General features: G+C 33.7%; 16 protein-coding genes, 2 long non-coding RNA genes and 1 pseudogene across 29 annotated transcripts; 5 read left to right on the forward strand and 14 right to left on the reverse strand.

The window, feature by feature from the left end:
• Nucleotides 1–956: 956 nt before the first annotated feature.
• LOC109172589 (tropinone reductase homolog) lies at nt 957–3,609 on the reverse strand. Of its 3 annotated transcripts, none has more exons than XM_019321772.1 (6): nt 3,450–3,609; nt 2,434–2,641; nt 1,751–1,967; nt 1,537–1,644; nt 1,195–1,430; nt 957–1,135 (listed from the first exon to the last, which is right to left on the reverse strand). In XM_019321772.1, exons 1-5 carry the CDS (start codon nt 3,536–3,538, stop codon nt 1,249–1,251), a joined length of 804 nt encoding a protein of 267 aa, XP_019177317.1. In that variant the 5' UTR covers nt 3,539–3,609; the 3' UTR covers nt 957–1,135; nt 1,195–1,248. The 3 variants fall into 3 exon arrangements, with proteins under 3 accessions (XP_019177317.1, XP_019177318.1, XP_019177316.1); XM_019321773.1 differs by having other exon boundaries at nt 1,195–1,419; nt 1,532–1,644; XM_019321771.1 differs by having other exon boundaries at nt 1,195–1,425; nt 1,532–1,644.
• Nucleotides 3,610–7,485: 3,876 nt separating this feature from the next.
• On the reverse strand, nt 7,486–7,848 carry LOC109172476. Its single transcript, XM_019321635.1, has one exon. It carries the CDS (start codon nt 7,846–7,848, stop codon nt 7,486–7,488), a length of 363 nt encoding a protein of 120 aa, XP_019177180.1.
• An 826-nt stretch (nt 7,849–8,674) lies between these two features.
• LOC109172592 lies at nt 8,675–10,339 on the reverse strand. The gene is made up of 3 exons (XM_019321775.1): nt 9,680–10,339; nt 9,490–9,559; nt 8,675–8,748 (listed from the first exon to the last, which is right to left on the reverse strand). The coding sequence occupies exons 1-2, from the start codon at nt 10,304–10,306 to the stop codon at nt 9,536–9,538; spliced, it is 651 nt and encodes a 216-aa protein (XP_019177320.1). The 5' UTR covers nt 10,307–10,339; the 3' UTR covers nt 8,675–8,748; nt 9,490–9,535.
• A 676-nt stretch (nt 10,340–11,015) lies between these two features.
• LOC109172477 lies at nt 11,016–12,473 on the reverse strand (annotated as a pseudogene).
• Nucleotides 12,474–13,829: 1,356 nt separating this feature from the next.
• On the reverse strand, nt 13,830–15,477 carry LOC109172591 (tropinone reductase homolog). The gene is made up of 5 exons (XM_019321774.1): nt 15,339–15,477; nt 15,011–15,218; nt 14,564–14,780; nt 14,212–14,324; nt 13,830–14,106 (listed from the first exon to the last, which is right to left on the reverse strand). The coding sequence occupies exons 1-5, from the start codon at nt 15,425–15,427 to the stop codon at nt 13,933–13,935; spliced, it is 801 nt and encodes a 266-aa protein (XP_019177319.1). The 5' UTR covers nt 15,428–15,477; the 3' UTR covers nt 13,830–13,932.
• Nucleotides 15,478–18,545: 3,068 nt separating this feature from the next.
• On the forward strand, nt 18,546–22,701 carry LOC109172584. The gene is made up of 3 exons (XM_019321767.1): nt 18,546–19,044; nt 20,569–21,320; nt 21,533–22,701. Exons 1-3 carry the CDS (start codon nt 18,739–18,741, stop codon nt 22,050–22,052), a joined length of 1,578 nt encoding a protein of 525 aa, XP_019177312.1. The 5' UTR covers nt 18,546–18,738; the 3' UTR covers nt 22,053–22,701.
• Nucleotides 22,702–30,144: 7,443 nt separating this feature from the next.
• LOC109172594 lies at nt 30,145–55,432 on the reverse strand. The gene is made up of 3 exons (XR_002052765.1): nt 55,364–55,432; nt 36,686–36,693; nt 30,145–30,155 (listed from the first exon to the last, which is right to left on the reverse strand). It is a non-coding gene; the product is annotated as an uncharacterized LOC109172594 (long non-coding RNA).
• On the reverse strand, nt 39,031–41,133 carry LOC109172585 (geraniol 8-hydroxylase-like). The gene is made up of 2 exons (XM_019321768.1): nt 40,138–41,133; nt 39,031–39,808 (listed from the first exon to the last, which is right to left on the reverse strand). Exons 1-2 carry the CDS (start codon nt 41,008–41,010, stop codon nt 39,203–39,205), a joined length of 1,479 nt encoding a protein of 492 aa, XP_019177313.1. The 5' UTR covers nt 41,011–41,133; the 3' UTR covers nt 39,031–39,202.
• LOC109172583 (BTB/POZ domain-containing protein DOT3) lies at nt 41,700–45,490 on the reverse strand. Its single transcript, XM_019321766.1, has 6 exons — nt 45,230–45,490; nt 45,037–45,106; nt 43,527–44,428; nt 43,028–43,295; nt 42,730–42,858; nt 41,700–42,221 (listed from the first exon to the last, which is right to left on the reverse strand). The coding sequence occupies exons 1-6, from the start codon at nt 45,370–45,372 to the stop codon at nt 41,847–41,849; spliced, it is 1,887 nt and encodes a 628-aa protein (XP_019177311.1). The 5' UTR covers nt 45,373–45,490; the 3' UTR covers nt 41,700–41,846.
• On the forward strand, nt 55,171–58,912 carry LOC109172593 (ras-related protein RABH1e). Its single transcript, XM_019321777.1, has 6 exons — nt 55,171–55,492; nt 56,777–56,847; nt 57,254–57,342; nt 57,562–57,673; nt 58,275–58,365; nt 58,571–58,912. The coding sequence occupies exons 1-6, from the start codon at nt 55,376–55,378 to the stop codon at nt 58,712–58,714; spliced, it is 624 nt and encodes a 207-aa protein (XP_019177322.1). The 5' UTR covers nt 55,171–55,375; the 3' UTR covers nt 58,715–58,912.
• A 548-nt stretch (nt 58,913–59,460) lies between these two features.
• LOC109172456 lies at nt 59,461–61,751 on the reverse strand. Of its 2 annotated transcripts, none has more exons than XM_019321615.1 (5): nt 61,601–61,751; nt 60,777–61,046; nt 60,557–60,641; nt 60,247–60,355; nt 59,461–59,742 (listed from the first exon to the last, which is right to left on the reverse strand). In XM_019321615.1, the coding sequence occupies exons 1-5, from the start codon at nt 61,622–61,624 to the stop codon at nt 59,664–59,666; spliced, it is 567 nt and encodes a 188-aa protein (XP_019177160.1). In that variant the 5' UTR covers nt 61,625–61,751; the 3' UTR covers nt 59,461–59,663. The 2 variants fall into 2 exon arrangements, with proteins under 2 accessions (XP_019177160.1, XP_019177159.1); XM_019321614.1 differs by having other exon boundaries at nt 60,557–60,653.
• Nucleotides 61,752–63,927: 2,176 nt separating this feature from the next.
• Nucleotides 63,928–68,773, reverse strand: LOC109172596 (cyclin-dependent kinase C-1-like). Its single transcript, XM_019321780.1, has 13 exons — nt 68,650–68,773; nt 68,465–68,597; nt 67,294–67,375; nt 67,121–67,211; nt 66,982–67,011; nt 66,772–66,881; nt 66,604–66,676; nt 66,396–66,516; nt 66,174–66,291; nt 65,769–65,908; nt 65,615–65,672; nt 64,996–65,066; nt 63,928–64,764 (listed from the first exon to the last, which is right to left on the reverse strand). Exons 2-13 carry the CDS (start codon nt 68,572–68,574, stop codon nt 64,248–64,250), a joined length of 1,521 nt encoding a protein of 506 aa, XP_019177325.1. The 5' UTR covers nt 68,575–68,597; nt 68,650–68,773; the 3' UTR covers nt 63,928–64,247.
• A 4,245-nt stretch (nt 68,774–73,018) lies between these two features.
• On the reverse strand, nt 73,019–89,407 carry LOC109172603. Of its 2 annotated transcripts, none has more exons than XR_002052766.1 (3): nt 89,233–89,407; nt 84,741–84,743; nt 73,019–73,050 (listed from the first exon to the last, which is right to left on the reverse strand). It is a non-coding gene; the product is annotated as an uncharacterized LOC109172603 (long non-coding RNA). The 2 variants fall into 2 exon arrangements; XR_002052767.1 differs by having other exon boundaries at nt 73,029–73,046.
• On the forward strand, nt 73,469–82,685 carry LOC109172595 (calmodulin-binding transcription activator 3-like). Of its 2 annotated transcripts, none has more exons than XM_019321778.1 (13): nt 73,469–73,782; nt 74,479–74,598; nt 75,452–75,567; nt 75,690–75,778; nt 76,619–76,661; nt 76,999–77,122; nt 77,247–77,363; nt 78,076–78,371; nt 78,618–79,157; nt 79,644–80,302; nt 80,567–81,149; nt 81,308–81,631; nt 82,250–82,685. In XM_019321778.1, exons 1-13 carry the CDS (start codon nt 73,740–73,742, stop codon nt 82,361–82,363), a joined length of 3,168 nt encoding a protein of 1,055 aa, XP_019177323.1. In that variant the 5' UTR covers nt 73,469–73,739; the 3' UTR covers nt 82,364–82,685. The 2 variants fall into 2 exon arrangements, with proteins under 2 accessions (XP_019177323.1, XP_019177324.1); XM_019321779.1 differs by having other exon boundaries at nt 77,250–77,363.
• LOC109172597 (ubiquitin carboxyl-terminal hydrolase 4-like) lies at nt 84,304–97,695 on the reverse strand. The gene is made up of 7 exons (XM_019321781.1): nt 97,665–97,695; nt 89,089–89,234; nt 87,481–87,597; nt 86,642–86,740; nt 86,096–86,284; nt 85,782–85,963; nt 84,304–85,158 (listed from the first exon to the last, which is right to left on the reverse strand). The coding sequence occupies exons 2-7, from the start codon at nt 89,203–89,205 to the stop codon at nt 84,750–84,752; spliced, it is 1,113 nt and encodes a 370-aa protein (XP_019177326.1). The 5' UTR covers nt 89,206–89,234; nt 97,665–97,695; the 3' UTR covers nt 84,304–84,749.
• LOC109172598 (tubulin-folding cofactor C) lies at nt 93,526–96,349 on the forward strand. Of its 3 annotated transcripts, XM_019321782.1 has the most exons (3): nt 93,526–94,719; nt 95,536–95,551; nt 95,582–96,349. In XM_019321782.1, coding segments are annotated over exons 1-2 (1,080 nt in total). In that variant the 5' UTR covers nt 93,526–93,640; the 3' UTR covers nt 95,537–95,551; nt 95,582–96,349. The 3 variants fall into 3 exon arrangements, with proteins under 3 accessions (XP_019177327.1, XP_019177328.1, XP_019177329.1); XM_019321783.1 differs by lacking the exons at nt 95,536–95,551; nt 95,582–96,349 and adding an exon at nt 95,227–95,488; XM_019321784.1 differs by lacking the exons at nt 95,536–95,551; nt 95,582–96,349 and adding an exon at nt 95,017–95,156.
• Nucleotides 97,029–99,656, forward strand: LOC109172602 (WUSCHEL-related homeobox 8-like). Its single transcript, XM_019321791.1, has 3 exons — nt 97,029–97,478; nt 98,282–98,815; nt 99,294–99,656. Exons 1-3 carry the CDS (start codon nt 97,286–97,288, stop codon nt 99,377–99,379), a joined length of 813 nt encoding a protein of 270 aa, XP_019177336.1. The 5' UTR covers nt 97,029–97,285; the 3' UTR covers nt 99,380–99,656.
• A 1,675-nt stretch (nt 99,657–101,331) lies between these two features.
• On the reverse strand, nt 101,332–105,457 carry LOC109172600 (3-methyl-2-oxobutanoate hydroxymethyltransferase 1, mitochondrial-like). 5 transcript variants are annotated; one of them, XM_019321786.1, is made up of 7 exons: nt 105,277–105,457; nt 103,907–104,492; nt 103,311–103,517; nt 103,067–103,213; nt 101,980–102,033; nt 101,587–101,848; nt 101,332–101,476 (listed from the first exon to the last, which is right to left on the reverse strand). In XM_019321786.1, the coding sequence occupies exons 2-6, from the start codon at nt 104,324–104,326 to the stop codon at nt 101,609–101,611; spliced, it is 1,068 nt and encodes a 355-aa protein (XP_019177331.1). In that variant the 5' UTR covers nt 104,327–104,492; nt 105,277–105,457; the 3' UTR covers nt 101,332–101,476; nt 101,587–101,608. The 5 variants fall into 5 exon arrangements, with proteins under 5 accessions (XP_019177331.1, XP_019177332.1, XP_019177330.1 ...); XM_019321787.1 differs by having other exon boundaries at nt 101,332–101,472; nt 101,584–101,848; XM_019321785.1 differs by having other exon boundaries at nt 101,337–101,848.
• A 2,662-nt stretch (nt 105,458–108,119) lies between these two features.
• LOC109172736 (SRSF protein kinase 3-like) lies at nt 108,120–112,453 on the reverse strand. The gene is made up of 4 exons (XM_019321977.1): nt 112,000–112,453; nt 110,331–111,116; nt 109,362–109,409; nt 108,120–109,262 (listed from the first exon to the last, which is right to left on the reverse strand). Exons 1-4 carry the CDS (start codon nt 112,183–112,185, stop codon nt 108,942–108,944), a joined length of 1,341 nt encoding a protein of 446 aa, XP_019177522.1. The 5' UTR covers nt 112,186–112,453; the 3' UTR covers nt 108,120–108,941.
• Between the last annotated feature and the right edge of the window lie 10,430 nt (nt 112,454–122,883).

Raw genomic sequence — 122,883 nt, forward strand, 5'->3', positions numbered from 1 at the left:
TAACAACATCCTTGGTCCCCCGCATTCTGTTAGTATAAACTTTAGTAACGAAATATTTCGTTAAATATTTATTGTTCTTTAACTTATTCATTTATATAAGGAAGGTCTTAGGTTCGGACCTCATTCTAACCAGAATTGACATAATTGTTGAAGTACGAATATTGTTAGAGTGTATTAACAAATTAAAATATAAAATTTAACATTAACGTAACTTTGATCAAATAATTAGTCCAACTAATTACATATCATTCAAAGTTGAGCATCAAAAATTACAAATAAGGAATCTTGAAGAATATTTTCTTCCATTTAAATTTAAAAAAAAATTAGAAAAAATTAACTACACAAAAATAGTCTCACGTCAAGAGTGACAAAAATTGTGTGGTTTCTGCAGTGCAGTGGAAAGCGTTTCCCAGTATTAAAATAATGGTTATACATGCATTTTTTTTAGTATTATTAATTTTGTTATAATATATTATTGAGATTCAAACCTATAACTTCTCATTTGAAAGAGTTGTAGTCATACCGGCCACTTGATCACAGTTATACATGTATTCAAATTTGAAATTTAAAAAGTCCATAAATATTATTGTAGTATTGTATTCAACAAACAAAATAGATATTTAATACAAATGTAACATTTTTATATTTTGTACAAATATTTTATCATCATTTGTTTATTCATTGTGTAGTTTTATTATTTTTTTTTTAATTATCGTATCCGCAATAATATAATTATAATTATATTAGTACAAGAAAACATTAAAAAAAATGCCTATAAAATTTATATAGGTAAATCTTGAAAAACTCATCACAATCCAAAATAATGATAGAATTGTGATTAAAATTTATGTCGTCATTTTACTTATCGCGCGCAAAACATTTGCTGACAGAATAAACATCGTCGTTGCAAAGCAATGTCTTGTCCCCCTAATGAAAATTTTCTTGCTCTATCACTATTTGAAGCTCTAAAAAAAAGTATATTATTGATACGCTCAAATTAAATACAACATTTATTTAATAGACTCTCCATATCATAAAATATGGGATTTTTTTAATACTTCTCTTCACAATGTCTAGTGCGACAGGCACACAATGTTATTCCTAAATATATAAGACACCCACATCAAACAAACTTCTTTTTTGGGTATACCCAGGATTTCCACCATCAGACAGACACAGTGACAATAAACAAACTTTTTTAAAAAAAAGCCATTATTTCAATAACACATTCATGACTGAAGTGGATAACTAAAAGGCATAGGCAGTTTTGCCCCCATCCACAGTGATAATTTGTCCAGTGAGCCAAGAAGCAGCTGGTAAACACAGGTAGGCAACAAGTGATGAGATTTCATTAGGCTTTCCTTCCCTGCTTATTGGAGTTCTTTCTAATGCTCTCTCTGCAACTACTGTAAAAGCTGGCTGCACCAATTCAATTATTCAAAACAAACAACAACAATTTAATATACTTAATAGAGAAATTAAATTAAATTACAAATTTAGATACCAGGTCGAAAATAATTTAATTTCTTATAGCCTGTTCTTGATAAAGTGGAGTCTCAACGAACCATGGAGCCACACCATTAACACGAATACCGTCTTCAGCCCACTCACACGCCAAACTCTTTGTCAATTGATTAATTGCTCCTGTATTATATTCATACCATCCAAAATATAAACTATAATCTATAATAGGCCAGGCCAAGATATCAATCTTTATCATATATTTTGCATGGATAATATTTTGAATTACCTTTGGATCCAGAGTAGAGAGAAAGAGTAGGCACTCCAAATTGCCCAGCAACAGAAGAGATAAACACTATGCTTCCATTTCCAGTTGCCTTTAGAAGAGGGTGTGAAAGTTGAGAGAGGTGATAGGGTCCCTCAAAATTGGTACTCATAATCACTGAGTAATCCTCAGCAGTGGAATCAGTAGCTTTCCTTGGAAAAGCTGTTGCAGCATTGTTCACCTAAAATCAAACCAAAATATTATATTGTTACAATCAAGCGCTTACCATTATTTCCAATTCTTCTGCACCCATGACCTAGCTCTGATACCACTTATTAGGATCAAGCAATAATCACTACGCCAAAAGCTATAGCTAGTAGCGAAGACGCAACTTTCACTACTAGAAATTATGGAATTTTCGACCACCTGAAAGTGATCTTAAATCAAGTCGAAAGCCTTGTTCCGACCATTTTTGGTATCCAGAAAAACCTTTGTTGCTATTTCCGACCACTTTTTGCTTTCAACTTGATTTAAGATTACTTTTAGGTGGTCAGAAATTCTATAATTTCCAGCAGTATTTATTTCCCGCTACATTTTCAAGAGACTAGACGGGTGCTGAATTTAGCCCTTCACCGGCCTCTGCCCAACAAATATTTCCTTTCAAATTCATTTAATTTAATTAATTAACTAATTTTAGTCAAACTTACAAGAATGTGGAGCTTCCCATTAAAATAATCTGCAACTTTCTCCATTAGCTGCTGGCGTTGAAGGGTAGATGAACAATCACATACTGACCCTGTTACCTTGTAACCCTTGCTCTTCCATTCTTGGATACATTTATCCAGGTCTTCTTGTTTACGAGAGCATGTATAAACAGTTGCACCAAAACCTGCCAATTCCTCCACTATAGCATACCTAATACACAAATACTCCCTCTGTCCCATTTTATGTGTCTTACTTTCCTTTTTAGTTTGTCCCAAAATGTTGTCCACTTTCTAAAATTGAACATCACCATCATTCTACTTTTTTCAAATTACCCTTCTAGCTTTTGCTTTCTTTATTGTTTTTATTTCCAAAAGTGAAAAAGTGAGGGGCATAATTGGAAAGTGCATAACATTTACTTTTGATTCATTAAAAAGCGTGCAAAAAGTAAATGAGACATCCAATTCGGGACGGAGGGAGTATTTTTTAAATATATAATAAACAAAAGATACATCTAATTTGTAATACACCAAAGATGAAAACTCAAAAACTTCATTCTTTCTATATTACATAATCGTTGAAAAAATCGCTAGGCGGTCGGAGGGCGCGTAGCGTCTAAGTAGCAATTAATCGGTATCTAGACACCCGTATATATATATTTTTTAAGTGTTTTAATTTTTTTTTAAAAACTAATAATTATAAATTATTTAATACTGTAATAGTTAATATTAAAATATTAAATATTAACATAAAAAATATCTAGAGTTTGAACAATTTAGGTTTATTTAGCTCAAAATGATATGATTTTGAGTGAAATAACCCTTAAAAAAAAAAGAATAATAGCTAATCGGCCGACTAGCGGCTAGTCGGTGTCTAGGAAGCCTAGACGGTCAACACCTAAGCAGTCTAGGCGGTGCTTAGGCGTCCTATCCGGCCGACCAGCAACTAGCGTCTAAGCGCCGATTAATTGGTGCCTAGGCGAAAATTTTGTAACACTAAATTTAGATCTATACATATATACCCTATGCCTTTGGTGCCGCCGGTTACTAAGGCATTCATGCCCTTAAGTGACCACCTCCCATCTCCACTCTTATTTTCAATTTCTGCCATTTGATCTCTATATATGAGCTCACGTACAAAACCTTTAGCTAATGTTGATTAGCATTATAACACATTGACAGTTATATAGTAAAATTAGATGTGCATATGATAGCCAACCTTTACTTACTATCAGGCCAACTTTGGAAGATTTCGTGACCAACTTTACTACTCTAGCTAGAAAGGTCATCTCTGGGAACTTTAGGCATATATGTTTTATTATTTTGATATATAAATTAAAATAGGAAAAATTGTGATTTTACTTCTTAAGTGGCTAAGTTGTAGAGTAATTATGGGATTTGTCTCTACTTATTGGTCGTGTTTACTTCTCGCACCTAACTTATATAACTGATGTTACAAATTTCGTCATTTTTTTCTAACAAAACATTAGGGACGAAATTTGCAACGTAAGTTATAGTTTATGAATAAGAAGTGAGCACGACCAACAAGTAAGAACAAATCCTACAATTATCCTATAAGTTAGAGATGAATTGAAAAGTATCATGGACCATGGTTCATTATAAAGTATCATTGACTATAGTTCATTATTGTAATTATATATGTAGGTTCATTATAACAATACTATAAGTTTATTAAAATTACATTAATTTGTCTACTATCATTTACACAGATTTTTTTTTTTTTGTATAAATAAAACCAATGTTACAAAATACATTATTAAAAATGTCATATTGATATCTTTTGAATAATATATACACATATTAATATATTTTGAATATTAGTTGTTGATTGATAGACTTGCAATATTGATAAAATGAACTTGTAGAATTGCAAAAAAAAAGCCTACAATATTTTGAAAATGAATCTTTAGTATATTGAAAATGAACCTAATGTAATGACTTAATATAATCGCATATTAATTTAAAATATTAAAATAAAAATACAAATATGGGGTCATTTGAAATATCTTAATGAAATTTATATATATTAATTTTATTGGTACAAAAAAAAAAAAAAAAAAAACAATAGAATAAACTTAAGTTGAAAAAAAAAAGATTAAATTGCTTGAATTGGTTCATCTTGCAAGGTGTATCATGATCCATCGTGTAACAATCCCAACTATATTGGTGGGCTTTTGTACAAAATATAAATAAAAATGCATGTTTTGAAAAAAAAAAATAATAAAAAATCTTTAGGCTTGTATAATATAATTAGAATTATATATAAGAGAAAAGCATTTTGATTAGTTATACCTTTACAAATCTGGTAATATATTATTTTAAGTTTTTCTAAAAATGTAATAAGAAAATTTTTCCCTAACATTTCTTATCTTGTATTAATATTTTAACAAACATCTCAAATTGTAAGATATCTTATTGGACTAGATTTAGAGTTTGAATAAGTTATTAGTATTCTAATTTTAATATTACAAGTTGAATTCTTGTTAGTGGTATTTTAAGCATTTTATGATATCATATTATTAACAACTGATTTGATGTCTTCAAAAAAACAAAAACAAAAACATGTGATTTGACAATTACATCATGTGTCATGTATTTAGTCACATAAGCAAGCTTCATGCGTGGCAGTTTAACTAATACTGTTACTAATTTTACTTAATTGTTCTATTTTTAATAATACATAAGTTAAATTGACTAATTTTATAATTATTGATACTAAAGTAAACATTGTTTTTAATAATATCAAGAGTAATGAGCTTGTATTCATGGAAAGTACATTATTTGAATACTGAAAGTACATTATTTTGTATACTATCAAATTATGTACATTCAGTATATAAATAATGTACTTTTAGAATATTAAAAATATACATTGTATTCATAGAAAGTACATTATTTGAGTACCGGCCGAAAGTATATTATTTGAATATTGAAATAATGTATTTTTAGTATATTAAAAATGTACCTTTGTATTCATGGAAAATACATTATTTGAGTACTAAAAGTATACATATTTTTTGAAAAGATATTATTTGAGTACTGAAAATATATTATTTTGTATACTATCAAATAATATATACATTCAGTATTCAAATAATGTACTTTTAATATACACAACACTGTGTAGACCATGGTTAACATAAAAATTTGCCTTGCTTTAACTCATGTATGTGCTTTTTGCCGGCTCATCATGTAGATGAATTGCAATCATAATTGCGTGGACCACAGTCCAAAAACATATAAAGTACATTATTCTAACTCATAAAATACATTATCTTACTCCAAAATTTTCATTATTCTAACACATAAAATACATTACACATTATTCTAACTCATAAAATACATTATTCTAACATCACATAAAGTATATTATTCTAACTCATAATATATATTATCTTACCACAAAAATTTCATTATTCTAACACATATAAAGTATATTATTTTAACTCATAAAATATATTATCCCAGTTCATTATTCTAAGATGGTCCCGTTTTATAAGCGGAATTAGTCTTGACAAGACAAATTATGCCTAACATTGAATTAGTGTTCAACTTATACATTACCACTTATGTGATCTGCAACCACAAATTTTTATTTTTTTTTTTAAATCCTCGATAATTTTGACTACTGACAACTTTTTTTAGTGGTCAAAAAATTTGGTCACTTTGATAACAGCGTGAATCTAACTTTCCAACCACCGATAGTCTGCCGGGCGGAAGAGAACAAGGAACCAATCAAAATTCGTCCATCTAGAAATATCTAACAAATCAAAAGAAATTTAAACAAATTACTGGCAATTTTTTTTTTTTTAAATCACTCGAATTTTGAAGTGCAACGGATTTATAAAATGCAACAATAGTACAAGTAAAATACTAAAATGTATTTAAAGTACAAATAATAACTTAATATAGTGTAACAATACAAAGTACACACAAACAACAATATTAAGTGTATCTAACGTTATCATTAATTGTATCACTGTGGAAAGTAAATTACTTGTACTATATAGTATAAATTGTTGCACATTTAAGTAAAATATTACATGCACACTTGCACTTGTTACTCGCAATTTTAGCACATGTTACTTGCACTTCAAAGTCCAAGTTATTTACAAAAATGTCATCACATTTTTTAATTATATCTGATATGTTAATCTTTATAAATTGATGGTTCGGAGTAGTTCCTAATTCTCTCCTGGGAAGCAATTCTCACAGGAGTGCGCATATATATATGTGTGTGTGTGTGTGCGCGCGCGCCTTACGTCTGAAAAAACTAAATTAGGCGGATTAGATTATATATATATTTTTAAATGTAGTGGTATTTTTGTAATTATCACTAACTTTACTATGTAAATTTGAACACTAAAATCTATACTTCTCAACATTTTTCGGGTTTGCACATTTAATATTGACAATTGTAGTATTACACATTTAGTATTAAAAGTTTGCACTTGCAAAAATACGAAAGTGCATTGCAATTATGGTTTCGATTTTAGAGTTTATGACTGAGTTTTTGGTTTTATTTGGTTTAAGAGTTCACTTTTTACTGCATAGGGTCTAGCATTTACGGTTCAGATTTAAAATTTATTTTTTAATTGATTTTTAAAATTTATCCGGGTTTGCATATTTAGTTGTTAAGTGTTCAAGTTTGCAAAGTGGAGTTGGTGATAATTAATAAAATGCAACCGCATTTTTTTTAAATCTAATCAGATTCATCGAATTTTTACGGATGTAAGACTAAAATTGGTTCTTAATTTTTTTTTAGGGGTGTATTCTCATGGGATCATAAGTCATATATGGAAGGGTTTAGGTGGGAACTTCTAAAGTAAAAAGTGCAAACTAATATGATCAATCAATTTGGTTAGATCAATAATTGAGGATTCATGAAATCTACCCAAAATATGTATAGGGGATGGTTCAAGAGAGAATGTACTCCTATATAACTATTTAAAAAAAAAATCTCAATATAACTACGAATTTACATTGATTATTAGTATTTTTTTTTTTGGATCAGTAAGGAGGGGGACACCCAAAAAATCACATGTATCTGACGAAAGCTGCACCCATTTGATCATGCCGAATGAGTTCCTGAGCCTCATCTGGTGCTTCTGTTAAGGCTCGAAAACCCACCTGGTGAGTGAAGGCCTCCCTTGCTAAAAAATCTACAACCTTGTTACCCTCTCGAAGGACATGCACGAAACTTAACTCCTGCATTATTTCAGCTTCTCTCAAACATCTCCAGATGATATTACAGCCTGACTCTTGTTCACTAGCTTCTCCACGCAGAGCATCTATAAGCGTTTTGGAATCACTTTCAACTAGAAGCTTTGTCACCCCACACTCTCTAGCTATTCGGAGGCCATACAGGACCCCCAAGCTTCTGCCTCCATGACTTGGCATCTTCCGATGTAAGCGGTGAAACCCCCACACCAATTACCATGTTCATCCCTGATCAATCCCCCGCAACTCGCCGTGACGTCCCCCTTCCGACGGTCGTCGATGTTCAACTTGCGCCAACCAGCACTCGGCTTTTGCCAGCCAATCGACGTGGTCTCGGTTCGAGCTACAGTTTTCTCCGGGTGAATGCGGTTAGCAAACGCTGCTTTGACCTCCACATCATATCTCGTGAGCCAATCCAACTTATTTTTCAAAGTGGGAATCTGCCTGTTAAAAATCCATCATTCCTCCATTGCCAGATCCACCAAAGCCGAGTGGCAAATTGAGCCTGCCAATCGTCATTAAAATCTCAATATAACTACGAATTTACATTGATTATTAGTATTTAACATTTATTTTTTGCGCACCGTGTATTTAATATTATTAAATAATGATTGCACATGTATTAACATTTGAAATTTAAAAAGTGCATAAATATTATTGTATTACGTATTGTATTCAACTGAAAAAGTATAGATATTTAATATAAATGCTCGTAACATTTTTATAGTTTGTATAAATATTTTATCATCATTTATTTATTAATTGTCTAGTTTTATTTTTCGTTTTTTTATTAATGTACCCACAATAATATAATTATAATTATATTAGTAAAAGTAAACACAAAGATGCCTTCAGAAAGTTATGTACGTAAATCATGAAAAATCAACCGATATCCAAAATAACAATAAATTTGTGATAAAATGTCTGTTATTTTGCTTGTCACAAACCATTTGTTGACAGAATAAACACCGTCATTACAATACAATGCCTATGATTCCATAATGAAATTTGGGTTACGGTGCAAATGTAAATGCAGATGGATGTATGTATAGTAGCCTCACACTTATTCCCGGCCTCTATACAGGGACGGAGCCAGAAATTCGGTTGAGGGGGGCGAAACAGTACAGACGGATTCAGAAATTTTTTTCAGAAAAGGCGAAACATTAAAACAAAAGAGATAATTTAAAAATAAATAAATAAACTACCTAAGAAATATAATTGTAAATATTGTTGGATATGGACGAAAAATAAAACACATCGAAACTTTATAAAAATATTCATAACAAAATATGAAACATGATTAATAAAATAATTTGAATAGAAAACACATTATAAATTACACATCTTATTATAGAGTGTGTGTGTAATATTAAAAAAGCTATTAAAAAGAATTGTAAAACTATGTTGATAATTAATAGAACACATCGAAACTTTATAAAAATATTCATAACAAAATATGAAACATAATTAATAAAATAATTTGAATAGAAAACACATTATAAATTACACATCTTATTATAGAGTGTGTGTGTAATATTAAAAAAGCTATTAAAAAGAATTGTAAAATTATGTTGATGCTAAGATTGGAACCCTTAACCTCATTATTACTAAAGATATGCTCTACCACCCACTCTAACTCCCTTCTTGTTAATATTTTATAGTTTTTTTTATACAAATACTAAAACATGTACTATATATACATATATAAATACAAATACTATATATGGGGTGGGGGTGGGGGTGGGGTGAGGGGGGCAGCCGCCCCCCTGCCCCCCCTCTCCCTCCGTCCCTGCCTCTATATGCCGGCGGCCTGGCGAAGTCGTCTTCTACAACTTCCATTATATGTGTATTTTGTGACTCATCATATTCAGGTCTCCGGGCGGATTATGATCTATGAAAAGTAATGCAAAAACAAGGACATAAGATCATAAAAATAAAAATAGCAAAAATTTATTATTGTAAAGAAAATAATGAGCATTAAATATGAAATAATAAATTAATTAGCTTTAACCTCAATCCTACGCTTTAAAATTTTCTTTCCTGGTTCTCGAATTTGCATAGCAGCTTCAATAAGAGAAGGGTAACATCGCTCCAACTCAATTGACTGCAAGTGAAACGCAAGAAACCAAGGGATTTCTTCCAAACAACAGCATAACCTTAGAACTAGGCGCTCGAGACATTTGAAACAACTTAAATAAGTCCTCAACTGTTCGAGTTTTCTATCTTCGATGAGCAAGAATCTCAACTTATTGAATCCTCCTTTATCTACTTCCCATATGTTTCCATGGATAGCATTTTTCAGCTTTAGCACTTCAAGTTGGGGCAACATGCTAATTACAATTAAATCCCAACTACGAAGATTAGTCCCACTTAACCTTAACTTCTTCAATTGTAAAGGAAACATACATTGTTCTGATGGAAGGGTTATAGTGCAGCCAACAAAAACTGAAATTGTTAGCTTCTCAAGCTTTTCCAAATAGTCAATACTATCCAACATAAGGGGATTATTATTGCTGCAAGATCCAGCTCCATAAAAAATTTTCAGTTTTCTTAGGTCTGGAAAATTGCAATATGCTTCCTTTTCGTAAAGAGTTGAACTCGCCCAAGATAATGTTTGTAAATTCTTTCTATCGTCCATACGGAATGGAAGATCTAGGGCATATATATTACCAAGTTCAAGATGCCTCAACTGCGGTAAGTCCCAGATTTCACATGGCAGATGGATAGTATTTGCTCCAAGTTGTGATTCATTACTAGAAACAACAAGTGTTTGCAAATTCAGATTAGTTGACACTATACAGTCCAGACCCTCAAACCATTGTGTTACAGATAAGTATCTTAGAAAAACTAAATCTGATAAATGCATTGGCGCTCTTTGAAGGAATGAAGATGGAACAAAAGCCAACACTCTTAACAGCTTAAAAGATATAAACATTTCTGGTTCTCCATGAAAGAATAAGATGGAGCGAGAATTGTTTTCTCTAAAGAGCACATAATAGTCAAAATTATGTGAGTATAAACTTAGCCAACGACACGAATTTGCAAACACTTTAAATGGTACTCCTGTTGGCTGTTTCCTAATATTTAGTGCACAGAAAATACCCTCTTTCTGAGCTTCTCTTATGCAAAGCACTATGCATCCTACATGTCTTGATTTTTCCATTAGAACTTTGATTGTCTATTAAGAGAAAACTATTTAAAATAAGTTGTTCCAAATAAAAATAGGCCACATCTTCTAACACATCATGCGACAACCAACGCTTTACAAATCCCTCTGCAATCCATAACCTTATAAGCACTTTGACTTGGATTTTACTTCGCCTTGGGAAGACGGCAATATACAGAAATCAAACTTTCAAATGGTGTGGCAATTGATTGTAATGGTGAGTAAGTTCCCTACGATCTAGAGGTCCAAGTAACTCTAGTTCCTTTTCAACTTTCTTCCATTCCTTTAGAATGATATTGCATTTAGATAGACGTTCTGCAACTACAACAATTGATTGTGGTAGTCCATCACATTTCTCCAACACATCAACCCTAATTTTTTCAAATTTTGATGCCACACATCCCTTAAGAGAAAGGATATTGCAAAATAAATCCCAACATTCATTTGGACCTAGCAAAGTCATCTTATGAACATAATCATTTGGGCTAGGTTTGAAATACCCAGACTTTAAGTACTTAGATGTTAGCAATATGCAACTCCCATTTGTATCATCATGTGGAAAACATTCTTGGATATATTCACATTCTTAATTTCCAAAAATTATCCAAAACAATTAGATACCTCTGGCCTAACAAGCATTTGCGTACCTGTTGTGCTAGGCTTTTAAGACTGCAGCTTCCCTTTTCATCTTCATCCTGCTCTTCTTGAGTAATTGACCCAAGAAGGTCCCAAAGCAATCGGCTCTCGTCGAATTCTTGACGCATTGTAACCCAACCTCGTGCCTTGAAATGTGATGCAACTTGTGGATCTTCATAGAGATTTACAGCTAAAGTTGTCTTACCGATGCCCGCCATTTCAACGATTGAGATGACTTTAAGTTTATCATTTCGACTCAAAAGCCGGTCCTTTATCACTCCATAGTCATGCTGACGTCCCACCATCTTGTACTCCTCAAAAACTCTCTTGGTCTTAGACGAGGAGGAGGAGGAAGAAGCATGTTTTAACCGAGGAGGAGGTTGAAATTCACTGGCCACAAAAGATCGGTAGATGTTTCTGTTGACCAAACTTAACAACACTTGTGCATTATCTTCTGCTTGTTTCAAGATGTGGGAGATTTGGTTGGAAGCTTTTTCTCTGGACTCGGTGTTAAAGACATGAAGAAAGTTGCTTAGTTGTGTTTCAAAGTCATCTTCGAGTTGGAGTACTGCAAAGTCTCTGATTTTGGTTTCCAAATCTTTGATTGCAGCAGCAGCAACACCATCGCCAATTCTCCAGTTTTTTAAGAACAGGCCGGGAATCAAGAGTCGTAGAAAGAGAAAGAGAGGTTTTTCGGAGGTGAGGAGGAACCCTTTCCATCTCAAAATTTAGAGTTGCAATGAGAGAAGTCAAAGCAGCAGAAGCCATCTCGATCTCTCCGTTGTTTCTTGGATTCGATCTGTATGTATGTGAGTGCAACTTTAATTTGGCATTTTCAAAGTCAACTTTGCCATTTCATTCTTCCCAAATCATGGTAACTCAATAGAGATTACTCTCACACTGCTTGTGTGGTTAGTAAGACTCAATTCCTGATCATTCTTTTTAAACTTTACCTATGTGAGTATGTAACTAACTGAGCTGTCAATGCTGACAACTTTGCCATTTTATTCCCATGTGTGATGTGGCTATGATTAATACCCCATTTTTAATAATAAAATATATTATCAATTAACTGATGAGTTGTCTACGGCTAGTAGTTCTTATAATTGTTGAATAGCAATTTGAATTTTTTTTCTTTTCATATGACATTTACTAAGAGTATCACCATAAGCAGTTACATTTACAGGAAGAATGGTTATTTTTTTCTCAAAAAATTTATCCCACCAAAAAAAATTAAGAAATGAAATAACCGGTACACAGTGGGCGCGTTGAGGGTGGTCACCAACTGACGACCATCCTCTTTTATTTATTTTATATTTAATTTTGTTTTTTATATATATTCTGACAAAAAACTCTGACGGGGATACAGTGATGGGGTTGCTTTATTTAACTGCATTGTACTTGAATTGCATGTTTGGTACAATGGAATTATAATTCATTTACAATATAATTTTTGAGCTTGTAAAATTTTATAGTTTGCCAGGAGAGAATTGCAATTCCTCCTTTCATAGAATAAAAATTATATTCCTACCCCTCCCCTTAGGAATAGAAATTCCATGTCAATGGAAAAAAAACAAACCAAAAAAAAAAAAAACAAAAGAATGTGTAGACAATTTTGTTCTTGTTTTGTTAACCCTACACAAATCTTTATTATTACAAAGTATTATATAAGGACATTTTAGTTTTTATATCACTCATTCCCTTTCAATTCTTATATATCAAATACTATATTTGAAATTCTCAATAATTCTATTCCTGCCAACTAAACAATTGAACATAAATTCTTACTTTATTCACATTATTCCTTTCCCATGAAATGACAATTCATTTTCCCCTAATGTCATCTTTCTAACAATCTGCCCGATTAATGGTACCATTTTCAAAGTCAACGTTGCATTGCCATCTCAATTTTCTTATTTTTCTTTTGTTATTTTCCAGTTTCAGCAAATTTAATTGGTTTTAAACTTTAGGTAAACTCTGATTTTTAGTAACAATATTTTTCAATAGATTTTTAGTAAAAATCTAAACCAATTAAACCGGTTGAAACATGAAAAATCACAAAAGAAAAATATGAATAAACAAAAATGATCTTATTGGCTAAGACCTTGTGGTCAAATGGCACCAAAGTTAACTCTTATATGGGAGGTTGTGTGTTCGAGCCTTAGTAATAGAGTTAATAGCATTAAAAAAAAAAAAATCTCTTTTGATAATCCACCAACAACATAATATATATAACCCACTAACAAATGACTACAAAGCTCAAAATGAAAGTATTAGATTACATTCTTTAGATTATTATATTATTGAATAAGATTGAAATTATAATAATCATACAATTAGAACCCTAGCCTATAATATGTGACTGAAATACACACACACAAGCATTATTATATTACGTTATTGACTTATTGTAAAGAGAAGAGCAATAATAATATTAATAATAATATAATAATGATATAAAATTAAAAGCCATTGGCAGTTTTGCCTCCATCCACAGAGATGATTTGTCCAGTAATCCAAGAAGCAGCTGGTAAACACAAGTAGGCAACAAGTGATGAAACTTCATTAGGCTTTCCTGCCCTGCTTATTGGAGTTCTTTCTATTACGCCCTCTACCTCTCCTGCCTTAAAAGCTGTCTGCATGCAAAACAAACAACACTTTAATTCAGTAAATAATATAATTAACCATACAAATATTGTATATATTTAATACAGATATTCAATAATAAATTAATTTGTTACATTCACTGCAGCACTAAGTGGAGTCTCGATGATCCATGGAGCCACACCATTAACACGAATACCGTCTTTTGCCCACTCGCATGCTAAACTCTTTGTCACTTGATTTATTGCCCCTACATTATTCACATCGAAACACAAACAATATAATAGTACTACGTACTAGTAAATATCACACATTGCATGATTAAATACATATCTATTTTGCCAATTACCATGTACTGTGATGGCATCTCGGTTACCATTCTAAATAGATACGGTCGTAGGTATGATTCTTAACAAAATAGTATCTATTCTATACTTTCTGGGATGCCGTCACAGTACATGGTAGTAAATGAGCTGATTGATGAATTACCTTTGGATCCAGAGTAGAGAGAATTAAAAGGCACGGCCAAAAGCCCAGCAACAGAAGAGATAAATACAATGCTTCCATGTCCGGTTGCCTTTAGAAGAGGGTGTGAAAGTTGAGAAAGGTGGTAGGATGCCTCAAAATTAGTATTCATTATCACTGAGTAATCCTCATCACTGAAATCTGTAGCTTGCTTTGTAATAGTTGTTCCAGCATTATTCACCTAATAAAGTAAAACCAAAACGCACCCACTATTTCAAACATGTGTAATAACACGCAAATTATATTACACAAGATCAGAGAGATAAATCGCGCTAGAAATTAAAGACCCATGCGACGAATTTAATTAGTTAAAAAGGTATTGACAAGAATCGTGATTTTTTATCTGGTACAAAAATTATATTCCACCCAATTGACCACCCCTTTTGACCTACTGCACTTAGATAAACTTACAAGAATGTGGAGCTTTCCATCAAAATAATCAGCAACTTTCTCCATTAGCTGTTGGCGTTGGGGTCTGGATGACAAATCACATACTGAACCCATTACTTTGTATCCTTTATTCTTCCATTCTTGAAAGCATTTATCGAGGTCCTCTTGTTTACGCGAACACGTATAAACGGTCGCCCCAAAACTTGCCAATTCTTCTACTATAGCATACCTGAATTGTGCACAAAAATTAAATTAGGAAAACCCCAAAAAAAATTGTATATATATACCAAAAATGAAATTAAAGCTTGAATTTTTATAATTATAGTATATATGTTAAATTACATCATACCCTATGCCTTTGGTGCCGCCGGTTACTAAGGCATTCATGCCCTTAAGTGACCACCTCCCATCTCCACTCTTATTTTCAATTTCTGCCATATGAATTGTACTCACTGAATATTTAGCTGGACGATTGTAATGTGATTAACTACGCATGCAGGGATACACACATATATATATAGTGACAAATTCACTGAACATGTGCCCACTAGTCTCTTTCAATGATATTATATATATATATACAAATTCATCGGCTCCCTTGATGCCTTTATCGTGTAATTATACATCAACTTTTTAATTTTACTTTTTATTTTTTGGAAGGAAAGAAGGGCGGCTTAGCTCTAAATAGAAAAACTAATCAAAAGACTAATCTCCTCGAGTGTAAGGAATTCCAGTTTGATTCCGTTGAAGCCACTCAACAAGCTCTCCCGACGGGCTGGACGGAAACAACATCAGATCCCACTCATTGTCACAGTTTTTGGCCATCCAATTAGCAACAAAATTTTGTTCGTGAAGAACGTGGCAGCATTTCGCTAACCAGTTCTTAACTAAAATATTACAGATGCTAGAGATGCAAGATGTATATACTTTTTTTTGAAGTGGGAGTCTTATTAACTACTTTTGCGGTCTTATTTTTTATGTATAATTCACTTCACAAGACTTGACTAAAATTATTTAAAATTCAATTTGCTTTCATAATATTAAGTTTAGCATCAGTATATATGCTAGATTGCTAGGAATAGTTATCTATAGATTTTGATTAAAAAAGAAATTCCAAATAAAATAAATTAAGTAGTTAATTTAAAATATGTTGACAATTATAAACATCATTGAATTACAAGTTTGAAAATGGCATGTAACAATAGCATAAAAAGTATATACATGCCATAATGAAATTGATCGAATACATAAAGAATGTATATATGATGATTGATGAGTATAAAAATATTTTTATTTAACATAATTGGTAAAAATAAAAATATATACATGGTATTATAAGTGTCACATATAGAGTTTGTATCAAAACGCCATCTATCAAGACTACCACTACATATAGAGTTTGTATCGCAATTGCAGTCTGCAGCTTACATTGAATTGTGCGAATATATTCTAGCACATGGTTCAATGTATCAATACCAACTGATAATATATTCAAAAAAATTGTTTCCTTGGTCGAATTAGTGTAGCATGAATATTTTTATACTAAAAGATCACAAGTTTAATTTTTACTCACATTTTCTTGATTGAGAATGTCACACTGAATTTTCTTATTGTAAATATAATTTGCAACACGTCATTGGATAGTCATTGTCGATTACATTATTCAAAAAAAATTATCAACAAATTCCAACATGATGGCCTATAAATTTGTCTCACGTCTTCATCTAGAAACCCGTCGAACATGATAATATATGTCTACTTATAACAAATTTTCAATAAATTTATAATTTTCAACCTTTATGAATATATGATAGCCAACCTTTATATACTTTTAAGCCATCTTTGGAATTTCGTGCGTCAAACTTAAACGAATGGCCATGCATGGAACCGTAGCCAAGTGCTTTACGTTATTTTGATATTTGCCCTTATTGTCTCTCTTGATGGGGATAAACAAATATTTTTTTGTACTCTTGATCAGGACCATAGTCCCTTTATATTTTCTAATTTAGCCTCTCATCAAGTTAGAAATAGTCCGTGTTATTTATGGTATCTTCTACACAATAATTTTTACAATTTATTTCATTTTTTTGTCCTAGATTTATAGGTGTCAATTCATTTTTAGTTATTTTATTTTCGAGTTAATATCCAAAATCGTCCTCGACTATAGTGGTTTTTCTCAATTTCGTCCTAAACGACTTTGGTGACCTAATATCGTCCCAGACTTTTGTGTTTCGCTCAATTTAGTCCTCCATTTGTTATTCCGTCAAATTGGTGTTAAATTAAGGGACAATTCAGTAATGTTAATATTGATCTCTCTTTACTTTCAACTTGTGAAGTGCAAAATTCCTCTTTCTTGTACAAATTACACCCAGATTTACTCCCGGACCTGCAAATCAAATTTTATATTCGCAGTTTTAGGATTAATTCTGGAGTAATTCGTAAAAAAAAAAAAAAAAAGGGATTTCTCCGCAGTTCACATGTCTATGAGTAAAGAGATGCCAATATTAAAATTACTGAATTGTCTATTTATTTAACACCAAATGGACAGAATAACAAATGAGGGACTAAATTGAGCAAAAATACAAAAATCTGGGACTAAATTGAGCGAAACACAAAAGTCTGGGACGATATTAGGTCACCAAAGTCGTTTAGGACGAAATTGAGAAAAACCACTATAGTTGAGGACGATTTTGGGTATTAACTCTTTTATTTTCTAAATATTCTCCTTTGGTCCTAGTATTATTATGGTATGATCATTTTTGGTCCCCTATCAATAAAATCGTTTAAATTACGTTAAATACAATGATATTTTGATCTATTCAGTTCTAAGTGTTAAGCTCTTTTTTCTTTTTTGGTCTTAAATTTATATGTGTCTGGCATTCCACTTTTAGTCCTTTTAAAAAAAAAATCTTTGTTAATCCTAACATTTTTGTGACATTACCATTTTTTGTCTTCCGTCAACAAATATATTTAAACGACATTAAAAATATTTAGAATTTATTGCATTTTTTGTCCTAGATTCATATGTGTCAATTCACTCTTAGTAATTTATTTTTCAAAACATTCTTCTTTGGTTCTAGTATTATTATGGTATGACCGTTGTTGGTCCGCTATCAACAAAATTGTTTAAATGACGTTAAATATAATGATATTTTGGTCTATTTAGTTCTAAGTGTTAACCCCTTTTTTTTGTCGTAAATTTATATGTGCGTGACATTTCACTTTTAATCATTTTTAAAAAAAAAATCTCTGTTAATCCTAACATTTTTGTGACATTACCATTTTTTGTCCTCCATCAATAAATATATTTAAACGACATTAAAAAATATTAACCACCCAAAATTCTCCTTACCTTTTCTCTTCAAAATGTTAAACTAAATGGTTTCATTTTTTTAAAACTAAAACCAAAAAACCGAACTGAAGACAGAAACGTCCACCCTTACTAATTACTGTTCCTATAAAATTTACGAAACTATTTTACCATTTTTTTCTATTTTTCTTAAATAGTACTCCGTAATATATACGGAGTATTTGATATCAACAATGTATATGCCTCAGCTCCTCTATTGCACTTTACTTCCACAAAAAGCAAAAATACACATCAGATTTAGTCAGGGTTGTCAACGTGGCAGTATTCAGTACCCCACGCGTGACACGTGTGACAGCTGGGCCCACATATCCATTGTCGGACCAAACACAAAAGGTGTCAGCTCTCTAGTCAACCTCGCTATTATCCGCCACCGGAGACGATGGAGAAGCTGAAGGAGATGAGATCGGAGTCGTTGACTTTGGTCCTGGTCAACTTCGCCGGAATAATGGAGCGCGCCGACGAGTCCTTGCTGCCGGGAGTGTACAAGGAGGTCGGAGCGGCCCTGCATACCGATCCCACCGGATTGGGCTCCCTCACACTCTTCAGATCCATAGTCCAATCCGCTTGCTACCCGCTCGCCGCCTACCTCGCCGCCCGCCACAACCGGGCCACCGTCATCGCTCTCGGTTCTTTTCTATGGGCCGCCGCCACCTTTCTTGTCGCCATTTCCTCCACTTTCGCTGAGGTCAATCACCCTAAACCCCACTCTCTAATAGTTACAATTACGGAGTATAAGACATTGTCTCTATTTGTAAATGGTGCTTAGCTGATAGACTATTAATTAGAGAGTATAACTAGTTAATAACATTCTCTAATTGTAGGAATGTGTTTGTTAAATTAGTTGTTAGTTTGTTTGGTATAATTTCTTTCTTCAAAATGCTAATTGGAAAAGTTGTTTTAAGTAGTTTTTTGAATTTTAGTATTTTAGAGTTACAAAAAGTTAATTAATCAAACACTTAGGGTGTGTTTGGTTCGCACATGGCCACATGGGAATCGGAATTGGAATGGGTATCAAATACTTGGTAATGGTAAATGGTTTTGGTGGAAGTATTTTGCATTTTGGTAGTAGGGTGAAATGAAAATGATTAGACTAAGATGAATAATGGATGAAACCCTTATAAAATAAAGGAATGTGTTTTTCCATTAATGGAGTATTCCAAACCCATAGTAGTATTTTAAAAACCAGTCAACCAAACAATAACAATCACTTTCATACCCACCTGAGTGCTAAACCTGCCAACCAAACACACCCTTATATTAATTTTTTAACCAAGTCAAAGAGCTAATAGTGGTCAAATAAGTCAAAATTAACTTATAGGCTAATTATTTTACCAAACATGGTTATGAACATGTAATACTAGATTCTGAAAATCATTAAATGTTTTTTTCATAATTTTTTAGTTTTTTGCTTGGTCAAATATATATGTAGATACACCGTATAGTATAGCTTTATGAAGTGAGACATCAATTCAAGAACTGAATTGGGTGATTTAGTATGCTTTCTGTTAGGCGGAGGCGGCCAAGTCTATGCTGGTGGCCAGGGATTGTTGGGTGGAGACCGATAAAGGGCTTAAAAGGTCAATTTCAGCACCCAACTGTCTTGAAAAAGTGTGAAGATATAAAGAAATAAAGTTAAGTCTTCGCTACTAGCTATAACTTTTGGCGTAGTGGTACGGGTTTGATCCTAACTAGTGATTTTCAGAGCAGGACAAGTGACTGGTTGGTGTTGGGAGGGGTAATTGTTTGATCGGTGCTAGGAAATTGTTGGATGAAGGCCGGTAAAAGCCAAGTGGGGGGAATTGTTTGGGCGGAGGCTCCAGCACCAATGTTTCAAAAATGTGTGGCAGTATAAGGAAATAAAGTTGCGCCTTCAGTATTAGCTATAGCTTTTAGCGTAGTGGTAAGCGCTCTTATAAAGTTGTACCTTCGCTAAAGCTATAGTTTTTGGCGTAGTGATAAACACTTGATCCTAACACTTAGTTGTTTTATTACATGTTTAGACTAAAAGAATGGGCAGTACAGAGTGAGATTATAGATTTCCCACTGGAAAGCAGTAAGCTTTGTTCCAAGAACAGAGCGAGGAACAGTAGCACAGTTTTAATCACTTTCAGCTTTGACATCCTTAACTAGTGATATGATGATGCCTAGAATAAATGCTAATGTTCATGAAAGTACCTTCATAATTTCATATATTTATGTCGTTTAATAGGTTGCAATTTCTAGAGGTCTGAACGGGATAGGGCTTGCAATAGTAACACCAGCAATTCAATCTCTTGTTGCGGATTCGACAGACAGCAGCAACCGTGGCACGGCTTTTGGATGGCTACAGTTAACTGGCAACCTCGGTGCCATCATTGGTGGACTTTTATCGGTGTTAATAGCGGAGACGACATTCATGGGTATACCCGGGTGGAGAATTGCGTTCCATTTAGTCGGATTAATAAGTATCATTGTTGGTATTTTGGTGTGTCTGTTTGCGAATGATCCCCGCTTTTTTGACAGCGATGGAAACAAGAAAGATCAGCCTCCACATAAGCCGTTCTGGGCTGAAGTGATGGAACTGATTAGAGAAGCTAAAGCGGTTTTAAGAGTACCATCTTTTCAAATACTAGTTGCACAAGGGGTCTCGGGTTCGTTCCCCTGGTCAGCTTTGTCGTTTGCCCCGATGTGGTTGGAGCTTATCGGGTTCTCTCACAAGACAACGGCGCTAGTGTGGACTATGTTTAATGTTGCTGGATCCCTCGGAGGTTTGTTCGGAGGAAAGACGGGAGATATCCTCGCTAAACGCTTTCCAAATGCTGGAAGAATAATTCTTTCACAAATCAGCTCTGGCTCAGCCATCCCGTTGGCTGCAATTTTGCTGTTGGTTTTGCGTGATGATCCTAAAACCGCATCGACACATGGTTTAGTCTTCTTCATCATGGGATTTACCATTTCTTGGAATGGTCCAGCAACTAACAAGTACGCTTCCCATACCCTCATTAAACTATGTTGAGCATATAATATATATAAACATAAATGTGCAATTCAACTATCAGCTTAGGCTTTTAGTTGAGATGGAGCACATGTTTCAATTTGGTATCAGAGTCATGCCAAAGGTCATGGGTTCGCTTTTAGTTGAGATGGAGCACATGCTTCAATTTGCTAAATATTCACTCTTGGTATATGTACAGTCCAATATTTGCCGAGATAGTTCCTGAGAGAGCTCGAACAAGCATCTATGCCTTGGATAGATCTTTTGAATCGATTTTAGCATCCTTTGCTCCCCCGGTGGTTGGGGTTTTGGCGCAGCATTTCTATGGTTTCAAGCCAGTCCCAAAGGGATCGACGAACTCGCAGGAAATAGAAACAGATCGAGAGAATGCTGCATCGCTTGCCAAGGCGCTTTACACTGCAATAGGTATCCCAATGGCGATATGTTGTTTCATCTATTCCTTTCTCTATTGTACATACCCGAGGGATAGGGAACGGGCTAGAATGGATGCGTTGATACAGTCCGAGATGGAGCACATCGAAGCAAGCTACGCTGATACAAGAGAAGAATATACTGAACTTCGTGTTTTAGAATCCGATGGGCTGCATATAAAAGAACAAACCGTGATTAGTTTAGATTATGAAGGAGACGAAAGCTTCGATTTTGACGAGAATGATGAGAAAAGGCTTCTTCCCCGTCAACTGGAGTCTTCGATATGATCTGATGGACTGAAGCAAATTTTATAGATCGCTTTCAACTACATTTATAGTCTGACATATATACATTACACGGTATATTGAAGCACAGTGATATCTATATGTTCAAATTCACGCTTGCTTGATCGGGCAATGAGGTCCGTTACTCTTCCTAAACTCTTTAGTTTCTCGTGTTTATATGTAAATTCATACTGTTTATGCTACAGAGGCCGAAAATATAGACTCGAAAAAATATATATATGACTATATACTATGCAAATTTCATAACGAGAAAGACTATAGTGACAATATATGCTTATCAGATTCTAACTATGCGAATTTCTTTTAATTTGTTCCTCGTGCTATGAATATTGATTTTATTCTGTTATGGCCAGGCAGAAATTTAGCTAAGAAACTATGGAAACTTGTCTTTCTTTCTCTCCAGAAAATCCTAAGATACAGAAATCTTATGGTCCCTGGGAATCTTGTGGCTGTCGTGTTCACATTTGTGTCTTATTGGTACATTTTTTGAATTTTGTGTTGAACTTCTTCAGTCTTAATAGTGTTATATCAATTACCCTTTTGTACTATGCATTGTGTTGCTTATGAGCTAACGGCTGCTTAACCGAACGAGAAAGAAAACAAGAACATCATCTGATGAGTTTTGATGTTTTGTGCACAAACGTTGTTGTGTTTCCCAGTTTGTCTCATCTCAACCTCTTCAGTTGTGATGTTTTAAAACATTTACTAACTGTTTTCGGGATAGAATTTCAAAAGTGGTCATTTAGATCGTTTACACTAGTGTCAAGCACCTTCTACTCAGATGACATGTAGTGGCCTCGTCTCCGTGGAGGCATTGTTGACTCTGTGTGTTTTATTAGGTTGAGAAAGTATGTTTGAACAGATACTACAACGTAATAGAATCAGTAGCATTAAAAAAAAAAAAAAAGATTGTTTACACTAATGGTATTCTCGTGTTCAAATTACATTTTTGTTCTCTGAGTTGTGTAGCAATAGTTATCCACTATCAAAAATATAGTCTTCAGTTGTGTCACGATATTGAAGTTATCGTGCGGGTAAAATTGTACTTCTTTTATATGTATTTTTGACAAAATATAAATACGATTTTATAAAACACACAATATTATAACTGATAACACTATAGAATTTTGTGACTAAATATCTAAAGAAGGTACAAGTAATAATTATGGAGTATATGTTAGGTTGAGATCCATAAATTATAATGGACAACATATCTCCCTTTCAAAGGGTCATAGTCTAGCCTCATGAATCATGAAATGGATCCTTTATCATATGTAAGCTAACATGACCATAGCCTTAATGATACCCTTTAAAAAATAAGATGAGAATATTCATAGGCCATGTTCCACACAGTGCTGTGTGAATCATAACAAAAAATATATATTTTTTTAATATACTAAAAATATATTATTCGCGTATTGAATATATATTATACAAAATAATATATTTTCAATACTCAAATAATATACTTTACCTGAATACAATATACATTTTTAATATATTAAAATTACATTATTTATGTATTGAATGCACGATATTTACAATATAGTCCAATTGGTATGAAACTAATCAAACTACTATAGCTTTATCTCTTCAAAGATTCAATTTTAAATAAATAATAAATAAATAAAAAGCATCCAAAGAAACATCTATCCACCCATTGGTACCTTGGTCAGCCAACACATACATTATTTTTAGGAGGAATGACAAGCCAAATTATAGAATTCCACATTTTTGTGTTTTTGGTTTTGTCTTTATTATAACTTATATCTTATTAATTTATTATATATGTCATGTCTTAACGCGGATATTATATATATAGTCTGCATACATTGTTATTGAACTATTCATATTCATTCTTTTTTTTTTGGTAAGAACTATTCATATTCATTCTAGTATTATAGAATACATGCCCACTAGTATTGTATACTTAATTATACTTAGGGGGCGTTTGGTTCACGGAATCTTGAATTACCCCAGATAATAGGATTACCTCCAGGAAGGTAATGTGAGATGTTGGGAATGTAAGATTACCTTGTATGTTTGGTTTGGATGGTGTAATATAATATTACCTTGTTTGGTTCAAGGTTATATTTTAGGTTATATGGATCAATTTACAATAATGTCCTCAATTTTATATATATATATATATATATATATATATATATATATATATATATATATATATATATATATATATATAATGTGTGTGTATTTATTTATATGTATGAATGTATATCAATGCTTTTTTTTGAAAGTTACTGGCTCTATTACATTGTAGTATCAATGCTTAAATATTAAATATATATATATATATATATATAAATATACACATGTATATTTGATTATATAAACATATATTAATTTTATTATTATTATTATTATTATTATTATTATTATATAAGGATTAGTTAACAAGGGCAAAGTTGGAATAATTCAAGGTAATCTAAGATTACCTAAAAAAATGGGGGTAATCACATTACCTTGAAACATTACCGCCACGTCAGCTTTCAGGTAATATAACATTACCAGGTAATCTTATAACTTGAACCAAACAAGGTAATATAACATTACCAGATTCAGATTACCTAGGTAATCTAAGATGACCTGAACCAAACGCCCCCTTAAAGTTATCATTGATGCCTGGATGGCAATGGGGATTGGGGAGGGGTGGAGCACTGGAGCATATCCCCTGACCCAGCACCCACCCCTCTCATATATACGTATAGGTGCAAAATGAAATTCCTCATAGTAGCCACTTATATTACTCATATAATGCGAGAATTGTGGGATTAAGTCCTGACCATCGCAGTATGAAATTTTAGTTTTATTATGGTGGACTTTCTGTGAATACCAAAAAAGGTCGTTAAATCAGCATGACTTACTCATCATTTATCTATCAAGTTGTCAAGTTGGGGTGTGAAGACGTACACTTAGAACAAGAGATTTATATTACTTTTTTAAAAAATTGCAAGTACATAAATTCATTATCTTAAGTATAAAAATTTGATTCATAAAAATCAGTACTACATAAATTCAATACTATATGTACATAAATTAAATATTGTAAGTACATAGACTTTTAAAGCTACCAAATTTAATTAGTTCTTAAATATTGAATTATTTACAATATTATATTGTAATCCCCGGTTAACTTTTTCCTATGCGAATCGTTAACATTGAGGGTAAAATTGTAAGTTTTAACCATTGTGCAAATTGTTTCTCACACGTAGGAACTAAAATCCCTAATTTCCTTATTCTAATAGCCCTAAATCCCTAATTTCACCCTCGATATTAACCGTTTATACAGGAAAAATTTTACAGTGAATTACAATTGGAGATGATTCAATACTAATGACTAAATTTGGTAGTTTTAAAAATCAATGACTATAATTGAAAATGAGTGATAGTCAAATGACTAAATCCGAAACTAATTCTACCTACAATATTATTTGTATATACCTTAATTTTTATTTACTTGAGTATTATTTGTATGTACTTGGGTTTACCATGCAATGTAGATATTGGTTCATGATAAAATATACCCTATAATCATGGGTCCAAAGGGTTTTAATAAAGCTTAAGTGTAATCTTAAAAATGTTAATTATATCAAATATCGAAGAGATAATTTGTACGATCTTGAGTTCAAATCGAAAATACAAATGAGAAATACTACTCATAATCTCACATTATATTCTCAATCTTTACTTCCCCTCACAAAATTTTGATGTTGACATTTTTATTGAGTCTCACGGGATTAAAATAACTAATCATCAATTATTACATCAGAGAATAAAAGTGATTGAGTAAAAATAGAAAGTAAATGTAATAGAACTACAAGTGAAGTAGAGAATTGAAGTGTGATAGCATACATAAAGTCAACAACCTTGATCTAATCATGATTAAATAATTCACGAGTTGTCTGAATTTACGTAACGGCCATGATTGCAACCATATTTGTCAAAGATGCTAACGAGGATTGAATGTCTATAGCCTCAACTACTCAAGCATATCATGGCATGATGGGATAGGAGACTCCCATTCTCAAGTCATAGTAGATCTACCCTCCATGGACCAAAGGGAAATTAATAAGTAAATAAATAATAAATTGTATTTTAATAAAAGTACTCCAAGTTGATATTGGAACTTGGTACGTATACCAAAGTCAACAAATTCAACTTTGGTCTTTCACTCATAAAGCATTTATATTATGATTGCCAGATTATAGATCTTGGAATATATTTCTTTACATATGTTTTTATTTTATTCCGGACCGACAATCACTTTTTTAATTTGTATTAGAGATCTAACTGAACCCAAAAAACACACACACACATTTACAAAAAGAAAATTTATTTATAAAACAATAGAATTCTTCACATTTCAAATTCAAAATCATACGTTTTACCTCAAAAAAGAGCCAAAGTGTTTTAGCCGATATGATTTGAGTTGGAAAAGTGACAAATTCTTATCATTTTTTATCAAAATTTTGGTCATTGAGATTAAATGTGGCAAAAAAAATTCATGCACCAAAAGTGAAAAAAAAAAAAAAATACTTAATGACTCTATTTATGTTTTGTACAAATAAATTAATATATAAAAATATATCATTAAAATTTGTAATTGAAATATTTTAAATGATACATAATTGATACTTAAAAACATAAATCTATGTGTACATAAATTCAATACTTCTGTGTAATATTTATTTACATTAACCTTTGTTTTTACAAATATATAGAGTGAACATTATTAACCTACTACAAAATGAATGAAAATAGATAATAATATGATGTTCCTTTAGTTTAATATTGATGTACATTAAAGTCTAAGTTTATGGTCATATAGGACAAATATTATATAATAAATATAATAATGATAAATGCTTACTAAATATGGTTAACATGTAACAATATGAGCTTGGCAAATTGGGACCTTGTGACGACAGCAATCGAGGCAGGTGGACTAGGTATCAAACGCATGCACGAGCTGAATTTGGCTTTTATGGCGAAACTGGGCTGGCGGCTTCTGACTGAAAGTGGAAGCCTATGGACAAAGGCAATCAACGCAAAATATAGAAAGTCGGAGGACTCACACAATATGCGACAAGGGCGGCGGAACGTCTCCAATGCTTGGCGAGGAATCTCAGCAGCTTGGACACCCATGTCCCAAAGAGTCTCATGTGTGGTCCGAAATGGTGCTACAACACGCTTCTGGATGGACAAGTGGATTTTCCCGGAACCACTGTTTGGGCAGCTCAAGACGCCTCTTCCTCTGCCAGAATTATATGGTATGGTTCGGGACTACTGGGATGAGGCAAGGGGATGGAAGTGGGAGTTATTAGAGCATGACTTAACATATGAGGCCAAGGAAAGACTAGCGGGGAAAGTTTTAACGACATTGGATATGGACGATGAACCAGGATGGGGCTTAGAGATCAGTGGTAAATTTACTATACGTTCCATGTATGATACCCTGGTGGATAATCACGACTACCCTACTGATGAGATGTGGAGACGCATTTGGAGAATTCGTGCTCCTGCACGAGTTAATCTGTTTCTGTGGCTAGTACGCCATAAAAAGGTTATGACGAATGCAGAAAGAGCCAGACGAAAATTAACGGCTGACCCTTTTTGTTTCCTTTGTGCAGGTAAGATTGAGGACTTGCAACACTTATTTCGAGACTGTTCGGCGGTGACGGGTCTCTGGGAAGCAGTCATCCCCAGAAGCACCTATGCGAAGCTGAACGCCCTTCCTTGGGACCAGTGGTTAGAAGTCAACCTTGCCGGCAATATAAGATATGGTTTTGGTGAAGATTGGCAAACCCGTTTTGGGGCGAGGATGTGGTGGATATGGCGTTGGAGAAATGAAGGGATTTTTAATAACCGTTCTCTGAGGATGCAGGAAAAACTCGAGTGGCTCGCAAAGTACGATGTGGAAGTCAAGGGGGCTTTCAACAAACGTTTACACCCGGGGACTGGGGCCATGCAGACGGCCAATGAGCAGGCTGGATGGAAGAAACCGGATAGAGGATGGCATAAACTTAACATTGATGGTAGCTGCAAAGGACAAGGGACGGCTGGATGTGGCGGCCTGATCCGAGATGAAGCCGGAATTTGGTGTGCAGGTTTTTCGTCCAACATCGGGCGGTGTCATGTGCTCGAAGCGGAAGCATGGGGAGTGTTCCACGGTCTACGCCTGGCAAGGCAAAAAGGCATACAGAAGCTCATGGTAGAAAGTGACTCTAAGCAGCTCATTGACAGGATACACAGGAGTCAAAAGACAGGTACCAAAGTATGCAGCATCATATGGCGGTGCATAAGGGAAGCTGAGGGTATTCCGCACGTGAAATACGTGCATGTGTTACGTGAGGGAAACATGGTAGCTGATTTTCTAGCGAAGGCAGCCTTTGCAAATCCAGTGGGTTGTCGTACGCTCAAGGAAGCACCTTCGGAGATAGATGATCTTCTCAAGCAAGATATACTAGGAGCAACTTTCAGTAGACACTCATGACTCTTGGGTATCACCCTCCGTTTTTACCAAAAAAAAAATATGGTTAACATGTAGCGTAATTTTATGTATATTAAGGCGATATTTTAATATAATAAGAAATATTATTAGAATATTATATATTGAATGAAAACATATATATATATATATATATATATATATATATATATATATATATATATATATATATATATATATATATAGAGAGAGAGAGAGAGAGAGAGAGAGGTGATCACATGTGGTCATGTTGTTAGGTATGGTCATATGGTCAATTATAGGCCATTAGATTAGATAGATCCAATGAACCATATTAATCAAGATTTTTTTCAATATTTTCACGCACATTCTCCTACCCAACAAACTGCAAGGGTAAACTCGTCATAAAACATAGGAATAGGGAAAATCACATTGTTGTGTGTTTTATTACACTATTGGTGCATGTTGTCAAAACTGTTGGTGTATTCTGGAACCCGACCGCTATAAATGGCCACTGTAATTATCATAACACGGGAATACACCATTGGTGTGTTCCACTATGGTGTGTTTTATTACACTATTGGTGTATGTTGTCAAAAATGTTGGTGTATTCTGGAACCCGCCCGCTATAAATGGCCACTGTAATTACTATAACACCCCCACTTATCAAAACGCGCGAAAATCCTCAGAATTACCACTGTCGTTAGATTAAATTGATTTAACGACACAGATACGACCACACCTAATGACATGACCACATATGAGCACTCTTCTATATATATATATATATATATATATATATATATATATATATATATATATATATATATATATAATTTAGTATTTATGAACATATATAATAAATATTATCAACATATATAGTATATTATATAACAAATAATTGAAACTGTTAGACGAATTAATAGAGAAGAACACCAATATTGGAGTTACTAAAACAGGCTTGCGTTTACAAAATAAGTCACAAGTCGAATGATGCATCAAGTCAACGAGATTACTTAATACTCCGTATGAAATTTAGGTGATCGAAGACTAACAAGTTATAGTATATTTAGTATACATAAATAAATTAAAAGCGGCACATTCTTTCTTGTACTTTTACCAACCTTAAACTTTGCAACCAAAATCGACGGCTTCATCGGATCACTTGTCACGGGACTTTGAAGCCTTCAATCCCACGTACTTTACACTCATACCTACCTTATTAATGGTTTTTTTAAACAAATACTTATGATTTTTATAATATACTATATATTTCTAGACCAAAATTCAATCATATGATTATTCATTTAAAATGATAACAGATGTGTCATCACATTACATAGTAGTTGACATATAATTTTAAATATATATATATATACTATAAGTAATATAATTATAATTAAGTTTCCATGACTGCAAAATAGTTATAGTCCTGTTTGGTAACATAGTTAGCTTATTATCAGCTAATTTTGGCTTATTTGACCACTATTAGCTATTTGACTTGGTTAAACAATAAATATAAGTGTTTGATTAAGTATTTTTTTCTAACAACTTAGTGCCTCAAAATGCTAAAATTTAAAAAGTTAGTCAAAGTAGCTCTTTCAATCATCTTTTTAAGAAAGTCATTTTGCATGTAATCAGTTATCAATTATCAACTAATTTATCAAACACTTTTATACAATCAGCTAATGCTATCAACTAATCAAAATTCAAAACCACTAACCCAATCTAACTATTTACCAAACACCTTTATAATGTTTGAAGTGTATAAATGGATTGTGAATGAGATATTGAGATGACAAGGGTTTCTTCAAACTTCACTGATTATTGTATAATAAAATTAATCTCAATATGTGATTGCTAATTGACTGGTTGAATAAATGTGTTTGTAAAAAAAAAAAAAAAACAATCATAATTTTTTAAAACAAATAGTCCGTAGAAATTAGGGTTACTTGTGTTTCATATTTTTTGTCACCACTTTATAAATTGAATATCGAGAAAAACCTTTTGCCTAAAATCTACAACAATAAATAATTAAATATTGCAAAGTATTGCTTCCGCCTCCCAACACCGCGTTTTATTGTATCTGCTTTTGGAGTTTGTAGTGACAAAACAGGAAAGCGAAAAAAAAAAAAAAGAAAAAAAAAAAAAGAAAAAAAAAACAGGTTATTACTTTATTAATATTTAAATCTGTTTTAAAAAGTTCAGGTTAAATTTACTATATTTGCATGTGCTGATGTTTTCTTTGGTTTTCACTTCAAATAAGTTAAAAGGGGAAAAACTGTGTTTTATTGTATTTCATATTTGGTAAAAATACTCTATATAAATGTAATTTTCGTGAAAATTCTGTTTTTTTTTTCTCTCAATATTTTGAAAAGTGTGAGGGAGTGAGTAAAATATAATTTTTTTATTTGATCAAAAAGGTTAAACTTATGACACTAAATTTTTCTGATGCGATGTACCTCATTGTAGTTTTATATTTTGTGATCGGTTAAAAAGTAGATTAGATCCAATCAATATATTTTAGAGTGGGCAGATTCTTTGTGTGTATGGACATTTGGCCCTGCCTACTAGCCCATTGAGTCACCGTGATTTACATCCTCCCACATGCTCTGTCGGGTCGGAGTGTAGGGGTCCTTAGAGTTGAGGATTCAGTCTTTTGGGGTAAGATCTAATCAATATTAATGCTTTTGGTTTGTTTAAAAAAAAATATTAATGTTTTTGTTCAAGATCTATAATAATAAATACTGCAAATTATTAGTAGCAGCGCCGCGTTCTACTGTGCGTAGATTACCAAAAAAAAAAAAAAAAAAAGAGCTTTAATTAAGAAGAACATTAAAGTCGACTTTCCCTTCCTTTCACACACTCCCCAGTACCCAGCCATAATGGCTATCCATCTTCCCTCCTTTTAATGCTCCTTTGCCACTGCCCACTGCCACCCCTCTCACCTAAATAATATCATCAGATCTAATTCACCCCCACCCCACCCTTTTAAATCTCTCATTTACATCTTCGATCTTCACCAAAAACTGTACAAATGGCTCCACCATCTTCTCCAACCAGTAGTTGCAGAGCCCTCTTTAAGCTACTGTCAGTACTTCTTCTCCTTCTGCTCTCATTCCTTTCCCAGGTCCATTGTTATAGCACCAATGAATTCAGTACTGTAAGAAGAATGTTGGAGGTTGATGAGGACGATGAAGATCACCACCCTGCAGCAGCTTTCAAGATCAAGAAAACCACTACTGCTAAATCACTTTCTTCCAAGAACAAAACCAAGATCCTTAAACCTAGTACTACTGCTGCCTCTTCCAAGAACCAAACTAAGGTTCTCAAGACTGGGTCTGGGTTTGGATCAGCCAAGAACCAGACAAAACTCAAGCTTTCTTCTTCTTCTCTTTCTTCACTCTCCATTAAGAACAAAACCAAGCTTCTCAAACCCACTTCAGATTCTTCTAAGGTTTCCCTTAAGAATCAGTTCAAGAAGCTGAATTCTACTACTTCATTGAAATCCTCATCAAATTCAACCAAAACCACCAAGAAATCCTCAGATCTAACCAAGATTAGCTCTTTTTCCAAGAACAAAACCAGCAATGCTGCTGCTCAAGCAAAAGAACAGGTCAAATCCCAGGTAGAAAAGAAGGTCCAAGAACCCAAATCACAATCCACCAAGAAGAGCTCCGGGGGAACCAAACCATTCTGGATTGACGATGAACAAGACGACTTGATTTCCGAGTTCAGAGACATGCCGTCGAAATTCCAGGAAACCCTTTTCCCGGATTTGGAGAGAATCTCGAAAACCTCGAAAGTTTATCTCAACAGAGCCAACAAACAAATCACCAATAACTTCAAACCCATCGTGGGCAACAAGTACGCCCCCACCGTCGCCTCTTTCATCTCCTTCGCCTTCATCTTCATCCCTCTCATCCTCGTCTCCCTCATCTTCAACCGCTTCAAAGCCTATTTCTCCCTCCAAAAACTCCTCATTTTCGTCCAGATTTACCTCTCCATCTACTTCTCCATTCTCTGCCTCTCCTCGCTCGTCACCGGGCTCGAGCCGCTCAAGTTTTTCTACGCTACGTCGCAGTCCACCTACGTTTGCATACAGCTCCTCCAAACCCTCGCTTACGTCTTGTACCTTCTGATGCTCCTCATGTACCTCGTGCTAGTCTTCTCCACCGAAACTGGGCCGACCACGAAGATGATTGGGCTGGCCCAGACCATCGTGGGCTTTGCAGTTGGGCTGCATTACTACATGGCGGTGTTCCATAGGGCGGTGTTGCGCCAACCGCCCAAGACCAGCTGGAGGGTCCACGCGCTTTACGCCGCGTGTTTTCTCCTCATTTGTCTGTTAACTCAGGCTGAAAGGAGGAAGAAAGCTTATTTGGTTGAAGGTGGCGAGGAGGGCAAAAAGAATTAAATATATATATATTTTTTTTGTGATATTCTTTTTACTTGAAGGGCCATAAAGAAATGTAAGCTCAAGTTATTATATTTTTGTTTATTATCTTTTTAGCAAATTGTAATTTATTATTATTATCATTATATTATAAATGCTATTAATAAAGGGTGCAAAGGAAACTGGAGTTTCGACCACTCATATTAATACTTTATTCTTATGAAATGGATTGCCCTAATTTTATTTATTTGTTAATTAGCTCGAGAATTAAGAGTTGTAGTATTATTAACCGAACCACACCCTGCATTTCCATAATATTAATTTGTTTCAAGTTCCAACTCTTGATGAAAATGTTTTATTTTCTTTTAATTTAGTCAATCAGTTATGTTAATTTAAATTTAAACTAATATATATATATATATATATATATATATATATAATTTGTATGAGATCATTTCACGGAGTCGATCTTTGATTAATAATATCAAATATTTGATTTATTAATTAAAGATTCGACTTGTGAAATGGTCTTAGACAAATGTTCCCATATATTTATAGTTTTGTACGTTCATATAGTCCTATTTGGTAACATAGTTTGTTTATCAGTTAATTTTAATTTATTTGACTATTATTAATTGTTTGATTTGGTTAAACAATCATCATGAGTGTTTGATTAGTTAACTTTTGTAACAATTTATTGTTCTAAAATGCTAAAATTCAAAAAGTTGATCAAAGTAATTTTTTAAAAAAAAATATTTTGCATGTAATTAGCTATCAGCTAACAACTAATTTACCAAATATTTTTTTTACAATTAGTTAATACTATTAACTAATTAAACACATTAGCTCAATAAGTTAACAATTATTTATCGAACATCCTCATTATAAGATGAGTTTCACTTAAAATATTTGTCAACTAAGTTATAAGACTATTTCCACCAGAAATATATGTTTTAAACTATAAACATTTTTGTAGGTAGTGACGACCACAACAATGTGAGAGATTCAGTATGCTTTAAATTAGTTTACATTTTTACAATCTTTTATTATTTTAAGTCACGAGACGAGTTTCACTAAAATATTTGTTCGCTAAGGTATCAACACAATTTCCACTCAAAAGTATATTTTCAATATTACTAACATTTTTGTAAATCAAAGTAATACGAATGCGCGAGTGACAATCACGGCTAACAGTGCGTGGAGATTGTTAGTTAATGGATGTGGAACAGAGATAGACTGTATTTGAGGCAGTCGAGGTCAATTCAGTCACAAAATTTAAGGCACCGACGGTTCCGGGTCTGTCGGTGGCGCTATATATAGCAAACTGCGACTAATGCGAGGGCATTTTCACATCTCGACCGACAATAAATTTCTGTGCAAAATTATGCTACGGAATGCATATATAGTCTCGTTACATATCCTATTGAATGAACAAAAAATTAAATAACAAGTTATGAGAAATGTTGGTATAATAATTATAATAATGATAATGAGCAACCAACTAAGGACCTTGTGGTTCAATAATACCAACATAATGAGCAACTATTCAATTACGTAATAAATTACAATTAGACTACCGAACTTTAAAAAATTACCATTAAATTTCTGAAAAATATAAAATAATCTAAAATGACTTGTTGGCCTGGTAACATGCTAATGTGACGGTTATCGAATTTTTAAAAATATTTTTTTAAAATTTTTATTTTAATAAATTTTAAAAAATAATAATTATTTAAAAAAAAAAAAACATGGTCGCCTTCTCCAGTGAGAAGGCAACTCAATGGGTTGCCTTCTCAACGGGGACGATGATCCTTTTTTTAATATTTATTTAATTTAAATTCGTTGTGTAGAAGATATAAGAGAAAGGGGTCAAATACACCCCTAAACATTATCTGATAATTCAATTAGGTCTCTAAACTTTAAAAAAGTTCAATTACACCCTTAAACATGTCACATTGAGGCAATTAGGTCTAAGAACTTTTTTTATTCTGGCGCAAATTCAATGACCGACGACAGTCGAACCGTCGCCGGTCGCCAACTCCGGCGGAAAGAGACCATTGGTCGCGCATCCGTCGTGAAGGCAACCAGATCTGGTCGTCCTCTCCAGTGGAGAAGACGACTAGTCAGGTCGTCTTCGCCTGGAGAAGACAACCAGGGCGAAGACGACCGAAACTTTTTTTCTCGGTAATTTTTTTTTTTTTTTAAGTTTTAGTGGTGGTCAACACTAATTAGCGACGGTCAACGGTGGTCAACCTCAATAATTTACCGGTAACCTGTTAGTTACCGGTAAATTGGACCTAATTGCCTGAATATGACATGTTTAAGCGTGTAATTGAACTTTTTTAAAGTTTAGGGGCCTAATTTACTTATTAGGTAATGTTTAGGGTGTATTTGACTCTTTTCTCGAAAATATAATGTACAAGCAGCTTAATTGATTCCTGAATAATAGATTATGGTTAAGTGTATGATATAAAGTGAGTGGAATATGTGTTTTTTTTTTTATGTTGATAGGGATTATCCTCGATCGTACTCGTAGCATATACCAAGTCGGTACTGCGTCCACTTACCGGAATACCGAATAGAGCCGGACCCGAGCATGACTGACCATGCTGTGCTTTTTGCCCGACCTAAATCCCTGACTGAATGTCCTTGTCACTGGCAGATGGATCCCAGTATTCGTTGCGCCACCCGACCATATCAAATCGAGACGAGCATCCAACTTGTAGTACTTAGAGACTTAAGCATAGTCCTCTCAACCCAATTTAGCGGTCGGCCTGGTAAAGTAAGGAATCTCCAAGCACGTGGAGAGATTAACCAGGCCCCCGATCTTGCCTTGTGCATGCGCTCCACTTGTTAGACATGTCGACAGGCGTGGATGTGCCCCTCGCGACTCCTATAAACATCACATTAAATACAATGACAAGAGAATTTTAGCAATTTGTACACTTTTACTTTAAGCGCGAAAAGCTCTGACCCACTATCACATAATCCGAGCTTATGGACTTAAACCAACAAACAAACAAGAACATGATCCCTTTATGATCCAACCCTAGCACCTTACGCTTCCAATTCTTTTATGGCCCGTTTGGTTCACGGAATAGGCCGAGAATGGCATAGCATTCCCAGTAATAGGCCTATTCCGTTGTTTGGTAACCATTTCTATTACCAGGAATAATATTCCTGGTAATAGCCTATTACCTCAAATAAGGTAATAGCTATTACTAGGGGGCCCCCCTGGTATTAGCCTATTACTGAACGCTCAGGAATAGATTTTAGAATCTATTTTCTTTTTTACCCCTTTCTTTAACCTAATTTTTTTATCCTATATATAAATTTATCATATTTCACCACCGTCGCCGCCGCCGCCACCACCACCATCGCCGCCGCCGCCACCACCACCATCACCGCCGTCGCCACCACCACCATCACCGCCGCTGCCGCCGCCGCCACCACCACCACCACCATCGCCACAACCGTCGCCGCCACCCCCACCACTGCCACCGCCACCGCCACCGCCACCACTACCACCACCGCCACCGCCACCGCCACCGCCACCATCACCGCCACCGCCACAACCACGCCGCCACCGCCACCACCATCGCCGCCGCCGCCGCCGCCACCACCATCACCGCCACCGCCACCACCATCGCCGCCACCGCCACCACCACCGCCGCCACTAGAACCACCACCCAGCAACACCACCGCCACAACCGTCGTCGCCCCCACCACCACTGCCACAACTGTCACCGTCACCACCACCACCGTCGCCCCCACCACCACCACCTACCACCCCACCACCGCCACCACCACCGCCACCATCACATATTTTTATAAGGGTATTTATGTCTTTTAAAACATATTTCATTTCTATTCCTTAAATCAACCAAACACTGTAATATAATTCCTAAAGTCTATTCCTTTCGCGAACCAAACAATAGAATACAATTCCTATTCTATTCCTTGTCTATTCCATTCCTTATGGAATAGTATTCCTATTACCTCAAAATTCATTCCGTGAACCAAACGTGCTGTTAGTAGTACTTTCTTCACACCTTGCTTTAATGCTACTTGTGAGCATATATCCATTAATGTGTATCTAACTATCAGCTTAAGCTTTTAGTTGAGATGGAGCACATGCTTCAATTTGGTATCAGAGCCAGACCTTTACCAATCCACGTGTTGGTTGGAATCCAACTATCAGCTTAAGCTTTTAGTTGAGATGGAGCACATGCTTCAATTCGCTACTTACTCTCTTACATATATGTGCCTAGATGACACGTACGCCCCATGCTGGACGCGAAAATGCGTCGTACATGTAAATTACACATTTTTTTCCCTATTTTCCATTAAATGAGTCCTTAAAAATGTAGTATTTGTAAAGGAGGAGAAAAAAAAAAAACACTCCTATCAGTAAAAAATTCTCCTAATTTATTCTTTTGAAAACCACTCTTTGGATTTTCATAATATAATCTCCACTTTCATCATTGTTTTAGTTACTTAATAATACATAATTGTTTAACATTAAATACGATCACTTTACAATTGCTTGTTACTTTGTTAGGGCAAATTATGCTGTGCATCTGTATGCACCTAAATTTTTGTTGTTGGGAATCGAACCTGAATTTTTTTTAAAGGGGAGACACGCGTTTTTTAATAAAACGACGTCGTTTTGGCATCCGTATGCACCATGCATGGTGCATACGGATGCACAACATAACTATTGCTTTGTTAGTGATTTGTCGGATTTTGATTGGATTTTTTCAGTCGTTATATTATAGACCGCGGTGCATGTGCACCGCGGTCAAAAACGACGCCGTTTCTTTAAGTAAAGAAACGGCCCGCCGTTAGAGTTAACAGAGTCTGTTTGTTTGGTGTATTAAATACCAACTGACACTATAGTATATCCAAACCGACACTGCAGTTATATTAAAATGATACTGTAGTTATAGTGAAATGAAACTGCAATGTATATAAACTGAAACTGAATAACATTTCACATATTTGAGTGTATATTGTACAATGAAGCTGTAATTATATCAAAATGATCATGTAGTTGTGTTTTAATGAAACTATAGTGTATATAAAATAAAATTAAATAACATTTTCACATATTTGAGTCTATAAATATCGAATGAAACTATAGTTATATCGAAATGAAACTGTAGTTGTGTTCAACTGAAACTGCAGTGTATACAAAATGACACTGAATAACAGAGTTACTTTTTGCAAAAGGGTGCGAAACGGCGAAAATAAACACTGTTAATTTTCATTTAAAAAAAAGACGCGCGGTGCATAATCGATTATGCACCGCGGTGCATAATATAATTTGCCCATTTTTTTGGGTCAGCTTGGGCCCTCTGATTGGTCCATTAGCCCAATTCTCGTTTTGTGATTATTTTGCTGCAAGTGGAATACAATATGTATTATAGCACTTGTAATTGTTATACTGGTTTCTATGATTACGTTTGTAACAGTAATGCTACAATGTTTATAACGGATGTACCGCACTATATAAAATTAAATATAGGTTAAATAGACTATCAAACAATACACAAAATAATAATTGATTAATTCAACTCAAAAAATTATAATTAAATCAAAGTCATATAATTCAATCAAATTGATATGTTCTTCTGGTCTTGACTAAGGATGACTACCTTTTTTTTTTCTTTTAATAATAATTGATGTCATTGATCTCAAAATTTCAAAACATCATCTTAAATTGAACTATTATATATAATACAAACATGCATAAAAGATTTAGTCTTGTTTGGTAAAATAGTTAGTTTATAAGTCAATTTTGATTTATTTGAGCACTATTAATTGTTTGACTTTGTTAAAAAAATCAATATAAATATTTTGTTAATTAGCTTTTTGTAACTTCAAAATGCTAAAATTCAAAAAGTCTCAAAGAAACTTTTTTCGATTAACTTTTTGAGAAAAGAAATTATACCAAACAGTTATCAGCTAACAACTAATTTAGCAAACACTTTTCTACAATAAGTTAATGTTGTCAACTAGTTATACCTTCTAATTAACTCAATCAGCTAACAGCTATTTACCAAACATGGCCAGAATAATTAGACAAGTTATTACATTATTGGAAATGTATTGGGAATTATTTTTCACCTTTTTTTTGGTACATCTTATGATATTGGAATTGATTATTGTTCCTCATATTTCCTATGTTGATCTTGGTAACATTACAACTTACTTTTCAAGTGGGTGCATCAATAACACTGATGTGGATCAGAGAGAAATTGGCACAGCTCGCAAAGGTTGGCCTTTGGCTAGAGTGAAACTAAACTTTTCCCCCATGTCCAAATCCATAGGTGCAATCCCACTTTCAAGCTGCCAATCAAATGAATTCAATAAAGACCCCAACATTACCGGAACCATTCTCATAGCCAAGGGCATGCCAGGGCACACTCTTCTCCCCGCACCAAATGGTATGAGCTCGAAATCTTGACCCCTTACATCCACTTTCGCGTCCATAAACCTCTCTGGCTCGAACATCAAAGGGTCCTTCCAAATACCCGAATCACGCCCAATTGCCCAAACATTAACCAAAACTTGTGACCCTTTCGGGACAACATAGCCTAACACCTCGGAATCCTGCTCAACTCTACGGGGAACTAAGAATGGAACCGGCGGGTGCATTCTTAAAGTCTCCTTAACGATGGACTGCAAATATGGAAGATTAACGATGTCGGCTTCGTCTACTTGTTTCCCTTTTCCGACGACCTGTTTTAGCTCAGTCTGTACTTTACTCAGAACCTCCGGATTTTTCAGTGTCTCCGCCATTGCCCATTCAACCGTGCTCGTGGAAGTATCAGTGCCCGCACCTATTAGATCCTGTAACATATTTGATGTAAAACTCTAACCTTATCAACTAAACCGTGTTTATAGGCACACAATTTAATGCCTTGGTAATTAACCACAAAATTTCATGTTGAACTTCAAGTGTCTATTAGTCTTTTTAGTTTGAATCTGTCAAATGTTTACAATTTAGATTAGTTTATCTCATTGTATAATTTTTTTACCCACTAGAACCACAAAACGTGATTTACCCTAATACCCTATGCACAGTCTTGATCAGTGACGGGAGGTTTTTCTAGTCATAAAAAAAATAAAAAAAATACTCCTAATTAATTAATTAACGTAGTATTGCTTAGAGAACAAACCAAGATGGTGAAAGTGATCTGCTTTGTATCAATCTCAGGGTTTTCATTGCTAATGTTGAGAAGATAATCCAACATATCACAGTTGTCGTTTGTTCCCAGTGCGCGAGCCGCCATTCGTTCTTCAATCAAACCGCCAAAAATCTGCAGCAACTTGGCGAAACAGACGGTGATGCGCCGCCGCACGCCCTGAGGATCAAACTTTCTCAAAACAGGGAAAAAATCCACCAGGTTAGTCTTCCCGGACTCCGACATCGCCTCACAGATCAAATCTCTCATCTCCAGTCTTTCGTTGGAATTGGGGTCCGCCAAGTCCTTGGAGAAAACAGTGTTGGACAACAAGTTCAAGGATGTTGTGAACGCCGCTTGCCCGATATCCACCGCTTTCCCCTCCGCGCTACTTTTCCGGCAGAGATTGACGAGATCTCGGACCTTGCTAGCCCTAGATTCCCGGTTTCCGTCCAGCCGGCTGTTCGAGAAGACGCCGGCGTTTAAGATCTTGCGGAAGGTTCTCCATCGGGACCCGACGGGGAGCCAGATGACGGAGAATTTGTGGAATTCGTGAGGGCGAGTGGCGTCCGGCACCGGCCGGGAGGCGAAGGCGGAGTCCTGATTTTTAAGGACTTGTTTGGCGGCGTCGGGTGAAGTGACGACGATGGTTGTGATTTGACCAAATTTCAAGCTCATAATGGGGCCATAAGTTGCGGCGAGCTTGGCTAGAGATTTGTGCGGCTGAGCACCTAGCTGGTGGAGGTTTCCGATGATCGGTAACGGATTTGGTCCCGGCGGCAGTGATGACGCTGTGATTTTGTTATAAAGCCATCGGAGCAAAGTCCAGGCGAACAGCAATCCGACCAATATGGTAACATAATCCATGTTATCCAACTCTGAGTATCTAGGTTTTGTGTTCTGTTCTTTCCAAATTTACTGCTCATAAATTTGCATTATGATGAATTTTTGGTCTATAACTAGTAATAGCATTTGATTTTTTTAAGGTTTTTGTTTTTCTCCTTTAAAGCTGAGAGCCTGAGAGAGATATCACGGAGTCGCAGACTTTGACTTCTGGGCCTCTTGCAAGCCAAATTAAAATTGGCCATTGTTGACTGCTGGCAATTGTTATACCATTAGCCATAGTTCATATTGTATTTTTAGTTAACACATTTTGTATTTACACTTAACAATTTCTGTACATGTAAATAAATAATTTAATAATTGCTGATACATAATATGATAGTTACAAACTTACAGGTACAAAAACTATCAACTATAAATACAGAATGTGTCGACTATAGATATAAAATTTCACTTGATAATGGATAATTACTAACATATAACATGATAGCTACAAGTACAGAAACTATTAAATGCAGGTATAGAATGTGTCAACTATAGATACAAAATTTATTTTTGGGCCAGGGTCTGCAATGCAAGGTAAACCCTGATAATGGTATAATTTGCCGCCACGAGCTTAGCTCAATGATTTAATATGTAATAGTTGGAAAAAGAGATAAGATTCGAATCTCCATGGCTACAGTATGAAGATTATGTTCAAAGTGAACAGATACTTGTGCGAATCGACATTTGGTCATATCTGAATCATTGAGTAGTAAAGTTGGCCACTGTTGGCACAAGTGAAAAAATTACTGAGAGTAAACACCAGAAATTGAATTCCTTTACAATAGTATTTTGTCTGAAAAACATGTATACTAGGATTAGGATACAGACTGCCTGCGGCGGGGATTTGCTCTGCGCCCAAGATTGATTCGGTTTTGTCCTTCATCAGATTCTTCTACCTCCAACTTCCCATTAAAAAGTGTGGCCCTTTTTATCTTCTTCCACCCAATTGCCCAGATTGCAAAATTCTTACCGTGCTTATTCACTTTCTCATATTCTTTTTGCAGCTCAGAGTAGTCCCTCTGCAGCTCTCCCATTTGTTCCTTTAGCTTATCCAGTTCTTCTTTAACGCACTTCACCTCTTTTTTGGTAGACGACCAACTACTCCCTCCCTTCTCTGAGTTATCATCGCTGCTCGTTTGACCTTTCTGCTGCATTATGGCCCTCATCTTCACTTGCTCTGCAAACAGAATCTGAAAAAAAACGGGGCAACCCCAACTAAGTTGGTTAAATTATTGACTTGGTAGCCACAATGCTACAAGTTCGATTCACATTGGGAGCAGTCTATTGATCTTCTTGGTTTGAGCCGGTCAGCTATGAGTGACCTAGCCTGGTTTACCTCTTTGTGGTCCTTTGATGACTATGGTTAAAAGATGGGGTTTACCCATGCACATCTTGGGTAGTGGCACCAAAAAAATATCTAAAAAATCAGGAACAACCTCAACCAAGTTGGTCAGAGTGATGACTTCGTAATCAAAAGGTTCGACTCCCAGTAGGAGCGACCTATCGGTCTTTTTGGTTTGATGAGTTGGTCAGTAGTCCTTTCCCAGCTAAGGTCAGCAGTGTTTATTCGGAATAATAACTGCAGGTTTCCCTCCTCACTCGAAAAGAAAAAGAATCTTAAAAATCTTCTCTTTTCTCATTTTCTGCAACTGTAAATCTACCATGAAATCCTACAATGGGATACATAATATACTTTACCTGGATCACTATTCTTAGGGGCAATCTATCATTCTGGGCAGCATGCATGCATGCATCAAGTGACAGCTTCTCACACTCAATGACTTTGCACAGCCTTCTTCTATCGTGTTCTGACAGGGAAGGATGGCTCTGTGAAAAACATCAGGGTGGAATCTTGTTGAGATTGACAAGAATAAGAATACAAAAAAACAAAAAAAAATAAGATTTACGTAGTTTGGTAATGTGTCTACGTACATAAACAACAACAGATGTGGATATTATGACTTGAAAGAAGAATGAAAATGCTGAAGTAAGAAACCTTGAGGTAGATGTCAATGGCTCTGTAGAGGCCATCATCGCAGGTTCGCAGATTTCGAGGCAAGAATTCAGCCAGGACTTGAAACCTGGTTATGGAGAGATTGGGATCCCTTGCAACTTCTGCTAGGTAGTTGTCCACAAGTTTACTGATGTTGAGTGTTGAGGTTTTCTGTTGTTCTTGTTGCAGTCTCTGGTGTTCATACATCAAGAAATACTCCAAGATTCTTTGTACCACATCTATGTTGTGCATAGTCTGATCTTCACTCTCACTGAACCAAATAGGTAAAACTGTCACAAAAGTGGATTGAGCATAATTGAAGCATGTGCTCCATCTCAACTAAAACCGTAGTCGCTTCGAACCCATGACCTTTAGTCTGGCTCTGATACCAAATTGAAGCATATGCTCCATCTCAACTAAAAGCTTAAGCTGATAGTTGGATTGCACATTAATGGTTATATGCTCAACAAGCAGAAGAAAATACTGTAATTGAGATACTTACTTGATGGGATTTCCTTGGTCTGTTATAAAATGGCTAGGAATCAAGAGATCATGGACATTTGCATTTTCCAAGACCATTCCCACTCTTTTCTCAAGCTCTGAAACTAGAGCCGGTGAAACAGAATGAAGAATGGCCAATTTCAACATCCTCAGAAGGAACTTGCAAGAAACTGCTTCTTTCTGGGGAGGCAAAGCACTCACAAGGCTCTCTATGATGATTCTCTGCTCCTTATTATTCTGTCCAATCCCCCTTTCTTGCCTCACTCCAATCGTGATATTCCACTGCAACTCATTTCTCCCATGTTTCCCTTTCCCTTCCATCTCGTTTTCCAGGCTACTTAGCCACTTCTCCCCATAGAACATGATACATGAACCTATGGTTTCACCTTTCATGCCTTTTGCCCTCACTGCTGCTATGATCCTCGAGAAATGATCGATTCGCAGGACGGAGAGATCTTCAAACCACCAGCTCTCTTCAACTTGGTTCATGGTTTCATCATCTGTTGAGCTTTCTTGGCAGATCTTCCAGGCAATGGAGTCGCAGCACCTTCGAACAATCTGCAGATTCTCGGCCCAGGGAGAGAGGAGCTCGCAGGATTTGAGGACAGTGATGGTGTCTTTCCAGGATGAGAGGGCCACGAATGTGAAGAAAGCCTCTGCCTTGGAGATGAGGTTCCCATCTTCCTGTGATTCGTTCATCTCCAGAAACTCTGATGCGCATCTTAGAGCAGCTACGTTGTTGGGGTTCAGGCATATCTGGAGACCGTAGCAGAATTTAAGAATGATCTCGAATGTGTCTGCTCCACCTGGGAACTTTTCGATCTTGTGGTCGTAACCTGAATTCGGATTTGGAGGCTGAAATTCGACTCGACTTAGGTACCCACACTTTGAAACCAGTGGAAACTGTTTCAAATTAAAAAAAGGCATGGATGAATGAGATGGTAACAAACTAATGCCCAATTGACAAAAATAGAAGAAAATTCTAAGATACTAATCTGTACCGTGTCGATTTACACAAGATACAACCACCCTTGTATGCTATTTGGGTTGTACTTAGTATTATATATGGAGACACTCTATGTCGCACGGTCAACTCTTGGTTCCTGATTTTCTGAATGGTAGATTGTGAGCAAAAGACACAGGAAATTCTAAGATGCTGATTTACACCGTGTCGATTTACACCAGATACAATCACCCTTGTATGCTATTTGTGATAGATTGTGGACAAAGACACATAATCAAACCCTTGCAATTACAGTATGAGAGTAACATCTAATGTGATGGGCTCTTTGTGAGCACCAAGCACTGGTTCTCCCACCTAATATGCGGCTAAGTCACCATGATTTACTCATCCAGTATCCCGTGAGACCAGGATATGGGGGCCTAGGGACAAGGGAATTTCGCCTTTTATGGGTAGGAATACATAATACCCATTACAATTGGGCATACTAGGATTGAAATATTGTATGGCTATCTAGTCATTACACATGAAGAAGCAACATAGTGCATACCTTGTGAACATGAAAAGTGACATCTTGAACCTGAATGGAGAGATCAGTTGGAATCTGACAATTGGCATACCTGCAGAAATGCATATTTTATTGTTGTTTGAGAAGAGAACATCAAAGTACAGGAGCAAATGAACATAAAAGAGAATGGAAGGTCATTATATTCCTATATATATCTGTTAGTGATTATGATTACCATGATTGTTCTCTTCTCTCAAAGCTGTCTGCTGTTGTGATGAACTTAGGGGGGAAAAGTATGGTTTGGATGGGAGGTCCCCCAGCATCATCAGAATCACTCCCAAAGCTCTCTGACCTTTCCAACTTGATGCACTTCTTCATTCTGACTTGTCTCTACCTCATACCTGAGATCGAAGACATTCCATATATGATAGGAACGATTCCTAATATCTTTTTAGATGAGTCCCGGTCAATTTCACTCGGGGGAACAGTTCTTCCAAGAGCGTTGTTGCATGCCACTGATATTGGGAATGATTTGTAATATGTATGTCAGGCAGGGCACATTGGAGTAAATGCTTGATGTGTGAGTTTGTGGTTGGAGTAAATGTGCCATTAAGAGGTTTGTTGGGGGGCTTTCCAAATTGCATATTGGCTTTCTAACAACACCATATTATTGGGGGAGAGAAGCAAGAGGAATGTCTTACATGGCAGGTTGCATTCAGAGTAGACAGAACCACGTGGCGGATTTGACTGAGAGGATATTTTGTGGCTTAGACGATTGTCCTGACGATTTCAACCATCATGAATGAATGTAGTGTTCTAATGTCTGCATTTTCATTGCTTTCAATGGAAACTCGCAATCACTATCCTCACAAATCATACCAGGAAAACTCCATGTAATCGGCTTGACCAAGAGAGTATTGACAAGAATTGAACTCGTAACCGAGAATTATGTTTTAGTCACTTGACCGGTCTCTCTTTTTAGGCTAGAAATTAGTATCTTTAGTTTATCAATTGTTTCACATCATACGATATAGGATCTCTCTTTCAAGAATTTATTTTTTTAACTATGGTCCCTTAATTATTTAGTAAATTGTCAATTTATTCATTTTAATAACAAAGCTACTGGGTGATGTGTGTTTAGGGATTGTTAAGATATTTTGATAATGCTTTCAAAAAAAAAATAATATTTTGATAATTTCTCATTTCCCCCATATGTCAGTTGGATCACTTAATTTGAACATTTATATGCTAAGACATGGTCAAAATATTGAGACGTTGACTTCTTCTATAGAATCTAACTTTGTGAGTCACGGAGGCGTCCACTCTAAAAATCTTTTTGTTTTTTCTCTTTTTTTTATTGATATTTTAGGTTCTTGAGTTATGTCATGGTATTTCCAACTCAATTTCTTTGTCTTCTCGAACCTAGCTAAATATTTATCAAAATGTTTCTTTGTGTTAATGCGACTTTAAAATAGATCCAATTAAACTCTAATTTACATTATTTTACAATCAATACCTAATCATCTAAATGACATAAAGGAATCAAATTAACACACTTAATTTCAAATTAACACCAAACCTTAAGAATTTGATACCAAATATACCCCTAAAGATAGTAAAATTAGCACTCTTCAAAATTCTTCTCTATAATAATTGTGTTTGAGAAATTGTGATACTAACATAAAATGTGCATATCATCATCCATGTGATGAGTTAACAAGTTTTGAGGACTTTGATGCAATAAGAAGCTTGCTATTGTGTTAAGGGCATCCCGGTGTGGATATTTTTCCTCCATATCATCAATCAATATAATATATATTCATCTTGGCATATCACTCAATATTATTTTGATTATATATATATATATATATATATATATATATATTACTCCCTCAACTCTATCGTCTCATTTTACTTATCTTACTTTCTTTTTTAATCTGTTTCATAATATTGTCCATTTTCCTAAACTAAACACCACTATCATTCTATTTTTTCAAAGTTGCCCTTAGGGCAACCACAATAGTGATTTTTGAGGAGGCAATGCTTATGTGGGGGAGAGAGGAGATGAAAGGGAAAGAAATGGATCTTTGCAAGAGGTGTGGTTTTTGGACGGAACATGTGGGGCTCACATGGAGAAAGTGCATGTGCCTTGTTCACGCGTTCAGCGCAACTTGCGCGCACCCAGAGGACGCATAAAAGCTTTTTTTTTTTTTTTTTCCTTTGACCGTTAGTTTCTTTTTCTTTTCTTTTTCTTTGTGTGCTTTTGTTCTCTCTCTCTCATCTTTTCTTGTAATCTAACAAAAATCCTTAAAAACCATGCCTATTGAAAATGCTCTTATGTGTATTTCATATTTTTAAGTTAATTTATTGTATATTGTTACTATATAGTATTTATTATAGTCAAAATGATAAGACTATTTTTACTCATTTTACCTACTTTTCTACTCTTTATTTAAATAGCCAAGATAATATATTTTGTTATTAAATTTTAGTTTTTCACTCTTGATGAGCTAAATTATTGAAGTATGAATAAATCTTGTATTAAACCATCTCGATCTTGTAATACTTTGTAGAATAAAATATACTCTGTAATACTTATTATATTTTAGTTTATAAATATTTCACATATAAAACAATCTCACATAATATCTACTTTTTAGATGCATATTTACATTTTATGTATTACTAGTTATAAACACGCATAATATGTAATTAAATAAATGTCCACTGAATAAAAAAAATATTTCAATTATATGATTAGAGTAAATAATATAATCAACAAACACATAAAATATTATAACTATTAGAAGATGAAATCTTATTTTATGATAATAAAAAAGATTATTATAACACAAATCTATATATATATATATATATAAGTAAAATCCTCCTAGCCAAGTTTTCCCCCCAAAACTTAAAGGCATTTATGTTATATCATTCATTTATTATTATTATTATTCTTAATAATCTATATCTATATCTATATATCTATATATATATATATAAAAGTAAAATCCTCCTAGCCAAGTTTTCCCCCCAAAACTTAAAGGCATTTATGTTATATCATTCATTTAATAATAATAATAATAATAATAATAATAATAATAATAATAATAATAATAATAATAATCTATATATCTATATCTATCTATATATATATATATATATATATATATATATATATAAAAAAAAGTAAAATCCTCCTAACCAAGTTTTCCCCCCAAAACTTAAAGGCATTTATGTTATATCATTCATTTATTAATAATAATAATAATAATAATAATAATAATAATAATAATAATAATAATAATAATAATAATGTTATTACCTTAATTACAAATTATTATACTTTCCTTTTAAATTAGTAGTTCTATATAGATTCATAACATTTTATGCATAAATAATATATATTATATAATAATGGTTACGCCATCTGTCTAATAATTAAACAATAAAATCTCCAAAGATGTGTTCATTCGTTTGTGTGTAAAGAAAATAATGCGTCACAAATATATACAAATTATCCGGGGTAAGCTAAATTATTGTTATAATAATGGCAACAAATCAATTACCTAAATAAAACGATATCTCATGTGATTTACAAGGAATATTATTCTGTACGCGTTTTAACTAATAATAATAATAATAATAATAATAATAATAATATTAATAATAATAATAATAATGTTATTACCTTAATTACAAATTATTATACTTTCCATTTGAATTAGTAATTTCCACCTATAAATACAAATTCATAATTTTTTCAATCCCTAGCATCCCCCATTATTTCCTTCTCCACATCGGTAGGGCTTCTCCATCCCATCATTTCTTTCTTTTCGTATGAATTTTCTACCTTTTTCTAACTATATTCTCCCGTACTTTAATATGTTTTGCAGTTTATATCGTCTGGTATGAGCTTGAAAATACTTAAGGAGGCTTTGTTTTAGCAAAAGAAAATTGAGGAGGGAGAGGCTTGGAAACAGAACCCTAATGGTTTAGTTTTTATGGAAGAGCGTAGAGATGCGATCGAGGATGATAACAACGGCGATTTTGATAATTTTGTAAAATTTTATGAAACTTAGAGTTAGTATGTTGACTTCGTGATTTGTACATGTCATTCAACTTTCAATGTTTTTTTTAACAAACAACGTTTATGATTTACGTGGTTCGTTGGGCAAAACAGCAATCAAGCAAAAGCTAAATCGAATTGAGGGGTGAGGACGTTGTAGATAGACGCAATTTCTCATCCTGCTTTGCCTTTTTTCTAAAAAGAGTAGGAATGTGACATTGAAGAAAGAGAAAAAGAAAATGGAGAGATTTTTTTTTTTTTTTTTTACTACAAGTTTATATGTTTTTCTTATACAAATTTATAATTGTAAATTTATATTAATAAATTATTATTGTAAATTTATATTAATACAATGTAATAGAGTCAGTAGCTTTAAAAAGAATTAGACATGTATAATTATATGACAAATTCTTTTAGGCAATAAAAATCTATATCTATATGTAGTTAAAAGTAAATCCTCTTAGCCAAAAATTTTCCCCAAAAATTAAGGGTATTTTTGTAATATCATCCATTATATATATATATATACTAGCACTTTTGTAATTTTACTAATATACAAATAAAAAAATAGGCAATAAGATATTGAGATTGAAGTACGTACTAGGAATTGAATAAAAAAATATTTAAAATTAGGTAATATATATTCTAATTATATGTATGTAGTTTCGGATAATTTAAAAGGACTCAATTGAATAATTCAATATTAAGATTATTGAATAATTAATTATACTAATAGACATTGTATAAGAATATGGTAGAATATAGACTAATTAATTTTGAAAATTGATATACACTAATATTACACGGAATTTTTTCATTCAATTAATAAATGAGTCAATTCAATAAAAAATATTTTAAATATGACGGTAATAGCTATTTTAATTATAAGTATGTAGCACCGGATAATTTTAAATGAGTCAGTTGAGTAAAAAATAATTACACTCTGAAATAATTAATTATGGTAATACAAAATGTAGAAGAATAAGGCACAATATATACTATTTAATTATGGACATATTATTATGGTAATATTAAACGGAATTTTTGGAACCAATTCATTTATGAGTCAATTGAATAAAAAATATCTAAAATATGGTAATGAATATTCTAATTATAAGCATGTAATACCGGATAATTCTCAATGAGTCAATTGGTTTAAAAATATTTAGTCTATGAAATAATTAATTATGCTAATACATATTGTACAAGAATATGTCAGAATATAGACTAGTTAATTATGGACATAATATTATCCTAATATTACACGGATTTTATTTTAAACAAATTCATAAATGGGTCAACTGAATAAAAAAAAAACATTTTAAATATGGTAAAATATATACATATATACACTACACTTCCATGGTTAAAATCTATTATAAGACCAATAAAGACTACTGCATTTTCTACATCTTGAATAAAAAAAATATTAAGATTATTGAATAATTAATTATGCTAATAGACATTGTAGAAGAATATAGTAGAATATAGACTAATTAATTTTGGAAACTGATATACTCTAATATTACACAAAATTTTTTCATTCAATTCATAAATGAGTCAATTCAATAAAAAAATATTCTAAAATGGTAATAACTACTCTAATTATAAGTATGTAGTACCAGATAATTTTAAATGAGTCAATTGAGTAATAAATAATTACACTCTAGAATAATTAATTTATACTATGTGGTCTAATGGTACCCGGGTTGGACTTCCATTTGGAAGATTATGATTTCGAGCCTCAGTGGAGGCGTTATTGGTTCTTTGTGTTTCAGTAGGTTGAGAAAGTATATGAACAGATACTACAATGTAATAGAGCCAGTAACTTTCAAAAAAAAAAAAATTTATACTATTATTAAAAACAAAATCATCTCTTGTGTTTTTCCATCCAAACTCTTCCACCATAAAAAGCCAATTATTAATGTCACCCCTAAATTATTTGTGGTATAAATGTTGTCCTCAATTTTTAAAACGGTACATAAAGTGCCCTCCCGTAGTGTAAATATTGCCCCTCATTTTTTAAAATAGTACATATATTTCCCCTCCCCTACTAAATAAAATACAGTGATGTTTAATTATTACAAATAAAATAATAATTTTATTTTTACTATTTAAAAAAGAGTTTTTATTTTAGAAGCCTTAATGACTTCTTATTTTGTATTGTGAAGCAATAATCAAACAAGGCAATCTAAAAACAAGGCCGTAGTGAAAATATTGCCCCGCATTTTTCAAGGGTTTTTATTGACAATTTTTAAAACGGTACATAAAGTGCCCTCCCGTAGTGTAAATATTGCCCCTCATTTTTTAAAATAGTACATATATTTCCCCTCCCCTACTAAATAAAATACAGTGATGTTTAATTATTACAAATAAAATAATAATTTTATTTTTACTATTTAAAAAAAAGTTTTTATTTTAGAAGCCTTAATGACTTCTTATTTTGTATTGAGAAGCAATAATCAAACAAGGCAATCTAAAAACAAGGCCGTAGTGTAAATATTGCCCCGCATTTTTCAAGGGTTTTTATTTTAGAAGCACTATGAAACCGTGTCCACATTGCAAGTAAACACAGTTTTAAAATTGTTCATAATATATATATATATATATATATATATATATATATATATATATATATATATATATATATATATATATATATATATATATATATATATATATATATAACTTATTTGGTAAGTAAATGTCACATGAAAATTAAATAAAATCTATTAATTGGTAATATTGCATAATTGGTAATATTGTGTATGGTATTATATTCTATAATATAATTGATAATATTATTGTTCAAATATATTAAAAACCCTATGTAATAATAATAATAATAATTACAATAATAATAATAATAATAATAATAATAATAATAATAATAATAATAATAATAATAATAATAATAATAATAATAATAATAATAATAATAATAATAATCCAAACAAAACTATATACAAAATAAAATTAAAATTAAAAAAAAATTAAAAAAAAATTAAAAAAAATTAAAAAAAAAAAAAAGACAAAGGGGAGCCACGGGCCCCCATTTGTAAATGATGTAAGATCACTTTGATCCCACATTGAAAATGTTTAGAAATGGGAGCTCTTGAGCTCCTCTATATAAGAGGAGCAATGTTCCTCTCACAAATATAATTGCTTGCCCATCAATATGTGAAGTATTGAGTAGTCCAAAGGTTTTTTTTTCTTAAGTACTTTTGACCCGACAAATTATGCTGTGAAATTGTGTCCACTTTGCAAGGTAGACACAATTCTAAAATTGTTCATAAATATATGAATATATAGTTCAAAAATTATGAACATATAGTTCTACTATAATTATGAACATAGTGTTGTGAACATATAGTTATGTAATTATGAATATAGAGATTTAGTAATTGTGAATATGAAGTTAAAAAATTATGAATATATAGTTTTATAATTATGAACATATAGTTCAGTAATTAAGAACATAGAGTTCTGTAATTGTGAAGATAGTTCAATAATTATGAATATGAAGTTCAAAGATTATGAATATATAGCTTTATAATAATGAACATATAGTTCAATAATTATGAACATAGAACTGTGTCCACCTTGCAAGGTGGACACGGTTCCATAGTATAACGTAATTATTCGATTGACCCTTTTACATGTAAACTTTCTCAACCTATTGAAGACCAACATCTCAAAATGCTCTTATTTAAGAAACATTATCTTAATGGCTTCTTATTTAAGTTTTTGTTTTCTTTCAATTTTTTAATTTATTATGGGGTTTAAGAAAGATTAACGCAAAATGTATATGAGTTGTTTTAGTTTTTAGCAGTTTGGAGCAAATTGTTAAGTTATTAAATAATATTTTTAGTATTTTGATTAAATATAAAATGTTAAACAGACGAATTTCTTAAAAATTTGGCAAATTTGTCAAATAATCAAAATAGAATAACAACAATAACAACAACAACAACAACAATAATATAATAATAATAATAATAATAATAATAATAATAATAATAATAATAATAATAATAATAATAATAATAATAATAATAATAATAATAATAATAATAATAATAATAATAATCCAAACAAAACTATATACAAAATAAAATTAAAATTAAAAAAAAAATGGAAAAAGGGGAGTCACAAGTTCCCTTTGTAAATGCTGTGTGATCATTTTGATCCCACGTTGAAAATGTTTGAAAAGAGAGGGCAATGATCCTCTTACAAACATAATTGCTTGCCCATCAATGTGGGCAAATATTGAGAAGTCAAAAGGTTCTTATTTAAGAAGTCTTAAATTTTTCTTCTTATTTTAATTTTTATTTATTTATTTATTATTAGTGGGGTTGTGAAAGATTAACAAAAAATGTATGTGTTACATTAGTTTTTACATGTTTAGAGAAAATTACTGAGTTATTATATAATTTTTTTGGTGTTTTGATTAAAGTTAAAATGACGAATTTGTTAAAATTTTGACGAATTTATCAATAATCAAATTACAACGACAACAACAACAACAACAACAACAACAACAACAACAACAACAACAATAATAATAATAATAATAATAATAATAATAATAATAATCATCTAAACAAACGATATACAAAATAAAATTAAAATTAAAAATAATAAGAAGAAGACAAAAGGGAGCCACGGGCCCCTTTTGTAAATGATGTTAGATCATTTTGATCCCACATTGAAAATGTTTGAAAAGATGAGCTCTTGAGCTTCTTTATATAATTGCTCATCTTACAAACATAAATTGCTTGCCCATCAATTTGGGTAAGTATTGAGAAGTCCAAAGTTTTTTTTTTCTTTTTTTTCTTTTTTTTTTTGGTTTAGAAGTAAAGGAAAATTAAAATTGGAAAGGAAATATTTTAATAATAATAATATTTTACATCATCAAATAGTAAAAATATAGTTTAAAAAATAGTCAAGGTAAATTAAAAATGGAACAAAAATATTTCATTAATAATATTAAATTATCAAATTAAAATAGATCGGAAATTAGGTAAAAATATCACTGTATCTATATTCTAATTGACTGAAAATTTAAAAAAAAATAATTGACTGAAAATGAATATAATATTATAATATTACTAATTAACTTGAAATATAAGAGGAAATGAATATTAATGACTGAAAATAAAAATGATCCATAATTTACTAAAATAAAACAAGAAATGATCAGATCATTGCATTTTAATTAAAAATGGAATGGAAATTAAAAATTAGAGGAAAATATTTGAATAATAATATTATACATTATCAATAGTAAATGCATATTTTAAACAATAGTAAAAGTAAATTAAAAATTGAACGGAAATATTTCAATAATAATATCTACATCATCAATTAAAAATTGAACGAAAATTTGGTAAAAATATCATTGCATTTGATATTCTAATTGACTAATTGATTGAAAATATAAAATGGATAACTAATTGAGTGATATTCTGCCATTATATATTTTCACCCAAGTAACCTATCCGGTTGGATTAAAGGTGTTAGCTCTAGACGAAGATGAACAAGATTGTGTTGTTACTACCAATGTCGTTTACAAAGAGATTTCAATAATGTGTAAATATAATCGGTGATATTAATTTTTTTTTAAATGAAAAAATTGTTATATATCTAGACAAAAAAAATATATCTTCCATACAAATGAATAATGATAGCAATTCATTTTTATAACTGAGCTGTTAGAGAATGAGCACATTTGCTTAATTTATGAAAATACTAAATAATGATACGGAGTAACTAAAATCTTCAAAGTTATAGCACCGCATGTATACATCTAGACATTAGTTATTAATTTGAGCAACTATTTGCACAAATTCAATAAATGATATTATCAAAATATATAACTGATCCAAACCATATCTTTAATCACACTATATAATATTGAATTTTCTAATTTAAATAATTATATATAGATTCATATATTCTTAATATATTACAACAAATTCATTTCGTGCATCGCACGGGTGCAAATACTAGTGTACATATAAAACAAAATCTTAATATAACTTATATTACTAGCATAATGGGGTGGTTGGCGGTTTTATTTGTAAGCGGTATATAAATTGGCAATTCAAAGCATGCGTATTCATCGTTCGTTGCTTGCTTACTTCTCATTCCTACGTGCCTCTCTCCCCTCGCTCTGCGCCTTAATCTTCTCTCCTCTCTCTCTCCTTCCACCGATTCAGATCTGGTCTGATCGATCTTCTCCTAACGCAGAGAGACTACTGTGATACCAAAACAATCAAATCGATTCAAAGCAACGTAACTAACGTAATGGCGGTGGTTTCACCTCTAGCAAAGTACAAGCTGGTGTTTCTCGGAGATCAATCGGTCGGAAAAACCAGCATCATCACCCGTTTCATGTACGATAAATTCGACACTACCTATCAGGTCTACATCGATTCCACTTTCGTTACTCGCATGCATTTCCATGTTTTTAATTTGTGAATATATAATTGAAAAGCATTTTTAATTTTCGCCATAAATTGTGCCTGAATCAGGTAGAGATGTGATGTGATGTGAGTTAACATACAAATGCAATTCGATCGAGTGGTTGATACTCGTTCAGGTGTCGATGAGTCTATCACTTAGGTTGAGTTCGGATAATAGGATTCAATATCATTACTAACAATTCATTTTTCTTAAATTTTCCTTCAGAATTAAACATTTTTGTCCTCCGGAGGAAGTAGGTCGTAGAGGTTTCAACAGGAGAGATCATTTAAGTGCGTCGGGTTTTCCTTTTGTTTCTTTAAGCGTGAATGTAGTTGGTTGGATCAATTAATCTGAGAGCATACTTAAAGTAGCTAACATAGCGATTCTACATAAGATCTTAGCTTTCTGATGTGATGATCTTTAAAATTTTTGCGTGGTTGTAAGCCCAATATTAATTGGAAAACTTTGTCATAGAATGTCCAGCTTCTATATGCTAACCTTTGGCAAATTATGCCCTTGGAAACGTGTTCACCGAGAATGGTGAACACAAGGCCAAACGACGTCGTTTTTAGGGCAAAAAAAAAAAAAAAAAAAATCGCGGATGTGGAGTTAACGGCGCGCGTCGATCAAATTATGAATTTTCTGTTATGAGATTATAAATTTTCATAAATTTTCATAATCTCATAACAGAAAATTCATAATCTCATAACAGAAAATTCATAATCTCATGGTTCCAAAGTGAATGTGTAGGCATGGTTCCAAAGTGAATGTGCAGGCATGGATTCATAATTTATGAATGTCCGTGATTTCAGACGGGAATGTGTAGGCATGGTTCCAAAGTGAATGTGCAGGCATGAATTCATAATTTATGAATGTCCGAAATCATTGTTCACCACTTCACCTCAAATTAAAGTGAAACCGCAAAATGTGAAAATGAAGAAGAAAAGTCACGCAATTAATTTAAAAAAAAAAAAAAAAAAAAAAGATAACGGTGTACTAACACCGTTGGAACCGTGTTCACCATTCATGGTGAACACGGTTCCATGGCATAACGCTCCGCTAACCTTCTCTATGGTGTATTAACATGGGCATTGTTCCTATATTGGGCTTACATATTCTCCTAGCCCAATATTAACATGGGCATTGTTCCTATATTGACCTTTTCTTTACATACAAAATCGTGACTTCTTACCTGCATCTTGCATTATTTGAGAGCTCTTGCTGATATCCCATACAATGCAGGCTACTATTGGTATTGATTTCTTATCAAAGACAATGTACCTTGAAGATAGAACAGTTCGCTTGCAGCTTTGGTAGGGTTCTTATTCTTTCCTGTATTTATGTATACCTGTTAGTGCATATGTTGGATCAACAGGACTGGCATTTAAAAACTATAAAAGTACTTGATCTTGTCTGGAAAAGATAATTACTGATATTAAAAAGGATGAAATACAGTATTTTCTTGATTTCTTTTTGTACATAAAGTGAGCCATCAAGCTCAATAACAGCTGAAAGGATCAAAGGAACATTATTTGATGTCATATATAGATAATGTTTTCTTCTTCGTAACAGTTCTATATAAACTGATCCATTAAGATGAACTACCTTTACGAACTATTCCAATACATGTAGTTGTGTGTGTGTACACACACTCACACACATACTAACCTTCCCTATGTTCTATAACCTTTCTAGCATTTGATTTCCGACTTCATACAGGGATACCGCAGGCCAAGAAAGATTTAGAAGTCTTATTCCAAGCTACATAAGAGATTCCTCTGTTGCAGTTGTTGTCTATGATGTTGCAAGTGAGTAGTTGATTGAAGCTAAGTGCTAACCTTATAAGTTTCTACAAGTTTGTCATTGTTTTTGCAATCTAAACAATTGTGAGTGATAGAAAATGGGAATTTGCTATTCTAGTAATTTTCTTTTGATATGGCTACATTTCTTTATAATGCTGTGGCTATTCATTGTCATTTATCAAATGCAACTCTTCGTAGCTAATAAGCTAGTTCCCACCTTTGCAGATCGCCAATCATTTTTGAACACTTCAAAGTGGATTGAAGAAGTACGCACTGAGCGAGGTAGTGATGTGATCATTGTTCTTGTTGGAAACAAAACAGATCTTGTTGATAAAAGGTGGGGGATAAAACTGCATTACTTAATGATGAATTAGCTACATGATTCTTCTTTTTGCAGTTTTCATTTTACACATTAATAGTAGCTTAAATGTTTGGTCTCTGCTAGTCAAATTTGGGTTGTTTGGTTTTTTTCTGGAAATGAACCCAATTTGGAGCAAATGCGTCCTTAAAAAATTTCTAACTAAATCATGGATTTTGGAAACTGTAATGCACTGTCTCTCTTTTCAGCTCCACTAGGATTTCATGGCTAAATTTGCTTGTTCCAATTAGGAAAATTTGGCTTGCAATGTATAACTAAACAAAGATTGAACAGTTTTTCACTTGGAATATGTACAATTGAATTATTCATACTGTATAGAGTAATGCTAATCATAATCTGGGATAAATATAATGTGTGTCATAGTGGATTTATAAACCTTCATTGATGGCATGTCTACTTCCAATTAGAAAACTGAAAGAGAGAGATTGGTTTTAGAAGTGTATGAGAATTACAATGGGATTGGATTCTTTTCATTTAGCCTTTCTAATGTATAGTATTTTATTACTAGGAATAGGAATTTCACCTAATTGTTGTAATGGTGAGTCTGGTGTTTAAACAGGCAAGTATCAATAGAAGAAGGAGATGCTAAGGCCCGCGAATTCGGAGTCATGTTTATAGAAACCAGTGCAAAAGCTGGATTCAATATCAAGGTATGAATACCATGCCCCTCAATGAAAACTGGCACTACTATTTTTGGTGTTGTTGTCATCTTTGTCCTACTTTTGGTGGTAAAATATGGATCAAAAAGTGTTTGACTTTCTGTTCATCTCTTCTAAAATAAAGAAAATTTTAAATGAATATTACAAGATTTAACTTGTGCACTGGTAAGTCTCAAATCGGAGTGTAATGTTGCAGCCCCTATTCCGAAAGATAGCGGCTGCATTGCCTGGGATGGAAACACTTTCATCTACGAAACAGGAAGATATGGTTGATGTGAATTTGAAGCCTACCACTAACACTTCCAACTCAGAGCAGCAAGGAGGAGGTTGTGCGTGCTAGAGTTTGTTCCAAAAGAGGAGGAATGAGGATAGTACATAAATATGCAATACTATGTTAGGGTGTTTGATTGGATAAAAGTTTTTATCTTTATATATACATCTTCTCCATGTAGTTCAAAATTTTTGGAAATACAAAAAGAGGGAGGCTGCCCGTCTTCTCTATTATCGATAACGAAAACGAAGATGGAGATTTTCTGAATATGGTTATGAACCAAACTAATCCAACTCTTTTTTTTTTTCAAAAAAAAAAAAAAAAAAAAAAAAATTGGTATTTTGGGTAGATAGCTTTTTGTCGGTGTTGTTGGATCCAACTAGCATAAAATTACGAAAAGTCAAATATATATATACATAATAAGGAGGCAAGGATGGCCTTTCCCAGTAATCAAAATACGGACTTATACGGAGTAAATGAGATCAGGTACTACCCGGCCCTGATGATGTCTTCAGGCAGACTGGAACCGGCAGATTATTTATGTGCCCCATTTAGCTACCCGACAGGATTAGTGTCCAGGCCATGGTGAAAGATCCTCTGAGATATGAATCTAACTCAATTATGTAGCGCCAGATCCAGATCTAAGTTGAATCCTACTTGGATGGAATCATACAGCCAACCAAAATTATTGATCAGTCAATGCGGTATTTGAATCATAAAATCTTAGTTGTCTGCCTAGTTCTAACTTCTAAGTTCGCATTTTTTTGGTTTGTGATTCTGATGGCATCCACAGAGCGCATATTGCAAGAGTTAACTCAAGGGAAAAAGCAGTGCAAAATTATATTGGCGGCACCACTAACTATTGAATTTTGAACTTCATGTTCGGAGCATTTATGTACAAAATCAAATAAAGCTACCATGAAAGAACATCACACACACACACGCAAAAGGGGAATAATAAAACTCCTAGCAAACCTAATTTACTAACGATGGACGGCACAACTGAGAAATAGAAACATCAAACACTATCAGCACCATCACCAATCTGTTTAACTCTCAGCGTTAGATATATCAGTATGATTGTTCCCATGATTGACCTATAAAGAAAAGAAAGTTGCATTAGTATGGTTTGTTCCCATGATTTCAATTATCCATCAAGTATTTATGTGATAATCATGTTCTTATTTTGAAATAAAACTCTCATTCTGAAGCCTTGACATTAATAATGATCTTTGCTCTAGCATAATTACAAAACCTTTTTCTGATAATCCATACAAATCACAACTCTTCTCATTTAGGCATAGCATCATCCAAAGTGCTTAAAACATTTTTAAATCTGCTTTCGTAATATTTGGTTTACTATGTCATGAAAACATCATCAGTTAAAACTTTTGCAAAACACAACCTTGGGTTCATTCTGATGAAATTTCGTTGAATTGGGATGAAAATTTAAGTAATGATACTTGGTTCTTGATCATTCATCAAATACAGATCAGAGCAATAATGGGATGTATGATTGTATCATTGTATGGGCAGTATGGTTCAGGAAAGAAAGGAAAGTTCAAAATATGGAAAGAATGACTAGAAGCGCTAGCACTTACAGAATGGAGAACAGGAGAACAACTCTTCTTGAATTGAATGACGCTGAGCGCTTGTACTTCCTCAATCTGTTGGTAAGCGTATCACAGGTTTTCTCGGTCACACATTTGTCTGGTTCACAACATAAGCAGAGTTAGTAAATATGCTATCTTATCTAAAGAAGAGATTCCTGAGACGTAAGAGTTTGTCAAAGCCATCTCTAGTGGAGATGTTCCTTAAAATACAAGGCATGCTAAGAAGAATAAAGAAAGGATACATTTGGTAGAAATCCACTCAGAGAACACATAAAAGATGCTGTGACATGAAATCTACCTCTGGAAGCAAACTTAGGTAACTCAACGCTATTATTCATTAAGAGCTGCATAAGCTTTCCTCCAAGCTGTGACGCGATTTCTCTCTGCAATATATTCTGTAAAGCAATCAAACAACACTCTAACAATACAATACCAAAAACCCAACCAGTAAAGCCCTGAATAAAGCACAAAACCCTTTGGCTGATTAATTTCTTTGGTAAATGTGAGAAGAAACTTACTGCTAAGCAATCCTCTGCCTTCAAATTCCGAGCAGTTCCATAAGCACATTTAGGAGCTTCCAACTTTCCTTTCTCAACATTTATATCCAAAATATATGGGACATAATTATCTGCATTATTCATCTTCTGGTTGAAGTGGCTTTGACAGCTTGATGGGGCATCGGTGGTAATCGGAATTTCTACTTCATACGGTTTTGGAAGTGACTCGTATTGTTGATTGTTAGGACCTCCATTGCTCAATACAGCAAAATTGTGAGTTTCACGGCTCTGCTGAAAAAAAAAAAAAAAAACATAGGCTCTTTCAGCAATCAATCGCACACTAACTGATAAAAGAACACTAGACAGAACTAAAAGAAAACAAATAGAAAGATGAAATTAATGATTAGGAAAAGAAAGCCAGTGATCCGATATGTTTATTATAATAACAAATGTATACAATCAATTCATCAAATATTTTCCGGGAAATAAAACTAACCGCATTATCACCTATTTATCAGTAAACAAGTAACAAGATCAAATTGATCATAAGCCAGAAATCACATCAAAATAACGGCAGAACAAAATAAAACACGCAGATACACACTACAGCTACAGAGGCTTAAACCTCAAACAGAAACATGCAGTGTGCCGCAATTCCACATGCTCAAACAGAACCGGCTCAAATTCAGAAAAACAAATCACAGCAAAGCAGAACAGAGCTTGGAGAGAAGATCGAAAAGCAGAAAAAACAAAAACAGCAAAATGCAGCTGAAATCAGAGGAGAAAACTTAGAAGAAACAGCTAAACGGATCCAAGCAGGGAATCGCAGTGGAGAAAACTCATACCTCTTCGCCTGAAATCACCGCCATTGAGAGAGAAAAGTGCAGAAGACGTTACATGAGAAGAGAGAGTGATCCTTTGTAGTTTCTAGGTCTAAGCAGCGAACGGGAAAGGATGCACGCTTCGATCTTCAGACACGCATCTCGGACAACAATGCCCTTCTCACTCCGCTTTTATGACAAATATCATTATCCTCCGGACTTGGTCTGCTCCCCTTGCCACGTTGGAAAAAAAAAATAAGGAAATTTCTAAAAGCAAAATCATTTTTTTTATCAAATCTTGTCCATATTCAAACTACTTGCAAAGATTGGAAAATGATGCAATTATCTTTTAATCTTTTAAAATAAGAATTTTAATTATGAAAAATCTTCTTTTCCCTCTTAATTTTTGCCTCCAAACTTTTTTTCTCATTGTGTGTTTTTTTTCATTCATTGGGTGCCAATGAATTAGTTAACTTACCACTGACTAATAAATAAATTTAACTACCAATCACATGATGACACATCATGAATGAAAATTTGTAGAGAAAATAGTATTTTGTAACATTGCTCTTTAATTATTATTATTATTATTATTATTATTATTATTATCGTTATTATTTCTCCGTATTTTTTTTATTTTTTTTATAAGAAGAGAATACCCTATTACATCAAATACCTCCATTGAGGAATCATTGGACTACAAGGTCCTTAGTTAATCACGACACCTTAGGTGATATTTTTATTATCAAAATAAATATAATGTTAATTATGAACTGCATTATCATAAATTTATTTGATTTTTATAGTAACTAATGAAAATGACAAGTAGTTTCAAATATTAAATAATATGACTTGTAATAAATGTCACATTAGATTATACTTATTAATAGGAAATTAATATTGTTATTAAACTAATTAAATACACTTATATCATTTTGAATGTGTCAAATTTATGATATTTAAGCAATATTCATGAGTAAAGACAAAGAAAACCCCATATTTGTATCAAAAGATGTGACTTGTGAAGATGCCATAGCATTATATGGGTAGTGAGTAAGGGTAATGGTAGAATTTTGACTTAGTGGAAGCTTGTAGACATACATCTACATAATTTTTCTAAACCAATTAAATTACAAAATTTATTTTACATCAAATAATTTGTGATTTGATATCACTATTTTTTTTCCAATAGAAAAAAATCTTAGATTTGAGTCTCATCTCAATCAAGAGTCGCATAACTTGTTGATTGAGTAATTCTACATGTACTCCCAAATTATACTCTCATTTTGTATTTTGTACTCCTTATGACATGACATGTTTTGATTGCTTAATTTAGTAGGAGACCATGATGTTTATTAATTTTTTTTTCTTTTTTCCTCCAATCAAATTTGAACACAAGTGGAAGTACAAATTGTGAGTAAGATTTTGAGAGTATATCTAGTAGATTTGTTGTTGATTTTGCTATAACTGTTATGGGTAACTTTAGATAGGTGAAAAAGAGTTCTACTACATGGACTCTCAAATTTTACTCCCTGATGTGGCGGGCATTGATAGTCTACTTTTTCATGTGGGTCCCAACACCTTGATGTGGCGGGCATTGATATGCTATTTTTTTATGCGGATTTCAATACAAGTGTTTACATCAAAACTTTGTGTGAAGAGTAAAAATTAAGAGTATAAAATAGGAATACATCTGGTATTTTTTGGTGTAAAATATAGGAGAGGGGATAAGCAAAGGAATGAAGGGGGGAGTACGTTGGTGTAGCTGTTGAAGTACAAGATATAGCCAGCCTATGCCTACCTACTTGCTCATGTGATTTTTTTATTTTTTATTTTTGAATACTTGCTCATGTGATTCTTTTTAGTTACAGCTAAGCTATCAAATCAAATGGCCAATGGGCAATGGCAAATTTCCTGCCATTACTGTTCTTTCACCTAAAAGGCTGTGCCATTAAATTATTGACCAAAGCTTGTTTTTGAAATTAGATACCTATCCTGCAGAGCCAATCCCTTTGTTAATGTGAACCATAATTTGCCTTGACCTATGATCTTTGTTCATCTCATATTCTCAAGGCAACACCTATATTCATTTCACAATTAAATAAACATGAGATCCCATCACTCATCATTCAAATTTCTATTGAACCATAATAGAGTTTAATATCAAAGAAAGAGCTTGAGAAATAACTACCACACAAAAGTAGATAATAAGTTGAAAAGAGTTCTACAGAATTTCCTAAATTTTACTCTCTGATTAGACGGACACTAATAAACTACTTTTTTATGTGGATTCCAATATAAATGTCTACATCCAAATTTTATGTGTAAGAGTAAAAGTTAAGAATAGAAAATGAAAGTATAACAGTACGTATAAGGTAGAACCGTCAAAGTGGCCTGACAAGGGCCACCCGCCCCACAGGCCATGGCAATAGGCTGCCAATATGACGAAATCTGGAGAGAAAAATCCAGTTTGATTACTGTTCAAATGAACAGTTCATTGGAGACTCTTTCTGTAACATACATTCGTTATTCCTAGCTATAATTCTGAAAATTGGATGCGCATTTCAATTGACAGCCTGATCAAATATTGACCAATAATGAATCGTGTCTATACATTTCCAGTTGGAAAATCCTTACCGATGAATAGTTATGTGCAAGTAGGGGTGCGCTTCTATTGCTGCCAACCATACTGCTGGTTTCTGTTGTTGCCCATCTGATTCGGACCTCTACCCGTGCCAGAGCCTCCATACTGACCACTTTGCGAGTAATTAGGAGGGACTCCATATCCACTGCCAACTCCACGAGGACCGGTGTTTGGCACGCCACTTCCGGGTGGATATGGGGCATTGCCATAACCTCCACCTTGTCCTCCCCGGTCTTGGTAATATCCACTGCTGGGGTTGTTACCTCCTGGAGGGTATCTGCCCTGTCCTCCGGGATGACCCCTAGGCTTTCCATACTGATGATGACTAGATCCGGTCGCAAGTGCAGGTTGGGAGTTGTTATTCATAGGATGATTAGGTCCACCCCAATGTTGAGCGTGAGCTCCTTGTCCTGGTTGGATGGGAGGAAGGCGGCTATGATGTGGATGCTGCAACTTCTGTCGTTTTGCCATTTCTTCATTCTGCCGCTGCTGTTGCCGTTTCTTCTTTGTCTGGTACTCATGTGATGCCTCGTATTTTGGTAGACTGATCAACATAAAAAATAAAAAATAAAAATAAAAATAAAAATAAAAAGGTAAAGATGTTTAAAGAAATGTAGGGACACACTAACAATTTGGCCATTTGGCTGGCATTTCACGATTGCAAGAAGTAATGGCATAATCAAGACTACTACAGGATTGATCAGCAGGGAAAATCATATATAAATGAGCATGACAAATCAAGAAGTAAAACTTAGAAGATCATCATTGGTCATACCTTTTTGGATCACAAGGTAAGGGGTCAGTCCAAAAATATTCAGCATCAAGTGCATCCTTTGCAGGTATCCTCTATACAAATTGAGACATAAGTTTAAAACACTTGGCTAGAGGCCTAGAAGGCAGCAAATAATTGTAAGATTCAAAATCTAAATTCAAAATGTGCCTCTTCGATGATGATATATTGATATGACATAATTTCAAGAAAGTGATCCTAGTCTTCTTCACATCGAAGTGTCATTACAGAACAAAAATTCAGCCATAAACCCCTAAATGCTACTCAATATGCCACAGCAAAGACTACATCTGTATTTATTGTCATAAAAATATTGAAGTTTAATGAAAGAAAACATGATTGCGACATAAAATTTCAGGATGGTCTTCTTGCCTTTATAGTTATCAATCAATTTCAATATTTTCAACTCCACATTATCAATTTATTAAATTACATCAACTTCACAAACAATATAAGGAATTTGAATGCAGGTAGTATGCCACGTGAATAGATAGACCGGATGTGCAATGCTATCCTATAAATAGTTGCCTGTTGCAATGTGTAGAACTTGAGAATAGAATAATTTTATTAAGAATGTTTCGTATTGCCAAACTAATAGAGATACCATTGAAGGATCAAGAGTCAGCATTTTGTCCAGTAGATCCAAAGCATGGCGATCAAAACTGCATCCAAGGTTATTATTAAGTAAATAACTATGACTTCTGTCCCAATATCGGATGATTGAAATAATAGGAGACTTTAGAAATTTGTGTACTTACTGTCTAAACACTTCTCTCACTCGTCTTTTTGCCGGCCTTGCTGGCTTGAACTTGTTGTACCAAGGAACCTTTGTAACCCCAGGCCAGTTAATTTCATCAGGGGTTCCACAAAGCTCAAATATTTTAGTCAACTGGTCAGGCTGCAATAAACAATTAATCAGAGGAAATTGATAATAAAAAAGAAAAAGAAAACAAAAACACGCAGGTGTTTTAGGTAAAAGTAATATGGAGTAACTAAAGCTTCCTTCATGAGCATAAATAGAAGATCATGAATAACCTATAGAAAGAGTTACACCTACAAATCCACCAACCACAGAAAGTAGGAGTACTGTAAAATTAAGGGGCCAAAGGATTTTAATATTTCATGACTTCATATGCATGGAAAAAAGTCAAATGTAGCGTTACCTCAGTTTTCCCAGGTAAAACTGGTTTCCCAAATAAAAGCTCAGCAAATATACAACCAACAGACCACATGTCAACAGCTGGGCCATATTTTGTAGCTCCAAGCAACAACTCTGGAGGCCTGTTCAAAAGTTAAAGATTAGCCAGCTGACAGAGGAACTGCATTTGCGGAATAGTTTCAAAGAGCCAAACAACCATTTTTGCTATTACAGAGCTAGGAATTACCTGTACCAAAGAGTAATAACACGATTTGTAAGATGAGCATTCTGATCACCAGAATATGATCGTGCTAGCCCAAAATCAGCAAGCTTCAGATTTCCCTCATTATCTATGAGAAGATTGGAACCTGCAAAAGAGAATCTCACATAGGTTTACTTTTCTAGCAGAACATTAAATAAATGTAAGAAACATAAAAGATGGAGGAAGGAATAACCTTTGATGTCCCTATGAAGAACTTGATTGATATGACAGTAATGAAGACCAGTAAGTAGTTGCTTCATGTAACACTGGAGAAATCATATTGTTACAATAAGAGCCAGGCAGTTGAAGGTCAATATAATCTGACAATAACTAAATTCTTTACTTGATATGCTTACAGTACTTTAATTTGTGGAATTGTGAATCTAAGTCCGGGACGATCAGCAAGACCAGTCAAGTCATGGTCCATGTACTCAAAAACCATATAAATGCTACCCTTGTACTTATTGTTATCTGCATTCGGAAACAAAGAAAGAGTACTATGTTATTCTCACCTTTTATAAGGAAAGAAGAAAACTCCACAAACAATAGTAGAGTTCAGTAATTTAAGTACCTAGCTTCCCTTGCTCATCCCCTTCAGGGCCTAGAAAACATATTCATATAATCATAATTAGTGAGAAAATGTTTTCAGATGGATGCATCATACGCTTGCAATGGAAACATGAGCTAAGAATATCTAAAACCCAAGGTACCTTGAGATGTCACTATCTCTCTCAGCTTAATGACATTTTCATGCTGCAACTTCTTTAGAATTTTTATCTCCCGAATTGCAGTTATTGGAAACTGCATAGATAAAAGAAGTTAGAAGAATTTGATCATAGGATGTGGGCATATGGAACACAATTACTGAGGAAAACTTATATACCCCTTCTTTTTCATTGTCCATCCGGATCTTTTTTAAAGCAACTATTTCTCCAGTTCTTTTTTCTTTGGCCATGAATACTTGTCTGGAGAGGAGGAAAAAGTTATACCATGTGCAGAATTATACAAATCAAATAGGCAACACTTAATCTATTAAGAATAGAAACAATGAAATTTAATCCAAAACAACAAGAATAACAAGTTTAGACATTGGTATAATCAAAATCACAATTACATTTTCCAAAGTGATAAAAATGATACCATAATGCTTATCCTCCCATACACAAACGCTTCTTTTGCTATGGGACTTCTTCTTTATGATAAGTAATTTAGAAAAATATGGAGTATAATTTTATTATTGTATTTGTCTATTTGATATGTAAACTGTGAGAAATAAGTAACTAACAACTGCAACAAACGTAATATCATGTCAAGCTAAAGCCATGAAAAGGATGAACTATAGCTACCTAAGGTAGCAAATAAACAAAGCCTTTTTGGCAACATGGAACACCTATTGTTTTGACTTGGATTTTTTGAAAAAGGGAACAGGGTAATAAATTTGGCATACACTACAAGAAGTCAAAAAAGTAGCAAATATTTGATATCATTTGCAAACAGAGTCTTTAAGTACCCCCATCATCCTTCAAAGATTTGGAAGAAAAGAATAATCACAATAAACTCAATAATAACACCACACCAAGTAGTTAATCCTAGATTAAAACAAAAACTATCTTATCCTAGTAACCCCCAACAAGAATTTGGTTGGGAGGAGGATCTAGTAAGTATGATTTTTTAGCAGAAATAAAGGAAGGTGAAGTTTCATAATAACTATCAAATTCAAACAAGAAAACAATGACGATAATGAGATCACCGGAAAAGGCAAATATACAACAAAAGGAGCATACAGAATTTGTGTCCTTGTACACAAATTGACTATAAAATAACCACAAATAGATTATTAAACGCTGAGGGTAAAACCCCCAAAGAGTGAAAACTAGACTAAATAAAAATCAAATATAGATCATACTCCCATTCATGATTAATGTATCTAAGGTTGCTTCATCTTTTTACATAAAATTGAAAAGTAAGTGCCTTCTCCGATTAACAATCAAAATTATCAAGCAAAAGGAAAAAAGGTCGCGGCTTCGAGCAATTGACAAAGGGATGAAGCTTACCCATAAGTGCCTTCTCCGATTTGCTCCAGTTTTTCGAAACAATCCACACTTCGCGACCCCCACACCGGCGATTCGTCCAGATTCAGCTGCCCATAAGCCGCCACCGCCATCTCTCTTTCTCTCCCTCACTCTATATGTATGTATGACGGTAGAAGATTAAATAAATAAATACAAGAAGAAGACGGACGAACGAACAAACGGAAAGGCTTTGGCGCGGAGAGGGCAACAGTATCAGTACATTGGACTATTGGAGGCGGAAGTAATGAAAGATACGGAGTAGTTTTTTTTGCAGATAGGCCTTATAGGTCAGATCGTTATGAGAGGAAAATAAGAAAAAGGAAAATATTTTTTATTAGGACTATGTTATCAATATTAGACTAGGATTATGTTATTTATATTAGACTAGAATTATATTATTTGTGTTAGATTAGAATTCTATCTAGTATTTATATATTCGTTCTCCGTACTTTCAGACGTTATGATTGAATATAACACAATCTATATTCTCATATGGCATCAGTTTCCATATTTTCTCTCATGGAGCTAGGGTTTAGCGCTTAATAGTGTCGCTAATTACAGTTGTTGGTTGATGTGGTTCCATAATTACAATGAACATTTGTTCGGCAACGATGGAACCGTGTCAAATTTATAAAGGTTTCGGTCACACGGGAGCTAATTGTTTATGGCGCTATGATGAACTGTGTCAAATTTGTAAAGGTTTCGGTCACACGGGAGCCAATTGTTTTTGGCGCTATGATGATCCGTGTTGAATTTGTAAATGTTTCGGTCACACGGGAGCCAATTGTTTACGGTGATATTCAGGGGCTCCGGGTTCTTAGTGTTTTTCACCCTCCCCGGCTCCTCAGGCGAATGTAGCCGTTTCTGGTGATGACTCGGGTGGTCCACATGAGTGGTTTCCTGATACTGGTGCTACCAACCATGCTACGCCTGATCCTTCTTTGTTGACCTCTGCGACGGGTTATGATGGCCCCGAGACTTTTCGTGTTGACAGTGATACAGGTTTGCCTATTGTTAATGTTGGTTCAGCTTCGTTAGCCACTGATTCTAGGTCTTTTAAGTTAAATGATGTTTTGCATGTTCCTAATCTTTCTAGTTCATTATTATCTGTCCAGCGTTTTGCCAAAGTTAATAATGTTTTCTTTGAGTTTCAACCACTTTGTTTCTTTGTGAAAGACATTTTGACCAAAAAAGTCATATTTAAAGGGCAATCATCTGATTGCCTGTACTCCTGGCCTGCGTCCTCTCCTGCTCCATCTGCATTCGTTGCTGCGCGTTCCTCTTTTGTCTGGCATATGTGGTTGGAGCATCCGCACTCTCGAGTCTTACGCAAAATTTTAGAGTCTCCGTCTGTAAGTACTTTTAATTCAAAAGATCTTCCCAATGTTTGTTCCTCTTGTCAATTGGGAAAATCATTTCGTTTTCCATTATCTCGTGTTGAAACTACTAGTAAACATCCTTTAGAATTAATATATTCTGATATTTGGGGCCCTGCGCCGTTACTTTCTGCGAATGACTTTAAATATTTTGTGTTGTTTGTGGATGATTACACACGGTATATATGGTATTATCCGATGCGTGCCAAATCTGAATTATATGGCATATTTGATAAGTTTCGGTCACTTGTTGAACGTTGTTTTTCTCGTAAGATTATTTCTTTTCAATCTGATTTAGGGGGGAAATATAAAAAGCTTGGTTCCACCATTTCTTCTCTAGGTATTCGTCACAGGCAATCTTGTGCATATACTCATGAACATAATGGACGGGTGGAGCGCAGCCATCGTCATGTTGTTGAGACAGGATTGTCCTTAATGGCTCAAGCATCTGTTCCTTCTCGTTTCTTGGACTATGCTTTTGAGACTGCTGTCTATCTTATAAATAAAATGCCCACTCGTGTTTTATTTGATGAGTCACCACACTTTCGTTTGCATCGTTCTCCCTCATCCTACTCTTACTTGCGGGTATTTGGTTGTTTGTGCTTTCATGTTTTGCGTCCATATAATCGAAATAAGCTACGATTTCGTTCATCTCCGTGTGTCTTTCTGGGTTACCCCCCGTCTTATCGTGGCTATCGTTGTTTAGATACTAACACTAACAAGGTCTTTATCTGTCGCCACGTGCGGTTCGATGAGGCTGTGTTTCCTTTTGTTTCTCCTATTGCCTCGCAGGTTCCTAAGCCACGGTTCGAACCGTGGGCCACCGCACCGGTTGTGACGAGCCGAAGGAATGATGTCTCGGCCACCTTTGTTGATGGCACTCGGCAGATTGACGAGCCCGTGTTGGCTTCTGGCTATGGTGACGGTGCTGGTCACGAGCAGTCCGCATCGAGTGAGCGGACTGTCTTGGACCAGCAGGTTGAGCAGCGCGGCAGACCGCGCGGGCATCCTCGGCGATCCACTCCGCCTCCTCGGTCGCATGGTATGAACACTCATAGCTCGGGTCCGCATCAACATGTTGCCTTAACCACTACTTCCACTATGGTGTCTAAGCCTACCTGTTACAATCAGGCGGTCAAGTTTTCTGAGTGGCGTGATGCAATGGACGCAGAGTTCAATGCCTTGGTTCATAATCATACATGACGTCTTGTTCCTTCTCAACCAGGTATGAATGTTGTTGGTTGCAAGTGGGTTTTCATAACCAAACGGAAGGCCGATGGTTCAATAGAACGCCATAAAGTACGATTGGTGGCCAAGGGTTTTAATCAGGTTGCTGGAGAGGACTTTTTCGAGACATTTAGTCATGTGGTTAAACCCACTACGGTACGTCTTCTCTTATCTTTAGCCGTATCGCGTGGGTGGTCTATTAGCCAGTTGGATATTCACAATGCTTTTTTGAATGTCGAGCTAGCTGAGACTGTTTACATACGCCAGCCACCTGGTTATGAGGATCGATCATTACCTGATCATGTGTGTTCGCTTAAAAAATCTCTCTACAGTCTCAAACAGGCTCCACGTGCATGGTTCACAAGGCTACATGATTTTTTAGCCTGTGGGTTTTGCGCCTTCAAAGACTGATGTGTCTCTTTTTATCTATTCTCGTGATAATGTTCGTCTTTATTTCTTGGTGTATGTTGATGACATTTTGATTATGGAGTCTAACTCAGACCGTGTTACTGTTCTTATTAATAAATTGACACTTAAATTTAAAGTTCGTGATATGGGTGGAACTTGAGTTTAAACGGTGTTGGTCACGAGCAGTCCGCAAAGAATTGAGCAAAGTGAATTGATTAATATTTTTACAAAATATAAAATTTTATTTTAAAAAAACAAAAATATCGTAACGTAGTATTATTACATTAACATATTTCTAAAACATTCATACTTTTAAAATCATATTATAAATTATTGTTCATTGTATGGTATATACAATTAAAACTTTCATGTTTAAAAAAAATTGTACAATCTATGACTGCAATGATAAAAAAATTCATCATTATTATCTATTGGTGTGTATTCGGTAAATCATATCCCTTATAGGATCGACTGCAATAATGATATTAGTAAAAATCAAACTCATTATTTTCTAATACGATAATTATGGGAATTAATCTGGGTATGATACGAACTTAAATGTACCTCCTACAATTAAAGCATGCTCAGAACACCTCATAACATGACAGAAAAAAATATGATAATTATTTTTCACCTATTTTTATTTTGAAATGCTATTGACTCTATTTCATATTTCACCTACTTAATCACTCGTTTTGGACAAGTATGTCCTTGTTTATTTATTTATTACAAAGTGGCATAAAAACTCTACGCGTGTAATGATTTCTATAATCGTTCTTATCCATCAAACTTTTAAACATCAAATCAATGAATCAATATAATACATGCTTTCCCTACCCAAAAAAAAAAAAAAAAAAAAAAAAAAAAAAAAAAAACTATAAAATATGCTTTCACGCGTTACTTTGACCAATTCACCCATCTACATAATCAGGGGCAATACTGCCATTATCTAAATTATACGAGGAAAACTAGTATGGTTGTATGCAATGGTCATTAATGATACATGAAAATTAGTGTATTTTTCAAAAAATTCACTACTACTTGTGGGGACATTATTTTTTATTTTTGGGTTTTCAAATTTATGAATTTTATCACCTCTTAATCTTTACATCATGAATAAAATATTATAGAGAAAATGTGAGTATAAATTTATAAATTTTTTGGTCACTTTATTAACAAAACATTATGCAAGAAATTAACAATATGAGTATAATTTAGGGACAAAAGTGAGCACGAAGAGTGCAATGACAATGATAACTTAAGGGTAAAAAGTGAATACGGTTATACTTAGAGACAAATTCTACAATTAACTTAGGGACGAAAAGTGCAAAAATTTTCAAGATTATATTAACTTTCAAAGTATTTGTAAAATAACAAATAAATCATCTAATTATAAATAATAAAAAAAAAAGTGAACATTTAAACTTGTAAAAATAGTGCACTTGACACTTTTTATCGATTATCAACGGTTAAAATTAATAAATTTTATGTGGCATCGGGACCGTTTTCTTCGTCTGAATTTGGACACACACACACACTCTCTCTCTCTCTCTCTCTCTCAACCTTTATTGTGAATTTGAAAAAGTATTTTGAATAAAGAAGTCATGTTAATTTAATCATTATATTTAAATTTTAATATAATAACTTGTTCAAATGTGTGAATTACATAAATTTTACAAATTTAGAGGTAGAATTAAAACATTCTATAATTTGGTAACTACTATTTCACAAATAACTCAACTATCTATTTGACATTTGTGACCCTTATTCCTTACCTCACTAACCATTTAGGTTTACCAAAATACTCCATAAAAATCTATTGCACATTGACATTTAGACTTGCTTTTACTCAGTAATAAACTATTAAATATCCGTTGAACGCGCCAAAACTGCTTAAAGCATGCAATAAAGCACAAACGTAGTTTGACCCGAGTATTACCAGGGCCCCACACGGCCATACCAACCATCACTGTATTCCATATCGGCGGCCCCCTCACTCTCCCCCACCACCGGAAACCACCTTCCTCCGTTGCTTCCCTTCTCTTCTCCGCTTTCATTTTTCCTCATATAATCCCCTCTCTCTTGTCTTTTTCTCGTTTGTCCCCCGAGAAGTTTTACCTTTTATGGCTCCGTAGTAAGCTTTCATGACTGCACCTTTTTCACTTAATAAACGCTTCGATTTGGTAAGTTCGGCCTGATGCTTATTGAGATATACGGAGCTTTTTGAACAATCCAGAGCTGCTTTCATGGCGACGGAGAGTCGACGTTATGGCCTTAATGCTCAATTAGGTGCGTTCTTCGAGCTCGTGGATTTTTTTTTTTCCTTAGATATCTGGACTAGAGAATGGCCTCTATTTTGGTCTGAATAGTGAATACTGATTTCTCCGATGATAAATAGTTTTTATTGTGGTCATTATAGCTTTTTCTACGAAAAGCAATGATTCAGTTAGTAGAGAATGGAGATTGTATTTAATTTTTGGTTTGTTTTGTTATTTAATGGAATTAGGTAAATAGTTTACTCTCAAATGAGCTTATCAGAGAAAGGAAGATATTCATAGAGGTGGTAATGAATAGCGTTCGTGTTAGTTCAAGGCTACTGCAACACTTCATTAATATCCTTTGTTTGCAGTTTTATGTCGTAGGATGTGACTCACTGACTGACTTGCAAAGAGGAATAAAATCAAATAAAACAAAGTGAACCAGTGATGTATAAAATGTGGTGAAACATCCCGTTACTGTTAAAGTCCTGACAAATGACTGGAAAATAATCTTAAAAAAAAAAAAAAAAAAAAAGTAGTACAGAGCTGCTGACTAGATTTGTTTCTCTTTTACCTTTTATCAAAGCCACTGTGAAATGCTTTTGTAATTTTACTCCAGTGTTCAGTGGTTTCAGACTTTAAACATGTATGCAGGAGCTGTAAAAGGAATATGCATCCAGAAATTTTCCTTTTCCAAATATGTTAATGAAGTTTGTATTGGATGCAGATATTGATCAGATACTCTTAGAAGCACAACACAGATGGCTTCGCCCAGCTGAAATTTGTGAAATACTTAAAAATTACCAGAAGTTTCAGATTGCTCCTGAGCCTCCAAACACGCCACCGAGTATGATCTTGTAGCTATATTTAGTTCACTACTGAACATGAAGTTATGGAATGTAAACAAGTGTGTCTTACTTTTAATAAGCAAGTGTTGATCTAGTAAACAATTTCTTAGGGCATTTGCACTATGTGACATTCAAGTTATTGAAAATGCAGCATGTTTGCTAGCTAATCATTACTTGCCTTTTTTATTTTTAAATGCAACCAAAACTGTCACAACTGGTTGGTCTCTTTAACTTTGATGCATAAAGTTAAAAAATAGCTTGGAAAGACACTATTCCATGTATCCTTTGGACAGGGGCAGAGTCAATGTCCCTTGAGGGGACCATGGTTCCCAATGTTAAAAAATTTCCTTCATCCCCGTTCAGTGTAGAGTTTTCAATAAATTAGTGAAATTCCCTTGACAGTTGGTATTAAATCTTGGTTGTCATTTATTTCTTTTATAGATCTTATTAGGTCGTGCATTAATACTTTCTAAACAAATCATGGATTATTATATTATATATACAGAGTAGTATATATGGTAAAAATACTGATGTTGATATTTGATAATACTTTGAACTGCTTTAAGGTCCTGAGTTTGAATTGATTATTTGTCGTCATTTATTCAGTTTGATTTTGGATCATTTATAAATAGCTCAATGCATCATTTTCTGTCAACTCATGGCTTTTAAAGTTGCATTTTTCATTTCAAGTATTGTTGTGCTCATTTGTACATTTCTCAACTACTTCCATTTTCTCAGTATTCAAATGCAACAGAAGAGTTTGAGTTCAAAGCTCATCGACATGGCATTTGAGTCATCTTCACTTCTTCAGTGATTTTATTAACGTTTGGTCTAACATTATTTTACATACAGATGGTTCACTGTTTCTTTTTGACCGGAAGGTGTTACGTTATTTTCGAAAAGATGGGCACAAGTGGCGGAAGAAAAAGGATGGGAAGACTGTTAAGGAGGCTCATGAAAGGCTCAAGGTAAAACTGAATGGTCCTTCTTTTTCTGATTGCCAGGAATCCCTTATGATGGAAACATCTTATTTATGAAATTCAGTATTTCCATCCAAATTATTTCGATCTATAAATAAGTATCCTTCCAGGCTGGAAGCATTGATGTGCTGCATTGCTATTATGCTCATGGAGAAGAGAATGAAAATTTTCAAAGGCGTAGCTACTGGATGCTTGAAGAGTGAGTTAAAAAAGTTTCCTAGTGGTTGTTGAAAACTTTGATCTATGCTATGCTTCAAATTTCAAATTTATTGCTTCAGTACTTTTCTACTCTAGGCACTATAGAGACTAGTGTGTAGCTACTCTGCCTGACCCCTGTGATTGAGTAATTTTCTGCATGGTTCCATTATGCTAAAAACAATTCAAATGTGACTTAATAATTTCTAAGAGGATTTATGGTCCTGCTTTTGCACTCCAGGTGGCTTCATCTATGAAGCAATTCAAATTTCAGTCTGTTTTTGAACTTGCTCTCTTCTCTCTTTCAATACAAAATTATGCAAGCACCCACCTCCCTGTCTCACTTTATATGTCCCATAAACGGTTTCTTAGTAAACTGACCAAATGTCAACTTAAGTTTGATAATGATATATTCAGCACAGATATGAAAATACATAGAAAATACTACTTGACTAAAAATTGAAGCCCCAAGATATTGAAGAGCGCAGTCTAGAAATTAGTAAAAGTTGAGTTGAACCTCAGGAAGCAAAATGGGAAAAACCTGTGGTTGAAGGAGTAGTACTTTTGTTCATGAAAATTCCTGTGTTTCACAATAAAGCCTTAATAAAAGCAGGCTATTAATAGTTTCTGTGTTTTCCAAGGTTTTTAGTTGTTGTTGTTGTTGTTGTTTTCTTTTAAATTATTATTATTATTATTATTATTATTTTTTGGTATACAATTTTAATTAGCAGATATTGAGTTCAAAGTTATGGTCAATTATGCATTCTCTATTTCAGATTCTTAAGGGCTTCTGTTTCAATGTTCTTATATTTTTTCCCCTTGCACATCTGATCATATTTTGCAGGGAGATGTCACACATTGTTCTGGTTCATTACCGGGAAGTAAAGGTAATATGCTTCAATCCTTTTGCTTCTTCATTTGTTTCTTTTCAATAAAATGGCATTTCTGTTCTGTTGTTTTTAGTTTTTCCTCTTAAGCAATTTTACTTACAAAAAGAATTCAAATCATTAATCAGTTTGTTGAAGTGATTTCCTTATTTACTTCTGTGCATCAGCATGGGGACAAGATTTCCTTAGAATCATAATGGTTGAGAATCTAGCATTAGTGATTTGAGATCCATGAACACAGAATGAAGCATAGTGTTAGATAGTTGTACTTGTTTCCCTTTATGCTCTGTAAGGAATGGAACTTATTATGAATGTTATAAAATTTTACATTTTGCAGGGTAACAGGGTAAATTTTAACCATGTCAAAGAATCTCAAATAGCAATTCCTGGTTACCAGGAAAGTGAAGATACAACTAGCCTGAACAGTGCCGTGGCCTCAGAATATGAAGATGCTGAATCAGGTTTTTTTTAGTCATTCTATTATTTACTCCATATAACAAAATCAGGCATCTCAACTTTTATGTTAGAAATTAAGCTTAACTTTTTTCTTCCTTTTTTTTTTTTGGAAAACATTGACTATTGCAGCAGTATACATTCAGCAAAAGAATCCTGTAGCCCACTCTTTTCTTGAAGTTCAGTCAACTATGATGCAGAAGGCACAAGATGAACTCTCTGTTTCATTATATCCAGTCCCTCTTGCAAGTAATAAATTATTGTTTACTGTGTTATATTTTATACTAGTAATTCACCCGCGCGATGCACGGAAAAAAATTATGTTATTATAAATATAAATAAAAAATAGAAAAACTAAAATATTTTAAATTATTTAATATAATAATATTTTTGAGCTTCCATTGGTCAAGTATTTATTATTTTTATAGAATACAAAATTACAATTAAAATTAAAATTATAATTTTGTATGGTTAATATAATCTCTAATTATGTGCATATTCAAATAAACTTATAGAGATAATTTACATAATTACATTGATTTATTCTTAATTGTATTTCATCTATATTATAATTTTCACAATACAAATAATAACTAAGATAATTACATTTGGAAAGCAAATTTCAAATTTTGTATGTGTAAATTTAAACTCTAATTGAACACATTTTTTATATGATTATATAATATATAGCTATTTTATTTTTCAAAAGTATTTTTTTATATGATTATATAATATATAGTTATTTTATTTTTTAAATGTTGTGCTTTTTTTTATTTATTTTTTATTTTTTATTTTTTATTTTAATAATAAAGGGTGTTGTGGCATTAATTGTAACATTAATTATTTCCCAAACCATATAGCTTTATTATATAAAGGATTTGATCACTTAAAGGATACCAGTAATCAAAAGCTTTGGACACAGTATGGTGCATGAGAAAGCAACACATTTTAATCTCTGCAGATGATCATCAAGGACAGTTTTCAGCTATTTCTGGCATAAACTTTCCCTCAATTGTGCAAGGTAACCAAAACAGAAATACTGCAAATATATATGTGCCTTGCCAAGGACATGGTTTCACTTCATGGAAGAACATTGAGGAAACCAGTACTGCTAGATATCAACCTGCACTTTCCTCAATGAACTCTGATACAATCAGTGCAATGCATGGTCAAGAAGATACTACTATTGGTTTTACAAATAACCTTGGTAATAACCAGAAGCTCATGAACTGTGTCTATGCCCTTGAAGAATGGCAGGTAAATAGTGATCCAAGTTACTAATATCTGTGCCTTTTGTATGATAAGCTTGGTAATAATCAGGCTTCTATTGCATAATTATCAAGCTTGTAATGTCAAGAGGCTATGAGAATATGTGTTCTGCGATAACTTAATATCTTGGTCTCATAGCTTACATCACTAATTACATTGTACATGCTTGTTGAAATAGCCCAATCATAGTATTAGTTTCCCTGATATTATAATTTTGTCTCGTTACAAATGCAGACATCTGAAGGAGATTCCTTGCAATCATCAGAATGGTCTGTGGATAAAAAATTGAATCCAGATCAAGCATGTGATTTTAGCACCAAGCTAAATGAAGAGAAACTGATGGAATTTTGTGATTTTCCTACTAAGCATAAGCATCCTATGCAAAATGATCTACAGGTGCAGCTTAATAATGCAGATGGTGGGAACTTTGCCAAAACCAAGTTAGATAGTGATCTCAACATGAGGATTAACATTGATCATTCAGCTCTAAAGCAACCTTTGTTAAATGGATTTCTAAGACAAGAGCTGAAGAAACTTGACAGCTTTGATCGTTGGATAAATAAGGAACTTGAAGATGTAAATGAGCCACACATGCAAACCAGTTCTGGAAACTATTGGGATAATGTTGGGAATGAAGATGGAGTTGATGAATCCACTATTGCTTCCCAAGTACAGCGGGACACCTATGTGCTTAGCCCCTCCCTTTCCCAAGAGCAGTTCTTTAGCATTACTGAATTCTCACCAAACTGGGCATATGCTGGCACAGAGATCAAGGTAATTAATACATCATGATCATGCTTGATAGGATGTAATGAAAGACATTCTTACTATCAAGAATTTTTTATTTTTTTTTTCATTAATAATTTTTTAAGAGAGCCTTCTTATAAGCCCTTTCATATAGATTTGAAGCAAACAATAGAATAAAGCTCCTTTTTAAATTTTTTTTTTTTTAATATAGGTAAAACAATATAATAAAAACCTTCCTGATGACTTAACACAGAAAACATATTCTAACAATGCATCCCCAATATTCTAACACAAAGAACTATCTTGATTGGTGCAAGACTACTTTCAATGTGTTAAAATTAATATCAGAAACTAGTTGAAAGTGGGTGGGTTACTTCAATTTACATGATTATTAATGTCTGATTAAATATTCATGACCGAATGTCTTTATGGTTCCCCTTTGAAGTGATGTTATTTGTTTCATTCTTTTTATTTTTATTTTTTGGCAATAAGATTTTTTTTATTCATAACCAGATTCTAATTACTGGGAGATTCTTAAAGTCTCAGCAAGAAGTGGACCAGTGTAATTGGGCATGCATGTTTGGTGAGCTGGAGGTTCCAGCTGAGGTTATATCAGATGGGGTGCTTCGTTGCCTTACACCTATACAGAAGGTAGGGAGGGTTCCCTTCTATGTCACATGCTCCAATAGGTTAGCATGTAGTGAAGTGAGAGAATTTGAATTCCGGGTTAACGAGATTGAAAATGGAAATAGTGGAAGCTATAAAGAAAGTCTTCTTAATATGAGATTTGGGAATTTATTGTCTTTGGAATCTGTCAGTTTCGAGAACTCTGTCCCAGGCAACATGGATTATGTGTCTCACCTTACCAGTAAAATCAATTCATTGCTGAAAGAGGACAACAGTGAATGGGAACATATGTTTCCCCATACTTCAGAGGACCAGCTGCACCAAAAGTTTCTAAAGGAGAAATTGCGCTTTTGGCTCCTTCAAAAGGTCGTGGTAGGTGGGAAAGGCCCTAATGTACTGGATGAGAGTGGTCAAGGGGTTCTGCATTTTGCAGCTGCTCTTGATTATGACTGGGCTATACCACCAACTTTAGTTGCAGGAGTTAATGTTAACTTCCGAGATGTAAATGGATGGACTGCCCTTCATTGGGCAGCATTCTGCGGGAGGTATTCCATTAAGTTTCTTTTATTATTCCTATCTTCAGTAAGTCATTTGTTTCAATTGTCTTCTATTTTGGTCTCTGGTGGCCTATTTGGAGACAAGTGACTGAGAGACTCAAGGACACAATTAGTGTTAAATAGCATGCTTGGCAAAACTTGATATCCTGATTTTATTGTGGAGCATTTTCTATTATTAGCTTCTTTACATGCTGCAGTTCATTGTGTTTGACTTGTTTCTGAAAGTTCTTTTGTTTTCTTTTACTACATCAGAGAGCGGATGGTAGTTTTCCTCATCGCTTTAGGTGCAGCTCCAGGAGCGTTGACAGATCCCACTCCTCAACATCCTTCAGGTAGAACACCTGCTGACTTAGCATCAAGCAATGGGCACAAAGGAATTGCTGGCTACCTAGCAGAAGCATCCTTAAGTACCCACCTTTCATCCCTTGAGTTGAAGGAAAATAAAGAGGATAAAAATGGAGATGCCTCTGGGGTAAAAGCTATCCATGTGGTTTCTGAACGGGCTGCTACTCCTGTTAATGATGGTGATTGGCCTTATGGACTGTCATTAAAGGACTCACTAGCTGCTGTCCGAAATGCAACCCAAGCAGCTGCTCGCATTCATCAAGTTTTCAGAGTCCAATCATTCCAGAGGAAGCAGATAAAAGAATATGGTGATGGTGAAGTTGGACTGTCAGATGAGCGTGCCCTGTCACTTCTAGCTGTGAGGAAGAACAGAGCAGGACAAAATAATGAACCTTTACATGTTGCTGCAATGCGCATACAAAACAAATTTCGCAGCTGGAAGGGACGAAAAGATTTTCTTCTAATTCGACAGCAAATTATTAAAATTCAGGTGTGTTCTGGGTCCAAAATGGATATAGGCACTTTTGGTTTTTTTTTTTTTTGGTCTTTTACATTTTTATTCTTTTCCATTTCATCATAATAATCTTCCTAACTCATCTCTGCTCCTGATTTTTTACATGTGTTGTTGCTCTTTCTTTCGCGTAAAAGGCACATGTAAGAGGACACCAGGTGAGGAAGAACTATAGAAAGATAACCTGGTCAGTTGGAATCCTGGAGAAGGTAATTTTGCGATGGAGACGAAAAGGAAGTGGCTTGCGTGGGTTTAAGTCAGAAGCACTTGCTGAAGGGCACAGCATGCAAGATCAACCTAAGCAAGAGGATGACTATGATTTTCTTAAAGAAGGGAGAAAACAAACCGAGGAGAGGCTGCAGACGGCTCTTGCCAGGGTGCAATCCATGGTTCAATATCCCGAGGCTAGAGATCAATACCGAAGACTGCTAAATGTTGTCTCTGAGATGCAGGAAACTAAGGTAAACCTACTTCATTACGTTTTGATGCAAACCTAAATACCTGCTACAGTATAATTTTCCTGCACTCCATTTCCTTCAACTTTTCACCTTCTGAGTTATTTGACTAATAACTATGCTTGTTTTCTTACTGGAAAAATATGATTCGGTATATATGTTATTTTTATTTTGAGTAACCACTAAGTATACATCAAAGAGAGTGCCACTTCCTTGAGTCTCTTTCCATCTCCATTTATGTGGGAGTGAGAGAGTGCCCAGAAAAGGTCAAGAGTGGGCTTAGTTAAGTAGGCGAGAGAATGCCAACTATCATGTAGTGTGATGATACCTCTGTTACCATTCCAAATGGGTGGCAGGATCGAACCCCAGTGGTGGGAGCATTGATTCTTTGAGCTGAAAAAGATTGAGATAGTAGAATAGATACTACCTTGTAAAGAATCATTAGTGTTTCAAAAAAAAAAAAAGTAGGTGACAGAATCTTATTGAGATCTCCAGTCCAAAAATGTCTTATTTAAATTATTTTGGTTTCAATTTAATTGTTAGATCTCTTTGTATGCTCTAAGCAGTGGATAGACTTGGCATTCATTTTGAAATCTAAGAAAATTGCTTATCTTCATCACGCAGAATAAATATGACAGGGTCTTGAAACGTTCAGGCCGCACATATGAGTTTGATGAAGACCTGATTGAACTGGAAGCTTTCTTGAATGACGACACATTCATGCCCACAGCATCTTGAATCATGTGCTATTAAAAACTTAATATAAGTCTGGTTTAGTGCATAACTTAATTAACTAGTGAGGGCTTATACATAGGTTACCTGACAAATGCGTAGATGTGCTCTAACTAGGTATATTAATTTGGCTGGATTGATATTATACAGTCATTGCAATGTATCAGACATTTTCTAGATTTACTTTATCAACTAGGCTAATGAAACTGTACTACAAAATCAATGTATTTATGAATTAGCCAATGTACAAAAAATAATGTATTCATTTTGCATGCTTAAATAGGTGAATTACAAGGCCTGGTGCCTTGGTAAAGATTATGATGAGTAACAAGGCTTGTTCGAATACCCATTTAAACTGAGGTTTTTTTGTTTAATACCAGTGATGTAAAACTCGGCAGCCTAGCCGCCTAGGCGCTAGGCTGCCACTTGCCTTGGAGTTTTGGCCTATAGGCATAGGCCAAAACTCGGTCGGCCGCCTAGGCGGCCTGGGCGGCCAAACTCGGCCGAGTCGACCGATTTCGTCCGATTTTGTCTGATTTTGACGGATGTCGTCTTTCATTAATTATTGATTTTAATATTATTATGACATTATGACTTATAAATTATCATTATTTCATTTATTTAGATGTGTTATTTGAGTGAACGTTGAAAACAACCTCATTAAAATTGTCGAACTACAAGTCTGTCACTATTTTTTAAAATTTTTTTGGTGCCCGCCTAGGCGCTAGGCGCTAGGCGCTGCCCGGCCGCCCGACTAGCGCCTAGCGCCTACTGCAACCTTGTTTAATACTGAGTATCTAATAATTTATGGATTAAATTATCAAAATATTTCCTTGATTATACTGATTTTACGATTTTTCGTTTTAGGCTTTTAATTTTGTCTAATAATATCTTCTGATGTAGTAAATACAGGCTTCTACTACTTCTACGGTACTAAGGTCTGTTCCTGCTACGGTTCCTTCACTTAGTCTGCTTGTTGGTTTAAGTCTTTGAGCTCGGATGATGTGACACTGGTTAGAGGTTCTTGAGCTAAAGATTAGTGTGTGAAAAATGCCAAAAGTCCCCTTCCCTGCATTTATAATGCGATATTTATAGGGGAAAGAGGGGACAATTTTCGATCTCTCGGCAAGCATGGCACGTGAGCACATACATAGGGCAAGTTCGAGGCTCAAGTTGGCTCGTCCACGTCTTAAGATTCTTGATTCCTTTGGGTGTGCCGCCACCAAATTCGGCTAAGGGAACTAGGCCTTAGGCACTAAGTGTTATAGGTCGGGTGCTTAGGCTCGCCCTTAGGTGGTTGGGGCGGGCCGATTGATATCACTCTTCGCTAAGCTAGTCGGACTGCACTTGATTTGGATTCAGGTCGAGTAGACTAGCAGTCAAGGTCGGACTCTACTCAAGTACTGTGCCCGTTACCGACCAAGTGTAGACTGTAGACTACAGTTCGGTAGGGGATAATTCCTATCATCTTTGATTATCAAATTTGTACATATTTTAGTTATTTGAATGCAATGTTTCTGATGGGCCCCGGGATTCATTTTATTGGAAAAATCTTGGCCCATATAAGTGATAAATAAGGAAGGTTAGCCCAAAGCATGGAGGAAGAAGGAAGGTATGGTGACCTAAGAGGGGAAGGAAATCTTGGTAGGCTAGAGGTAGAGCGGACGTGGTGGCCCATTAGAGGGTGAAAGATGTCTTTAAAAAACTCCATCCCCGAACAGTTAAAAATCTCATCCCAATTTTTGCATATCAAAGAACTCCCCAGAAAAGCACTCATAAGCAGACGTTCTTAGTTTAATAGAGTATAACAATTTCTGATTTTCAAGTTTCAAAAGAATGGAATTTACAAGAGCCATCCTGAACAGAAATAGAAAATTTTCGAGGACATTAAAAGGATCTAAAACTTACAATCACGATAGGCCTATAAAAGTATCAGACAAGGGAGCTATCATAAACAGGTTATCAAAATGTTATATTGTAAATTAAGATATAACCAAATGATGCCCCGAAAGAACGGCGCCAAGAAATAAAATGCAGCAGAAGCTATCAGCCTGAGTACAACTGTGACATTCACAGCAACATTAAGCAATGAATTTAGTGAGGGGAACAAAAAAACAATAGTTTCCCACAAGTTGGTTGACCATATCCTACTAAAGCTGTCTAGAAAACTACATCACATACACTACTACTCTCCCTTTATTGTTGGGAAAAAAAATAGAGGGCAGTGAGCTTCCTCCACCTCTGTACAAGGAGCCAACCTCAACGTGTATATTTTCGCACATTCCATCCCAACTCGGTATATATTAGAAAATCGTGAAGATAAGAAGGCAGCAAAGAACAAAACAGAACATCAAGTCATGCCCAAAATTGGAGAACAGCTCACATACTCTAATCAGCTTGAGATACTAGCAATGCCGACTCTTTCATAGAACAAGATGTAGCCGTGATCCGTGTTGCTAGAATACTCTTGAGCTGATCCAAAGAATGTCTGAACAGCGGATTCGTCAATCATCTCCACATTCTCGTCATCAAAGAATAACCAATGGTTGTGACTTTTGACGAGGCTGACGTAGTGTCCATGATTAGGTCCACTCCCCACATGGACTACCACTGCAAACAACGAATATTCAGCATCTGCATCCTCAACTGTATTGGTCAACTTCAGCTCTAGAGGAAAGACAACACGGTATGATAACTTCTTATACCGGCCTAATTGTTCTATATACTTGAATCGCTTCAAATGGATTACTAGGATATGAGGTGGCTTTTTAATCTTCATTCGCTTTTGGGCCTCCTGCAAGCTGCATTCTTAACAAAGTTGATAATTAGCTAATGTACAAAACTTTCACTGCCCTGTCTCTACCCTAATGACATGCAAAAACATCCTCCCTTTCAGTCATCTTTACTATAATACAATCTAAAGGTCAAACCGATTCTACTTTATTTGCTTCTTTTATTTGATACTCCCTCTGTCCCATTTTATATGTCCTACTTACTATTCATTGGTCATATCAACTCTTTCTTCTTTGCTTATGTCCATTAGCATTTTCTTATAATTTTAAATTTTGATTTTTTGTGTTTAATAGTACTTTTAAAGTAGTTTCTAAACATATAAATTTTAAACTTACTATTATGAAAAATTAAATTGTAAATAACTTCAGCCCAGCCTCGGTAACCGAACCCATTTTAAAATTTCTGCCTTTTGTATCTAAATAGAAATTATGAGGCAGTTTTCAAATGCATAAATTTTATTTACTAATATTAAATTAATTAATATAAAAATCAAATTATAAACAATTTGAGTCAACCTTGGAGTATCATATTTTCATGCCATAGGTCGGAGCAGTGTTGCTTCTAAAATAACCTATAACTACATTATAGTTAATACAGTTAATGAACATAATACTGAAAAAACAAAAATTACCTGCAACACTTGTCACAAAAAAATTTGTCTTCAGCATTCAGTGTCTCAGTAGAACTAAAATTCTTCAAGCAGCTTGTTATTGAACTGTTCTGTTCAATATCAAGGCTCAAATCAAAAAATGTTTCATCCCTTGCTGTTACAGTCTCACAACATAGGCACCTTGTTTCATTTGTTAATATACCCTGGAAGAAAATAATTATCAGAGGATGAGAAATTGAGATAAAGTAGCTAAAAAAAGAAATTGAAAGGGATTTATTCTTTTACAACATGCAAGAACCAAGAAACAAACCAATAACAAAACCAAGCAACTGTACCTGGAAACTTTTGTGCACCCAGGTGACAAGAGGCTCCTTTTGAGCACCACTGGGATGAACACTCTTTGGACCATTCGCAATCTTTTCGGGTGGGGATGAAGTTTCTCTCTCATTTTTGGCAGCATTGTACTCTTTCTCCAGTATGTCAACAAGTTCATTTAGCAAATAGTTAAGGAATTCATGGGCATCCTATGTAGAAAAACAAATGTATATGAGCAGAGGACTTCAGGAATTGTTGGTTATAAATTGCATCAGAACATCTAAATTGTTAATAGAAAAAACACAAGTCGTATTTGATCCATGGATAATTCAGTGAGCTCGAACATTTAATTTATTAAAGTATAAATGTTAGCAGAATTAGCAACTGTCCCTAACCCCAGTTTTATTTGTCATGTAAATAGGGGAAAAAAGTATCAAGATTCCAAACTTATATGGGTAGGGTTAAGGATTACTGTTTAATGCAGAATTTCCCACAATTGTTAGCAATTTAGATGAGACTAACTTTGATAACATATTTAAAACTTAAACCAGAGATTTTAGGGATACCTGATGCATATAACTACGGAAAATTTCATTCTGCTTCTTCAACCTATGTACAAAGCGCTTTGGAGCAATCACACCTGTTTTTTTCTTTTGTGAGCTAATCTGCACATGATATATATTAGTAATAAGTAAAAGGTTAGTACTAAGTACTAACATCAGTCAACATGTACAAACATAATGACTACAAAAAACTGATCTAACTCGTTTCTATGCCCTAGCATGGTGCTGTTTATGTGATTAACACATTTCATTAGCGAACATGCATGCACTTGATAATTGATGATCACAGTGATATATTGACACACTATCCATGATAAAGAAGTCAGTGCACAGGTTATATTGATGATAAAGTTAAGGGTTAGTACTACACATTAGTAGGCAAACACTACCACAGTATCACTGGGAAAAACTATTTAACTATTCTCTATGCACTAGCTTTGAACTGTTTATGCGATTGGAACATTCCATAACTTGCCCCAAAAAATTGCAATCTGTGATTATATATCCAGAAACTTTTAAATACTGCCCCTACCTGCCCCGCTTCCATTTGAAAACCATTTTGTTATAGCTATGAATTCATAAGAAGAAACTAAAAATCCAATAATCAGAGTAGAATCTAAGTCCTATATATACCACACAAGTAGAAGACAAGAGCTATGAACAAACCTTACACTTCACTGAAGTACACAAAATGAAAAATAAAATTGAATATTTTCAAAGACAATACGGAGTACATCACAAAACTTCCAGGGGAAAAGCCTTAAATTCAAATTTATGTGAGAATTATATGCTCTGACAATGAAATTAACACAGAAATGTCAGCCTATCCATAAACCATATACCTGCATAAATAGGTCGGCTAGGCATGTCAAGAGATTTTCATCTGCATCAGAGGGGTTTTTGTTATTTGAGTAGTATTCCAGTAGCTGTTCCCGGAATGGAACACAAAAATAGAGAGCCTGTATAAAAACGGGATAATCACTTCAAAATGAGAGCAAGTGTTGTAATGTTGAAATCTAAAAGAAGTAACTTTTTTGGGGAAAAAAATAGAATAAATAGAAGACATGAGTCAACAAGATGTTCTAAAATGCAAACAAAAGAAGAGAGCAAAGCTTGATCATATAGCCTATAGCACACATTAACCAAGAGTTATCGGCAAGGGATTATTTATTGGGTGAATAACAAGAAGGTTGAATTAATTAAACCCTTGCTCTTCAAAACAAATACGAAGTAATTGAAATAGACCACCGAAAAGACATAATTCATCATAACCAACCATATTAAACAAACATATCATAGTCAGTTATAGTAGGGAAACTTATTCCCTATGATGTAAAATAACAACTTCAATAGCTTCTAAATATGTTCTAAAAAGTTGACCACTTATTAATCAACAAACCAACAAGCTCTATAACCTAATTTGTGTGGTGATCTCCACTACTCACACTATCAGAATTTCAGAGATTTTATTTAAAAGAATTTTTAAGTAAACATTTTATCAAACTTACACAGTGGAGAAAAATTATGTGAATTCAGAGTGATGGACCATACTCACAATTTTATTTTATCAAGATGTCCTTATTTCATCAACACATACAATTATATGAGCAATGGACCACACTTACAGTCAGATTCAACAATGGTAAACATCCAAAGAGCACAAGGATATCTATCACAAGTTGTTGCAATGAGGACTTAGGACCATCATGACCAATTTTCTAAAGACCACAATTCTAAAATCCAGGGGCAACCCCAGCCGAGTTGGTAGACATATGGTTTGGTAACCACAAGGTTCTAAGTTCGACCCTTGCGAGGGGTGTTTGTTGGCCTTCTTGGTTTGAGCTTGTAAGCTATGCCGCCTATGTGCAACCTAAATTGGTTTACCTTCGTGTGGTCCTTTGACGGCTAGGGCCACAAGCGGGCATCACCAATAATACAACTTTGGGTAGTGTGATTTCTTATAAATCAAATCAAATAATTCTAAAAACCAAAGACTGGTGAAAAGGGGGCATTGCAACGCTCAGATTAGGAGTTGCATACACATACCAAAAATTTCCAATCTATAGAGCACATACAGAACAAATAACTTAGTATTCATTGAACAAATGAAATGGGATTCCTTTAAATAAGAAACCTATCCAATCCCTAAGCTAGTTAGGAACATGAACTGAGACGGATAAGTTTCAATGGGAATATGATCAAACAAAAGAGCATACAAAATCCTCAATGCCATTAATCACTTAATCCTCATCGGACAAAGATCAAACAAAAGTGCATTAAAAAAAACACACACACACACACATTTTTTACTCCATTAGGGGTTCCCAATAATTTGAAGAAAACCAGACCAAATTCACACAATTTTGACGCCAGTACCCATGGATGCAAAATCGAAATCACCGTCTTAGTCTGAGGCAGACAGGGAAATTAAAAAACCGTAGGAATCGGACCTGAAGGACGCTGTTACAGTAGCAAGTATTCCCGAAATTCTCGAGACCAAAGTATCTCTCGCCTTCAGGAAACTGGTCGCCTAACGCTTTCTCGAGTTTCGACCCCGTTGCCCCCATCTCACTTCATGCACACTTCCCCTTCACTCTCTCTCTAACTCACTTTGTACGTATATATGTACGTGTATTGAATTCGCAGTGCTCTTAGGGTTTCTTTGTAAGAAGTTTCATAAATGTTGGAAGATTGAATCGAAGATGAGACCAAAGCTTTTTCGATGGAGAAGAAGGAAAAAAAAGTGCATTTTTTGTTTTAAGTCTCTAATATTCCGTAATTTGATTGATATTAGTAGTATTAATTAGACAGTAATAATAATAATAAATAAATAAATAAATAAAAAGCTCTGATTTACTTGAGTCCTTTTGAGGCTCTACTATGAGAGTTCCTGATCATCGCCATTGAGGGCCAAGCTGTAAATCTGGTTGGACAGGGACCCATCATTTACGCTCCACGTAAAAAAATAATGATAAAACATTTTCTCATAAATATGTTTTTTTAATAGTTGACGCCTTCTTCTCAAAAGAGTAAATATCCAAAATGGTCACTATAGCTAAATTCACAAATTGGTCCTCGACTTTTAATTTCAACCAATTAAGTTCTTAACTTTGCAATTTTAACACAATTTGGTCCTCTGTCTATTTGACCGTTTGTTGATTGTGATTTTTGAGGATATATATGTAATTTCATGGTCCATCGTCGTGTTTTTAAGGTTCCAGTTGTATTTCCAGACCGCACTGTTACATTTGAATCCACTGCTGAAAGCAATCTACCAAATCCGGTCGCCTTTCTTCATCCTCCCTTTGGATTCAATGTAGTTGAGTTTGTACTAGAGCGAAGACGACGACGTGTTTCTGAACTGGTGCAACGTCATCCTGGAGGCCTCCACGTACTCCGACGAGAGTTGAAGGTTCTTCTGGAGATCGTCGATCACGGTCAACAAATGGTCAAATAGATGGAGGACCAAATCGTGTCAAAATTGCAAAGTTAAGGACTTAATTGGTTGAAATTGAAAGTTTAGGACCAATTTGTGAATTTAGCTATAGTCGAGGGACCATTTTGGGTATTTACTCTTCTCAAAATGTTGAATCCCTAATTTCAAGGGTCCTCACGTTTCAGTCCGACAAAGCATCTGGGAAAATGTAAATCATGATAACTCAACTGAATTAAAGATGCTAAATTTTTGTTTACTGCCGGTCATTCTTTGCAAAGTTTACCCCAATGACTAGTGAACTAAACGTGTCATAAATGTGGTTTATAAGATTATGGCCATCGGAATGAACTTTTTTTTTATGAGATTATTGCTAAAAATCAAAGTGTATTGGTTATTATAAGAATGATGATGATGATGGTAACTGACAATGTGATGTTAGCATTTGATTTTATGAAGAGGAAGTATTTGATGCTCTAAGGGGTCGTTTGGTTCACGGAATGTCAGATTACCTTAGGGAATGTTAGATTACTCGGAATGTGAGATTACCGAGAATGTGAGATTCCTGTGTTTAGTTAAAATTGGGGTATGTAATATAATCATGTTTGGTTTAAGGTTCACACACTATAATATCCTTAACATATTTTCATATATTTTAATAAATTTAAAAATTAAAAATAAATAAATAAGATAACGGTATCATATATAATTACATGATTTTAAAATATTAACTAAAATATTGAACTTGAAAAACAAAATTATTTTATATGCTAACCTAACATAATAAAAATAAAAAATATATAATTACAAAAATAATTATATATATATATATATATATATATATATATATATATATATATATATATATGTGTGTGTGTGTGTGTGTGTGTGTGTGTGTGTGTGTATGTGTGTGTGTGTGTGTGTGTATGTGTGTGTGTGTGTGAGAGATAAACTAACATAACCAAGGTTATCTTACATAACCTTAGAAATTGAAGGGAATCACATTCCCTTCAAAATCCTATGTGGAGGGAATGTGACATTCCTGGGGAATGTTAGATTCCCTGAGTTAATGTGAACCAAACATAGGAATGTGAGCTTTGGAATGTCACATTCCCTTGGTTATGTTATATAACCTGAACCAAACGCCCCCTAAAAGTGTATGACCATGTGGAATGCCCTATGTTCTAAAAATTGTTCAATAATTATCTTATCTTATCTTACTCTATATAATAGTAAAATGTTTTTACCATATCATTTTTCCGCCTAAATAATAAGGCATCGTTTGAACTGTTATTAATTTTCATATTTATAAACTCATTGGATGACTACTATTGCAACTTTTCAGGTGTATTAATTGTTTTAACATTTGTTCAATTTATTATTTGAATATTTGGAATCCGCACCGTCGCAGGGATGGCTTATCATACGTACAGTGATTATTTTCAGATCTGTGAATTCGTTGGATGACTACTATTGCAACTTTCAACGTGTATTAATTGGTTTAACATTTGTTCGAATTTATTATTATAACCTTTGGAATCCGCACAACCACATGATTTGTTTATCATATGTACAGTGATCATTTTGAAAAAAAAAAATTATTATAATAACATTGATTCAAGATATATAGATACCAGAATAACATACACACGTATTCAATGAATCGGCATATATAAAATAAAATAAAAAAAGTAATAATATAGTCAATTTTTTCCAATACTAGTTGCAAAATATGTATAGTCCCACTTTTGAAATGCCCCTTGAAGATTGTTCAATATTGTTCAATATTCTAATCTTAATTATAATAAAGTCATATGGTCTTGTGAAAATTAAATGTTGATATTGATGGTTAAAAATGTTGGTATTAACAACATTTAATTTTCACAAGACCATATGGCTTTAAGAAGCATGCATGCACACCACATGTGCAACCCCAAAGTCCATAAGTTTGAAATTAATATATAGCATAGCTAGGCGGCCTAATATTTAAGATTGTTGATGTGCATATCGAGGACTATAGAGACAAATATGCGTTATTCGTGGATTCATCGGATACTATCCAACAACACTCTCCAACTTAATTGACGTGAAGTAGACTTAGTAACATTAATATTATATTTTCGAATTATTAGTTATCATCTTTTATTGATTACACACTTATCAATAGTATTTGAAAGGAAAAATCATTGTTCGAACTAAGATTGTGATTGTTTGGTCTTTGAAGGTCAATTGTATGTTGCTACATCTAGAGTTAGAAATCTCAAAGGTCTAAAAAGTTTGATCCGTGATGATTCTAAAATTGTAATTCAATTACTATTGTAGTTTACTAAGTTCTTAAAAATTTGTAATATTAAATACTATGTACTAAATTTTTAATATAGTTTAAGATTTGTAGTAATCACCCACCTTAAATATTATTTTAATTGTAAATATATTTATGTTCATAATTTCATCATAGGAATTCACACATAATAATAATTAAATAACAAAAATTTTATATATGAATAAACCTCATATATGGTATATTTTTATAATATATTTTTTGTGCATCGCACGGGACAAATACTAGTTAAATTAACACTGCATTTGTTTTAACTAAAACTCTTACCTATTAATGAACTATGATGAATAATTGCAATCCATCCTCACTTTTTCATCGGAGGACTTTGTTTTCTTTTAATCATGCTCCTATGGGTGAGTATGTTACTACGGATAATTTATAAACTTTAATAAATCTTCTACAAGTGTTAATTAGTAAGAATGTGAACGAGTGTCTCTTATGCGCATCAACATTTGATCATGTCTGTTGAGTCATTAATTCACCATGATTTATATAATTTCAAATGCTTTGACATATCAGGATATGAGAGCATTGAGATTAGGGATTAAACCTTTTATTAGGAGAATAAGAGTATGAATGAGGAGTTGAGGGATATTCACTTTTCTAAAAGTAACGAGAACACAGCAATTGAATTTGATTGTTTAACAAGCACAATCACAATGATAAATGTTAGAGAATTATTTGTCAAAACATTTTACAAAAAAAAAATAAAAATGTAATGCATATGATCCAATAAAAACAATTCAAGAGACTATGCGTTTCAAGTTTTTTTATTTTTTATTTTTTTTACTAACATTTTGTTTTTTGTTTTAATTTTTTTTTTTTAAACTCCTCCTTTAATTTTTCTTTCCTAATTACACTTACAAAATTCTTAAAATATTGCATCAAAACCTCTACTATTGAAGATGTCTTTATGAATATAAAGTTAAAATATTATGAATACAAATATATGTTCATAGTTATGAACAGTTTTAGAATTGTGTTCACCGTAATTTAACAAGTGATATATTGAGTTATTGAGTTATCATGATTTACATCCTCTTAAATACTTTGTTAAGTCCGGTTGCAAGGGACTTTGAGAGGTGAGGATTCAACATTTTGATAGAAGAAAAATGAATGAAAAAACCCAACAAATGGGTTTGCTGGTATACTGGAATTTGGAACTCTGAACAGAAAAATCAGGACATTTTCTATCACCAGAATTCCAGAATTTGATTCTCCATTATCCATGGAGGAAAGCAATCCGCCCGCCGCTGCCACTGCCACCGCCTGTACTACCTTCTCCGACGATACTTCGGATTTAGCCATCCAACGCAAGCATGCGGCAATGCTAGAACGCCTCTCCAACCTTCATCAGTCGCGGCTGGCTCGTAAACCCGATTCAGACCCGAACTCAGCTCCAGATTCAACCCAATCCTTCCTCTCTCGTTTCTCTGAATCCAAACAATCAATTGATTTGGAACTATCTCGGATCCACACAACCCGAGACCCTCAATCCGACCCAAATCTCAAATCGGAACTGGACAAGGTCTCAACTTCAATCGCTGCTCTCGAAAAGCAAGTCGCCGAGAGCTCCTACTTCTTGCCCTCCTACGAAGTCCGTGCGTGCCTCAAAACCATCTCCGATCTCAGGCAAACCCTTGAGCAGGTTAGCTCTACTGTCATACCGAAGAAAAAATTCTCATTTCGAAACAAAGCAACAAAGAAAGTCACAACATCCAATGCTGTCATTCGGGAAGCCCCGTCTGAAATTAATGTAGAAGCTCAAAGTATAGGGTTTAGGGCATTGGACTCCCCTGGCTTTCGGGACAGGGAAAACGAGGTTTTGGTGATGGAATTTGGCAAAGCTGGGGCGGAGGAGATTGGAGAGTTTATGCTGTCGGATTTAAGAGGCTGTGAAGTTAGATTACTTGGCTGTGTGAGGGCATTGTTTGTGCACAGGCTGACAAATTGTAAGGTTTATGTTGGGCCTGTGACTGGATCAGTTTTGATTGAGGAAGTGAAGGGTTGTGCCTTTGTGTTGGCATCTCATCAGATTAGAATTCATCATGCAACAGAGTGCGATTTTTATCTCCGGGTGAGGAGTAGGCCTATAATTGAGGATTGCACTGGGGTGAGATTTGCACCATACTGTTTGATGTATGACGGGATCGAGAGGGATCTTGAAAAGGCAAATCTTGGTGAAGAGTCTGGGAATTGGGAAAATGTGGATGATTTTCGGTGGTTGAGGGCAGTGCATTCTCCAAATTGGTCAGTTTTGCCTGAAAAAGATAGAATCAGAATTGTGGATATTTCAAAACTAGAATAGTGAGTTGCTGTTTGAGATGTTTTCCTTGTTATCAAGATTGGCTTATTAGAACTCTTCATTTCTTGTTGTAGAGTTATCTTTCTGTGTGTTGCTGCAATTGAGAACTAAAACAAGGATAGTGTTATTTTATTACATCCAACTCTTTTTGATTGAGAGAGTGGTTGGTTTTTCTGCCAATAATTAACGGTTTCTCATCCATCCCTACCAAATTTCTTCTCTTTGATGGTGTTAATCTTCACATGAAGCATTCTGCATTCCCCTCAGTCTCATAATGAGCGTGTTTTGATCATTTGTAGAGGTAGGAGTCATTTGGAACAATATGATGGGATTTAATGATGATTGTTGTTTGTGTGGTCATGATGATTACTACATCACTTTTATTTTCTACTGCATATAAGAACAAATTATGGAGTAAGTTTTTTTTACTTAAGAAATGGAAACAAGGTAAAAGCACAGAACTTTGATTTGCAAGGCAAATTGCATTTTTCTACTAAGTTGAATTGCAGGCATGGTGAAATATTATTTGGCAGATGGACAATTGGATTACTCTCCTAGAAGAATCTGTTTCTTTCCCTGGCAAATATGCCAAAGTTGGGTTGTTATTTGAAACTTCTGCTTCTAGAGTTCTAGAACAACCTAATGAAACATGTGACCATAGACTGGTAGCCTATAGTACTGTGCATTGCTGTAGAAAAATCTGGGATATATTCTTAATAATGTTTGCTGCTGACTGTCTAAAGCTCAAACTATATACAGTGTAATACTAACTATGATGGGATTTACTTATCATACAAATTGTCTACTATCTGTTTCAGACTACAATATGTTTAAATGAGGAAACAGGTTGAGTTGATAATGCAAATGGGAAACAGCTGAGTATGATGCTATCTTCATCTTCTTCAAATCATTGGGTGGTGTGGATCTCCTTCATGTACTGGAATTAGTGAAAAGGTATGTGCTTTCCATATCAATCATCACCCATTCTTGACTTCCACCCTCCAATCAGATGTGGTAAAGAGAAGAGAACCCACGGCCACTCGAAGGTATGCGTTGGGTAAACAAGTCTAGGTTGTCTATAATTGACTGACTCAAATCAAGATGACCAATAGGCCGGTCACTGTGATTTACATCCTCCTAAATGCTTTGTCAGGGTGTGGGGGCTCTTGGAGTTTCGGGATTCAACTTTTTGGATAAAGAAGATCAGTGGGTTCTCTTGTGTTCAGATGACATGTAGTGATCTCTCCCGTGTGGGAGGTCATGAGATCGAGCCTCAGTGAAGGCATTGTTGACTTCTTGTGCTTGTTGACTTCTTGTGCTTCATTAGGTTAAGAAAGTATGTTTGAACAGATATTACAATGTAATAGAGTCAGAGTCAATAGCATTCCAAAAAAGAAAAAAGATCAGTGAACAAATGAATGTGGTTTAAGAGACATGTCATTTATATTTTTCTATAAATAATTCATGAATATCTATTTATTATTAAATACGACAAACATGTACCAAATGCTGGATCTAACGCAATTTATGAAATTCGTAGTCTAGTCGTCTAGAATACTGCTTTTGAATTGGACGACAAATTTGCCGAGTTTAGCGGTAGTTTGATGCTGATTGACAAATTTCTCAAATTAAGGAGAAAAAAAAAAAGTTCAGAGTAGACTTTTGTTTAGAAAAGTAGAAAATACTTTTGCATAAAAAAATAAAGAAAAATTTGTCAAATAAGTTTTTTAAGTTTCACGAATAGTGTAATTATATTTCTTAAATGAAAAAAAAAGTAAATTAAATCACTCAAACTAGCATAAAGTTATAATTGAAATCAAATACTACATATTTGACAAAGGCAAAAACTTTTGTGAGACTGTATCCTTATCCGTAAGACAGATTGCGTTGTAGACAATTGAGTGTGTAAAGTATCACGATTTCAGTTTATCATTATTAGCAATCAATTTTACCTTAATAAATTTGTTGTAATAGGTATTATGATTTCTAAGTATAGTACGAGTTTAAATGTGTCTCATATAGTTATGGTTTGTTCAGAATACCTCGTGACAAAAGAAAAAAGTATTATGATTTCTATCATAAGTATTAAACAACTATCGGCCTACTCGACTATGCTGGATTACCTCCTTCCTATACATAAAGAATAAAATTAAACGAAGTATACTTTCTCCCTTCGTGTTTCTGTGTAAGTATATATTGCTAACTATGTTAAGAGAATACTTTGTGCTCAATTATATATGTCTTAACATTCAAAATATGTGAAGTATTAAATATGATTTTGATATGTTAACAACTATTTTTGGTATTTTTGAATCTAATTAATTTTAAATGGAAGGACTAAAAATAAATAAATAAATACAATAATGATTACCACGATATTCAACATTTCAACGGTCCAAGTCATGTATTGACTTTTTTCCCGCTTTACTTTACTTTCCCGTCGGCCACTTTCGCTAGTGCAGACTGTATAGCCTTTCTCCATTTCTCCATGCCTAATTCCCTATCATTTTACTATAATAATTCTAATCTATATTTTGAGTTGTGAGAGTGGAATTGCGCAAGGAAGTTATGGAGTGGGAGAAGCAGCAACCCCCGCCTCCGCCGCCGCCGACGGAGGATTTGGGAGGCGGAGGGATGTTTGTGAAAGTAATGACCGACGAGCAAATGGAAGTCCTGCGCAAGCAAATCGCCGTCTATGCCACCATTTGCGATCAGCTCGTCGAATTGCACAAATCCGTCGCCTCCCAACACGATCTTGCTGGTCTTGCCCCCTGTCTCTCTCGATTTCATTTTTCTTTCATCAATTGTAATACTCATATCGTTCAGGTTCGGTTTTTCATCATAGTGTGAAATATGATTTTAGATTCTTAACTATAATTACTGCTAGATGCACAGGCACTTGAGCCTGGAACTGATGAAATTCGGGAAAACATTGAATCGGTCACCGACTCTCTCTCTCTCTCTCTCTCTCTCTCTCTCTCTCTCTCTCTCTCTCTCTATATATATATATATATATATATATATATATATATATATATATATATATATATATATATATATATATATATATATATATATATATAGGGGCAGAATGAGAATCATTGCTCCCGTGCAAACTTCATAATCAGGCATTAGAAGATTACAAGATGCATAATCCTAAATACAAAAGTAATTACAGAAATGTGTGTTTTCAATGTACAATCGCTTGTCCGTGAATGCACAATTAACATTACAAAATGCACAACAAGTAAATAAGCAATTTTCTTTTTCAAATTCTTACTGTTTAGTGCAAAATAATTTTGTGGTTGTTTGTTAGTATTTTGTATGGCTTTTGTCCCGAACTATTTGGAGATCATATTTGCTTTGCAATCTAACTATCTGCAATCATTTTGAATCATATGTCTTGCTTATGTTGTTGGAGCCTCTGATTCTAGAATGAGTTGATTCAAGGTTGAGGATATATAAATGATTTGTGTTTATAATATACATTGTTGTTTTACTGGTTGCAAGATCTTGGTAATTTGTGTAAAGTGGAATTGACTGGATTGTGTTTTGATGTTGCAGGAGCCAGGCTGGGAAACCTGTATTGTGACCCTTTAGTGACATGTGCAGGCCACAAACTCACTGGCAGACAGCGATGGACTCCAACACCTGTGCAGCTTCAGACTCTGGAGCGAATATTTGATCAAGGCAATGGCACTCCGAGCAAGCAGAAGATCAAAGAGATCACTGATGACTTGTCCCGCCATGGACAGATCTCAGAAACAAATGTTTACAACTGGTTCCAAAATAGGCGTGCTCGATCAAAAAGGAAGCAGCAAGTTGTATCCACGAATAATATTGAATCAGAAGTGGAGACTGAGGTCGAGTCACAGGATGATAAGGTTACGACAAAACCAGAGGAGGATTTGCAATCTTCTCACATCCCAACTTCGAGGTCTGAAGATGTCTGCTATCAGAACTATGAGGTCAGTTCTGCCATGCATTCCGTTGGTACAAAAACCAATAAAGCCGAGTCTGCATTTGCTTCAGAGAGTACTCCAAAACCTGCAGGGAGTTTTGATCAAATGTCCTTCTATGGCTTGTCAAACCCCCCAAGTATGTATTTTTGATAATGCTTTTCTGGTTTTTGTTATAGTATGCCTAATTGCATGTGATATTATTAAGGCACTGAAAAACATCAAATTAGCTTCATCACGTAAAAGACCTGGGAAATTAAGTTAGGCTTGAAACATTGTCATAGGAAGACAAAGAAAAATATATATCAAAATTTATTTATTGCTTGGAGAGTGACTTCACGTTATCCAGGACTTGTGAGAATCTCTTATTCAAGAACACAATCAATAAATTGTCTTCATCCGTATATGTTTATGTGTTTTTGAATGATTGAGTTTCTATAATCTAGAAACGGTTTGTTCATTACTGTGAGGGAATCTACACAGTTTTCCTATTGGTATGTTTAACTATAGCAGCAATTATAGTTAAAATAGGCTCATATACTTTTGTACATTAATTGAATATGTTTGAAGTAGCAAGGGCCATATATGCTTTGATACTAATGATAAAAAAATTTCAGGAATGGATCAGTTGATTGGAAAGATGGAAGTTTTTGAGAGCTATAATCCTTATCTGGAAGCAGATGAGTACAATTTGACAGGCTAATATGCAGTTTTGCAGGAGCCATTGTTGCTTAACACAGAGAAGCCAGATTGATATGAGGAATGGAATCAGACCAAGTTGAGCTAACCATTTTGGCTTTCTCATGGAAATATATATGCCATATACGTCTATGTTGAATAAAAGAATTTTAACTAGTAGTATTATTTGAATTTGGTAAAAGTAGCTTGACATATATATAGCAAATTGCATTCTGTGAATTCGTTTGTCTACCCTTTCCTCTGTTTCAAGGCATAATATGTTTGTGACTGATTTAGCGGTTTCTATTGTCTCTGGATTTCCCACAAGTACTTTGTGAAGTAAAAACCAAACAACATATGAGGCAAAGATTATTATACTTCTGGTTTGATGTTTTTAATGATTGTTGGGGGTTTGGACGTTTGGTCCCCAACCCATGAATAATCAGGTTAGTTCAAAAACCCAAATAATTTCTTTGTGACAAAACTTGCATAATTGGTCCATGAGTATTCATTTTTAATTTTTTAGTCTAAACGGCCCTTCCGGTGAAATCTCCGTCATTTTTTCACCGGAAAAATTAGTTCACCTTTATAATAGGGGTATAAATGTATAATGGTATTTTTCCTTTGCGGAGATTTCACTGGAAGGACCATTTGCGCTAAGAAATTGATACTCGTGAATCAATTATGCAAGTTTTGAAAATTGTGGATCAACATTGTTAGTGTCACAATACTTATGGGACAAAAAATGTGAAAAAGTCTAAAGAGAAAACATGGTGGTAAAAGAAAAAGACCATTATACTCCTACCGTAAAGAAGAAATAATTTTTCGGTGAAAAATTGACGGAGATTTTATCGTAATTATTTGCGCTAAGAAATTTATACACGAGATTCAATTATGAAAAATTTGAAATTTATGAATTAACATTGTTAGCACCATAATAGTCTTGAGACCAAAAGTAAAAAAAAAAAAAAAAAAACTCCATTGTCCAAATTGCATTGTGGTTGGTCCATGGTATAGCAAATTAGCAATTGGGCATAGATACGCCCAACGGCATTGTGCCTTTCAAGGACTTGGTGGGCGCATCAATATCCGCCCACTTTATTTTGCCTCGATTAATTTTATTTTTTTGGTAATGATGTGTAGATAAATTGATATTAGATGACGATGCGGATGAGAAATATTTTTTAACCATGGGTGATACCCTAAGGTTTAAGGATGAGAAATATTTTTTAACCATGGGTGATACCCTAAGGTTTAAGGAGTGATTTTTTTTTTCTCTCACCCTTATTTGGATTTTAGCTATTAAAAGAGAAAAAAACAAAGGAGATGAGACTTTCTCTCTCTTCAACAATTATTTCTTACTCAAAAATTACTTTTTTGTACTGAAAAAAATGACCATGTAGATGAAACATGATTTTTGCACTTTGATAATTACAAGTTCAATTTTCTTCTGGCAGACTAACAAGAAACCACTCCCACTCCTAAAAATAGCTACTACACAACCCCCCCCCCAAAAAAAAAAAAAAAAAATAGTATCGGTTTGAAAAATCAACAAAATCAAATTTTCATCATCACAACAAATGGTATATATTGCCTTAAAAAAAAATTTCCATGAAACCTAGACATGATAATTACAGACACAAACTACTAAGTGCATGTACCAAATATATTAATGGCAGACATGTACAAAAATATATTGTCTGCAGTGAATATATTTTATATATGCAATTGACAATTTGTGTATGTAATTACCATGTGATATTTTTTCAATTTGTTTACCGGTACAAAAATGTTTAACTGCATGTACAAAATGTGTCAATTGCAGACACATAATTTTGGGACCATGATTCACAATGCAATATGAACTCTGATCTATGTTATATTGATAGATGCATGGAAAGGGATATATTTACTCCTATGGAATAAATTAAAACTCACGTCATGTCACTCTAGTGTTGTGATTTAACTGATAGAAGATTAAGAGAGTAATAAAAAATGTGGAAATATTGCAGCTTGTTTCATCTTTTAGTCAAATTAGCTTTTTAAGCATGCAGATTGCAGTAAAAAAACCTAACTAAATATTTTTGACAAATAGTTATAGATAGAAGGCATTATCAACTTAGCTCTCTGGCCAATCCCCTACCACTTAGTGTGCTGACCGTTGGGACGGAGGATTAGTCTTCTGGCTATCGACTGGAGGGATACCTTTGGGTAACCAAAAAAAAAAAACTTAGCTCTCTAGCACATACTCTGATCATTTTGGTGGTGGTGTCTGAATCTTCTCGGCAGCAGTAGCAGCTGCAGATGCTGCATCGTCGAAACCCAACTTCTGCAGTTCGTGAAGGAAACCATCCATGTCAGCAGCGCTAATTTTATACGGACTATAAGCGGCACCGGGGAAAGAACCGTTTGTCACTTCTTCCTTGTATTGCAGAAGTGCTCTGTTGATTTCATCCCCGACATGCCCATATTGTTTACAGAATTTAGGAGTAACCTTGAAAATGTGCAGCGGTATTTCTCATTCAGAAATCAGAATTGCATAGCTTAGAATATTCATAAATTCTAAGGATCACGAATAAGAAAAGTACTTTATAGTTTATACAGAGAAAGACTAATTCTACTCACCTTGGCATGATGTGGATGTTGCATCATCCCAAGCAGATCATGATAAACTAGCACCTGCATTGCAACTGATCTTATAGTAATCCAACAAATTTGTAGTAGAGAGTTTAGAGACTAGTGCAATAACACCCTTTTTTGCTTGAGCACAGTTTTACATTTTTCATGAACGTGAATAGCAAAAATAAATAAATAAAAATCTCGCTATCATATTTTACTTGTCATGTTTATTCATGAATCAAACCAACTCTTCTTTCTTTGCCTATTTTATTAAACATTTTTTATTATTTTTACATTCCTCCTTCTGTGGTTAATAGGGATTGTAATGTAGTTTATAAGTATATAAATTTTATTTACTTTAAAAAAACTGAATAGTAAATAGTTTGATTCTTAACTGAATTAAACACACACAAAATGGAACAAAGGAAGTAGTAAATTTAATATTTAAGATGACTCGAACACGCCTGTTGGATGTCTGGACTACTGAATTCCATTCTTGAAGAGCCAATAGTTTTAAGAAGAGATCCAAACAAAAACTTAACGGCCTTTCCAGCAAATGGAAAGTTTTCCATTTTTCTGGAAAAATAAAAATGGAAAATTGGAGTTTGTATTCACAATAACATTCTCCAAACTAAAAAATGGAAACAAATTTTCAATTTTTCCAACTTTGTTAACATTTAACAATGTTGGAAAACAACCCAAATTTGTTTTCCATTTGGAGAAAGCAAGGGTGAACAATGGACTTTTACCTAGCTTTTTTTTTTGGTTCCTAATTCTCCAACTTTCTTTTTTCATTTAGACAGTAGAAGTTAATCAAGTTATAGAAAAAGTGGAAAAAACGAAAATAGAAAAAAAAAAACATTTTTTCATTACTAAACAGAAAACTTAAGGTAGTGGACAAGAAAGGAAGTATTTGTTTCTCTGTTGCAACCTAAGAATTAGCTAATCAAAAACCACTTGATGCATTTATCACATATAGTGCCATACATCTTAAGTAATGCATAAAAATTGGAATGTTCATAAATCAAGCGAGGATCAAGGGCAGTCAATCGACTACAAATATAGATAAAGAATGAACAAGATATCAACTAACCTGACCACTGCAAAATGGTCCGGCCCCAATGCCAATAGTGGGAATCTTAAGAGCAGATGTTGTTGCAGCAGCCACAGGTGGCGGCACACATTCCAAAACAACGGAGAAGCACCCTGCTTCCTGAAAAGCCAAGGCAGTTTCCAAAACCTGCAGAATTGAAAATAATTTTATTTTTTTTAAAGAAAACTCTGTACTAGTTTGGTTTGTACAATGATTATATGTGGCCATACTTGAGAATCCATACCTTGACTGCACTAGAGACATTTCTACCTTGAGGCCTAAATCCTCCAAGAACACTAATGGCCTGAGGGGTAAGTCCAACATGCCCCATCACAGCAATTCCAGATTCAACAATTGCTTTAGCTGCTGTAATTCTGGATGGTGCACCAGCTTCCAACTTAATAGCATCCATCGCTCCTTCCTTTAAAACCCTTACCGCTGCATCAACAGCCTGTTCATGATTCAATATCAGTATATTACCACCAATTTCACTTTAAAAAAATAAATAAATACATGAACACATTTTTTGCATTAAATATGATGAATTCAAAAAATAGCCCATTCAATTTAATTGCTTTATGATTTGTGCCAAATAATTTTCCAATCAGTAATTTCTTAAACCCATAATGTTTTTATGTATGAAAACTGAACTAAAAGCGAAAGGCCCCATCTTAATCAATTGTTTGCAAAAATTAGCATTATCATACAATAATATCTTTGTTCTTTTTCAAAATAATAATTGAAATTCTGCACAAAATTAAGAGTATATTAGAAATTAACAACTTTGTTTAAAAATAAAAAAGAAATAAAAAGACATAAAACAATATATGCACAAGTTACCTGTGTGGTACTGGACTCATAGCTACCAAAAGGGAGGTCACAAACAAGAAAAGGGCATTTAGCTCCTCTGGCAACAGCTCGACAATGCACGAGCATCTCATCAAGAGTGATGGGCAGAGTGGTGTCATGGCCATGAACCACCATAGCGGCAGAGTCACCTACTAGACATATATCAATCCCAGCAGTGTCAAGATGCACAGAAGAAGGATAATCATAGGCTGTGACCATGGTTATGGGCTCCCCCTTGCGGTGCTTCTGGCGGAGAGTAGCGAGGGTTGTTCTCTGGTTCGGGTCCTGTGGCTTGGGACCACCATATACTGCATTCTCTGGCAGGTTGCTCATGCATCTTACACCAGTTCTCACGTGACTGATCAGAGATTTTCTTACAAGGCTTCTTGTTATTGAATTGAAAAATGCCATCCGAAAAGGTATCTGTTAGAATTTGATAAGTGATAACAATATCTTATGAGGACATAAAGTGCAAGTTATGCAATGAAGTTGTTTATTCGAATTTTCCTCACTCCCAATTAGTCCAAGGATCTACAATCTGTGCCTCTGTGGATATTGAGTCATTGGACTGTATATCCTGCATTAATATCCGAATATTAATCTGGATCCATTGTTGGTGCACAAGATTAAAGTGGGAACTCCTTACAACAGTAGAAATTGAAAGCAAGCACAAAGCACATAGGTTTCATATGTATTTGTAGAATTGTAGATACAAAGTATGAAAGAAAGCTCAACAAACTATCCATGTCCAAAAATGGATGCTCTAATTATATCCAGTACGTATAACTTCAAAATTTCAAACTTTTTTCTGTTGTGATGCTATTTAACATGTATGGAGCTGTATGTTCTTTCTTAAGATAATGTTCAGTTACTACTAAATTAAGGAATCCTTCTCAAGCCTTGAGTGTAATTACATCAAGATCAATCTTGATAACACCCATGAAGTATAAGGACAGAAAATTTTTGTAGTATTAGCCAAATTAAATCGAATCTTTGAAATCAACAAATACATTAATCAACATAAAGGACATAAGAATGAATGCCAGCACACCTTGAGACAATTCAAACAGCATCAATACTTGATTACTTACAGGGTTGTTCCAAAATTGAATAAGGTATTTTAACAAGCACATTGGCTACAGATTACAGAAGGAATCAGCTTGTGGCTTGGTCTTCAAAATTATCTCAACATTAAACATTTTAACACAAATGCACAACCAACAAGTCGACATTTCAACCTCAACAATTAAATTATCAATTTAATTTTGAAATAATCAAAGCCATCACACAATACACATCAACAATAGACAATAGTACAACACAAACTTTAAAAGAAATAGTAGTAATATAGTATTTATTACCTTGAAGAATGAAGAATGAAGAGTGATTGAAGTTGGAAGTTGTGAGCGCCCAGTTCCGTCTCCAACTCACTGTCTCTTCAGACTCCGGTCTCCAACCAACAGCCAACAACAATTGGGTCGTTGCTAGTCAACTCGTTCGATGTCTCACGTCGACTCCTCACCTACTCTGTCTCCCTGATTTATTTATTTTTTTTTTTTTTTTTTGGAATAAGGTTCAAATTGGCCACTGAACGTAACCTAAAAATGCAATTAGGCCACTGAACAAAAAAAAAGTGCAATTAGGCCACTGAACACTCTAAAAATGTGCAATTTCACCTGATAGCAGGTTACCCTCAATTTTAGCAGGTTATCTGCTTACGTGGCAGCTGAGTTGGCATTTTTAATAAATTTTAATAATAAATTTTTATTAATTTTTTTTAAAATAAAAACGACTTTATTTTATTTTTTATTTAATTTTTTCCATTTTTTTATAAAATTTATTATTAAAATTAATTATTAAAAATTATTTAAAAATTATTAAAAATGACAACTAAGCTGCCACGTAAGCAGGTAACCTGCTAAAATTGATGGTAACCTGCTATCCGGTAAAATTGCATACGTTTGGAGAGTCGAGTGGCCTAATTGCATATTTTTTGAGTGTTCAATGGCCTAATTGCACTTTTTTTTCGTTCAGTGGCCTAATTGCATTTTCAGGTTACGTTCAGTGGCCAATTTGAACCTTATTCCTTTTTTTTTTTTCAAGATAGAAAACTATATTTGGTTTTGCAACTTTTAAATCATTGTCACATTCAATCCCTAATTATTAAAAGAGTAAATACCCAAAATAGTCTCTCGATTATAGCTAAATTCACAAATTAATCCTCGACTTTCAATTTCAACCAATTAAGTCCTTAACTTTGCAATTTTGACACAATTTGATCCTCCATCTATTTGACCGTTTGTTGACCGTGATCAACGATCTCCAGAAGAACCTTCAGCTCTCGTCAGAGCACATGGAGGCCTCCAGGATGACGTTGCACCGGTTCAGAAACACGTCGTCTTCTTCACTCTAGTACGAACTCAACTACATTGAATCCAAAGGGAGGATGAAGAAAGACGACCGGATTTGGTAGATTGCTTTCGGCAATGGATTCGAATGTAACAATGTGGTTTGGAAATGCAATCGGAACCTTAAAAAACCGGCGATGGACCATGAAATTACATATATATCCTCAAAAATCACAGTTAACAAACGGTCAAATAGACATAGGACCAAATTGTGTTAAAATTACAAAGTTAAGGACTTAATTGGTTGAAATTGAAAGTCGATGACCAATTTGTGAATTTAGCTATAGTCGATGGACCATTTTGAGTATTTACTCTTATTAAAATTTTTAAATTTGATCTCACAATTTTTAAATCTTTGTCACATTTGATCCCTAAATATTAAAATTTTTTAATTTGATCCCACTACATTTAAATCCTTACCATATTTGATTCCGACTATTAAAATTTTAAGTTTAATCCCACAACTTTTAAATCTTTGTTACATTTAGCTCCCGACTATTAAAAATTTTAAATTTGATCATCTGGTTCTCTAATTCTAGAATTAACCACTAATATCCCTTATAATGAAATAATTTGTAATTTTTGTACAAATTATTCAATGTTTGTAAATTTAAATTTATAATATAATTTTAATTTATTTGACTTACATTTTAACATTATTAAAGTTTGTATATAATATTTGTATTATGTAATCATAATATCATTAATTCAACACCATATTATCTTATAAAGTTAATAAAATATATAGTTTATAAATTTATTGGGAAAAAATGAAGAAAGTGATTTGAGAGGAAAAAAATAAGTAAAAGAAAAAAAAAACACAATTTTACCTTTAAGATAATTCAATTGTCTGAAATTTTATTACCGATAACTAAAATTTGTGTTGGATAAACCAAATGTGGTAATGATTTAAAAATTGTGAGATCAAATCTAAAAATTTTAATAGTAGGGAACCAAATGTGAGAAACAAAAAGTGGAAATAACACAACAAAAAAAATATATGTATATACTTTTTTTTAATGATATTTTTTGCATGTAAGCATTTGAAAAGATACATTTATTATTTTAATTAAATGGTGTACTTTTATTTTTATGAAGTATTTTAAATGTGAGGTTACGAAGTTTAACGTTGCATGGTTAGGTAAATTGTGGGAACTATTAAATATTGTTTTAATGATACAAGTTTATATCTAAGTGTCCAAATAACAAATTTGAACAAAACAAAGTACCCTATATGATTTTTGTATTAACAGACTAATAGATGTCCAGACTATCCCTGTATATTTGCTAGGACAATCTGAAATAAACAAATTGAACAAATCAAAATCTGAGATGAATTTATATTGAAACAAGATAAGTGCCAGCAACAATTTGGTAGGATTAAACTGGTTCAGGCAATGCCAACAGTACCTAGTAAATCCATGTTTGTGGTTTGAGATTGCCCAGATGTATACATTTTCTTTATTTTCTTCAGGATGCATTATTCAAAGAGGACAACCTTAAAAAGTAGAGATAGTTTGTGAAAATTTCCCATAACAAATAAAAAATATATATGCACCACGACAATGGCAAGTTTTGAGCCATTCTCACTTCTGATTACTCAAGCACTATTTCAATCTAATATTTTACCAACTTAATATGATTATTAATCAATTACATATCACTGCCTCATTTAAAAAAAAAAAAAAAATCAAATAATTTATCCGATAGTTAATAGATAAATATTACGGAGTAGGATTGGAAATGATTTTCGAAGAATAAGAATGTCGAGCATTAAAAACGTGTACAAACTTATGAAGAAAAAGGCACACATACATCCAGAAAGTTGCAAATGAAGAATGCGAGTTTAATATCAGCACAAATAATGCACAATCAAAAGTAATACAGTTATAAGTCAGTGACAACTTATAACCTGAAAAAATAAAAGAAAAAAATAATAAAAAAATTCTTGTGTACAAAAGTCATACTCCACATATAGCTTCTGTTATGTGACACTCAGATCAAGCTCCACCGGATTAGACTGGCTACCAGTTCCCTAAAATCACAAGCACCATTTGAAAAGACAAAAATATATGGGAAGCCATTGTGGTACCAAGTTTGGCAAGAAGAATCCCGACTCCAATAGCTCATGTAATGAAGAGAAATCTTCAGGTAAAATTTCTTTTTCACCACCAGTGGCTCTCATCTAGAATCTCAAGCAGGTTCAATGACATGCAGGAGTTGTGTCCCAGAAAGAGGGTTCAATCACCAACATCAAGTCAATGCAGAGCCATCCATGTTCATGAAAGGAACCCAAAAGTCATCATCTCTCCTGGAATGAAATATGGAAGGAATTTGTCTCGTGAATGCAAGCATCACTAAAACAGTCACCTATAGAGCTGAAGTATCTACAAGTTCAGCTTCAACTGTGATACCTTGGAACTGGGGTCAATTTGATCTCACTGATGTCATTTCCTAGGGATGATCATTCGGTACTAAGGGCATTCTACTAACGAATGAATCAAATCTTATTGAAACGTATAAAACGGTAGAACATAAAAATCACAAGTAATATCATACAGGTGGAGAGAGGGGCATAATACTTGGGCACTGGCAGTGACAACCATCAATCCCTACTATCACTTACCCACCTTAACTTGAAGGCTACTCATCCCAACGTTAACTTTTTGAGTACCAGATTCACTCCTCACCTCATTCTGATTTGAACTTTTAGCATTGAGCCATGGGTGCTGGAGGCATTGCTGTGCAGTTGGTCGCTTCTCTGGCTCAAAATCAAGAAGGGGAGAAAGAAACACTGCAAACTCCTGGGCATCCTCTTTGGAGAATCTATACTTATCCACTAATAGTTTATCTAAAGACAAGTACTTCAATCTTCGGATCCTCTTTAAATCACCATGTCTATCAAAGTAATCTTTAGATCGAGCCCCGCTAGTTGCCATCTGTTTCAAAAATTATATAAAATTTTAGGAACAATATCTGGGCACATTTTCCAAAAGTAGCACTAAGAATTATAAAGACAATTGTTATAATTTGCTAACCTTCTTAGGCATTTTACCAAGTAGCTCCATCATAAGAGCAAGGTGATCCTACATTGAAGCAAACTTTTTTTAATAATAATAATAATAACAACAATAATAATAATTAATAAATAAATAAATAATGAAAATTCAGTTATCAGCAGTAAGTCAATTTGGATCAGATATTCCTGAGGTTCAAATCAAGAGATATAAACTCATGACAATCAAACCAAAACACTAGATCTTTGGGTCACAACTAGGTAATAGAGAATTAATTAGCATTAGTATTACTACAGGGAGTAACTGCTATCAAATTGTCTGTCTGTTTAATCATTTTATGCATCCAATCCATGGATAGATCCCTCCACCTTCTTACTAGTTACTCCCCAATTGTGGGGTGTCCCCTTTCAATTAACATGCCTTAGACAGGGAAGCATACTACAAATAAATTAGATTAGCTACCAAATCTTCAGTCTCATAACATTTTTTGCCCTGAAGAAAAAAAAATAAAAAATTCTCTTCCCAATTTCCCCTTTTCGCCACTAATTATAAGCACACCTATTTATTGCAAAATTTTGTTCCTAGAATAAATTTACTTTTGCATACGTAGTTATGAATTTAGCTAACATTAAATCATTTGCAGTATTTCCACAAACAGAACAATGTCGGTTTAAATGTCAAATTTTCATGATAGAAAATTACAATACAGCCTCCCCCCAAATTGCAAATTAAATTCCTGTCTGCCTCCGAATCATTGCAACGGAGTAGAGTTTGTGAAGGATTACTTTATAGCACATAATTGGGACTTAATTTCTGAATAAAAGCTTTTCACAGAAATATTACTGTTTTCTTTGGAAATTTTCTTTTCTTTTAATTATTTTAACCTCCTTCCTCAAAGAACAATTAAACAGGGCACTAAGAAAAGAGGTGCACTACCAATATTGAATGCATATTTCAATGGTGAAAGAGCAGCAGGCCAAAATGCATTACCTCATCCTCACTGAAACCCTGTCCACTTTTGGGAGCAAACATCATTTCACCAGTAGCGAGCTCAAATGCAGTGCATGCGAATGACCACATATCAACTGAGAAAGAATATCCAGACTGGAGTATAACTTCAGGGGCTCTGTATTGTCTTGTTTGAATTTCTTCTGCAAACTGCTTATCAGCCCAGCATGCATTTCCAAAATCCACAACCTTACACTTCATGTCAATCCCATCAAGAGATCTAGAGGACTTGGAATTTGTTCCCTCAACCATTGCAGTTCGCCTTCCAGCTAACCGAGCTGCAGCTCTCCTTGCCCTCTGTTTTAGCTTTTTCTCAATAAGATTCGAGGTTGCTGCCCCATTCGGGAACCCCTCAGGTCTCTGAAGAATGGGGGTATTTCCAGATTTTATTGGATCTTTGGCAGGATTAATGGTGGAACAGAGCAGGATATTTTCAAGTTTTAGGTCTGTATGTATAATTCCAAGTACTCTATGCAAATAATCTAGGCCAGTCAAAATGCACTTGCATATTTCTCTAACTTTGTTTAACTCAAGGCCTTTATGATGGTTATATCTGATCAGTCGCAACAAACTATCACCAAGAAATTCAAGAACCATGCAGAGATGCTGTCCATTTGGGCCTGTGTGCTTAAAATGGTCAATTAACCGTATAACACAATTATTATTGGAGGGATCACCATCAGCAATAGCAGAGAGGATTTCAATTTCATGGAGAGCAGCTTGAGCAAATTGTGGTGCACTCTTCTGAATCTTCAAAGCTACATATGTCTAACAGAAGTACAATCAGAAACAACAATGTTAGCACCTGATACTACAAGGAGTTCAGTAAATATTAATCTTAACAACAAATTTAAAACAGGATGACCAAAGAAAAAAACAGAATATCTCCTTCAAGTCATTGCAAGAGTTAGTTTAATTCAAGATGTTAACCATTTAAAATGTGCTATTTATAGCACACACACATAACTAGAACTAATTAAGATTAGAAAAGAACATATTGGATTAGTAAAAGGTATTGATGCAAACAATCATGCTATGCTGCTATTCTTCCAAATAGAAGATGGTGAAAACGAGCTCAAAACCTATTCAATGTACACAATACAACTTACACTTGGGGATATGAAATATAATTTCTGATTCACGCACAGATTCACAATTGACCAAGCTACATAATTACAACTGTGATTGTTAACACTCCATATTACCTGCTAGTATAGCTTTAAGTTCTATTCCACTTTTGCCTGCTTATATAGGCTTTATTATCTCGGTCGGTCAAATGGAGATCATTAGCTCTATTATTCTAGCTATAAGCTACCTCAACTCAAGACCAGTGTATTCGGTATTCCACTAATTTGTAATTACTGCTGGGAGTACCTTAGTCAAATATAGTCCTCCCAAATAAAATAAAATAAAAATAATAAGAATTAATATGTTGCGATTAGAAACTGCTGATTAAAGCGATCCTTTCCTATTTAAGGTCTGATCCAATTGGGGTAATCATTAACAGACAGAAAATAGAATTAAAGAAACAAGATCTCAACATCTAGCAGCATGAGATTAAGGATGCATCCTAAAAATAAAAATAAAAAATAAAAAAAGAGAAATGAACCGACGGAATTTGATCAAAAGTATAAAGAAGAAAAACGCATACTGATGCTTGAGTATCATAGGCGAGCCAGACAGTGGAGAACTCTCCCCAGCCGAGCTTCCGCTGCGCGATGTACCGGCCGCCGGCGAAGGAATCGCCGACGCGCACCGCGTGGTACCCTCCCTTCCTGTACGAGTCCATTGACTCATCCTCCTCCTCCGACCCCGAAGACGACGATGAGCACGACATCGTGGTTATCCAAATCCGAATCAAAACACCGTGATCTGCCTAAAAGTTTCCCCTCTGAAATGAATTCGCTCGCGATCAAATTCGAATTATTTGAATACTGGCGATTGTACAATTACAAATACTGTTACAGTTATACGGATGGGGAAGAAAGTTATATGTGCAAGTATCGGTGAAGCCGAGAAGGAATGAATGAGAGTGCGGTAATGGGTAAATGTGGCCTTCAATACAAGTCTCTCTCTCCGCTTTTTGCTCTCCTTTGCTATTATTATTATTATATTATTTTCTTTTTTCTTTTCCACTTTTTTCTTCTGTTGAGGAGCTTGTTGCTTTTTTAAGTTTTGAGTTGGTGCGTCTGATTAGTGATTGCCTCCCCACTTTGGATCTTTTTTGTTAGTTGTACCATGTTTCACTTTTCTTTCTTTTTCTTTTCTTTTTTTCACATTGCTCTTAGTAAAAGTTTTACAACTATAATAAGGAGTAACTTACTAAATTTTTTTTTTTTTAAAGTAAAAAGCATTATTAATTTATAAAAATATCATTGTTCATTTTTATTTACATCAAGCGACATTTGTACCATTTGATATTATATAATTTTCATTTGTATGTGAAAGAAATTGTGATTAAATTTAAGACTTTACGTTGTGCAATTAAGAAATACAACTATTTATATTGTAACATACTTATATTATATTATTTTTTAATGACCATATTACAGACCATTACTTTATCAATCACAAACAGTCACTCCTTACCATATAAAATTAAGAGTTAATTTCTGCGGAGATCCCTTGTGTTTAGTAACAATTTCAAATTTAGTCTCATATTATTGTTTTTGTCATTTAACATTTCATACTATAATTTTTTTCGACACTTTTGGTCCTTTCGATTATTTTTTTCGGTGTGACCCTATTTTGACAATGATATTTTTGTCTCTTCAAAAAAACTTTTTGTCGATTTTCCACCAGTTTCCCTCACGTCCAGCAGTTACGGCGTTTTGAAGCTCGACACAGATTCTTAGCAGCAGCAACAAACATCACCGCAATGCATCAAGGAATGCGTGGTTGAATTCAAGAAATCGTTGCCGTCGTGCAAAAAGCCAGCAGAGGTGATCAACGTTTGGGACAAAAATACCTTAGTCAAACTATGGTCTCACCAAAAACATCATCGAAAGAACCAAAAGTGACTAAAAATGATAATATGGGATGTTAAATGACAAAAATAATAGTAAACTAAATTTGAAATTGCCAAAATTTTTGCCATGAAGTGTTGTTTTGTGAGTGGCAAACTGGCTTAATATAGTTAGATCTTGAGATTTGTTTAAATACCATTATATTATATTTGCTAAAAGGAAAACGATAAATGGACTCCAAGGGAGTAAAACTCCCACCATGTATCTTGTTTTTTTGGAAAAATGGTCAAATACTCCCTCAAACTTTAGCTGAAAAGTCAATTAGCCCCATAAACTTTTTAAAAATGCAATTACACACATCAATAATTTATTTTGATACAAAAAGGTCCAAAAATCGGTTAATGACCTGCTATCACATGTCATTAGGATTCTGATAACCCTCCGGTGAAATTTCAGGCAACAAAAGTGATCGGCGACTGGTGAACGATAGCTGGTCACTTTGTTGCCTGAAATTCAGCAGAAGGGTTATCGGAACCCTAATGACATGTGGGCCTTATTGCATCAAAAATTCAAAATAAATTATTAATGTGTGTAATTGTACATTTAAAAAATTTAGAGGGCTAATTAACTTTTCGTCTAAAGTTCGATGGTCTATTTTACCCTTTTTTTTTTTTTTTTGGAGGATGATGAGAGTAATTGTTATAGTTATATTATATTATAAAATAATTTTTGTATTGAGCAAATTAAAGGATTGTTGATCTGATTAGGTTTCCTTGCAATCTTGTTTTTCTTTATTGTTTTCGCAAATTTCACATCGTGAGAGACTGAGAGGACAGGAGTCAAATTATTAGATAAGTTGTTGCAACTTACAAATTAACATAATTAGGAGTATAATTATCTACAAATTATAAAACAAGAGTAATCATTTTTCTTAAACTTAATCTTATCTTATTATAGACAAATTTAATAATCATAATTCCTTACCCCAAATAATAATCATAATTTCTCTTAATAGGGATCAACTTTTCTTTTAACTCTATTAGAAAAAAATATCGAACTTACCAACTAACAATATAATCCGTTTTAAATGTGTTATGACCCACATTATTTAAGAGTTGATATGGTCAAAATAAAAGTTTTTATGCATGAATTCATTGAATTGTACAAGATCAAAGTCAACTGAAATGTTATTATTAGTAAACACGTTGACCACTAAAGTTAACCATAATTGTTGACTAAAAAGTCGTATGTGATGCCAAGCACCTTGTGCTCATATGGTACCTGGATTAAACTCCCATATAGGAGGTTGTGAGTTTGAGTCTCAGTGGTGAAGGCGTTATTGGCTCTTTGTGCTTCAATAGGTTGAGAAAGTAGTTATAAACAGATACTACATTGTAATAGAGTCAATAGCATCCAAAAAAAAGTCGAAACCCTTTAATTACTTTTTGACATCATCAAAAAGTATATTTTAATCATGTCGATTTTAACAAAATAATAATAAATGTTACCGACTACGCAGCGATATGATAATCATCAAGATAACATTAAGAAGATTTCATTTATTTTAATATGCAATTTGTTAGGACACACATTTTATTTTCAATCACAACTATCTACAACAATACTCATATTTACTACTACTTTTTATCACAAGTTGAAAACACTCATTTTAATTATATTAAAAATAAAAATAATCAATTTTATTTTATATTATTCAAATTTCATATTTAAATATTATATTAACTAGTAATTCACCCGCGCGATGCACGGGAAAAAATTATGTTATTATAAATATAAATAAAAAATAGAAAAACTAAAATATTTTAAATTATTTAATATAATAATATTTTTGAGCTTCCATTGGTCAAGTATTTATTATTTTTATAGAATACAAAATTACAATTAAAATTAAAATTAAAATTAAAATTAAAATTTTGTATGGTTAATATAATCTCTAATTATGTGCATATTCAAATAAACTTATAGAGAGAATTTACATAATTACATTGATTTATTCTTAATTGTATTTCATATATATTATAATTTTCACAATACGAATAATAACTAAGATAATTACATTTGAAAAGAAAATTTCAAATTTGTATGTGTAAATTTAAACTCTAATTGAACACATTTTTCATATGATTATATAATATATAGCTATTTTATTTTTCAAAAGTATATTTTTATATGATTATATAATATATAGCTATTTTATTTTTTAAATGTTGTGCTTTTTTTTTTTCACAATACGAATAATAACTAAGATAATTATATTTGGAAAGCAAATTTCAAATTTTGTATGTGTAAATTTAAACTCTAATTGAACACATTTTTTATATGATTATATAATATATAGCTATTTTATTTTTCAAAAGTATATTTTTTATATGATTATATAATATATAGCTATTTTATTTTTTAAATGTTGTGTTTTTTTTTTTTTTTTATAATAAAGGATGTTGTGGCATTAATTGTAACATTAATTATTTCTCAAACCATATAGCTTTATTATATATAAATAAAGGATAATATACTTATTTATGGTTTGAACACTAGTTTAATCATGCAATGCGTGTATTATAGCTAGCTAGTATAAATAATACGGAGTAAATACTAATATAGTAATATGTAGTTAAGTCTAACAGATGTTATGACTCTTGTTAACATTTTACCATTTTTACCATTTTTAGTTCTAAACTAATAAAGTAATAAGTGTGTGTGTGTGTATATATATATATATATATATATATATATGCTAGTTCAGGTGCGGCGACCCCTTCCCATGTGATCGTGCGGCGGTTTTCAGAATACACCAATAGTTAAGCAAGATATACACCACCAACGTCAGTAAATGCACCACAAAAACACACACAAATTAGGTACGCATCACCAACAACACACCATTAGGTATGACTAAAAGCATCACACAGTGTTCGGAAATACACCATTAGTGGTAGGGAGGTATATGGTGTGTTTTTTTTTTTAGGTGTGTTATGTATTTTTTGGTGTATTTTTGCATTTCATTGTAGTGTATTTCCCTTACACTGTTGGTGTATTATGAAACCGCCGCACCGTCGCACGGGAGGGCCTCGCCGCATTTGGACTTTTTCCTATATTAACAAGTAAATTTTATTATGTGTACATAATTTAAATATTATTATTATTATTATTTAAAATATTTTAATAAGATAATAAACGGTGGATATTCATACCTGCATCCAGTGGGATAATGTGGAATTTGAAATTGTCCACCCACTACAAGTAGGAGTGAACTGGGTGGAGAAAGTATAATGGTGTGTTGAATGGTGAATGTAACTATTTCTGGCCCATTGTTATCTTTAGTTAAACACAACCACTATTATGATTGTTTATGTTTGAGATTAAACACCGATAGAGGCAATAAAATACTAGATGTTGTATAGAAAAAAAAAAAAACACACACACACACAAACACACAAACAAAACAAAGTCCTGTTTGCAAAAAACAAAGTCCTAACATAACCATTCAATCTTGAATAATTTTCAACATTGGCGGGCTAGAGCTATAGTAATAATAATAATAACAACAACAACAACAACAAAAAAATGTGTCATTAAAAGTAAGATGTGATTAAGCGAGCCATTCTATATATCACATATTCAAAGTCCAAAACTCCCTTCACAAAAAGTAGGGGTGTTATTTATATATACAAATGAATAACGCTCATCACATATGTACCATATAATTAATTTGAATGAGTTATTTATTTATTAATATAACATACTATTTTGTCTTAATATAAGCTTCTCAATTTAAACATTTCTGAATTGACAATGGGCTCGACAAAACAATTGATCATTGGGTTGAAAAATGAACATTAAGTTTTACTATTTTAAGTTTATTTGTATTTTATAAATTTCCCTCATAATTTCAATCTTATTAAACTCAACTCATGGTCTTAAATTACTATCACGAATATAATTGACATCATACCCCTAAAATCAGATAGAAATTAGCCTACATATAATTCTTAGTTGAATGATTACTTAGTAAGTGTATGCTTTATGCATGTACTACACACACACACACACACACACATATATATATATATATATATATATATATATATATATATATATATACACACGTACGTTCATAACACATATACTAAAAAAAATCATAATTTTGTCAAAGTCAGAAAATACTATTTGCACTAAACTTGTAATACTTGATGTAATTAATTAGCATAAAAAAAAATTATATTCATTTAATACTTATAATTTAGTGTCGTCTATCACAAATTAATAAAAATAAAGTCATAACAGGTGACACAATACTTGTACTTGGTATAAAAGTCTCCACACAATTAATATAATCTATACTATATATAAAAACAAAATCCTGAACTTTAACTTCCCGCCCAATTCATAAAAAATCTCCCTTCCTAATAAAATATATTGATTTCTACTTTTCCATTCGTACCATTATTCTGGGTTAAAATTCTATTCTAATATTATAAAATAGTGTAATACAACTCCTATTATAATCTATACTGTATATAAAAACAAAATCCTGAACTTTAACCTCCCGCCCAATTCCTAAAAAATCTCTCTTTCTAATAAAATATATTGATTTCTACATTTTCATTCGTATAATTATTCTGGGTTAAACTTCTATTCTAATATTATAAAATAGTGTAATACAATTCCTATTATAATCTATACTATCTATACTATATATATATAAAAACAAAATCATGAACTTTAACTTCCTGCCCAATTCCTATGTACAATAATATAAGTGGTAATAATATTATCTAAAAGTAATTAAGTGTTAATAATAATAGTAAGAATATTAACGTAAGAATTATAACATAGAATAAAACGTAATAATTAATAACGATAGTCTGAGACTAAATTCGAAATTGTCAGGAAAGATAAGTGCCTCTGATAAAATTAACTCTTAAATAATTATATATCAATTTAAATATTCTTAATATATTACAACAATTTCGTTCCGTGCATCGCACGGGTAAAAATACTAGTTATCATAAAAAATAAGAATGTTAAATAGCAGCACTTATTATTATTTTTATTAATCAATATTTAATAGATTAATAAGTTTTTATTAATCAATATTTAATAGATTAATAAGTATTCGTTTTTGAACTTTTGAGATGCTCTATGTGACTATGTGTGTATAAACAATTATAAAAACAAAATAAATATTAATAAAATATAAAAAAAAAAAAAAAAAAAACATTGTTGTCACGTGTCGTGAGCGTGTAAAGAAATGTCGGTGTTATACTTTTTGGCAAAAGATTGGGGGTTGGGCGCGGGGTGGGGCCGTGGGGGTGGGTATTAATTTAAATTAGTGGAAATGAACTGATTTTCAAGTGAAATCCTCAATGAATTTATTTCCTATTTCCTATTTCTACAATTCTACTCCCACAAAAAAAATTATTTATTCTTAATTAAGTCCCATATTTTAGCAAAATATTTGCAGTTTCATCCGATGTAATTCAAGATGATACAATTTATATCATTGAAAAATCTAACCATAAGATATTATACTAGTCACTTTCAATAATAATAATAAAAAAAATAGTTATTTATAAAATGTCACTATTTTTTATTTATAGTAATAGACACAATGTCTTTTGAGTTTTGACATTGTAAAATTTTCATTTAATATTATGTTAATAGATTTTGTACTCTAATATATATTGTTTTTAGTTTTAATTGTGTTGTTGTCTAAGTGAATATATTAACGCAGTGTTCAAATAATCAAAATATAACTTTGTGATAAGTTATATATTTTTTTAAATACTCACTTTATCATATTTTTATGACATATTTACTATTAATTTGTCAAATTAATTCTTAGCTTTTTTTTTTTACTTAATTTCTTTAACAATTAAATTCCTATCATTTTCAAATTTAACATCTAATGAAATTTTCAAATATATAAAACCAATTAAAACTTAAAAATAATTATGCCTCCATATTTTAGTGGTGCGACTGTTTCAATGCTAATAGACCTTGTCTCACAAACTTGGGATCAACCAATTTTGAGTGATTTTTTGAGCCCCGAGATGTGCTCATTTAAAAGATTTTGGTCAGCTATGGTGTGCCAATTGCGTTGGGCTGGCCACACAGCCTGTGCCTCTTCGCGTGTCTATCTTACATCGTCCTTCGAACTTTGATCTTATGAGAGAATCATCACCAATGTATATAGAGAGATTTTTCCTTCTTTTGCTCTTTGTTCGATTCATTTTATTCTTAGATCACAAAATGTTTTGGCACATACCCTAGCTAAAGTACCCTCGTCAAAGACAAACTACTCTTTGTTCTGGAACGGTGTCCCTCCTAGAGTCCTAGTTTAGTTGATGAGCTTTTGCGTTAATCAATTTCAGCTAGCTTTTCCTTCAGGAAAAAAAAAAAAACAATTGAATTTTACAAATAATAATAAATCTAAGTTCAAATTTCACCACTCTTTCTTATACCTATTAATTGTTGCCTAAAAAATTAACTCAATAGCGAATGGTCTCTCAGCAAAATAAGACACTCAAACTAAAACCTTAACTCCAACTAAAAAACTAATTCAAGAGTAAATGTTTAACTCTAATATAAATACGTACTACTTTACAATCTTTATGTGGAGCCGATATGGACTGCGTTGAATGTACATTTTGGGGTGTGGGTCCACAAAAAATCAAGTAATTAAATTCACCATTCTTTCTTTATTATCTTATTTCTAGACATTAAATATCTAATTTATCTTAGTTCTAGACATCAAATATCTAATTTAACATGATTTTTGCCTCCACCCCTAGATGCAAGCACCGTTAAAACAACCTTTGTGGCAACTATGGTCAATCGAGAAACCAAGAAAACTTGTGCTCAAACTCACGGACAAAGACGAGGAAGAGGTGCACAACCCATAAAACCACCATGCAATTTCCATACCCAACAAGGTAAAAGATCAGAACAACCTCGGAGGCTGGTAAATTTTGACAGCAAAGTTTGAAAGCGTACGAGACTGCATTATATTTATGGACTGGCGTGGGGGCCATGAAAAATTCTGAATCACTATCTTACCATACAATCCCATGATAGAATTAAGTCATAATTGTAGTAGCCGTGTATGAATTATATTCAAAATGGACATATTTTTTGTGCGCACCGACATATGATGATTTTGTCTACTAAGTCATTGAGACCACCTTCACAGATCATCCCAACCATGCCTAGTAAGAATTAAAATGTGATTAGTTAGAATGAAAAGTACTTACATCCACGATTGGGTATAAATTATAAATATACTCAGAGTGGGTAGTTACCTATCACAAAATATTGCTTGGGTTCAAATCGAGAAAGGTCAATAAGTAATTTGATCAATTCGGCTAAAGTTGTCCCACAAAAATTAGGGAGAATATTAGTGATGAGCCAAGTATTTGTTATAAACCAAGTAACACGTTAACATATTGGTAAGGAATATCCCGACCGGCATTATTTTACCCCGGCTGGTTTGCCTTTGTCTTTTTCTTCTTGTCTTTGCAGGTAACAGGTCGGGCTTCTTGTGAGGAACCCGGTCAGGATCCGACCGGGAGTTGCCCGAGCGGTAGTGTCGATCACTGAGCGGTAGCCCTTTGGCGCGAGAGCTGGCAAAGGACACGTGGCGGTTCCTTGCGATGACAGACAGGGCACCCGAGAGGATGATACGTGGTGGCTACGTGGAGAGCATGCCGAACGACCGGATTTGTGTCTCCGGCGCAGCGGCTATAAATACCCATAGTGGCTACAGTGTGAGGGACTTTTGGACGATCGATAGGTTGTTGTTAGAGAATCCCGACCGCAGTCAGTCGGTACTCAGAGCAACCAAGTAGATTGTACTTAGGGCCTTCACCGTGATCAATAAAGATATTTACTTGCTTTATTTGGTCTCGTGTTTGTTTAATTATTACTTACGTAGTAATTAGTAGTATCACATATATTGAAATTTATCAAATTAAAAAATGTGTTTTGACTCAAGTAAAAATTTAAAATAATAGTGAGACATTGTATATTCAAAGGAAAAGTTTATGATCTCAATTAGCAGGGGCGTCTATTGATTGTACAAGGTACAAGCAAACAAGTTTTGAGAAGAGTTTCAGGTTTGTATCGTCTCAAAGTCTTTTAATCCCCATTCACTTTAAATTAGTGGTACTAAGTACAACAAGGTAGAGACACCGATACTTGATCAACACTTTAAATTGTTTTAATTTTTTTTAAATTTATATGGAGTATATATTATGCTCCATAATAATAACAATAATCTGATTAAGGGGCTCCATAATAATAACAATAATCTGATTAAGGGGCCACCCAAATGGAGGGAGGACTGTGGAACAGATGGGGAGGGACAGGATAATGATGTTGGTAGACAAACCTAGAGATGAACATGTAAAAAAGATAGATATCGAAATTGAAAACGAAAACGGAAGGGCTGACGTTATTGGAGGCTTGGAGCGCTTTTAACTTCTTAGCCCACTCCGCTCTGTTTTTTTTTTTCGATATACTCAGAATTTTTACTAGGGCTGGACACTTGAGTTTCGGTTTGATTTTTTCCGGTTTCGGTTTTTCGGTTTTAAAAAAATTAAACCATTCGGTTTAAAATAGAGTTCGGTTTCGGTTTCGATTCGGTTTTGGTGAAAGTCTATTATTTGAACGTTTCTTTTTTTGCCTGACCGATTGTTCAGTTGGCTCACTTGGAGTGCCACTTGAAGCGTTTTGTTGATGACAAGATGAAGAATCATTCATCTATAGTTAATATTTGAAAAATAAAAATTATTAAAACACCACATGTTGGGACTTACAACTTGGAGTTGAGATTTGAGGACTTGAGTAGTTAAAATTATTAATTATTATAATATTTATATATAATACTAACATTTTGTACGTGTGATGCACGAAAATTTATGTCCAACATTAAAAAATTGATAAATGTAAATAATTACAAATTATAGTTCAAATTATATTTCGTAATTCCTTAAAGTAGTAAATTTTAATCATCGTATTTGAAAATTATAGAGATGAACAAAATTTATATTTTACTATTCATAGAAATTTAATTAAAATATAATCAACAATTAAAGTAATTATATGATGATTTTAATAAAATGATAATTAAAGAATAGAAAAAAGATATCATAGTTATATATATATATATATATATATATATATATATATATATATGTGTGTGTGTGTGTGTGTGTGTGTGTGTGTGTGTGTGTGTGTGTGTGTGTGTGTGTGTGTGTGTGTGTGTGTGTGTGTGTGTGTGTGTGTGTGTGTGTGTGTGTGTGTGTGTGTGTGTGTGTGTGTGTGTGATAATAATGATAGAATTATGAAACTTTTAGAATTAAATAACAACGGTGTAATAACAGTATAATAGTATCTTAGTTTAACAAGAATGTAGTACGGACAATTTTATTCATTATATTTGAAGTGTGCAACATTTATTGAAAAATGTATACCTTTATTATCATACAAATGTGAATATAGATATGAATGTGGCTATAGCTTAGTGAGTAAAGCTCTTAGTTTAT

Source organism: Ipomoea nil, unplaced genomic scaffold (assembly GCF_001879475.1).
Source record: "Ipomoea nil cultivar Tokyo-kokei standard unplaced genomic scaffold, Asagao_1.1 scaffold0418, whole genome shotgun sequence".
NCBI classification, from domain to species: domain Eukaryota; kingdom Viridiplantae; phylum Streptophyta; class Magnoliopsida; order Solanales; family Convolvulaceae; genus Ipomoea; species Ipomoea nil.

Bases quoted from the DNA above. Each gene is read 5' to 3' on its own strand.
- LOC109172589 (XM_019321772.1), bottom strand. From the start codon at position 3,538: ATGGCAGAAATTGAAAATAAGAGTGGAGATGGGAGGTGGTCACTTAAG. The intron at 2,642-3,449 runs GTATATATGTAT...TTTGTGTATTAG, and splicing joins GGCGGCACCAAAGGCATAGG to GTATGCTATAGTGGAGGAAT. The intron at 1,968-2,433 runs GTAAGTTTGACT...GTTTGATTTTAG, and splicing joins ATGGGAAGCTCCACATTCTT to GTGAACAATGCTGCAACAGC.
- LOC109172476 (XM_019321635.1), bottom strand. From the start codon at position 7,848: ATGCCAAGTCATGGAGGCAGAAGCTTGGGGGTCCTGTATGGCCTCCGA.
- LOC109172592 (XM_019321775.1), bottom strand. From the start codon at position 10,306: ATGGACGATAGAAAGAATTTACAAACATTATCTTGGGCGAGTTCAACT. The intron at 9,560-9,679 runs GTTAAAGCTAAT...TACTTTTCATAG, and splicing joins TTTTAAAGCGTAGGATTGAG to ATCATAATCCGCCCGGAGAC.
- LOC109172591 (XM_019321774.1), bottom strand. From the start codon at position 15,427: ATGGCAGAAATTGAAAATAAGAGTGGAGATGGGAGGTGGTCACTTAAG. The intron at 14,325-14,563 runs GTAATTCATCAA...TGAATAATGTAG, and splicing joins TCTCTACTCTGGATCCAAAG to GGGCAATAAATCAAGTGACA. The intron at 14,107-14,211 runs GTAACAAATTAA...TTTTGCATGCAG, and splicing joins CACTTAGTGCTGCAGTGAAT to ACAGCTTTTAAGGCAGGAGA.
- LOC109172584 (XM_019321767.1), top strand. From the start codon at position 18,739: ATGGAGAAGCTGAAGGAGATGAGATCGGAGTCGTTGACTTTGGTCCTG. The intron at 19,045-20,568 runs GTCAATCACCCT...GTCGTTTAATAG, and splicing joins TTTCCTCCACTTTCGCTGAG to GTTGCAATTTCTAGAGGTCT. The intron at 21,321-21,532 runs GTACGCTTCCCA...GTATATGTACAG, and splicing joins AATGGTCCAGCAACTAACAA to TCCAATATTTGCCGAGATAG.
- LOC109172585 (XM_019321768.1), bottom strand. From the start codon at position 41,010: ATGGATTATGTTACCATATTGGTCGGATTGCTGTTCGCCTGGACTTTG. The intron at 39,809-40,137 runs GTTTGTTCTCTA...AATATGTTACAG, and splicing joins AGATCACTTTCACCATCTTG to GATCTAATAGGTGCGGGCAC.
- LOC109172583 (XM_019321766.1), bottom strand. From the start codon at position 45,372: ATGAAGAAGTGCATCAAGTTGGAAAGGTCAGAGAGCTTTGGGAGTGAT. The intron at 45,107-45,229 runs GTAATCATAATC...GCATTTCTGCAG, and splicing joins GAGAGAAGAGAACAATCATG to GTATGCCAATTGTCAGATTC. The intron at 42,859-43,027 runs GTTTCTTACTTC...TGTTTTTCACAG, and splicing joins CCATTGACATCTACCTCAAG to AGCCATCCTTCCCTGTCAGA.
- LOC109172593 (XM_019321777.1), top strand. From the start codon at position 55,376: ATGGCGGTGGTTTCACCTCTAGCAAAGTACAAGCTGGTGTTTCTCGGA. The intron at 55,493-56,776 runs GTCTACATCGAT...CATACAATGCAG, and splicing joins AATTCGACACTACCTATCAG to GCTACTATTGGTATTGATTT. The intron at 57,674-58,274 runs GTGGGGGATAAA...GTGTTTAAACAG, and splicing joins ACAGATCTTGTTGATAAAAG to GCAAGTATCAATAGAAGAAG.
- LOC109172456 (XM_019321614.1), bottom strand. From the start codon at position 61,624: ATGGCGGTGATTTCAGGCGAAGAG. The intron at 61,047-61,600 runs GTATGAGTTTTC...TTTTTTTTTCAG, and splicing joins CGGTGATTTCAGGCGAAGAG to CAGAGCCGTGAAACTCACAA. The intron at 60,654-60,776 runs GTAAGTTTCTTC...ATTGCTTTACAG, and splicing joins AGGCAGAGGATTGCTTAGCA to AATATATTGCAGAGAGAAAT.
- LOC109172596 (XM_019321780.1), bottom strand. From the start codon at position 68,574: ATGGCGGTGGCGGCTTATGGGCAGCTGAATCTGGACGAATCGCCGGTG. The intron at 66,677-66,771 runs GTACTGTAAGCA...TGATTTCTCCAG, and splicing joins TCACAATTCCACAAATTAAA to TGTTACATGAAGCAACTACT. The intron at 66,517-66,603 runs GTTATTCCTTCC...TCTCTTTTGCAG, and splicing joins TCTTCATAGGGACATCAAAG to GTTCCAATCTTCTCATAGAT.
- LOC109172595 (XM_019321778.1), top strand. From the start codon at position 73,740: ATGGCGACGGAGAGTCGACGTTATGGCCTTAATGCTCAATTAG. The intron at 80,303-80,566 runs GTATTCCATTAA...TTACTACATCAG, and splicing joins TGGGCAGCATTCTGCGGGAG to AGAGCGGATGGTAGTTTTCC. The intron at 81,150-81,307 runs GTGTGTTCTGGG...TTCGCGTAAAAG, and splicing joins AGCAAATTATTAAAATTCAG to GCACATGTAAGAGGACACCA.
- LOC109172597 (XM_019321781.1), bottom strand. From the start codon at position 89,205: ATGGGGGCAACGGGGTCGAAACTCGAGAAAGCGTTAGGCGACCAGTTT. The intron at 86,741-87,480 runs GTATATGGTTTA...TATCATGTGCAG, and splicing joins TAGCCGACCTATTTATGCAG to ATTAGCTCACAAAAGAAAAA. The intron at 85,159-85,781 runs GTAATTTTTGTT...TTAAGAATGCAG, and splicing joins TTTTGTGACAAGTGTTGCAG to CTTGCAGGAGGCCCAAAAGC.
- LOC109172598 (XM_019321782.1), top strand. From the start codon at position 93,641: ATGGAGGAAAGCAATCCGCCCGCCGCTGCCACTGCCACCGCCTGTACT.
- LOC109172602 (XM_019321791.1), top strand. From the start codon at position 97,286: ATGGAGTGGGAGAAGCAGCAACCCCCGCCTCCGCCGCCGCCGACGGAG. The intron at 97,479-98,281 runs GTCTTGCCCCCT...TTGATGTTGCAG, and splicing joins CTCCCAACACGATCTTGCTG to GAGCCAGGCTGGGAAACCTG. The intron at 98,816-99,293 runs GTATGTATTTTT...AAAAAATTTCAG, and splicing joins TGGCTTGTCAAACCCCCCAA to GAATGGATCAGTTGATTGGA.
- LOC109172600 (XM_019321786.1), bottom strand. From the start codon at position 104,326: ATGGCATTTTTCAATTCAATAACAAGAAGCCTTGTAAGAAAATCTCTG. The intron at 103,518-103,906 runs GTAACTTGTGCA...AATCATGAACAG, and splicing joins ATGAGTCCAGTACCACACAG to GCTGTTGATGCAGCGGTAAG. The intron at 102,034-103,066 runs GTTAGTTGATAT...GTTGCAATGCAG, and splicing joins GACCATTTTGCAGTGGTCAG to GTGCTAGTTTATCATGATCT.
- LOC109172736 (XM_019321977.1), bottom strand. From the start codon at position 112,185: ATGTCGTGCTCATCGTCGTCTTCGGGGTCGGAGGAGGAGGATGAGTCA. The intron at 109,410-110,330 runs GTAATGCATTTT...GCTTCAATGTAG, and splicing joins AGGGTTTCAGTGAGGATGAG to GATCACCTTGCTCTTATGAT. The intron at 109,263-109,361 runs GTTAGCAAATTA...TTTTTGAAACAG, and splicing joins TTGGTAAAATGCCTAAGAAG to ATGGCAACTAGCGGGGCTCG.